The sequence below is a fragment of the Eumetopias jubatus genome, unplaced genomic scaffold (genome assembly GCF_037043125.1).
Source record: "Eumetopias jubatus isolate StellerSeaLion01/CBP00866 unplaced genomic scaffold, mEumJub1_p1.0 scaffold_12, whole genome shotgun sequence".
Lineage (NCBI taxonomy): Eukaryota > Metazoa > Chordata > Mammalia > Carnivora > Otariidae > Eumetopias > Eumetopias jubatus.
The window spans coordinates 102567581-102688329 of record NW_028274818.1 but is presented as its reverse complement, the minus strand read 5'-3'; the positions used below and the strand labels follow the sequence as shown (position 1 = coordinate 102688329).

Here is a 120749-nt window from a genome sequence, read left to right as displayed (position 1 = left end):
TGCAAGGCCCTCTCCCATAGGAACGTGGGCGCTCGGCTGCCCTGATTTGCTCAGACACAGGAAATGAATTCAAGCGGCTTTCATCACGATAACGCACCCCGCTCAGGAATATTCAGCAGCCTGCTTCGGGCTCGCGGCTCCGCTCCAGCCCCGCCCTGCTTAGCGGACTGCGCTTGCGCTGCTGGCGCGCGGCGCTGTCGTCATACGTGCGCGCCGCCGCTGCCGCTCGCCGAGAGAGAAGGGAGGCTGTGATGGCGAGTTCGGCTGCCTCCTCGGTGCGACCGCCGAGGCCCAAGAAAGAACCACAAGCGCTCGTCATCCCCAAAAATGCGGCAGAAGAGCAGAAGCTCAAGCTGGAGCGGCTCATGAAGAACCCGGTGAGACGAGGCGCTGGTTCGACGGCTCCTCCCAGCGCCATTCCCTTCCAGCGCTTCCGGGGACCCGCGGGCCCACCTCCCCTGCCTCCGCACTTAGGAACTCAGTACCCGAACCCCAGGGTCAGCCCTTAGGAAGGAGTAGGCTACCTCGGAGATAGTGAGCTTCCCCTGGCCTTATGTGGGAGCCCCGGCGGGTTGAGGGCGCTGTGGAGCGGTTTCCCGTGCTCTAAGACACTTCTAGTTTAACTTTCTGTGAACTGAAGCGTTCACAGAAAGTTCACAGAAAGATGGAATCTGTGGGTCGGCACAAGGGTTTATTTTCTTCTAAACAGCACCGATTGTTAGAGGGGCATTGGCCTACATACCTGGGGCAGGTCACTCTCCCGTCAGGGTCTCGGTCCCTTCAGTCATAAAAATAATTGGATGAGGTCTCTTCTAACACCTTTGGCTAGAACGGGTTGACTCCGGGTGTCGTAGAGTTAAGGTTAGAAGTTTCCAGCCGTGAATGGTGACTTAACGTTTCTGAATTCTGCTTTGGAAAGTTAGGTGTAGCCCTGGCAAGGCTAAGGGCTCTGATAGACCGCAAAGTATATGGGATGAAGTAAATCTAAGGCAGGGAAGAAAATCAGCTTTAGGTCCAAGGAGCAGAGCAGCCTTATTTCACCCATCCAGTTAAAACGCTTTGGTTTTAAGAGATGTGAATTTGTCAACAGGTTTGTACTTAAAGTTGCTTCTGTGTTTAAATGTTGCAGGACAAAGCAGTTCCAATTCCAGAAAAAATGAGCGAATGGGCACCTCGGCCTCCCCCAGAATTTGTTCGAGATGTAATGGGTAATGGCTTTTGTGTATGTGTGTCAGTGAATATAATTTTTGAAGTGTAGATATAAAAACGCTGCAGTTAGTATTTGTTAATTAGATCTCTAACAGGAAAAAAAAGTTTACTGGTTCAGTAATTTTGTACTTACAAAGAAGGGGTGTTATCGCTTATGGTTTGGCACTAGAGAATTTTCTTCTGCATTGTTTTAAATAATGCGTTGTATTTTTTTCTAACTGGAAATAGTTTTATTTTGGGGTTGTAAATTAACATACTAATTATAAAGAAGAATAAATAACAGAGGTATGAAAAATTTTGAACCCCCATAATTCCACCATTCCCCTTGTAACATTTTTTTTAAGATTTATTTGAGAGAGAGAGAGAGCGCGCGTGTCCATGAGCGAGCAAGCACAGCAGGGAGAAGGAGAGAGAGAATCCCAAGCCGACTCCCCACTGGAGCACGGAGCTCGATCTCAGGAGCCTGAGATCATGACCTGATCCTAAATCAAGAGTTGGCTGCTCAATCCAACTGAGCCACCCAGGTGCCCCCCACTTGTAACATTCTGATACAGCCTTTCAGACTCCTGTAGTCAAAACCACTCAGGTTTAAGAAAAAATGATTTTATAAAAATGTGGTTGTTCAACACATACTACTTAGTAAACCTTTTTTTTTTTTTAAACTTAATATAAATGGACATCTTTTCAGCTCAGTAGAAATTTAGCATGTCAAATGTGAAAGCAACTGGTAGGGGAGGGAAAGGTCTTAAGCTATCTTCTAGGTTTCTGGTCTCTCAACCACAGTTTGTTCCTCTTCCTACTATGTTAGAGTGGGGTTTTTAGTGACTTCCCATTCAGCATTCATGCAATAATTATTTAATGATGACTACGCTATGCAAGTCACTGTGCCAGGTTCTGGAGTGCAGTGGGGAATGGTCCATTCCATTACTTCAGTTTCTTTTTTTTTTTTTTTTGGTCCCTTTTGATTAAAGGTAGCCTATGTTGGTAACTGGATTTCATTAAGAACTCTGGACTCTCCTGACTATAGGTTCAAGCGCTGGGGCTGGCAGTGGAGAGTTCCACGTCTACAGGCATCTGCGCCGGAGAGAGTACCAGCGACAGGACTACATGGATGCGATGGCCGAGAAGGTCAGTGAGCAAAGAGGCTGGCCGAGCCCTTGGGTTTGGGCAATGTGCACTTAGGCTTTTAGGAAAAAGCATTTAAAGAAGAGGAAATAACACCTGGTTCTTGGCCTGGGTGAAGGCTGCCTTCTAAAGTCAGCATGGGAAACAGACATCAAATCCAGGTTATTCCTTGGTCAGACTCAGCACATCAAGATGCTCCCACTAGTAGATGAATGAGAGAAGGGGGACTTCCGTGTGTGTAGAAGGGACAGCAGAGTCCCCTCTCGCCTCCAGGCCATTTGCCTTGAAATGGAACAGAAAGCAGGATCTCCCACATCAGTTACCGGGTTATTATTTCTAACTGTTCTCTTTTGGGCTGAATTCCTGGTTAAATTCCATGTAGCTGTGTGTTCGGTGTGTATAGTAGTGTGCTTTCATGTGTCTGCTTCTTTGAGTGCTCTAGTTAGAGGCTGGCATTTCTTCATGACAGGTGTAAATGATAAAGAATTGGGAATAGCCTTGGAAAGTGTATTATGAGAACTATTTTTTTTTTTTTTAAGATTTTATTTTTTTGACAGAGAGACACACCAAGAGAGGGAACACAAGCAGGGGAGTGGGAGGGGGAGAAGCAGGCTTCCCGCTCAGCAGAGAGCCCGATGCGGCGCTCGATCCCAGGACCCTGGGATCATGACCTGAGCCGAAAGCAGACGCTTAATGACTAGGTCACCCAGGTGCCCCAGATTTTATTTATTTATTTGACAGACCGCGAGAGAGGGAAGACAAGCAGAGAGAGTGGGAGAGGGAGAAGCAGGCTTCCTGCCGAGCAGGGAGCCCGATGCGGGGCTCGATCCCAGGACCCTGGGATTATGACCTGAGCTGAAAGCAGACGCTTAACGACTGAGCCACCCAGGCGCCCCAGTATTATGAGAACTATTAAGCTTTTTATTACCTGACTGGAAGACCCAAAAACCTCTCTCTTGTTGTTCTTAAAAAATACTCTGGATATTTCGTTTATTTTTCAAATAGAATTTTGGAGTTATTTTACCCACACCAAAAATCTTGTTTTTGTTTTGTTTTACTAGAATTGAGTTGAATCCATAACTTAAAATGAATGAGAATGGATGTTATAGTGTTTAGTCATCCTCTCTGGAAATGTTGTCTTTTTTTTTTCGTGCATCTCTCAATGATTTATAGAGATTTGGTATATATCTCACATTTGTTCGAAGATTTTGTTATTTTTATTGCAGTGGTGCTAGGTGCTCCTTTATATTTTATTACTGGCTATTAGTAAAAATCAGGGGAAAAAATACTGACATTTTAGTGCTTCTGTGTTTTCCCACCTGACTATTAATAAAAGCCAGGGGCACCTGGGTGGCTCAGTCGGTTAAGCATTTGCCTTTGGCTCAGGTCATGATCCCAGAGACCTGAGATCAAGCCCTACGTTGGGCTCCCTGCTCACTGGGGAGCCTGCTTCTCCCTCTCCCTCTGCAGCTCCCCACACTCATTCATTCTCTCTTTCTGTCAAAGTAAATAAAATCTTAAAAAAAAAGAAAAAGAACAAAAAACCCACAAATATTATTTGGCTAATTCTTTGTGATTTTCCAAATCTGATTTCTCTTCCTAACATGCATGAGAGATTGCCCCTTGTTCCTGATCTTACAGCATGCACTGGAAAAGACCTTTTCCTCAGTCTAACCATGATGCCTGTTATTTCATTGAATACATTTCGTTTTAGAGAGCTTCACATACTTTACAATGAAAATTATTTGTTTGCTTTTTATAAAGGAAGAAACCACTTTATCCAATAACATTTGATTTTCCAGTAATTTGATTTAAAAAAGACTGTAGAGGGCGCCTGGGTGGCTCAGTTGGTTAAGTGACTGCCTTCGGCTCAGGTCATGATCCCGGAGTCCCGGGATCGAGTCCCGCATCGGGCTCCCCGCTCGGCGGGGAGCCTGCTTCTCCCTGTCACCCTCCCCCCTCTCATGTACTCTCTCTCTCTCATTCTCACTCTCTCAAATAAATAAATCTTTAAAAAAAAAAAAAAAAAGACTGTAGAATTTTCTCCTGTACAAGGGAATTAAATGTTTTTAAAAATTAAAAAATCATTCATTAAATAGAATACTATTTAGCAATAAAAAGGAAGAAGCTAATGACACATCTGACAACATGGATGATTCCTAAAACATGCTGAGTGAAAGAAGCCTCACGTAAAAGACAGCATATCATATGATTCCATTTGTAATGAACTACAAGAGCAAGACTAATCTGTGTTAAACGTGTATGTGTATCAGAACAATAATTGTCTCTGGCAGTTGGATAGGAAGAGGTACGAGAGAACTTTCTGGTATGATCAAATTGTACACAAGATTTGAGCGTGGGGCGCCTGGGTGGCTCAGTTGGTTAAGCGACTGCCTTCGGCTCAGGTCATGATCCTGGAGTCCCGGGATCGAGTCCCGCATCGGGCTCCCTGCTCAGCGGGGAGTCTGCTTCTCCCTCTGACCCTCCTCCCTCTCGTGCTCTCTATCTCTCATTCTCTCTCTCTCAAATAAATAAAAAAATAAAAAATCTTAAAAAAAAAAAAAAGATTTGAGCGTTTTGTTGTATGTGTTACCTTAAGCGGAAAAAATAGAAAAACCGTTAACAAATATTAAACTCTAGTTAATGCTGTGCATGGTTAAATCTTTAGAAGTGAAATGTCCTGGTATCTTGAAATGTGTTAAAAAAATAAGATGGATTGATGGACGGATAGGGGTATAGATAGGTGGACAGACATGTTCAAGCAAGTAACAAAATGTCAATTGTAGGATCTTGGTGGTGGGTATATGGACTGTATAATTCCTTCAACTTTTCTGTGTTTGAAATTTTCCAACATAAAACACAAGGGGAAATATTAAAGAGATAGACATGGTACAGAAGAAAATACGTAAAAGTAAAAATTCACTGGAATGGCCAAAATTGAGTTTGAAAAATATCTGTATGATTTGGAAACAGAATGGAATCGTTGCCGTGGTGATTTTCCCCTGGTGTTTGCTTGTCCTGCAGCCTGTCTTGGCCCCCAGCTGTTGGTGTTTCTTCTCCAGCTACTGCCATCCTCCACTTGCGACATTTTCGTTTCTGGTGGCTTGTCACACAGCTATATCTGTTAACCATGGTGGGGTTTCCACTGTCAAGAATAAAGAAAACTATGTAAAAACTATCAGAAGCACTTTTAAAATTTTTAAACTGCTTTAGAGGGAAGGAAATAGAGCAGGCAGTTGGCTCAGCTACCATTAGTCTGAACTTTTTATATATTGATTAAAGACCCAGAGAAAATACAGAAAAATGTTTCACAAACCTTGAGTCCCCAGAGACACCCAGGTTCTTATTTCACACGGCGAAAGACAGGCTCTGACGTTAGAGGAAACAAAGAGGCAAGAGTGTCCTCACCTTTCACAGTGACTAACAGGATGTCATCGCTGAAAGAGCGCATGGTGCTCCTTGAGTCCTTGTGGCAGGTTCTCAGCCTGCAGGGGTTAGCTGCTCCAGCAGCAGAGAGAGACGGGTATGGCTCAGCTTCTAAACAGACCACATGCTTTTAGCTTTAAGTCGTTTATTTCCCCTCCCTCCCTCCCTCCCTCCCTTTCTCTTCCTTCCTTCCTTCCTTCCTTCCTTCCTTCCTTCCTTCCTTTTCAGATTTTACTTATTATGTTAAAGCGAGAGCACACATGATCAGGAGCTGGGGCAGGGAGAGGGAGAAACAGGCTCCCCATTGAGCAGGGAGCCTGAGGGGGCTGTCCAATCCCAGGACTCTGAGATCATGACCTGAGCCAAAGGCAGACACTTAACTTGAGCTACCCAGAAGCCCCTCGAGTTGTTTACTTTCTTCTTTTTTTTTTTTTTTAAGATTTTATTTATATGACAGAGAGAGAGAGAGAGAGAGCAGGAATACAAGCAGGGGTAGTGGGAGAGGGAGAAGCAGGCTTCCCGCCTAGCAGGGAGCCCGATGGCGGGGCTCGATCCCAGGACCCTGGGATCATGACCTGAGCCGAAGGCAGACGCCCAACGACTGAGCCACCCAGGTGCCCCAAGTCGTTTACTTTCGACTTGTCCTCTAATCACCTGATTTTCTCAAAGGAGACCTTTTTTTTTAAGTTTATTTTTTTTAGTAATCTCTACACCAACGTGGGTCTGGAACTTCACCCTGAGATCAAGAGTCGCATGCTCTTCCAACTGAGCCAGCCAAGTACCCCAGCCCTTTTTTATTTCATGATTTTTGCTCTCAGAGAGAGTTTCCATGCCACTGTAAGCAGATCCACATGGCCCTGGCAGTGCAGACCAGCAGAGCTGTTGAAGCCACCTTGTCCTCCTTACTTACCCTGTTGACCTTTGTGGCTATGGCTAGGAGAAAGAGATGGCACTTTACAGCAATTGCATCTGTGGTTTACAAGTGCTTTCCTGTAGGTCTTCAAATGTTATTCTTCCTGAAGACTCGGAGAGAGGAATTAATCTTTTCCCTGTTTTACAGGTGAGAAAACGGAGGCTTAGAGATAGGGAGCTGCTAGGAAGGACCAATCAAAGGGATGGGTCTGTGTGTATGTGTGCACACTCACATATGCCTCTATGCACGTGTGTGTGCCTAGTGGTGGTGATGACAGTGGGGGTTAACGCTGCTGTGGAATCAGTCATTATAACCGTTGTCAGTTAGGACCTGAAAATCCCACGGTTCCAGCTCTGGCCGTTCATCTGATGAGCTCAGGTCACTGTAAGGTGAAAATGCACTCCTATGCATGTCCTCTACTCTCAGTTCTCTGCTACTCTTCTAACACTTCTGGTCACCAAATGTGTGGGGATTACCCGCAGCCCAGGCAATTCTGGGACACCAGCTGAGTGTCCCACAATTTAACTCAGTTTTGATGCTGTTCACCTGGTGATAACATCGGATGCCACAGGTTCGGGACTCAGTCTCGTGGGACTCAGTCCCACGAGACTGCCTCCCCGCCCACCTCAGAGGCCAATCCCAGGCCCAGGTTTCACTTGGGCTTCTGACTGACTGGCTGTGAGTTCGAGGTTTCCCACGACTCCCTCCTCAAGCTCAGTTAATTTGCTTACAGGGGCTCACAGAACTCAGGAACAGCCAGATGGAAGAAGGGGACACGGAGCTTCATCCCCTCCCAGCACCTCCACATGTTCACCAACTTGGAAGCCATCTGAACCCCATCTTTTGGGGATTTTTTTTTTAAAGATTTTATTTATTTGAGAGCAAGAGAGAGAGAACACAGAGGGAGAGTGAGAGGGAGAAGCAGACTCCCCGCTGAGCAGGGAGTCAGATGTGGGTCTCGATCTCAGGACACTGGGATTATGACCTGAGCCAAAGGCAGACATTTAACCCACTGAGCCACCCAGGTGCCCCTCATTTTGGGATTTTGGGGGCTTCACTACAAACTGGTTAAATCACTGGCCATTGGTAATTCGTTCCACCTGCAGCCCCATTTCCCTCCGTGGAGCATAGGCGGTGGGACTGAAAGTTACCCTGGTGATCAACCCTCTTCCTTAGGGGCTTTCTGAAGTCACTCATTAACATAAACTGTGGTTGAAAGGGGCTTGTTATGAAAATGACACCGTTTCACCTTTACTTCTGGAGCTATTTCAGGAACCAGGAACATAATTAAATATTATAATAATAAAAGATGCCTTGGGGCACTTGTGTGGCTTAGTCAGTTGAGCGGCTGCCTTCGGCTCGGGTCACGATCTCAGGGTTCTGGGATCGAGCCCCACATCGGGCTCCCTGCTCGGCGGGGAGCCTGCATCTCTCTCTGTCCTCTCCCTGCCGCGTGTGCGCTTGCTCGCTCGCTCGCTCTCAAGTAAATAAAATCTTTAATGGGCGCCTGGGTGGCTCAGTTGGTTAGGCGACTGCCTTCGGCTCAGGTCATGATCCTGGAGTCCCGCATCGGGCTCCCTGCTCGGCGAGGAGCCTGCTTCTCCCTCTCACCCTCCCCCCTCTCATGTACTCTGTCTCTCATTCTCATTCTCTCAAAATAAATAAATAAATCTTTAAAAAAATAAAAGATACCTCTGTGGCTCTTGTATAGGAAATTTACAAGAGTTTTAGGGCCTCTGTGCCAGAAATGGTGAAGATCAAATACAATTGACTCTTGAACAAACAAGGTGATGAGGGGCACCAAGCCCCCTACCATGTAGTAAAAAATCTGCATATAGCTTTTGACTCCCCTAAAACTTCTAATATCCTACTATGGACCAGAAGCCTTACTGATGATATAAACAGTCGATTAACACGTATTTTATATACGTATTATATGTTATATTCTTATGATTAAGCTAGAGAAAAAGGAATGTTAAAATCATAAGGAAGAGAAAATACTTTTACAGTAGTGTCCTGTATTTATCAAAAAAGATCCACGTGTAGGTGAACCTGTACAGTGCAAACCTGTGTTCAAAGGTCAGCTGTGTAGGTTTCTTACTATAAATCACAATAGCGCACTGGCCAAGGCCCTGGCTACATAACCAGTAGTGTGCCCCTTCCCATGCTCTCATGCTTCACTGTGTAGTAGTGGGATCTTACTGAACTGAAGAAGTAACGGCCGCCGTCAGAAAGGCATATATTGATTTTTGTCCCACCTGTTGGGCAACCTCTTCCAGTTAAAGTGGCCCTGGAGACCTCAGTGTGCCTACAGCACCCCCAGTGGTGTGACTTCTAGAGCTCTCATACACGGCCCAGAGTGCGTCTAAATGATTTCTTTTTTCACAGCAAAAATTGGATGCAGAGTTTCAGAAGAGATTGGAGAGGAATAAAACTGCTGCAGAGGAGCAGACAGCAAAACGGCGGAAAAAGCGGTGAGGGCTTTGGGGCTTCTCATAACCAATGAAACTTAAAGGCAGGAAATGTGAGAGCTGGTGAATGAATAGTCCTTGTGGTCAGAAGTTCAGTGTATGACCTGTCGAGGTCTTGGATGTTACCCAGTAGAGGGATGGCCTTTCTTCCAGTATCTGAGGAGAGATTAAGTCACTTATTGCTGATGCTTCCCCACACCCCACCCGTTACAGATTCTCCACAGCTCAGGTCAGTGCTTGGGTGATCGGGTAGATTTCTAGGTCTCCTCCACTTCTGTATTTTAACATCAAGTTTTAACAGTATGTAAACTTTTTTTTTTAAGATTTTATTATTTATTTGACAGAGAGACAGCGAGAGAGGGAACACAAGCAGGGGGGAGTGGGAGAGGGAGAAGCAGGCCTCCCGCCGAGCAGGGAGCCCGATATGGGGCTCGATCCCAGGACCCTGGGATCACGACTTGAGCCGAAGGCAGACGCTTAACCACTGAGCCACCCAGGCGCCCCGTGAGCAAACTTTCTTTAGCTTCTTCCTTAAATTGTGTGACCTCCCTCAGTGACATTATGTCAGTATGTAGACTGTGTGTGTGTGTGTGTGTTTTAATAAATGCTCCCTCATCCTTTAGAGAGTTAAGCAGGATTCTAAAAACAGTCCCTAATTCTTAGTCTGTTTCTGGCAATCTGTTAATTTATTGCGGGATAGTCATCTTTTGTTTGCTTTCTGATAGGCTTGGTAAATTTAGTTAAAGAGCACGTCTGTATGCTACAACTTGATTACATCTTTTTTTCTAGCTGTTTTGCATTTTTTTTTACCATGTTTCAGTTTCTGCATGTGGAATTAAATAAGAAACAAAACTTTGTAAAACTGTAACATTTCACATGGAAACGCTGCCCAGTCTTCACCAGCTTCAGAAATCTCACCTTTGCTGATGCTGCAATAAAGTATTGTCATTTAAGAAAATAAAATAAATAAAAATAGTCCCTAAATATCTTAGAATGAAAAACATCTCCAGTATTCCTGAGATTGCTTTAATTACCTCAGGACTCCCCAGGATTTCATTTTGATTCAAGAAGAAACCAGCTTGATAATGCTGATGGTGTTGGAGTAGCAGAATCACAAGAAAGTATTTCTTCCCTTTCGTTATTACAGCATTTGTACGATTATAAGGTCTTTAAACATTCTATAAGTAGATACTTATTTTTTAAAATATATAGTAAGGTAGTGAAGGAAATAATGTATTTTATATTTATAGCCAGAAGTTGAAAGAGAAGAAATTATTGGCAAAGAAGATGAAACTTGAACAGAAGAAACAAAAAGAAGGTGAGTGGTACTTACTTTTCTTGGTTGTGATCTTTCTCAGTGTTGATCACCATGGCTGACTTGTCAAGAATGAGATTTAGAGTTTGGAGCTGGTTGGCTGGCCACTGAAGAAATGAGAACTTATTTCTATTAGTTAGGACTCTTAATTGCAAGTGTCAGAAAGGTAAACAGAAGGAAAGATACTGGCTCACATTAAGTCAGGACAGACCTCCCTTCAGGGATGGCTAGTAAAGGAGCTCAGTGATGTTACTGGCATTCTTTGTCTCCCTCTGTCCCCTGGCTCCTTGTCCTCAGGCAGGTACATGTCCTCCCTGTGGTTGTGGGGTACCTGGGAATGCACCCTGCCTCATTCTTATCCACTGGGAAAGACTGAGGGGAGAGGCACCTGGGTGGCTCAGTCGGTTAAGCATCTGTCTTTGGCTCAGGTCATGATCTCAGAGTCCTGGGAACCAGCCCTGAGTCGGGCTCCCTGCTCAGCGGGGAGTCTGCTTCTCCCTCTGCCCCTCCCCTTGGCTCGTGCTCATGCTCTCTTTCTCTAGCTTGCTCTCTCTCAAATAAATAAATCTTTATTTGTATTCTTTTAAGATTTTATTTATTTATTTGACAGAGACACAGCGAGAGAGGGAACACAAGCAGGGGGAGTGGGAAGGGGAGAAGCTGGCTTCCCGCCAACAGGGAGCCCGATGTGGGGCTTGATCCCAGGACCCTGAGATCATGACCTGAGCCGAAGGCAGATGCTTAACCAACTGAGCCACCCAGGCGCCCCAATCTTTTTTTTTTTTTTTTTTTTTTTAAAGCAAAGACTGAGGGGATGCCTCTAGCAAAAGTGTTTTTGTGTCTTTTTGGCTCTGATTGAGTCACTTGGCAAGTCAGTTAAGAACGCTTTGGGCTCGGGGCACCTGGGTGGCTCAGGTCATGATCCCAGGGTCCTGGGATCGAGCCCCACATGGGGCTCCCTGCTCAGTGGGGAGCCTCCCTCTCCCTCTGCCTGCCACTCCTCCTGCTTATACTCTCTGTCATATAAATAAAATCTTTAAAAAAAAATGCTTTGGGCTCTAAGAAACAGAAAACTCAACTAGTAGTAGTTAAACAAAGAGGAGGTCATTTCTCTCACATAACAAGAAGTTTGGTGGTAGGTGGCAGCCTGGTGTGGTTCAGCAGCTCAGCAGTGTCAGGCCCAGTACCCCGGCACTTCTCTTGGTCTTTACTTTGTGGGTATGAGATGGCTGCTGCGGCTCCTGGCATCATACCTGTGTTCAAGGAAGAAAGAAAGGGGAAAGAAGTGGTACTTGTCTTTTTTTTTTTTTTTAAACAGAAGAGCAAAAGATCCCCCCAAAGTAGGCACTTTGTCTACTACCTAACAGATGTCATTTTATATTTCATTGGTCAGTACTGGGTGACTTTGCCATCCCTTGCTGCTATTAAGCTAGATGAATAGAAAACAATTGTTGTGATTATCTTTTTAACCTGTCAGGATTCATCCCTGGGAGCTGGCTACATTGCCACCCTAGACTGAGATGAGATTTTGTTAACAAGGAGGATTAGGGGCTGAGTCATGTATCACCATCCCATAGTGCTACCAGTCCTGTCCACCTCTGAACCCATCACAGGGACAGAGGTATCAGCCACTCCCCTGAGAGCCCCTGAGCTGAGAGTCAGGGAAAGAGAGGTGTCCAATGGAAAGGACCAAGGATGCTAGGAGACCAAACACATGACAGCTGCAGACCACATTACCGAATTGATGACTCTTCCCTGATTGACCAGCCATAGCTCCTGGTTGGACAGTTGTGATTTTGGTCTTCAGATAAAGTCAGACTTTCACTGATAGACTAAAAATGATTGGTCCCTTCCAGAATCGATTTCCTTCTAAGTTGTAAATATGCTATGTGACATTCTATGTATGGCATAGTTTTAGGCTATTTCTTACCATTTCTTAGAATAATTTATTTTATAACACTAAAATGTGATTGTTAGGACCTCATTCCTCAAACCACCTCATTATTTTCCCAGCCCTCTTCTCCCTCCCTACATGCAGGGGAACCCAGAAGTACTTGGTCCAGGCTTTTCTGTGGCATCATTTCCCCTCTGTCTGAAGAACTTCTTTTCGTCACTCAGAAGAGGTCTGCTGGCTATAATTTTCTTAGCTTTTCTTCAAATGAGGCTGTCTTCATGCTACCTTTGTTCCTAACAGACATTCTCACTAGATCTGAAATTCTAGGTTGGCAGTTTTTTCTTAGCACTTCAGAAATGCCATTCCAGGGGTGCCTGGGTGGCTCAGTTGTAGGGCGTCTGCCTTCGGCTCGGGTCATGATCCCAGGGTCCTGATATCGAGCCCTGCGTCGGGCTTTCTGCTCAGGGGGAGGCCTGCTTCTCCCTCTCCCACTCCCCCTGCTTATGTTTCCTCTCTCGCTGTCTCTCTCTCTCTCTGTCAAATAAATAAATTTAAAAAAATCTTAAAAAATGCCGTTCCACTTTGGCCTCCACGGTTTCTGATGAAAATTTTGTAATCATTCAAATTGTTCTATCATTGTTTTTCTCTGGCTGCTTTTAAGATTTCTGTCTTTAGATGTCAGCAGTTTGATTATGATGTGTCTACACGTGGATTTCCTTGGGTTTATCCTGTTTGGAGTTCATGGAGCTGCTCAAATCTGTAGGCGTACATGTCTTGTCAAATTTGGAAATTTTTTTTCAATAAATTTTGTTTCTGTTCTTCCTGTTGGATAATTCCTACCTATCTGACTTCAAGCGATCTCTTTCCTGTGCCATTTCTATTTTGCTATTGATCCTACCCAGTGAATTTTTTATCTCAATTACTGTGTTTTTGCAGAAAAGTTCTGAAATTTTGACTTTTTTTTTATGTTTTATTTATTGGAGAGAGAGCGAGCGAGACTGCACAAACTGGGCCGGGGGGCAGGGAGCCTTACATGGCCTGATCCCAGGACCCTGAGATCATGACCTGAGCTGAAACCAAGAGTCAGACGCTTAACCCACTGAGCCACCCAGGCCACCCCCTGGGCATTTTGAGTATTACATCATGAGGCTTTGGTCTTGGTGGTATTTGTTTTAGTAGGCAGTCAGCCTGGTTGTGTTCCAGAACATGGGTTCTCCCTAGCCTCCTGCAGGTTGTGGTTCTAGCGTCAGTTCGGTTTTCCAAGTTTTGCCGAGCTCTCCAGGTGTGTCCTGCATGCACTGCACGGTGGCCAGGCAGGGTTTAGTTCTTTGAGTTCGGGTCTCAGAGTGTCTGATATGATGATTTGGGCCACATCCATGCTTGCGCCGTCAGGCTGAGCCCGGGAGTTCGTAAATGACTTACGATGTCTTTTCTAATCTCCTTTTTCTCCATGAGCTCTCCTGTACTTTCTGGTTTCCTGGGACTCCCCTTCTCAGACCTCTAGCCAGAAAACTGAAGCTTTAGTTACACGCTACCTTCAGCTGCACCTGCCTCCAGGGCCGTGCAATGGGAGGACAGAGAAGAAAAGCAGCAGGGCTTACCCGGCCATCTTAGGACCACAGCTCCTCCAATCAGCGAGAAGGGCTCCCCTCTTCTGAAGTGTTTGTGCCCGCAAGCCCCCATTGCCACCACAGGTGCTGTGGCCACCGTGACTCTGGCAGGATTGCCTGGGAGCTAGGGTGTGAGAGAATGGAGAAAAAAGAAGAAACACCACAACTTCCCTTACTCTCAGCATTGGGAGTCCTTTTCTTACCGCTCAGACCAGAAGCGGAGGGTTTCTCGTGGAGTTCCGTCTGTCCCCGGGCTCCACTTCCGCACATCAGATCGTCCCAACTCCAGGCTGGGGGTACCGAGGGGGGAGAGGACCTCAGGAATTCAGAGCTGTTCCAGTGGCACTTTGTATGCTGGTCTTTTCCCCCGTCTGCTTGCTTCTCAGGAGTCCATCATTCTGTCCAGGTCCTGTATTCAGTGGAGAGAAAGAGTCAAATGTGTGTGCTCTGTCTTACCTAGAACCCTCTGTTTTCTTGTTTTGTTTTTAAATCTAAACACAGGACTGTAGCTCTTTTGCATTTCAGCCTGGTGCTGTTGGCTCTGTTGATTCAGGTTCCAAAATCCTTTTGAATTCTCAATCTGAAATTCAGCATGTTACCATGTTTTTCTGGGGTTGTCGTGGGCAGAGTTGATAAACGTAACTCCTTTGTCATGAATGAAAATGTTGAGCCAGACTGGGCCAGGGCCAGAGCCCGAGCCCAAGCCCTCTAGCGTCCATGGGAGAGCTCCATGTAGGCTGGCAGGGACCTGTTCACTAAAACCAGTAGGGTGGAGTTAATTCTCCAGCTAAGAATCAGCCAGACTCCCTCTTATTTCCTTACTCACAGACGTGTCATAAGAAATTAAGAGGTAATTTGAGGTTATGGAGTGAGTACAGTAGACTTAAGTTCTAGCCTTAGCTCTCCCTCCAGCTCACCCTGACCTCAAGTGTCTGGCTTCTCTTATTTGAGATTTCTTTTTTAGCTTATAACTGATAAGCTTTTTCTAGATCTGAAATTCTGCAGTTTGATAACTTCGCCAAACATCTTGCTGTAACTAAGATACACCATATTTGGGGGAGGTTCCCTGAGCAGTGAGTCTAAAAAAACTCTTCCGTAACAGGAAGCTGAGTGATTAGTTTGCTCTGAATTTGTACTTAATGAACCTGTATCGGGTCTTCGGGGTCCCATTTTAACTTTTTAGTAATCGGTTCCGTAATAGAAGGAGCCCGTTGGCACCATCACAGAGCCGGACCTCTCGAATCCTCCTCCTCTGACCACTTTTAGACATTAGGTGTGCCGACTTTGCTGTTCTCGGACACCTCTAATTTGCCCGAGGCTATTAAGCGTGTCTCAGCTCACAGAGCAGGCTTTGGTATTCCCCGGGAGCTTGCATGCAGGCCTCCAGATTGTTTACGGTCGCCTTGTGCCCTCTCACTGCCCCCACCCCTTCCCCCTCCCCATGTCTTGAGCTTCAGTTCTGTCAAAAAGACGATGTTTGCGCACCTTGGTAACACGGTGTCTTCTCACACCGAGGTTGTGATCTTTGCTCGCTGGATCCTGCAGTCAGTTTCCAGGTTGCAGCTGTCGTTTTTCCCAACGTGAATAGAGCAGACTAGAAATTGTCAGAGTGCGTCACACCTCTGGATACAGTGATTTGTGAAATTTTCTTTCAGTTTCTGTGTCGGCTTGTGGGCTGCCGTCCAACAGATTTGAAAATTGCTGTAGTATAGGGGTCCTGCTCTTAGGCTTAATTGTGAAGTTAGCACCTGGGCAGACGAAACGGTGATTACTAAAACTATATGGCCAGGTACGCCTTGTAACCATTGGGCAGGATAGAGGGTGCTGGTCGTGAAGGTGATGTGTGTGTCTTCTCCGTTTCCTTCTTCATTTTTCACTTTGTCAAAGAGAAAATAGATTTTCTTGCTATCTGGTTGAAATGAAGAGAAACTTAGTGTGGTGATACTGAGTTGGGTCACAAGGTGGCTTCAGCGCACCACTGGGTTCTTGAGGAAAAGGGCGGAAAATCGCTCCAGCTTTGGAGGCCCTTCCAAAAAGTGGTGAGGGGCAGCTGGCTAGGCGTTCTGTTCTATTGTTGGAGAGGAAATAGCCCCGTTTGTTGTCCACACTGGTCCAGTAATTCAGTGAGGACGCCCTGTAGTGTCGTCTGAATGACACCGTGGGATGGCTTTAAGCCAATGTGGTGGATTATTTGGAAGCTTGAGCTCCCCAAACCAGTGTTACTTATCCTAACAGGCCTGCCTACCAAAGAAACCTAGAGCAGTTTCTCATGCTCAGCGCTATCAGCATTTTGGGCTGAAGAATTCTTTGTTGTTAGGGACTGTGTCCTGTTCACCGTGGGATTTTTAACTCTGCCCACTAGATGCCAGTAGTGCCCACTGTCCCCTGGTTACTGACAGTCAAAAATGTCTCCAGACTTTGCCAAATGTTATTGGCGGCGAGGGATGACAGAATTGCCCCAATTAAGACTCCTGTCTCAACTGGTATCTGGTGTTCAGAAGGTACTCAAAATATGCTATAGGTTGAACTGTTGTTTCAATGCCAAAATTCTTATTACATACGCTCTGTTGGAAAACCGTCCATATCCTTTGTGCCTTTTGAGAATAAAGATGATAGGGGCGCCTGGGTGGCTCAGTCGGTTAAGCGGCTGCCTTTGGCTCAGGTCATGAGCCCAAGGGCCTGGGATCAAGCCTCACACCGGCCCCCCCACCCCTGACTCCTGTTCAGCCCGGAGTCTGCTTCTCCCTCTGCCCTTCCCCCTCCCCCTATTTGTGTCCCCTCTCCTTCTGTCTCTCAAATAAATAAAATCTTTTAAAAGAGAGAGATAATATATGATCACTCTAGAAGTTTTTGGATTATGCATAAAAGAATAAAGTCAAAAATTTAAATTATAATCCTTACTAAAAACGGTAATTTTAACACTTTGATGACATTTCTTTTATTTCAGTTTTTAAATATATATCATATAAGCCTTTTTATGTAAATACTGTATTTATCGTCCTAATTTTATCATATAACATTGTCTCATAAATATTTTCCCATGTCCTTACAATTCCATAGTACAAGGAAGGATTTTTTCCTAGTCTGGTCTTTCATCTGTTTTCTTTAAAAGTTAATATCTGTTTTAGGGCACCTGGCAGACTCAGTCAGAAGAGCATGTGACTCTTGATCTCGGATCATGAGTTCAAGCCCCATGTTGGTGTAGAGATTACGAAAACAAGTAGACTTTAGAAAGTAAATAAATGAGTTAATATCAGTTTCAGTTACACTCAGTTGCATTTACCTGGTCTTCTTAAAATACGTGAATAAAATCTCAGATTCCTGGATTTTAAAATATTGTATAAACAATAGTGTAACAGTAATGGAAACAACTCATATATTATCCTAATAAATCCCCTTTCTTTCTGTCCGTTTGCTTTGTCTCTCCCTGCATGTGCATGTCATCTGTGTAGTGAATGAACAGTTTTCTGTTTTGCTGATTTAATACTGTAAGCATTTCCAGTCCTTCGTAATTTGTTCAGTGACTGATGACATCCAGCAGTTGTCCTGCTGCGATACACCTCTTTCCCTTTTGTTAGACGTTCGATTGATTCGTTTTTGTCTTCTTTAGAAGACACTGCTTAGTGAGTATTAGGTACCTACCTCCCTTCCCCCTTTATGGTTTATTTCTTTAAGACAGATTTCTACTAGTGGGAATTACTATAGCACAGAGTATAAAAAGATTTCATGGCTCTTGAAATACATTTCTTTCCAGAGGAGTTGTACCAGTTATTACTGCCGTCGACGATGTGCGAGCTTCCACTTCTGTCGTCTGCTTGCCGGCACTGGCTTTTAAAAATTATTCCTCCATGTGGATAAGAATATGACTTCAAAAGCAGTCAGGGTCTTATCGGGGATTTAGTAAAAACTGTACAAAGATCCGGATCCGGCAGGACCAGGGTAGCAGCCTCCGCTCTCTTCCCGGCGCAGCCCCCACTTCTCCCACCTTTGTACAACCTCCAAAGTTCTTTTTTTTAAAACAGAGATTAGACAGTCCTTTGTTCTTTTGCTGATTGTTAAAAAAACAAAATTCATCCAAGTAAATTTAAGGATCTAATTGGTTTTATTAAGCAATTCATGAGTCGGACAGCATCCCATCTAGCAAGTAGAGAGATGCCCCCAGGAGGTTTAAAAAAGGAAGGTTTTTATTGGCAGGAGGGTGGGGCAAGAAGTTATAAGCAAAAGAAAAGAAAGGATTGTTTCAGGCCAGGAAATCTTTTTGGGGGAAAAGGGAAGGGCAGGGTTTTTATCATGCATATGACCTCTCTAGTGTTGATCGGGAAATTTCAGGTCGAGTGTTAAAAAGTCACATTCCTGGGATAGATTGAAACTATAAGTCTTGGTTTGCTGTTGGGGATGGGGGCAAATGACTCAATTTTTGACTTGTTTTTTGTTTTTTAATTTTATATAATAAGAGGGGCACCTGGTTGGCTCAGTTCGTGGAGCATGCGACTCTTGATCTCAGGGTCGTGAGTTCAAGCCCTACGTTGGGGGTGCAGTTTACTTTAAAAAAATTATATAATAATAGCTAACGTTTATTGAACATTTGTTACGTACCCACAGCTGTTAAGTGCTTTGCAGATTTTAATATTATCCTCCCAGTGGCCCTGAGAGATCGTTTGGCAGTGGTTTTATTCCCATTTAGAGTTGAGGGACTGTAGGCACCAAACAGAGCTAGAGGGAGGGAGTGACGGGGCACGATTGGAACCCAGGTAATGTGTCTCCACTGTCCAGTGCACCTGCCCACAGGGTGACCCTGCTTGCAATCTAGTCAGCAGCTCCTGCATTCCCGGTTCCCTTTCCAGTCTCTCCACCAGTTTGGTCTGGCTGCTCTCTTCCACGGGTTCTCTGCCCCCGCCAGGTGTACACCTCTGTTCTTCCACCTCACTTCACATGCTCGGGGCTCTGTGCTCTTTCCTTTTTCACGCTACCTGACTCCCCATCTGCCTGAAGAGCTTCTAGTCATCCTGTACCTTCCTCTTGCAATGTTTTCTCTCTTTGTAAGACCTTTCCTACCCTCATTAACCATTCTAGCCTTTCCCTCCACCTTGCTCCCAGAGCTCTGCACGCACTTACTTGGTTTAGAGAATCTGCTAAATCACATAACGCAGTTATCTCTTGAAGGAGCCAAGGGCAGGCTGCCCCAAGATAGGCCACGTTGGCATGAACATTATTTTTGAGTTTGTTAACCTTAAAAATAAGAATTGCCAGTTATTTTACCAGCAAAAAGGGAGTTATTCAGGAATAAAAGAATTGCAGTTTGGGACAAACAAGCCATGGCCAAACCTCAGGCAAGTCTAGAGAACAAAGGAGAGGTAGTGCCTTTTTTTCTTTTTTTAGATTTTACTTATTTGTTTGTGTGTGTGTGAGAGAGAGAGAGAGAGAGCAAGAGAGAGAGCAAGCACCAGCAGGGGTGAGGGGTAGGGAGAGGGAGAAGCAGACTCCCAGCTGAGCAATGAACCCAGTGCGAGGCTCAGTCCCAGGACCCTGGGATCGTGACCTGAGCTGAAGGCAGACGCTTAACCAACTGAGCCACCCAGGTGCCCTGAGGTAATGCTTTTTTAAGGAGAAAAGGGGTAGATTGGGAAGGCTGTTTAAAAGTTCAGTGGAGTAAACTGGGAATTCAAGTACGGTGGCTTCTCATTGGCTAAGCTTTTGGGGCGGGTACATGGAAAGCATTTCTTTCTCCACCTGGGATAGTAGCGTAGTATCCACATAAAAGATGGAGTCCATTTCTTCTTGTTGGATCTGCAACTGATGGTGAGGGGTAGGGTGCCAGCACCCCTCAACTCTGTTTTTGGTAAGGTTTCTTGTTACTAATTCTCACGAGTTATAAGAGGAGTCAAACCCCAGCAGATTCAGGAAAAGCTCTTATACCTCCCCCTCAACTGCCTGCTCTACCAGGAAGAGAGCTATTAATAGAGATTCCTCTTTACCTAAGAAATTATCTGCACAATAGGGCAACCTTTGTTTTCCAAACATCTCCTGTTACCTTCCTGCTAATGGTGTTCCACCTCTTTGTATCCTCAGACTCCTGCCCCTCTCCTATGCTCAGGATGTCACTTAAGCCTTCCTGTTGCCTGTTTTTGGAATTTTGTGTCTGTCTGGATTCCCCATACATAAAAAACTAAATTTGATTTTCTCCTATTACTGTCTCATGTCAGTTTGATTCTTAGTCCAGCTAGAAGGACCTTGAAGGGCATAGGAAATTCTTCTTCCCCAACACTATTCAGCTATAAAATCCCAATTCCATGCGTGTAAGGCAGTGTCTCTTTTTTTTTTAATAAAAAACTTTTAGAATGGTTTTAGATTTACAGGAAAAGTCCAGAGATAGTATAGTTCAAAGGATTCCCATATCCAGCTTCCCTTTTTATTAACATCTGAAGTTAACAGTTTTAACACAATTAATGAACCAGTATTGATAGATGTATTAGCTGAAGTCTTTATTCAGGTTTCCTTAGTTTTTACCTAATGCCTTTTTCTTGCTCAGAAGCCCGTCCAGGATATCCTGTTACATTTCATCACCACGTAACCTTAGGCTTCTGTTAGCTGTGGTAGTTTCTCAGACTTGCTTGTTTTGATGCCTTTGAGGGTTTGGAGGATTGGGTGTCCTGTAGAATATCCCTCAATTGGGATTTGTCTGATTTTTTTTTCTCCTGATTAAACTAGAGTTATTTATTTTGGGGGAGGAAGGCCACACAGATAAAGTTCCATTCTTAATCACATCATATCAAGGCTCTGTACTGTCCAGATGACTTGCACTGTTGATGTGTTGACCTCGATCACCTGGCTGAGGCCGTGCCTGTCAGGATTGTCTACTGTAAATTCACTCCTTTTGTCTCCCTTCCCACGCTGTACTTTTTGGAAAGAAGGCACTGCATGCAGCCCACATGTAAAGAGTGAGGGGTTTATGTACCCTCTCTGTGAGGGTGGAGTAGCTACATGAATTATTTGAAATCCTTTTACACAGATTGATCTCTTCTCCCCTACTTATTTATATCAATATGGACTTGTGGACATTTATTTTATACTTCAGGTTGAATCCAGTACCACCTTATTTATTTTGTTACTGATCTTGTTCCAGCTTTGGCCATGGGAGGCTCTTTCCTTTGGATCCTGTGTCCCTTTTACATACTCCCATCATTATTGGATTTGGATTTTTTTTTTCTTTTTCTTTTTTTTTTTAAGCACATTCTTACTTTCTGGCACTATAAGCTATTCTAGACTTACCTTTTATATTTCCTGACCCAGACCCAGAACCAGCCATTTCTCCAAGGAGTCTTGATTTGTTTTATTGTTTTAGAAACCAAGATCTGGGGGTTAGGCATGTTCTTTGCTGCTGGGCTGTTGTTTGTAGGCCCCCTTAACTGATAGAACAAGGAAATATGCATGTGTACTAACCAGTGTGTGTACACATATTTATAGATATTTTTATGCGTAACTATCTGTATCGATCTCTATTATGCTAACCTGAGTTTATACTGATGTCTCCAACTCTGATCCATTGCCACATGGATCATTCCAGCTTGTTTGCCCATAACCTCCCACTCTCATAATGAGGAATCTGGCCTTTACCCTCCACCATTCATTTATTCAGTTGTCCAGTTCCAGTGCATGTGGATAGTGGCTTCAGAATTGTTAACCTGTTACCTGTGTGAAACACTTCCATCAGCTAGAGTCCAGTGTTCTGTACAGTTCCTTTGCCTTTGGTCTTACAGACTCTGCTGTTTCCAAAATTACTTAGGGCAGCACTTTCCCCCACCCCCTTCACGGAAGTTGTTTCATCCGTTTGTTATAGGGTTGAATTCATATGTCACCTTTTGCATTCGTCCTGGGATCCTAAATAACTTTTAAAATTTGCATACACTAAGATGTATTCTTTGTGCTGTAAGTTTTGACAAATGCATGGCATCCTGTAGCCACTATTACAATATCCTACGGAATTGTTTCATTGCCTTAAAAAGAATCCCGTGCTTCACCTCCAGCCTCCTCCCACCCACAGTCCCTGGCAACCACCCGTCTGTTCACCATTTTCCATAATGCCATATAGTTGGAGTCCTACAACATGTAGCCTTTTCAGCTGGCTTCTTTCACTTAGAAAAATGCATTTAAGATCCATCCATGCTTTTGCCTGGCTTTATAGCTCATTCCTTTTTATTGTGGGATGGTATTCCATCGTATGGCTATGCCATGGTTTATTTATCCATTCACCTATTGAAGGACATTTTGGTTGCGTCCTGTTTCTGGTGATGATGAAGAAAGCCGCTGCAAACATCTATGTGATGACTTTCGTGTGGGTGTGTTTTCGGATCAGCTGAGTATACACCTTAGGAGGGTGATTGCCAGGTCCTGTGATAAGATGTGTTTCGCTGTGTAAGAAACTGACAGGCTAGCTTCCGGAGCAGCTGGACCATCTTGCACTCCCACCAGCAGTAAACAGGAGCTGCTGTCCTCCTCAACCTCACCAGCAAGTGGCAGCGTCAGTTTGTTTCATTTTAGACAGTCTAGTCTGCGTGTTGTGGTATCTCACTGTTGTTTTAATTTGGGACAGCCTCTTTTTGATTCTTGTGTCCTTGATAACTAAACATAGTATTGATAAACACTTTATTTTTTCATTATGTCGTAAGAATGAGCAAGTGAAATAACTTTGTCAAGTTACCAAAGGATTTGAGTGTGCACCAGATTCCTAGACTTCTCTTGGAGAGTAATGCTTCTAGGCCCTGACAACATGTTTCCCACACATAGGCATCTGTTGTGTTTGCTATTAGGTGAGGTACCCCATTTCCAAGGGCTTTTCAATCACAGGGGATGATTTGCGCCTTCCTCCTGTAGCCAGCATCTCGGGCATCCAGAACACCCATTGCACAAGCATCCAAGTCAAAGTTTTACTCTTTCTTTAAGATCTGAGTTGAAGATCAAATCCTGTGCACCCATCCTGCTCTGTTCAGATCTATGCAGGGGTTGGCGTTTCTTAGAGAACCTTGAGGCAGAGTATGACTAAGTTATGGAACAAAGCAAATCATCAGCAGTTTCCACCTTGGAGCCCGAGTTCTAGAGCAGGGCCCCTGGCTGTTATACAGGGAATGGGTTACAAGTGGCAACGACTGTGTTCCCCTTGGCCTTCGGGGTGGAGACTGAGGGCCCAGGCCTTGGACCGGTCACACCGCTTGCCATAGAAATAACATCCTTTTCTGGGAGTGCCACGCTCAGGGAGCTGGGGGGTACTGCCCTAGCGTCCAGGGGCTCAGAGCCAGGTTTTTGATGCATCTCTAGTTTTTCACTCCCATCTTTCCATGGCATGCATGGTTTTTCTTTTCTTTCTTTCTTTTTTTTTTTTTTTGTATTGTGGTAAAATACACATAACATTTACCATCTTAACCATTTTTAAGTGACAGCTCAGTGGTGTTAAGTGCATTCACACTGTTGTGCCGCTGTCACCACCGTCCATCCCCAGAACTTTTCATCTTATAAAATGGAAACTGTACCTAATTAAACACTAACTCCCCCTTCCCCCTCCCCCCAGCCCTTAGCAACCACCAGGTTACTTTCTCTCTCTGTGCATTGGAACCATAGGTGTCTGTCTCTCTGTGGCTGGCTTGTTTCACTGAACGTAAGGTCCTCAAGGTTTATCCATGTTGTGGTAGGTGTCAGAATGTCCTCCCCCCCCCTTTTTTAAAGATTTTATTTATTTAACAGAGAGACACAGCGAGAGAGGGAACACAAGCAGGGGGAGTGGGAGAGGGACAGGCAGGCTTCCTGTGGAGCAGGGAGCCCGATGTGGGGCTCGATCCCAGGACCCTGAGATCATGACCTGAGCCGAAGGCAGACGCCCAACGACTGAGCCACCCAGGCGCCCAAAATGTCCTTCCTTTTTCATGCTGAGTAATATTGCGCTGTGTACACAGACTACACTTTGCTTATCCATTCAGTGTGCTCACCTCACCCCCGTCTCTACCTCGTTTTCCTTTTGCCTCAGTTTCCTTGTGCACTTCTGCAGGCACAGTTTGGCAGAGGCCCAGAGAGTCAGTCCACATCAGAGTCCTGATTCTTAGTGATTATGAAACCTTGAGTAACAAGTTACATAACCTCTGTGAACTCCATTCCTCATCTGTAAGATGGATCTGTAGTAGTGGTACTTGTCTCTTAGACTTCTCTTTTTAAGTAATCTCCACACCCAACGTGGAGCTTGAACTCACAAACCTGTGATCAAGAGTTGCACACTCCACTGACTGAGCCAGCCAGGTGGCCCTATCTCATAGATTTCTGTTAGAGTGAAACAAGGTGGTATATGGAAAGACTTAGCATGTGCCTGGCACATAAGAAGGTTTTGTTGTTGTTTGTTTGTTTTTTTAAGATTTTATTTATTCATTTGAGAGAGAGAGCACAAACGGGGAGAGGGAGAAGCAGACTCCTTGCTGAGCTGGGAGCCCAATTCGGGGCTTGATCCCGGGACCTGGAGATCATGACCTGAGCTGAAGGCAGACGCTTAACCATCTGAGCCACCCAGGCGCCCCCACATAAGAGGTTTTCTACAAATATTAGTTATTGAAACATGCTTGGGGCGCCTGGCTGGCTCAGTCGGTTGAGTGTTTGACTCTTGGTTTTGGCTCAGGTCATGATCTCAGGGTTGTGAGACTGAGTCCCACGTCGGGCTCCCCGCTCAGTGCAGAGTCTGCTTGAGATTCTTTCTCTGCCCCTTCCCCGCCTCTAAAATAAATAAACCTTAAAAAATAAAACATGCTCGGGGCGCCTGGCTGGCTCAGTCGTTAGGCGTCTGCCTTCGGCTCAGGTCATGATCCCAGGGTCCTGGGATCGAGCCCCGCATCAGGCTCCCTGCTCAGCGGGAAGCCTGCTTCTCCCTCTCCCACTCCCCCTGCTTGTGTTCCCTCTCTCGCTGTGTCTGTCTCTGTCAAATAAATGAATAAAATCTTTAAAAAAAAAGTAAAACATGCTCAGTGTACTTTTGAAACTTCTCTTTCCTTTTAGCATGAGGTTGAGGAGAAGGAGGAATATCATAAAGTAATGAAACTAAATCTGAGCGATGGTTTCCAGCCAGTGCCATTGCCAGCCAGTGTTCTTTAGTGGCCCACCCTGGGGTGTGAGGGTGATTGTAGACTGTGCTGTGCCCTGGGCACTCCAGGCCCCCCACCTTGAAGCTGTCTGACCCTGTGACGACAGCAGTAGCAAAGCTCTGGGTCCCTGTGGGCTCTGGGGGTGCTGGAGCAAGTTCCTGCACATCTGCAGGGAGGAGGCCTGTTGGTGGGCCTAGGGAGCCTACAGTGCCTGCAAGGGGCTGGAGGACAGGGCTGCCTCTGTGGGCTCTGGCTCTCCTGTTCCAACTCTCGCCCACTGCCCTGCTCCCAAGGAGAGGGGAGGAGGAGGTGGAGGGGGAGCTGGGAACAAGTTGTCTTTCTGCTCAGCTTTTGGCCAGCTCAGCTGCACTGTGGGTACCGACAGTCATGCCGGGGAAACATTGGAATTCAGAGCTGCACATAGAGTGTCAACAGAGAAGTTTCTGGGTCTGTGGGAAGAGCTGGGAAGCTGGCATATTTGTTGTGGGCAGGGCCCTCTGCCACATAGTTTTTGAATCCTTTTGCAAACTGTCGTGAGAGCTTGAGACTTGGGCAGGAGCGTTGCTGGCCTAATGTTAAGTGTTAAAGGGCTGGCTGGGGACATGGCCCTGCCATGGTGACAGTGATACACATGGGGGGGTGGCGCCTGGGTGGCTTAGTCCATTAAGCGTCTGCCTTCAGCTCAGGTCATGATCCTAAGGTCCTGGGATCGAGTCTTGCATTGGGCTCCCTGCTCAGCGGGGAGTTTGCTTCTCTCTGCTGCTGTCCCTAATTGTATGCTTGCTCTCTCGCTCTCTCTGTCAAATGTTAAAAAAAATAAAAAGCAGTGAGGCCCAATTGATGGGGTGTTGGGCTCCCTTTATGGATGCTGTCAGACCTTCTTCACAAAGATGAGATTCAGCTGCCAGCAGTGGTAGATCAGTTCTGTGACCCACCCTTTATATCCTGGAGGTGGCACGAGGGGCCGATGAACGTGAGGACCTCCTCTGGCTCCTCATACTGTGTGGGCGCTACAACTGACCCTTAGCATGGCTTTGAGCTGCGTGGGTCTGCATACATGTGGGGGTTTTACAGTACAGCACTGTGAATGTATTTTCCTGATTTTCTTAATAACATTTTCTTCTATCTAGCTTTTTTTCAAGTGTACTTTATTGTAGGAAGGCACTATGCAATACATATTACATACATAATGTGTTAAAGGACTGTTTATGTAATGGGTAAGGCTTCTGGTCAACAGTAGGCTATTAGTAGTTCCATTTTGGGGGAGTCAGGAGTTAGACATGAAGGGGCGCCGAGGTGGCTCAGTTGGTTAAGCATCCAGCTTGATCTCAGCTCACGTCTTGATCTCAGGATCATGAGTTCAGGCCACGCTGGGCATGGAGCCTACTTTAAAGGAAAAAAAAAAAATTTATACGTGGATTTTTGACCTCATGGGGAGTTGGTGCCCCTAACCTCTGCACCGTTCAAGGGCAAACTGTAGTTCATAATCTCTCCTCAGTGCTCCTCCATTTTTAAAATGTCCCTTGGTTCTCCAGGTGAATTTGTATGTCTCTAATCAGATGTCATGTGATTACAGGATCCAGTCAGTCCCAGGAGCAGCCATCCAGTAGCTCTGAGGAAGCATCTGGAACAGAGGAGGAGGAGCAGCCCAGCTTCATCACGGGGCGATGACAGTGTTTGCTCTAGTGGGCTGTCTGGAGCCTGGCCCATTCTGTGACCAGGGCCTCAGAAGACCCTCCACACAACCCGAGGGAAAAGGAGGCTCTGTTTCAACTCATTTCCCCTCCCAGCGCTTTGCTGGAGGGAAGCAAGTGGGAACCCATCTTGACCGTTGACGACCCCACCTGTGGGCAGGCCTCCATGCCTGTGGGACAGAGAGGACCGGCTCCTGGACCCCTGGGGCACCACCGAGCAGAGTTCATTCAGGTTCCCACTGATAGTGAACACGTATTACCTTCTGCCCCTGGTGTTTGGACAGTGATGAGTTTGGACTGGTTTCTGTGAAAGAAATGTTTATTTAGTAAAGAACAGAAACACTTTAGGTTTTGTTCAGACCTGTGTAATGTTGTTCCAAAGCTGTAGGGAAGGCTGGGAAGCAATGTGACAGGAGTGGGCCTGTTTCCAGGCTTGCTGAAGGAAATGGCCCTGGCTCTGGGCCAGCCCGCACTGCATGGTGCAGGAACCCCACTTCCTCCCGCTGAGGGGCAGACTGTACCCCATGATACATGCTGCCACCCAGCAGCTCCCAGTCCCCAAGTGTGAATTGAGAAGCCCCCAGCATGTGCATAGGGAGATGTGGGGCTCAGCCAGGAAGCCGAGTCATAGGAAGGGCAACTTGGGGTGTGAAGAAAGCTTTCAGAAAAATAAGCAGAGAATCCCAGCTCTTCTGGACCAGAGCAGAGTGTGGGGAGTCCTGGCCCAACCCGAAGGGAGGGAGTGAATTGGCCAAAAGTCGCATTTTCGACCTGCAGTAGGGGGATCTGAACCAGGTGCGAGGTGAGCCGGGGCAGTCTCTCTGGCCAGCGGGAGGGACAGAGATGGTTTGAATTGGAGCCTTTGCTCACTTTGGGGGCTATTTATCTCCAGTTCCAAGTGTCTAGTGCATTTTGTGCCTTTTATGGAGTTTGATAGAATTAAGGAAATAGTGGTTTTGAGCGAAGGGAAACTAAGAAACATTTTACTTTTTTCTCATTTTTGCAGTATGGATTTTCCTGGTCCCCACCCTGGGCCAGGCGACATCTGTGATCACTTGTGTCTTTTAAACAATTCAAGCCACCGGAATTTTTCTTTCCCAGGAAACTGAAACGGAAAATTCATCCCTAATAAATTAGCACACCCGTGGCTGTACATTTTGGAACCTGTGTTTCTCTCGTCAGGGACTGGCTGGTTAGTTTTGTGTTTATTTTTTGTTCTACTGTCTTTGTACTGTTGGTTTCCTAATCTCCTCACAAGATGTGTGTCACAACTCTTGCTTTGAATCTGCAGCCTGTATCTTGTGGGTGTTCTCTTGCCCTGGAGGCTGTCGACAGTGCTAGAACTTGGAGTCTGAAGACCTACGTATTCCAATTCTTTTTTTAAAGATTTTATTTGAGTGAAAGAACACAAATGCCAGAGGGAGAGGGACAAGCAGACTCCCCGCTGAGCACAGATCCCAAAGTGGGGCCCAGTTCCAGGACCCCTGAGATCATGACCTGAGCCGAGGTCCGACACTTCACCGACTGAGCCACCCACGTGCCCCCTGGGTGTCCAGTTCTGACGCTGCCTCTCGTGCATCTGGCCAAGAGCTTATTAATGACACCAAGCAGAAGTGTGTTGGATGGGGGAGCGAGTGCTGGAACAGATAACAGGATGCCAGGCTGCAAGTTTATGTTCTACACGTTTACTAGGTTTTCAGAAGAGGATGTTTGGGTAGGAAATGTCTAGCAATTTCAGGCAATTTTTAAGGGGCTGCCAATACCTTAGGTTGAATGACGGTCTTCAGGGTATTGTTGTTTGAGAAAAGGGAACAGTTAGGTGTCATCATTGAGAAGGGAGTGGGAGATACAGAGAGACCCCCCTTCCCCCCAAAAAAAAAGCCATGATGGGGAGAAAATCATTCAGTAATGCCCTTGTTAATTGGCTTGTGGGTGGGGAAAATCAGGACTTGACCCACAAAGGTGTGCATAACTTGGTTGTCTCAGGAAGCCTCACGTATAAGAATTCTGATTTACTTCATTCAGTTACTCGCTCCCCACACTTCTATTGAGCACTCCATGAGACAGCCCTGTGTTAGCCAAAGTTACTTGTATTAGAATACTCTGTCCTTCAATTAGATGTCCCTTACAGGTTTACCAAACGAATTTATAAACACAGAGAGGTCTGGAAACTTGCCCGGGTCACCCAGCAAGTAAGTGGTAGAGCTGGGATTTGAACCCCAGCAGTGTGACTCCCACAATCCACCAATCCCTGCCCCATAGTGCTGTGCTGCTCCATGGAGAAGCTGTGTGTGACCCAGACCCGCTGGGAGGGAGGCCCAGTGCGGCTCTCTCCGTGCCAGAGCTGTGCTCCTGGTACGTGTGCATGCGTGCATGTATAATAAGGCATATAATAGTTTTAAATATAGTTGCCCCTTATTGTTTTCAAGTTCTATGTTTGTGAATCCACCTGTTCACTAACACTTGTAACCCCAAGATGAGTACTCATGGTGCTTTTGTGGTCATTTGCAGACATGCACAGACTGGTGAAAAATTCAAGTTGCCTAATGCAGTGTTTCCAGCTGAGTTCAAACAAGGCAGTGCTCTGCCTTCCTGTCCAGCTCAAACGTGTCGATTTAATGGCAGGTTTTTTGCATTTTTTGCTTTTCCTTGATGATTTTGCCATTTTTTAAATGGCCCTGAAGCATAGTACTCGAAGTACTGTCTAGTGTCCTAAACACAAGAAGGCCGGATGTGCCTTAGATAAGCTTTGTTCAGGCATGAGTTACAGTGCCCTTGGCTGCAACTTCGTCTTTAATGAATCAATACATATTAATGCAAGTGTTTTTAAATTTTTATTTCTTAAGGTTTTATTTTAAGTAATCTCTACACCCAACATAGGGCTTGAACTCATAACCCCTAGATCAAGGGTCACACGCTCAGGGCGCCTGGGTGACTCAGACAGTTGGTTAAGCTTCTGACTCTGGATTTCAGCCGAGGTCATGATCTCAGGGTTGTGGGATTGAGCCTCTGGCGTGGAGCCTGCTTGAGATTCTCCCTCTCCCTCTGCCGCCCCTCCCAATAAAATAGAATAAACTTAAAAAAAAAAAAGTCACATGCTTCCCCAGCTGAACCAGCCAGGTGGTTGATGTGACGGGGGGGGGGGGGGGGGCTGTCACAGAAACACCCCCGTTTCCCCAGGCAGCAGTGGTTCAGTATTCACTAATCAACACTCAGTGTCCACAGTGACTTTAGGGAACATAACTACTATGAATAATGAGAACCAGTGCGTGTTTGGAGAGTGAGGGAACGTGCATGAGCAAGCCTGGCCTTCTGGAGAGGAGCGTTTCCTAAAGCAAGGATTGTGCCTCACTGCTGTGTTCCCTGTGTGAACAGTACTTTATCTCACCTGGGGGATCAGGAGCTGAACTCTTCAGTCCCACTTTGAATGCAGGATCAGAGAAGTCACATGGAAGGGAACCAGCACTCCCCACCTATCCTTCACGTCTTCCCTACTATGTTCATCTCCCACCATCTAAAAGGTGCTTTTCTAAAAGGTGTCCTTTCTCGGCCCTCCCCCACAGCAGGTAACCGTCTCCCAGAGCAGAGGGAAAGCAGAGATTCAGACTGAGTCCTCATGCCCCACTTCATCCCCCGGCCCGGCTTGCCCTCCAGGTACAATGGAGAGCAACCAACCAGCAAGCAGCTCCATGTGCAACAACAGCAAAGCCCCGGCTCCAGGCTCTCCTGCAGACCACCACCCCATTTATCTCCTCCCTTCTCAGCCCAGCTTCCAGAGAGTTCTCTGTTTGCTTCCACCTTTCCCAAGTTTTCATCCCCATTATGCCACTGAAAGCCTTCAGTATTGCCACATCCAGCCCCTGGGGGCATCTGTATCATTTAGAAGCCAAAACCTCTAGCACCCTGACAGTACTGCCTCCTGCCTTTCTTTCCGCCTTTCCCTGGCTTGCTTCTTTGTTCAAATCCTAAATGTTAGGGTGACCCAGTGCACTGCCTTTTATGGTCAACACTCAGGCCCCAGGAGATCTTAATCTGACCCGTGGCTTTAAATACCACCCTGACTGCTGTCTTCTGAGTTTGTGGCTGTCTTCTGAGTTTGTGGCTTCAGCTTCCCTTTGGAGCCTCCGCCTCAGCCTGGGTCGGTGCCCCACTTCCCTCACTCCTGCTCTGCTCCTTCCTGTGCCGTCAGGCCTCGGCTTTCCACCCACCCTGTTCTGTTGCCTTGTCTTCCTAGCATCCATCCTTCGTTTACTGGTCAGCAGCCCCCTGCCACACCAGCAGCCCTCACATCCCCCACTCAACTGAGCACAACCGGAGAGCGAGGACCTGCCTGTCCAGTTCTTTGCTGTACCTCTAGTGCCAGCACAGGGCCTGGGACATCACAGGTGCTCAGTGATGTCCCGTAAGGTGACTGAACAAATCTCAGTGCCTGAAAGCAAGCAGGGAAGTTGTTCATACCTGAAAAACGGCCTCTGTGGCAGGAAGAGCCTGAGCAGGTGCACACAGTTGTGTGTGCTGGAGACGCAGATGTGATGCCCCAGACAACAGTAGAGTCCACTTCAGACATCCAGACTGCCTGGCCCGGCCTGGAGGCCGACTCCTCACAGCTCAGGCATTTCAGACACCACCCCCCCACCCCGCCTCCGCAGCTTCTGCCGCAGGTCCCCCCTTCCATACCTTCAGAAACACTGGTTTGGAACCTGTCGAGGACTGTTACTACTTCAAGTTTCCTTTCTTTTTTTCCGACATGTATCTTTTGGAAAAAGCCAGTTATTCAGTTGAGTTAGATGAGTTAACGTTTTGTTGACTTTCGGAAATAGGAATATAACTCAGTCCGTCTCCAGGCTGCCTGGAAGGAGAGTGGAGAGAGCAGCATTTCCTTCGGTGGTGTTTCTGGAAACAGGTGCGCCTTCTCCCCTGTGGAAGCTCATTGATGTCTACTGTTTGGCACATACTTGACTACAGTGAGCTACAGTTACCATATTTTAATATATTTCTGTAAAGAGAACATTGTGGGGCAGGTCCTGAGGCAGTTTTCAGTTTTCTTATTCCACAGAATATAGCAAATGTTTGTTGAACAGGACCAAAAGCTTAATCTGAAGGGTTCCTAAGTGTACTTGGCTCAGCAGTGGGGATGATGGTGAGCGAGATGCAGGCCTTGGCTTGAAGGATCTCCAGATCTGATAAAGAGACACAGACAAGAGAAGAAAGGTCAGTGCAGTGGCGTGTACCACAGGGTGTCATGTGACCCAGGTCTCCGGGATGCGGGCAGGGCTGAACTGAGCTCCTAGGTAGCTCACAGCAGTTTTAAGAAAGCAAGCCGAGATTAGTAAGTAGATGCCCTGTCATGGCCTGAGTCACTAGGTTAAGGGGACTGGAGTTGATCTAAGGCCACAGGGATAACTGAAGGGTTGGAGAGACAGGAATTTTTCCACTTTGCAGTGTGGAGATTAGATGGGAAGGGGACAGGTGGAAGGCTCCTGCAGGAATGCAGAGCAGAGGTGATGAGGGCCTGAGTTAGTGTGAGACCAGTGGGACCAGGGAGAAACGGGAGAGTTCACAGGACTGGATGGGGACGGGAGGAATCAGAAATGACAGCAGGTCTGTAATGTCACCAGCTGGGTGGCTGGTGGAACTCCTTGAGACAGGTGACCCAGGAGGTAGGGCAGGCAGGTGAGGAAAGAGGAGGAATTCAGCTGTAAGCGTTGGGGGGTGGGGGGAAGTGAGGGCGGGCCTTGGGTCACGCCCTGCCAGGCTGGGGGTGATCTGGGCTGGAGGTGACCATTTGGAGTCAACAGACTCCTTGAAACAAGGGGAGTGGGTGGGACCCATCAGGAGGGAAGTGGGGAAACACCCACATCTAGGGGACAGACAGCAGAGGGAGAGCCTGCACAGGTTAAAAAAAGGTGAGAACGGGGCGCCTGGGTGGCTCAGTTGTTAAGCGTCTGCCTTCAGCCCAGGTCATGATCCCAGGATCCAGGGATCGAGCCCTGCATCGGGCTTCTTGCTTGGCAGGAGGCCTGCTTCTCCCTCCCCCACTTCCCCTGCTTGTGTTCCCTCTCTCGCTGTGTCTCTGTCAAATAAAATCTTTAAAAAAAAAAAAAAGGTGAGGGCACCAGAACAAGGAGAGAGTTGTTTCTAGAAGGGAGGAAGGCACGGCTGAAATCTGTCCTGGAGTTCGCATCACAGTGGCAGTGGGCTGCAGAGCGCCGGGAAGGAAGTTGTGATGACAGCTCTCTTGGGAAGTGTGGCGAGCAGTGGGGGAAGGTGGTAGCAGGAGAGGTCAGAAGGGGTCAGGCTGAGTGGGAAGGGAGGGGGGCGGGGAGCTGGTATCAGCACAGGCTGGGAAGCAGGGTGGTACAGGCTGAGAACTGGTTGAGAAAGGGTCAGGAAGTGGGAGGTGCAAACTTCAGATCTAAAGGGTAGTGACAAGGCCTAGCCATGGGAGTCAATAGCCAAGGAGACAGAACTGTCAGGGGACTGGATACATTGTCCAGAGCAGCCGAGCGGCCATCTGGGTGAGAAGACCCAGGGAAGAGGAAAGCAGGGGCCGCGGTCCTCACGGAATGAGGGTGTGCATGGATGGGGAAGACCAGAACGTGATCAGCCCCTGGGATGTGCCTCGGAGACTTGGTCTTTTTCAAGCTGAGACCCGAGGAGAAGGAGCAACTTGCCATGGCCAAACTACTCGGGAAAATCACAGCCCCGACTCTCCCCTGGACGGGCCAGCTGCGTGGCTGGCACCCACGGGCCTTGCCCTGACCCTCCTCCTCTGGGTAGCTGTGCACCTGAGGGGCCCTCCAACTATTAGTATTCCAACTGTTCCTCTCTGTTCAGCATCTGTTCAGCATGGTGCTGGCACCTTCCTTAATCTTCTAGGGGCCGGGGAGAAAGCCATTTTCTGTGTTTGGTTAGGAAACCAGCACGGAAAAGCACTGGTGGTGATGACTTAGGTTTTGCTTCTGTCTGGGCATGCTGGGTAGGTGTGCTAGGGGGTGGGAGCACCATCACTGGCTTTCTAAAGGATGTGCAGTCAGACTCCAAGGGTGAAAATTTAAGCAAGTGACTCTTGTGGAAAGAATGGTCATCTATGATGCAATGACTCTAGTTTACAAAGTGTTTCTTCTTCCTGTTTTCCAGATCATTTTACAAAGAGCTGTTGGTTTTTGAGGGTTCTGCCCCCTGAAATTCAGATGATCCCTTCCTATAGCCATCTGTAATGTGTGTGCATGTGTGTTGGGTGGAGGGTCAGTAATCAGACCCTGGGATTTTCCTAGGCTGTGGTCTGTTTTTAAGTGTCTTCCTGAATTTAAAACGTGTCACTCCAGCTCTCAGCAGTGCCCTCTAAAATACGTCTTGAGAGAAAAAATGGATTTGGCCTGACATCCGTTCACTTCTCTTCTTACAGTCGTCAGAAAACTTGGGACTGGTTGACATGAGTGGAATTTTTCTTTCATTTGGATAAATGTGTCACTGTCGGATAGTGTTGTGACAGATGGAAAAATCCTATGTAGGGCACGCAGGAAGGACTGTGAGGGGCCGTTTGGCACAGGGCCTTGATATGAACGTATCTCGCCTCTTAGTTAATTATTTGTATGCACTTCCTGAAAAGAATGTTCCTGTTTGAATAGCTCAGTAGAACAGCTCGGTGGACGCCCACCAGGGGCCAAGCGAGCTGCACCCGGGTTAGAAACCCCTGTGTCTGGCTGGGCCTGGGGGCGGGTGGGGCGGGTGGGGCGGGGGTCGGCTACAGTCAGGGCGACCACCTGACCAGTTCCTGTGCGCTGTGCGCAGCGCCACGGTCCACCCTGGCAAACGGGTGTGGCTGCCGGAACCCTTCCCAAACGGTGCCCCTTTCCCCACTCTAGCCACCTCACCCCGCCGGGCCTGTCGGCAATGGGATACCTGTTCCCTCTCCCCACCCCTCCACACGGCCCATGGCCAAGCCTGGGCATTCTTTGGGGCTCACCCTGGGGACTCTGTGCTCTCTTTGGGTAGTGAGACCCACACACGGGTCAAGCAGGGCTCACCCTACCCTGGACCTGTCGTCCAGACCCAGGGACCAGAGAAAGTGCAGCCGCATCGTTCGCCAGCGCTGCTGAGGGAGAAGGAAGGGGGTGGTGAGAGCGAGGGATGCCCAGGCTTCCGGCCCCCTTCGCCGCCGAGCCGACCCGTGTTCACTGTGGCCCACGGCGCGCCCGGGGAACGGGAGAGATGCGCACCTTTTGCCGGTTTCCGCTCCCCGGCTTCCGGCCCGGGTGGTCCTGACTAGTAGGTCCACGCCGCCGGGGTCCCCCAGGAGGGGCAGCGAGGCCCCCCCCTTTCCTTTCCCTCCCCTCCTCTCCCCTCCCCTCTCCTCCTCTCCCCTCCCGGCCTGCCAAGTCACGTGGCCCGTGGCGCGCCCCCCCCCCATGGGCCAACCACGTGATGGCGGCGCGCCGTTGCCTTGGCAGCGGCTGCGGTAGCCCGCGGGGGCGGGGCAGCCGGCGGGGGCGGGGCTGGGGGGGACCCTGCAGGACGCACGGAAGGAGGGAGGGGGCCGTGCTCAGCGCCCAGGCCTGGCCACGGGGCCACAGGGCAACACAGCCACGCCGCCTGCCGCAAGCCCGAGCCGGAGCGGAGCCGGGCGGGCAGGCAGAGCAGCTCGGTGAGTGCTCGCCGTGGGGGGTTGGCGGGGTGCTGGGGGGGGTACCCCGCCCTGCTGGGGGACCGACTGGAATTGCACCGGGAGACTCGACGGGGGGAGGGGATGGGCTTTCTCCTGGGCAGGCTTGGGATGGGGTGGCTTCGGGGTTGGAGGGTGGCCAGGTGGCCCCAACCCCATAAGATCCTCGGGCGGGGTGCGGCGCTGAGAAGGCCCGGAGGGAGGTCGGGGTCGGGGGCCGAATGCGGGTCCTCCGGCTCCTGAGGCTCCCTAGGGGAAGGGACAGAGATGCAGGTGGACGCCTCTGGGAAAGCCCTATGGGCGCTGCGCCCCCCCACCCCCCACGGGTGTGACAGAGACCGAGTCAGAAACAGACTCGCCATTGCTCATGCCCCAGATGTTTAAGGGAAGTTAAGACAGGCAAACCCCAAACCTACCCCCTGGATCAGACAGGCCTGCCAAGGAGAATAGCTCATCTTTAGAGAGTCACCGTTATTCAACAAGAGATTTTTTTCTCTAACCCTTATATATTTAAAAAAACAACAACAAAAATCGCCTGCAAAGTTTAGCCAGGAGAGCACCTTTTGGAGCCTCTGCCACCTGACAAATGTCTGGTTCCATCTTGCCCCACCCCACCCCCTGCCCCATCCGGGAGTGTGAGGACCAGACTCTGCCTCTCCCCCGGGTAGGGGGAGGAAGCCCGGCACAAGGTAGGACATTGGGGCTGGGACCGTTAGGATGGATATGAATCCGGTTAGGGCTGCTCCCTGAGCAGGAAGTGGCCTCTCTATCTCCAGGACCCACAGGCCTGCCTCAAGACCTGGCTCCAAGCAGATGCACAGCCCCGCTTCCTTCCACTCCCTGCCACCCTGAGGACATGTGCAGGGCTGAGGCTGCCTGGGCACTACCCAGAGGCCACTGTCCGCCCTCACTGCCCACAAAGCCCTCCATCTCCACTTTCCAACTCAAGCCCAGCCCATGCCCATGGATGGCCCCTGGGCTTCCCCCTTCTTCAGCCCACACATGCCTGTACCCCTTTGGAGGCCCCCAGGTCCTCCTGCCCCTCCCGGTCAGCCAACTGTTTCAGTGGGCACCCGGCCAGACCGACCCCAAGCTGCTCCCCTTACTAGTTCCTTCAGAGTGCCTGCGGCCCGGCGCCTCCAGAGTCCAGCACAGTCCTACCTCCTGGGCTGCCTCCGGTTCCACACACCCCCCGTATCCAGCCTTCCCCCCACATTTCCCTGATCCCTTCTGCAGCTAGCCTTCCTGCCATGTCCCCTTGCCTCTCAGAACCCTCCCATGCGGGCACCATCTGGTCTTTGAGGGAGGGCCCCTCTTTGCCAGTGCTGCCTTCACTACTTATGTTCTTGCTCCCCAATAGGGACCTTCTCCCTGAGGCTGATGCAGCCTAGCCCCTCCTCTGCTCCCTTGTCCCTTGCACCCCCTCCACTAAAGCAGCAGTTAGCTTCCTGGATGAGAATCACCCCCTAATGCTGCTTCCCCACTGGGTAGAGTTCCTTGAAGGAACTCACAGGATCTTTGATGCCTAAGTACAAAATGCAGCCTGACCTTGGAGCCCACTAAGCATCTGTTGGATGGAGTTTAGAGGATGCATACTCTGAGGGGCAAAGGCTGTGCCTTTCACGCATCCACACGGCCATATGCTGTCCTCCAACCTGTCGGCTCACTTCTGTGACACGTGGGAGACGAAAAGAGAAAAAGTGAATTTTCAAATGATGCCATTCTCAATTATTTGGAGCTAACTGATGGATTAGTTAGCGGCGTTTCTCTGGATTCTCCCCGCGGGAAGGGACGTCCTGGTGATGGAAGTGCTCAAAAGCAGCGCCGCTGGCTGCAGACATGGGCGAGGGGCAGAGTGACCACGGCTCTCACGTCGACGTTCCTAGAAATGACCTAGTAATTGGTATCCCCTGGCAGAAATAGAAGTGCACAGAACTGTTCTCCAGGGTCCTGTTGGCCAGTAAAAGCTACACTTCTGCAGCCTGGCAGAGAATAGGGAGGAAGGCACCCCAAAAGAGAGAGCTCCTCCCCACCTCCCGGACCTTCCCACAGAACCCTTTTAGAGATGGACGTGGATAGATCCAATTTGGCACATTCCCCCAGCCACTGACCCTGGTAAACAGCCCCCACCCCCACCGCCCCAGCCATGCTCCCTGGGACCTAGGAACACTGATCTGTTCTTAATAGCCTTAAGTAGGCTTTCGGTGGGGCCTATGCGGGCCTGAACGTACAAGTTAATATCTGATGCCAAGTGAGCTGTGAGGTGCCTGTGCCCTTGAAGTCTGCCCTACAGATTAATTAGAGCCGCGCCCGGCGTGCTGCTGCATGGGCCGGCCCCTCGGGCTGCATGAGACCGCCAATCCCCTATTTGGATTAGTGGAGATTTGGGTTTAAATTCACAAATCTTGACAGATTGGCCCTTCTGATCTTCATGCCGTGTTCTTGTCAAACTAGATATCTACCTGGGAGGACTGTAGACACGTCTGGCCTCCGTTGCTCTGTGGAAGGTGCTCATGTCGGTGGATTCAGTTTTTCCTTTTGCTCACGGTTTCCATCAGAGCCTGGATGTGGCTTTCCTTTAGTTCCAGAAACCAAGTATTTCTGGAGGTGAACTGCGCCGATTAAAATTCAAGTTGGATTTGAGAAATGAGCCCCAGCTTGGAAATGTGTTTTTTCATGGTTGGCGCCTGGGCATTGAAAAGCGGTTTTGAGTCTTCGGTTCCGTTATTTTGTTTCCGAGTCCTGTAAGGGTAAGGGTAGGGAATGTCCCCATTGGAAGATGCACAGGGTCAGAAAGTTCAGATGTCATCTTCAGGATCACACCCTAGAAGCAAATCCAGGCTTAGTGACTAGGTCCTAGGATCTTTATACATGCTGTAGCTCCCCACTCCTTGAAAATAGGAACAAATTGGAGGATTTCTTAGGTGCTTTTGGCTAACCTTAGAGTTCCATTCACCCAACAAGCCACACTTGCTTGGAGCCTTTTTGATGTAGGGATGGAAGGCTGGATCATTAGCTTTGTGGAGGCACAATGGATGCTGGCGGTGATGGTGGCGGGGGGTTCCTGGAAATGCACTCCTGACCCTCCTCCCTAACAGGGGGTCCCCACAATCCTGTGTAGGGATCGGGGCCCCACACTCAACACTACACCTGGTGTACAGCAGGTCCCAGAGAAGGTTAACTTGCCTGGCTTCTGGCTTTTCCAGGTCTTGGGAACCCTCTGGGATGCCTGAGAGTGTCTCTCTCCTGCCCCCAGCCTGGCTCCCACCATGAGCGCCGAGCTCAACGTGCCTGTGGACCCCTCCACTCCTGCCTGCTCTGAACCAGGCCACAAGGGCATGGATTACCGAGACTGGGTCCGCCGCAGCTACCTGGAGCTGGTTACCTCCAACCACCACTCCGTGCAGGCCCTGTCCTGGAGGAAACTCTACCTGAGCAGAGCCAAGCTGAAGGCCTCCAGCCGGACCTCTGCCCTCCTCTCAGGCTTCGCCATGGTGAGTGCAGACACGTGGTGGGGCCCTCGGCCTGCAAAGCAGGCTTCTGCTGTCGAGATCCTGTGACGCTTCAGGGAGCAAAGCGCTCCCTCTGGGCCCTACTGGCGGTCAGGACAGACCCTTAGGAAGTCTCCCCACGTCTCAGCTCCTCTGAGGGGCCTGCTCCGTCAACTGGAGGGTTTGTCTGGGGGATGCAGGGGAGTCCCCAAGCCCCGGAGGCCACAGAAAGCCCCCTTCTTTTTTTTTTTTTTTTAAGATTTTATTTATTTATTTATTTGAGAGAGAGAGAATGAGCAGGGGGGAGAGGCAGAGGGAGAAACAGACTCCCCGCTGAGCAAGGAGCCCAATGTGGAACTCGATCCCAGGACCCTGGGACCATGACCCGTGCCGAGGGCAGACACCTAACGACTGAGTCACCCAGGTGTCCCAGAAAGCCCCCTTCTGACATTCCCACAAAGCAGTTACCTGGCAGGGAAGTCAAGAGCAATTGAAACAGCTTCAGTGTACAGGGGGGAAAGTTCCATGTCTGCCTCATCCTGAGCACCACCCAAGAGTGGAAATCTGAAGGATTTGAGCAGGACTGGGATTGATTGGGGTTTGCTCAGGTTAACCCAGCTTGAGACGCAGATTGCCCCCCCCTCCCCAGATGTGGCCTCTTGGTGACGTAGCAGCCTCTGGCCTGACTCCTGGCTGCCACGCAGGCTGCAGCTTTCCTCTGAGTCCTTCCCCAGGACAAGAGTTGGTCTTGGGCAGAACCACATGCCCTGAGAAGGGCCATGTCACCTGTTGACTCCAAGGCCCCTGACCCACATCCCTTCAGGGAATTGTCCCAAAGGGTGAAGATGCCAGGATTCAGAGTGACCACCCCTCTTTCTCTGTTGTATGCCCAGAGGTCCTCTTGAGTGGAAATACTTTTTTTCTTTTTTCTTTTTTTTAAGATTTATTTATTTATTTGAGAGAGACACAGCACAAGCAGAGGGAGAGGGAGAAGCAGGCTCCCCACTGAGCAGGGAGCCCAACGTAGGGCTCAATCCCAGGACCACAGGATCATGACCTGAGCCTAAGGCAGATGCCCAACCGACTGAGCCACCCAGGCGCCCCAATTTTTTCCTTTAATGTAAAAAACAATTGTTATTTTTCCAAAGCCCAGAGCTTCCATTGTCAGATCAGCAGTACAGAAAATAAGTTGTCAGAGTGAGCCACTGTGGCCAGTCCTGTGGCAGGAGCTTGCTCGCTCGTTGATACAAGCCACCCTTGGAAAACCGAGAGCCTGCGTAGTCTGGGCGTGACGGAGGTCACCAAGCTTAGAGGCAGTAAGTTTGGGTTTAGATCTGTAGTTTAAAGCAAAGGTTTAGTTCAGTGTTGTGTGTATTGATTTACTTATTTTTAACATAACTTCATAAGGGTACAATCATATGGGGCACAACCTTGGCTTATAGTGATTTTCTTCTTGTGGTTTCCGTCACATACAAAAGACAGAATGCTTTCTCAAGCTTAATTTGAAGGGTATGTATGAGAAGTATAAATGTCACTATGAAAATGAAAGCTTGTTTTCTCCACCACGGAATTATAGGATTGCATTAGGTTTGTCTGGCCTGCTCTTATTATTATTTTTGTGACTCTGGAAAACAAACCGTGGGGAGTATCGTGTGACCTGGTGCAGTATGCCGGTTTCCTTTGTGTGGGGGGGCCTGGGTCTCAGAAGTCAGTTCCTGTCTGCAGTGTCTGTTTAGACCCTGGCCTTCCAAACACTAGGATCTGCAGACTTAGAGAAGCTTCACTCTTTCCCCAGCCCACAAAAGGGCTCACCCACATTGAAGCCTCCAACACTACTCATTTAAAATTGGAAAACGGGCCCTGTTCATCAGATTATAAAACATAGAGCGGTTTCTGGAGGACTAGCGTGAGATCGAGGGGCAGCCCGCAGGGGCATGAAATGGTCATAGAATGAAAATAGTGACCACAGAGAGACAGGCATGGGAGAGCCCGGATGTGCCCCACAGGGTGCCATCTGTCCCTAGCTTGGCGATGGCGGTCACTCTTGCCAGTAAGAATTCCTTTCTTCAGCATTTACGGAGTGTCTCCTCTACCTGCACGTGCTCCCTTACACAGTCTGGGATACATTTCAGCAGCCGTACAGTGCCCTCGCCTTGCCTTCTAGAAGATTCCTCTCAGGGAGGCTGTTACAGCCTAATACGCACCAGAGATTCAGCCGAAATGGGGGTGGGGTGGGGCAGGGGAGCACTGGAAAGCAGTAGAAAGAGTGTGGCGCGGAGAGCAGGGGTGGGGACAACAGCAGCGTGCACACTTGACCAGCATAACCCGCTGCTGGTAGACCAGGTCATGATTCATCAGACAGTGGCTCAGCGCCGGAGAAGGCAGACCCACGCGGACACCGTGGCTGACTGAGGGGCAGGGCTAAGTGGAAACGAAAACAGGCAGTTTGCTAGGTGGAGTCCCTCCCTTCATGTTAGGTATCCCCTAATTAGAATTGCAAAGCTGTTTTTTTGTCCAACATCAAGCACTTATGCCCAGCCTGGAGCCTGTTTCTTCATATTTATCCTTCTGCAAACACACAGAACCAGTGATCCGAGGCCCCTTCATAAAATCTTTGCATAAACACATTGAAAAATGGCCTTTTGGCCTCTTTCTCTCCTGAAGGCTGAACAAAACTTTCTTACTGTAGGCCTTTTACTTATGTTTGTTTCTTACCTCAGCGCCCGCTGTGGTTTACAACCTCCTTTTGTTGAACCATGTCCTTTGTGGTAACAAGAGCCTGCCCAGGCCACAGGAGCACTGAGAAAAGACCATCCCTCAACTTGTACGGTATGGCGACTGTCTGTATGGAGCAATGATCACTGCCGAGTTTCTGTTCAGCTGTGGTCCATCAGGACTGCCGTATCTTCTTTTTACCTACCGAATGTTCCATCTCTGCTGAGAGGATGAATTTTTCACTATAGGAGGCGGTAGTTGCTACAAGTTGTGAAATCTTTCTTGTAAAATTTTAAAAACGGGATGGCTTAGATCTAGGAAGCACACACAGTGGGTGGAAAAGCCTTCCTCTGGCTTCTTTCTGCCTTCCCTCCCCTTTCCTTGACTGGTCTGGTTTCTTACCTCTGGGTACCTGGGAGAAGGTGGTGAGCCCCGGAGTCCTTGCTGGGCCTGGACTAAACAGCCCCCTGGGGGAGGGGGTGGGAGCCAGGCCACCAGAGGGAGCCATTCTGCGTGGACTGGGTTCCGCCCTGGGGAAAGTAAGGCAGGAGAATGTTTCCTAGTCTGTAGTTTGAATGCCCTTTAGGCCTTGTGCTGAGCAGGTCCTGCCTTGCTGGCTATAGACCTTCACTACCACAGAGATAGGCTGGGGCTTCGGGTTCCCACTGGAGATCCATCCATTGATCTATCGATATTTATTTATTTATTTATTTACTTATTTACTTATTTTAAGATTTTATTTTATTTATTTGACACAGAGAGACACAGCGAGAGCAGGAACACAAGCAGGGGGAGTGGGAGAGGGAGAAGCAGGCTTCCCACTGAGCAGGGAGCCTGACGTGGGGCTCGATCCCAGGACCCTGGTATCACGACCTGAGCCGAAGGCAGTCGCCCAATGACTGAGCCACCCAGGTGCCCCTTATTTATTTATTTTTGAAGATTGATTGATTTATTTGTGAGAGAACGCGCGCACACACACGCGTTGGGGGAAGAGTGGAGGGAGAGGGAGAATCTCAAGCAGACTCCCCTGAGTGTGGAGCCTGGATGTGCGGCTCTATCTCAGGACCCTGAGATCACCACCTGAGCCAAAACCAAGAGTCAGATGCTTAACCGACTGTGCCACCCAGGCACCCCTTTTTCTTTTATTTTAAAACTAGTTTGGGGGGCTCCTGGCTGGCTCAGTAGAGCATGTGACTCTTGATCTAGGGGGCGTGAGTTAAAAGATGTTTTTAGTTAAAAAATAATAAAAACAGTTTCTGCCGAAGTTAATACATGCTCGCAGCTTACGAAGGAAGGAAGCGCCTGGAGGCTGGTAAGCAGCCCTGGTCCCCGCCCAGCGGCAGTGCCTGCAGGCCCCTCCGCTCTGAGTAACTTTCTCCAGACTGCTGTTTCTAGATTTATCCATTTCAGGCCTTACCTATTGGCCTTGTCTCTGTGTGACTGTGGGTGATGACTCAGCTCCCTGTGCAGCCCAGCCCCCCCAGCCCCCCCTCACCTCTGCCCTCATTCCTGTCACCGTTCCATGCGGGCTTCTCCCTGGGGCATCTGGACTCCTCTGCCAGATGCACCCTGCCGTCCGCGTGAGGCTGTCCGACCCAGGTGGGCGGCTCTGAGTCTGGGGGCCGCCAGGAGCCCCCGGTACTACTTTGCTCTTGTTACCCTTTGAAAGGTTAGTTTTTTATTTTTTTAAAGTATGGTATAGATTTTGTTTATTTGACAGTGAGAGAGCACAAGCAGGGGGAGTGGGAGAGGGAGAAGCAGGCCCCCCGCGGAGCAGGGAGCCCGATGCGGGGCTCGATCCCAGGACCCTGGGATCATGACCTGAGCCGAAGGCAGACGCTTAACCGACTGAGCCACCCAAGCACCCCATTTTCAATTTTTTTTTGAAAAACATCAGTTGTTTGGTGCCTAAGCCAAGCCCACAGGTTCCCGGGAAGTGTGGCCTCTGTCCTGGCTCAAAGCCTGGCACCCCAGGAAACCCCTGTGTTGGCACCGGGAAGGCCCCCGGGGTGGGGGTGGAGGTGAGGCCCTCCATTCGCCTCCCTGTGCTTTAATCCTTCGAGATCCTTCCTCAGTGAGATGTTCTTTGGCTCCTCAGAAAATAGGAGAAGCTGAAGTGTGGGAATGGTGAGGCGGGTGCCCCCTGCCCTGCGCAGGCCCAGGACAGGGGCGCCCCGACCCAGCCCCGCCCACTCTGCCCCGCAGGTGGCCATGGTGGAGGTGCAGCTGGAGACGCAGTACCAGTACCCCCGACCACTGCTCATCGCCTTCAGCGCCTGCACCACGGTGCTGGTGGCCGTGCACCTCTTCGCCCTGCTCATCAGCACGTGCATCCTGCCCAACGTGGAGGCCGTGAGCAACATCCACAACCTCAACTCCATCAGCGAGTCGCCACATGAGCGCATGCACCCCTACATCGAGCTGGCCTGGGGCTTCTCCACCGTGCTGGGCATCCTGCTCTTCCTGGCCGAGGTGGTGCTGCTCTGCTGGATCAAGTTCCTGCCCGTGGATGCGCGCCACCAGCCCGGCCCCCCGCCCGGCCCTGGCGGCCACACGGGCTGGCAGGCCGCCCTCGTGTCCACCATCATCATGGTGCCTGTGGGCCTCATCTTCGTGGTCTTCACCATCCACTTCTACCGCTCCCTGGTGCGCCACAAAACAGAGCGGCACAACCGCGAGATCGAGGAGCTGCACAAGCTCAAGGTGCAGCTGGACGGGCATGAGCGCAGCCTGCAGGTGGTGTGAGGGCGCGGTGCCCCGGGCCCAGGCCAGCGCCCCCTCCCCCCACCCCCCGCCCTGGGGCACAGCATGGAGGTGGGCCACCGCCGAGGCCGCCCCAACACTACCATGTGGTTCGAGACCAAAGTCTTACCCCCTGTCTTCACCCTGGAAAACCTGGCTGGGTGGTCCTCCCACAGAAATTGGAAATCTGTAGTAAAAAGAGAGACTCTGTTGCTAAGAGCTGAGACCAAAAAAAAAAGCCTGGGGCCTGGGGATTTCCTGCGGCAGGAGAGGGGGCTTCGAGCAGCCCCCAGGCGTCCCGGGCAGTCTCAGTGACGGGGTGGGGGGGGGCAGAGGCCGGCAGGGGAGGGCTGAGGGTTTCAGAGAACTGATGGCCCTGTGACATCCGAAGTGGGTCTCAGCGTGCCACCCTCTGTGACTAGATGGAGTGCAGGCCCACGGCTTGGCCTGGTGCTTCCCTCCCCTGCCCTGGGGGGATTAGGTGGCCAGGCTGAAGGGGGAGAGGCAGGAGCCGGGGTCCCAGGTCTGCTCAGCAGGCGTGGTGGGTGCTCAGCCGGGCATCGGACTGGTCTGGCCCTGGGGAAGACTTCCAAGGATGGAGGCCTGGCAGGGCTAGGGAGGCACGTCTGTGGGCGTCCCGTGTGAGTTGGAGGGGGTGAGGGTGTACTCTGGGGCACACTGGGCTCAAGTTCTCTCTTCCTAGCCATCCTGGAGCCCTGGTCACGTTGACACAGCAAAGCCACCAGGTTGGGGAAAGGGCCCACAGTCCAGAGGCCTCGGTCTTTGGGCTACAAAATGGCCTCTGAGCCCACGTCGGCTGCCCCTCCAGGCTGTGGCTGCCAAAGGTACTTGCCCAGAAAGCAGAGCGTGCTTCCTGTCTCCCTGCTGCCTGTGACCCCAGGAGGTGGGAGGGCGCGGCCTGGGGGACTTTCTGTCCAGACAAGGCCCGTTGGCCTGACCTGGCCAAATGCAAGTCCTGTGGAGTAGCAGCTGCAGGGAGGGCGAGACCCCCAATCCTCTCGGCCACACGCAGGGGCCCAGCTCACACATTTCCACAGCCACGTACATACATCCTACGGCTCAGCTTAGGGGCAAGCATGCCGCACCCTGAGCTGCTTTTAAAACCCATGTTTACCACATCGGCCAGTGGCAGCCTAGAGAGGGAGCTTTTCTCGTTTCCGTCCTTGGACGTCATGCTCTGATGGCATCTCTGTGGACAGCTTACCTTCTCTCTCGGGTCTGGGGTGGCTGTGCCGAGAAATCCTGGCTGGCCTAGCTGTGGCTGCTGGGGATGTGATGCACTGAGGACAGAAACCTTAACACACAACCAAAATGCTGCGGGGCTGTCTGGGAGGCGCGCCAGGAGTCGCCGTTGTAAGTCGGGACATTATGGGAGCCTGGACATCGGGTTCCGTGGAGCCAGACGAGAGCCTTCCACGGGGCGCGGTCCTGGCATTCTGCAGAGCTGTCATTGCTTGCTTGCTCTCTCTAGTGCGTGTCTCTTCTCTCCTGGAGCCTTGTCGAGAAGGCTTGTCTGGCTTTGTATGTATTTGCTTTGTGTCAGTGTCACTGAAAGACGGCCACTCCGTGTCCTGGCGGGGATGGGACGGGCTGGCTCCTCCCCACAGCTGGGAGTGGACAGCAGGCCCTTCCTCCCGCCTGAGGCTTCGGAGAGGGGCTGTGCTGGCCTCACTTCCCCATGCCATCTGGTGCCCCTGCCCCAAGTGCGCCAGACGTGCCAAGCCCCCCTGGACTGGAAAGCGCCCCCCAGCGCCGGCAGGGGGCCAGTTGTTAATGTCTGCTCCGCCTCGGACTGGCCGCTGGGTGACTCGTGACAGTGCCACGTGGGTAGCAAAGACACCACATCCCGTGTTCTTAAGGCTGATTGAAGAATTCTTGGTCTCTTTCATCTAGAGTCTTCTCCCAGCTCCCAGAGGCATGGGACAAGCGGAATTTCTGTGGAACAGAGAGGACCATGGGTCTGGGGATGGGTGGCCCGGTGGGGAGTCTCAGGGCAGCCCCAGGGCTTTGGGGGAGAAGGAGGAGTGGCTGCTATTTGGAGCTGCAGACACAACTCAGCAGGGAGGGTGGGGGAGGGGGAGGGCAGCTGCCGAACTGGAAAGGCAGTTTCTGGAGGTTTAACCTGGCTGTGAAGTGTTCCTGGCGCCCCGGCCGCTCTGGGTGAGCCTCCGCGCCCGCTGCCCAGAGCCAGCAAGGGCTCGCTCTAGTTTCCTCTGAGCAGGGCCTTCCCGGTGCTCACGACCCGAGCGCCCGCAGATACGCCGAGGCGCTTTCCAAAGTGGAGCACGGTCTCCATTTAGTACCTGGCCAGAAGTTGCAGAACTCAAGTGATTCTATTTTAGAAACTGCAAGGGCAGAGTGTATTCTGGTGTCTTCTAGGAAAGTCTTGTGAGGCGTGAATCTGAGTGCATCAGGGCTGTCGCGCACTGATTAACTCCATTGTGCGTGACACCGGAGATCACAGATGGTGAATGCAACACCTGTCCTGTGTGTGGGTTTTTCAAACAGTTGCTCGGGATTGAACTGAATAAACAAGTAAATCCGTGGCGCGCCCTCTCTGCTCTTGGCGGAGCACGGTGGCCAGAGGTGACAGGGTGGCCGGAGGTGACGGGCGGGAGCCCCTGGCGCTTCCCCGGGTGTTTGCTGCCTCCCGGAGGGCAGACTGCTTCTCCTGAAGTCCCTCCTGCCTCTTCTGAATTGCTGGTCACGGGCCTCGTGTCTTAACAGGCTTCCCAGGCGAGGGGGTGACTCCTCTGGAATGGGCAGGCAGAGTGCTCAGACCCAGACATGCTGGGAGGCTCCCTCCAGGCGGGGCCCCAAGAGAACTGGCCGTCTCTGCCTGCTGCCTCCCTTCCCTTCCCCAGCGGGGCTCCCCCTTTCCAGAAACACAGCAAGGGACAGCCCCGCGGGTGGCTGAGCTCCAACAGAGCCCATCTGACCAGGGCCAGCTTGAAGGTCCCCATCCATACCCTCCAGGTGAGGAGCCACCGAAGCTCTGGTCCTTCGGTGGCGCCTTCTCCATCCCAGGTACCTGTGGCTCTGGGGTTAGGACAGGGAATCCCTCCCACATCCTAGTGACACTCACCAGAAGCTCCCAGACATTCTGTTTTGTAACTGTGACCCACTGAGGCCCCTGTCTAGGAAAGGATAGTCTGCCTTCTATTATTTTTTACTTGCAGGCACTTCAACCTAGAGGCTCCTAGGAGTCAGGTGTGCAAACATGGACAAGTTCTGCCAATCCAGCAGGGGCCCACCTGCCTCTGCAGCCAGGGAGGAGGACTTCCCAGGCCCCTGGGTGTAAAGGAGGGCTGAGTTCTGCACAAAGCCCAGGTCCAGCAAGCCTACTGCATGGACCATCCCCCAGTGAGTGCAGCCAACTCACAGAAGCCTCAGTCGTGACTCACATGCCACCAGAAGGTGGAGAGGTAGGGTCCACAGAAGCCTGGGTGGGGGCCATAGGGTGAGGGGCACAGGACTGAGCCGAGATTCCTTGCTAGGCCCATTTAGAACCTGCTGACCCCTTTCCAGCCCTGATGTGTGCGCCGCCCCCCCGCCCCATGGTTACTGGGGACACAGTATAGACAGGTTCCACATGCATCTCAACAGGAATAACCCAGAGGATGCTTCTCAGACTGAGCTCCACATCCTCCTGCCTGTTGGGACCAGCCTGGGCCTCCCTGCCTCCAGGTCCAAACAAATAAATGGGCCTGAGTTTCCTTAACATCTTTCAAAGCAGGACAGGCCACTGGCTGCGCTCTCCCTGACTCTAAGAGGATGGTGCAGGAAGCCAGCCTCAGAGTGGAGGCTTCCGTGTTAGTACATTCTCGTAACACCCATCACTCGTCGTAGTCGGAGGCCGCCAGAGCATCGGGACAGAACGGTCCGCACAGTGTACGTCTGGTGTTGACGCAGAGCATGCAAACGCAGTAACGGCCACCTCAAATACTGGGTTGAGCAGCCATCATACCCCTCAGTCAGTGGCTGAGCCCCCCAGCCTGGCCCTCTCCCAGCCCCATCCCGGTTGGTGACACGAGCAGCGGATGCAGAGGTGGGCACACTGAACCTGATGGTCTTCATGTTGTAGCTGCAAGGACAAACCCAACTTAGGGTCACCAACTTGGCCGTGATGCAGCATGTCCCGAGGTGTGCTCCGGGGGCCGTATGGACCATGGCATGGAGTGTGTCCCGAGGGGCACTCTGCGGGGCTGTAGGAAGGGCCCACTGTCAAATGTCTGGCAAGCACTGGGTGATTCTGGGGGCAACAGGCTTCTTTGCTGAGTGGCTCTCCCCTACAGGTCTGGGTGTGCAGAGTTTCCCACATGGACGTGTTAGCAGAGCATCCTGTGGGCTCCACACACAGGGATGCTCTAAGGCCCAGCCCGTCAGGGCAGAGGCTCCCACAGGCCCCCGTGGAGCAGACCACCAGGCTTGCAAGCCCACTAAGCTGTTCACATGCAGCAGGACTGGCTGGAGCTCCAGGGAGGGACCGAGAGCAGGGGCCGTGAGGGTCACAACCGTGAGAGGAAGCCGTCCTCCACCCTCCTGCTCCAAGTGAGCTGACTCAGGGAGCCACCTGCTGTGCAGCTGGGCTCAATTCAGCCACTAGAAACCCAGCGGCCTCTCCATGGGTCTCCAGAGTGATGCCACTTCAGAGACAGCACATGGTGCACCGCCAGTGACTGCCCCCCCACAACCTGACAGCTCACAGAAGGTTCTAGAATGACTGAAGACCAGTGCGGACCATGAACGTTTCTGGGCTCTGATGGGGCCCTGGTCCAAAGGTTTGGCGCTGAGCATGTGGCTGGTGAGCATATTTGGTCTTATGCGCAGAGGGCTGGCCGCCATCCAGGTGAGCACCCCATACAGCACCAGTGTCAGAAGTCCCCCTACTTTTTCACAGCATGGGCCAGGGAGGGAGGTGACACCAGACTCTCCGGAGATTCCCCTGTCCTCACTGCCCCCCATACCCCCCGGGGGTCAAGCCTGACCCAGGCAGAGCCGGACGCAGAGACGGTCACCAGCTCTGAAGGCTGAAATAATAACTTCAAATCTTCTGTCAATTCTGCTCTCCAACTCACTTCCCAAATGAAAGGACTGGAGAATAGGGTTATCAGGGAACTTCATTAAGAGAAAGGGGTAAAGGAGAAAACGGTTTTAGGTGGTACCGACATGTTTAAGCTCAAATGATCCCACTGCCCTCCAACTGTGACAAGCCAGCCACACGGGTGGCCGCGGGGCAGGCCAGACAGGACCGACCTGAGGCACATTCCCATCACAACTGGCCCCCAGGCAGGGCCCACACTGTTGTCGTGTCAGGATGCTGAGCAGTCTTCTCTTAAAAGCTAACAAGCTGGGGAGAAAGCCCCCTGTGCCGGGCTTCCCGGCCTCAAGTGCTGGCAACAGTCAAGCCTGGAGCCGGCGCCCTGGCCAGGCGTGGCAGCAGCGCCTGTCCCCGGGGAGGTGGCTCACATAGGTCTCCCTTGAAAGGAGAGAGAGATCTGCAGGAGTTCCTGCCCCAGTTCTTGCTGCCTCCCGCCGGGACAGAACTCGGCCGACAGCTCCCTGAAGGTGGCACAGACGCGGCGAGCCTCAATGTGTCTGCGGTGGACAGCGTGCTTCCACTGGTGCCGCGCGGCTCCCGTGAGCACGAGCAGCGAGCGGCGGGGCAGGGGGACGGCCACCTCCACCTCCTGGCACAGGACGGACCTGCTGGGGGCCATCACCCCTTCCACCAAGGCCTCCGGGAAGCCGGAAGGGGCCAGACAGAGCAGGAGGCTGCCGGGCGCCTCCCGGGACATGGACAGCACAGTCGGGGACAGGAGGTTGAGGCTCACCAGCCGCTCCCCCCACAGCCAGGCGTCGTCCAGGTGGGGGTCGATGGCCGAGCCCCGCTCAGGGCAGTAGTCCAGGTTACACTGCTCCACGGGCCGGAAGTCCTCCAGGATGGGGTACAGCCCCATTCTCCGCACCACCTCCCGGCTGAAGCTGGGGAGGCCTCTGAAGCCAGTGGTCTTGAGCTTTTGTTTCCGAAAGTTGACTTTGGGGCCGTAGTCCTGAAGGGTGAGGACAAAGGGGAAGTGGAGAAGGGTCTGAGTTTATAGGAATGGCTATCACAGGCCAGGTGTGAAGAATCTGATCGTGGCGACCAAGACAAGCAAAAACGCCTGACTCTGGATCAGGATCTGGCTCTCCAGCAGGAGGCCGGCCCCAACAACAAACAGCAAACGCTCAGATGCTGGGAAACGCCGAGAGAAGAAATAAAGCAGGAAAGGGGGTATGATGTGCTGGGGCGGGTGGGATGTCTTCGCTCATGTGCCCCTGAACGCAGAGAGAAAGGGAGACAGGGTCGGGATGCGGGAAGAAGGAGCCAGGAGGGAGGGAGGGCCAGCCCAAGGCAGCCTCCTCACGTGGTCGGCGCTGGGGATCCCTGGGGTTCAGAACCGTGACGGAGAAGTTCCGCTCCCGGCTACACGCCCAGGACTGGAAACACGGCCATGCAGACACGTGCCTGCAGGTGTTCACAGCAGCACCAGGGCACAGCAGCCGAAAAGCGGGAACAGGCTAGTGTCCGTGATGGGACAGATGGATGAAGCGGCAGTGGCAGGTCCGTACGACGGAGTACCATCCGGCCACAAATGCCATGCGGCACTGACAATGCTGTGTCAGGGGAACAAGCCCACACGAAGGGCCACATGTTCTATAATCCCATTTACGTGAAATGTCCGGAACAGGCAAATCCAGAGATGGAAGGTGGATTAGTGGTTGCCAGGGGACGGGAGAATGGGGAGCGACTGCTCCTGGGGACAGGTCCCCTTTGGGGTGATGGGCCTGTTCCAGAAGCAGGCAGTGGAGAGGGTCGCATGTTCTCAATATAGCAAAACTGTACATGTTAAATGAGCGAATTTTACGGTATGTGGATTCTAACTAAAAAAACAATCGTTAGGGAGACTCCCAGAATAGCCCTCAGACTTGTGGCCCAAGGGATAAGCATTCATCCAGCAACTCCTGCCCCCTCGGCCCCCCCCAGTGGAGGGTGGCACTATCTGGTGCAAACGTCTTTCTCCTTCCAGCTTCGGCATGTCCTCAGCGTGGCTGCACCTGCCCCGCCGCCCCCAGCCCCGGCAGCGGCAGGAGAGGGAGGAGGCTGGGGGTGCAGCGCACAGAGGGGCGTGGGACCTGCAGTGTCTCGGGAGCAGAGAGGGCTCACAGGGCCACTGAAGAGCAGGAGGGGAAGCAAAGGTTGGGACGGGAGGCCTAGCAGAGCAGCGAGTCCATCTGAGGAGGGGTCCTCTCCAGGGCCAACTGACAGAACAGGGGTGGGGGCCACAGGAAGCTCCAGAAGGAATCCCAGCGGCAGAACTGGGGGCTGGGACCTAGGTGGGGCAGTGGGGGTGCGGGGTGCTGTGTTCTCAGATTCCGGGCATGTTTTGAAGGAAGAAAGCAGGCAGGGAGGACCAATGAGAGAGAGAGGAGTCTGGAGAGCTGCATGGTTTCCGGCCCGGCAGATGGAAGATGGAATCTGCCAAGACGGGGACACCGCAGGGGTGCCGGGATGGGCCAAGACTCAGTGAGGGTCTGACAGATCTGGGAAGCCGGCTGGAGCCATGAACGTGGGAGTCGCAAACGCAAGCACGGTGTCAGAGCTGGGACTCATGGAGACCAGCAAGGGAGAGTCTGGAAACGGAGAGGCCCGAGGGCTGCCCCTGACAGGGGCCGCTGGGTAGGGGTGCGGACGCCAGGATGGACATGGCCAGTGTGTGAATGCGCGAAGCAGGAGCTGAATGCGCGAAGCGGGAGGAGAGGCACTGGAGACAGAATGAACAACTCTTCGGAGGAGCCGGCTGCAGAGGTGAGAGGCGGGGCTTACGGGCAGTCTGGGGGGAAAGCTCCAGTTGAGGTAAAACTGACGTCGAGGACAGAGGGGAGTGGGGGGGGGCCTTGGAGAGAAGGGCACGGCTTTCTCGGAGAAGCGTGAGGAGCCGGACTGATTGGGGCTGGGGTTTAGCAGAAGGAGCAGGGCAGTGAGGGGCACCAGAGGACGTGCTGTAATGACCAGCGAGGCACTGAAGTCACTGTGGGGGGAGGGAAGGACAGAAGGCGGCCGATGGTGGACAGTGCTGCAGGGAAGAGGGGCTGCGATCCCCGACAAAGCGGAGGTCCAGGACTTGGGGGCCCGAGTGCCTCGAAACTGATGGGGAGAGAACTTCAGTGGGAAGGCGACTGGCAGCCTTCTAGAAACCCTCGGAGCTGAGCATCAGCCTGTCATATGGCCCCGCCTCACCGTGTCTGGTGTGTCTGGTGGAGAAGTGGCGCAGGCCAGGGCACAGGCAGGCCTCCTCCACACACCACACACCGCTCCCCTGGCTGCCCAAGTCCCAGGGTCGGGGGAGCTCGCCCCCTTAACGGCCCTGGGGGCTGTGGCTGCTGAGAGAGGCGCCGGGAGGGATGTGAGCAAAGGGGCGCAGGGCAAGGAGTCTGGAGGGGCCAGGCAGGGTGACTCCCCTCTGACCGGCTAGCCCGGCCCTCCCCTCCTCCCCAGCTGGGGGCCGAGCCTACCTGCTTCCTCCGTCCAGACTGGGAGAGCTTCCAAGGCTCCCGGTCCATCAGCTGCACCATCTCGGCTTCCTCCTCCCGGGTCACAAAATCCTCTATCAGCGTCACACCAGGGAAGGGGAAGGCCCAGCCTTCAAAGTCAGACTCCTCGGCCCCCACGGCCCAGCCAGTGTCAGAGTAGTAAATGAAACGGTGCGTTTTCTGCGAAAGAAAGATGGGGGGCCTGGAGCCACTGACGCCCTGCCTCACGCCGCGTGTGTGCCTTCTAGGGACTGGCTCGCCTGCCCCCGAAGCCACTCTGGAAAGCAGCTGGAGTCCAGAGGGAGGCAGAACCCCTCCCTGCCTGGGGCTGCCTCCCGGGAAGGGCCCTGTGCCCGGTCCTTCCTCACTTTCCTCATCTTAAGTGGGAAGAGCGTCCACGTACCTACTCTCTGTTGTCTCTTTTATTTATTTATTTTTTTAAAGATTTTATTTACTTATTTGACAGAGAGAGAGACAGCGAGAGAGGGAACACAAGCAGGGGGAGTGGGAGAGGGAAAAGCAGGCTTCCCGCGGAGCAGGGAGCCCGATGCGGGGCTCGATCCCAGGACCCCGGGATCATGACCTGAGCCGAAGGCAGACGCTTAACCATCTGAGCCACCCAGGCGCCCCTCTGTTCTCTCTTTTAAAGATGAGGTGATCCGGGCTGTGCAAAGTTAAGGAACTAGCCTGAGGCTGCACAGCCGGGGGCTGCCTGCGAGTCCACGCTGTGCTAGTGTTGCTGTGGGGTGTCTTCTGGCCTCCCCGGCCGCGGGGGGGCAGGACTAAAGGAGAGGACCCCGGGGCTGTCCAGAAGGCGAGCATGCTAGGCAGCCAGAGGGGAGTCTCTGAAGTGGGGGTGACTCTGGGCCCTGCCCTCCTCTGTGGCTGCAGAGGCACCGCCTGAATTTCCCTTCAAAAGAGGAGAGAACTTGCCAGTCATCCTCGAGAAGTGCCCAGCCGACAACCTCCCGCTGCCTCAGGTTTCGGGCAGGGGCCGTCCTGGTACCAGGCAGCCCCCAGCCAATGACTCAGCGCAGGCCTGGCCTTTTCTACCCGACACGGGACTCCTCTATTCTGTCAGTCCGCTCCGGAGCTCCCAGCTGGGGTGGCCATGACTTTGTCCCAGCTGCATGGCAGTCTGAGGTCCGCCCTGTCCACTTAATTCTGCTTCCTCGCCGCCTTTACATTTCATGGCCACTGCTGCCCAGCCCGTCTGTGAACCATCGTGTCCTCTGTCTTCTGGCACCTCCCACGGAACACATTAAAATCAGGGAGTCATCCTGTACCTTCTGCTCATCCCATAGCCAGCAAGTCGGGCAGGTGCTATGCCCACACCGAGTTCAGACTTTTGGCACATCTCAGGTTTTACTTGCGGCAAAAACATATAGGACGTAAAATTTGCCATCATCACCATCTTTAAGTGAACAGGTCAACGTCAAATACGGTCACATTGTCCTGCACCCGTCCCCACCTTTCTAAAACTCTGGACTCTAAACAACAACTCTTCGTTGTTTTCCCCAAGCCCCAGGAACCCACCATTCTACTTTCTGACTCTATGAATTTGATTCCTCTCCGGGCCTCGTGGAAGCGGAATCCTGCAAGATTTATCCTCTCGTGACTGACATTTCACTCAGCGTAATGACCTCAGGATCCATTCTTGTCACAGCAGGTGTCAAAACGCCCTTCCTTTTTAAGGCACATAACATTTCATCGGACACAGTAGGCCACGTTTGTTTACCCGCTCGTCCACTGCTGGACATCTAAATTGCTTCCACATTGTAGCTACTATGGAACGTGGGCGTACAAATATCTCTTCAAGGGCCTGCTTTCCATTCTTCTGGGTATATACCCAGAACTGCTAGATCACACAGGAATTCTACTTTTAGTTTGCTCAGAAATCACTAGATCGTTTTCCACTTTTACCAGGGATGCCGTGAGAGTTTCTGCACTGGCTTCCCAGACTCCATACCTTCCTATCTGCCTCTCCCCCTCCCGGGATCTTTCTAAAACTCACCCGTAACTTCCTTTAAAACCCTGAGCAGCTCTTCGTGGTCCTCAGGACAAGTCCAGCCTACCCAGCCACCACACACAGTGCCCTCTGTGGTCGGCGCCGACGGCCCCTGAAGCGTCAGGCTCCTCCCAAGCGCACGCACCTGCCCCAGGCCTGCACCCAAGCAGTCCTCCGGCGGAAACGCCCTTGCCCCCCCTCAAAGGCTCTGAGCCCTTTTTCCTTAATTAATTGGAATTAATTTCCTCCTTGACCACTTCTGCTCTACGGTGTCTAGGGCACTTTGCCCTGCCCGGTTTTCGGCATTCTCTTCTCTTTCCGGGTCGTCTCCCCACTCCGTGAAGCTCGTAGCCCCAAGAGGCGGGGTTGGGGGGGTGGGGGGACCCCTACGTGGAGGCTTGCTGTCACACTCTCCCTAAGGCTCAAAGGGGAGTTGTGGTCGGATGGCATCCACTCCAAGCCCACCCCTCAAAGCGCTCATCTCATCCTGCAACGCCCCCAGAGCGAGGGCCCCTGACACGGGTTGATCCGGGGCCCGTCTTCGTAGCCAGTCTGGGCCTCAGTTTCCCCATATGAAGAAGGGAGCTGTGGCACGGCCCCTCCCCCCAGCCCTCACCTGCGGGGGGTGCTGCCAGGGCGGGTCACCTCCGCGCTGCCGCTCGCAGATCAGACAGGTCCGGATGCCCTTGCAGCCGCATTCCCGGAGGACCTCGGGGGCCGCCACCGCCGCAGCCGCCATCGCCGCGTCCTGGCGACCAGGGCGCAGGCGCGGAGCCGCGGGGGCAGCTGGGAGTTGTAGTCCGCCCGCGGGGCACGAGGTCCGCGGGCTCGCTTCCTTCCGGTCGTCGCCAGCTACTGGCTTGCGCGGCGCCGCCTCCAGAGTTCCGCCGGCCGCGGAGCGTCGGGCTCCAGGAAGCCCGGACTCGGCCGGACGCCGGTGCCGCCAACCGGCCAGCGCGGGCCGCGCCTGGTCGCCATGGGCCCCCTCTCGGCGCGGCTGCTCATGCAGCGAGGGCGTCCCAAGAGCGACCGGCTGGGGAAGATCCGGAGCCTGGAGTAAGAGGCGGGCCTGGGGGGACGACGGGGGTCCGCGGGGTCGCGGCCACACAGCCCGCTACCCGGGCTTGGGTCGCCGGCCGGTCGGGAAGTAAGGCTGGGACCCTTACCCACTCCCTGCCCGGCGCCCTTATCGCCCTGTTGGTTAGGCGGAGCCTCGGATCACTCGAACCAAACGCTGGGCGCCCGTTGTGAGATGGGCGGGCCGGGCCCCGAGTGGCCTCTCCCTTGCAGGGGCCCGGGCTGGGGGGCGGGGGGGCGAGACAGTCCTGCAGAAAGGGTATTGAGCAGCCTGTTGAGCTAGTTCCTGAGGCCCTGGGCAGCACAGAGGAGCTCTCTTAGAGGATCGGGGAAAGCGTTCCGGAGGAGCCCCTGTAGGCAGTTGTAAAGTAGTTACAAGATTTTAAAAAGTAAAGGTTGTGCGTGTCTTGTGGAGAACCTCTGCTGAAAGAGCCTTCGCAGGCACCCAGGACTGCCCCAGGTGTGAGGGCCTGCCCGCCCCCCTGAGCCCTCCCTGTCTGCCCCCACCCAGCTTGTCCGGGCTGAAGCTGCTCTCAGAGCACTTGGACCCCAAGCTCCTGAGCCGCCTGACGCAGCTGCAAGAGCTGGACCTCTCCAACAACCAGCTGGAGACACTGCCCGCCAACCTGGGCCTGTCCCACCTGCGCATCCTCCGCTGCGCCAACAACCAGCTGGGGGACGTTACTGCCTTGTGCCAGTTCCCGCAGCTCGAGGAGCTCAGCCTGGAGGGCAACCCCTTCCTGACTGTAAGTTGCGGGGGGGGGGATGGGGGGGCACCTGCCCCAGACCCAGGGCCAGCAGTCTGTGGGGCTGAGCCACAAGTTGGGGTGACATTGAGCCACTCTCCCTCATCCCCCAGGTCAGTGACAACCTGAAAATCTCCTTTCTCCTGCCCAAGCTCCGGAAGGTTAATGGCAAGGATGCTTCCTCCACATCCTCTCAGGTGGAGAACCTAAACCGGGAGCTGACCAGCCGGGTAAGGGGGCCGGCCCGGGTCTCTGGAGCACTTGGGGGCCTTGAGGAGCGAGCGACCAAATGGACGTTTGGAAGACCCTGAGTGGGGGTTCCGGGGGCTCTCTGCCCTGACACTGAGCGGCACTTATCTCCTAGCCTGACGTGTTTCTCTGAGCCTGGCTGTGGTGCTTGGCCTCTTGTTCATAGAGGTCATGCTCTCTGGGTGCAGGCTGGGCCCGGCCAGGGAGGCCGGGGCACTTTCACAGTAACTACCCTGGGCCCGCTCCTCTTCCGGGCTGTTGCTCGAGCGCGTGCGAGCGAGCGTGTGTGTGCGCCCGCGCGTGCACGCACTGAGGTTTGCACACACTGCCTCTGAGGCCGTGGTTCAGGGAGGCTTTCTGGAGGTGGTGAAGTGGAGACTCCTGTGGCCGTAAGATTGGAGGCAGGGGCGCCACGGAGGGTCCAGGGGATCTGGGGTGGCCTGGGCTTGAATCTGGTTCCTCTTGTTCCAGGTCACAGCTCACTGGGAGAAGTTCAAGGCTGCAGTGAGCCCAGAGGAGGAGGCAGAGAAGGCCCAGGCGGATTTTGTGAAGTCTGCTGTCAGGGACGTCCGCTATGGGCCTGAGTCCCTCAGCGAGTTCACCCAGTGGCGAGTATGACCTCATCCTGCTGGGAGTCCGTTCTCCCAGCTCCTCCATGGCTCCCATGCCTTCAGCTGCCCTAAGAGTTAGGCCTCTGGCCATGAGGGGTGGTGGAGTTCGGTGGGTCGGGGAAGGCAGACTTATTGGTTGGAAAGGCCCTTTCCCACCTCAGGAAGCACAGGTTCCCTCTGCCCCGGCATTTGGGGGAGGGGCTGGGAGCCCCAGGACTTGTGCCTGGTTCCCCAATGTCCTGGCCCCGCGTAGGTGCGGATGATCTCTGAGGAGCTGGTGGCCTCTGGTGGGCCCCAGGTGCATGAGGCAGACGTCCCGGAGAGGCCTCCAAAAGCCGCAGCTGCCCAGGAACCCAGGGTGAGTGTGGTACCACGCAGCTCGCAAGGCTCCAAAGGCCTGTCTTGGCCCTTCCTGCCTCGGGAGACTGTAGAGAAAGGGGATTGCGGGGGGAAGTCGGGGGGTCCTGGAAATGAGCCCAGGAGACGGCCCCTGATGCCTGAGCTGGTTCACGCTGACCCTGGGCCAACCCTTGCTTTCTGCCCCCATGGGAGGGTGCGGGCCAGCCTGTGATGCCGAGGAAGCAAGCCCCGGACCCTCAGCCCAGCCCCGACCCCCTCCACAGGCCAGGCCCGTGGCCAAGAAACGGCCAGATGACATCTCACTCAACCTGTCTCCCAACAAGCGGGTGTGCACCTCCTCGTTGGCCCACGTGGAGGGCAGCCCCCAGGACTCTGATGGCGGCCAGGTAAGCTCACAAGGGGGCAGGGATTAGCTGGCAGGGAGCACGGGCTGGGGCAGCTGTGACCGCCCCCCCCCCCGTCTGCCCCCACAGCCCGCCCCAGACCTGGAGCCCCTGCATTTCCTGCAGTGTCACAGCAAGAACAACAGCCCTCGGGACCTGGACACCCAGCTCTGGGCCTGCGCTTTTGAGCCGGCCTGGGAGGAGGGTACAGTCTTGGTGGGGCAGGCAGGGCCAGGGCGAGAGCCCCAGGGAATGCTACCTGGAGGGGGCCGCCTCCACGGATGGGGGGCCTGGGAGAGACAGCCTCTGAAGCGTCATCAGGGCCAGGACAGAGGCGCTGCAGGGGCGGACTTCATGGAGAACGTGTTTACTGAGGCTGACCCCTCCAAACAGGGCGCGCGGGGGCCACCTCCCAGACAGTGGCCACGTGTGGTGGGGAGGCCGTGTGCGTGATAGACTGCCAGACGGGCATCGTGCTGCACAAGTACAAGGCACCTGGCGAGGTGAGGGCCCGGGGCCTGCTCCTGCGGCGCTGGTGGGGGGCGGGGGAGGGGCTGACCCGGTCCTGCTGGGCCTCACTTCCACCAGCTTGAGCTGCAGGGCGTGCGCACGTGTAGCCCTGCCCCTTAGTGATGCCCGCACCCATGCATGGCTCTGCTCCTTAGTGACGCCCGTACCCCCGCGCCCACAGGAGTTCTTCTCGGTGGCCTGGACAGCCCTGACCGTGGTGACGCAGGCCGGCCACAAGAAGCGCTGGAGCGTGCTGGCGGCTGCAGGCCTACGGGGCCTGGTCCGCCTGCTGCACGTGCGAGCTGGCTTCTGCTGCGGGGTCATCCGGGCCCACAAGAAGGCCATTGCCACCCTCTGCTTCAGCCCCACCCACGAGACCCACCTGTTCAGTAAGAGCCTCTCCCACACCCCTGTCCTGCAGTCCGGGCCGCTGGGGTCTGCTCTGGCCGGGGTAGAAGCAGCGTGGCTTTGTGAACGACTGACAGGGCTTCAGATCGTGCCTTTTCCCCCTGACCCGCTCTGTGGCTTTGAGGCTGGGCAGCTGGGCCGCTCTGTGACCCGGTTGGGTACCCCTGCCCGCCCCCCCCCCCCCACTGAAGTGTGGTAAGCCCGAGAAGGGATGTGTGAGCAGAGGCCTGCGAAAGGAGGGCCGCCTGGCGCGGGGCGTGGTAGCGCAGAGGGAGGTAGAGACTGGCGGCCCTGAGTCTTGTCTCCCAGCTGCGGCCCTGCCCGCCTCCCAGGGGCCAGGCCTTGTGACCACGGTCTCAGCCTGGGATGGAGCCTGCTGGGGCAAGTAGGGCCTCTTCAGAGCCACCTCTTCCCTTCCCGTCCGCTCCTCAGCGGCCTCCTATGACAAGCGGATCATCCTGTGGGACCTCGGGGTGCCCAACCACGATTACGACTTCCAGGCCAGGTGAGGCTGTGGGGCGGGGGGGGGGCTCGCTAGAGCAGGCGGACAGCCGGGTCGGTGGCCTCACGCGCTCCTCCCCCACCGGCAGCCAGCTGCTCACCCTGGATACCACGTCCATCCCCCTGCGCCTCTGCCCTGTGGCTTCCTGCCCGGATGCCTACCTGCTGGCAGGCTGCGAGGGCGGCTGCTGCTGCTGGGACGTGCGGCTGGACCAGCCCCCGAGGAGGAGGTGAGGCCGGCCGGGCCAGGTGCCTGACCCCCTGCAGTGGTGCCCAAGCCACGGCCCGTTCTGGGCCGCCAGCAGCTGTCTTCATGGGGCCCCTTCACGGGGCCAGCCCGTCCCCACCTCCACTAGTCTCCCAGGGAAAGGTCCGTGCCTGTGGGACTGGGCCGGGCCGGCTCTCGGAGCTGCGGTCACCTCACCTCGCAGGGGAAGGGGATGGTGCCTGGGCAGGGATGAGACCCCGGAAAGGCTCATCTGTACCCACCCGGAAGGCTGGCATCCCTGCCCTCATGCGGCCCACGGCCTTGTTAAAACCCACGGAGCATTGTGTCGGGTGTGATGGAAGGCGAATGAGGGGACCGTGAGGAGGTGACATGACAGGTGGCAGATGGGTCGTCGGGCTCCTGTTCACCACACGGGCCGAGCCAGGGAGTCAGGCCCTGGGAGGGAAGGCGCTGGCACGGGGGGCAGCGGCCCGCGCGAGGCCTGGCCGAGCCTGGGAAGCGGGAGGACATGGCGGACGAGCTGGTGGGGACACACCGGCTCCGTCTACCAGAGTGAGACTGAATTTTGTCCTCAGTGCCGTGAACGGCCTGGGAAGAACTTTCCCGGGGCGGGGGGGGTGGGGGGGGGGGTTGGTCGGTGACAGCAATGAGGCAGCTGCCACGTGGGAGCAAATAACTAAAGCATCAGGCGCTGGCGGCTGTGGGGCCGAGAGCCTGTGTGGGGTCCACGCCACACGGCGGGGTGAAGCCCTGGGCTTCCCCCCCGACCCATTCCCGCCTCCGCTGTGTGTGACCCCACACCCTCCCGGGCTTGGGAACGCACCGCAGCCCCGTGCCACCCGCCCCTGAAGGCCTGCTGCTCCGGACCCCTGTGCCCGCGCGGCGGCAGCTCCCAGCCGGGGCGGAGCACGTGCCCAGCACACCTCCGCGAGCGGCTCTGGGTCCCCCGGGGGCGGGGGGGGGGGGCAGCCGGCCAGCTTCCCCTGCCGCCCCGCAGGCCGTGCGAGGTGGAGTTCGTGTTCTCCGAGGGCTCGGAGGCAGCCACGCGGAGAGTGGACGGGCTGGCCTTTGTGAACGAGGACGTGGTGGGTGAGTAGCCCCCCGCTTGGGGGGCCAGCTTGGCCTTCCGGGAAGGCCTTTGGGGGCGGCTTCTCCCAGGGCTCCTGAGGGGTCCCCACCGCACACCGGGCAGTGTCTAGAGAGAGGCCCCCACCCAGTTCTGTCTCTCCCCCCCCCCCCCAGCCTCCAAGGGGAACGGCCTGGGCACCATCTGCCTGTGGAGCTGGAGCCAGACGTGGGGGGCCCGGGGCAAGCGGCCCACGCTGGCGGTGGTGGTGCTGGCCCGGCTGCAGTGGTCCCCCACCCGGCTGGCCTACTTCTCGCTGAGCACCTGTCCCGGTGAGCCCCCGTCCCCCCCCACCCCCCCACCCCGCGGGGCTCCACCCCACCCCCGGTCTCAGGCTGTGCATCCCCGCAGGTGAGGGCATCGTGCTGTGTGGGGACGAGGAGGGCAACGTGTGGGTCTACGACGTGCGGCACCTCCTGACGCAGCAGCCTCCGCTTCCGGCAGCGCCGCAGGCCCCGACACAGGTAGGCGCCCCCCCGCGCGCCCCTCGCCCCCCGCGGGGACTGCTGAGCAGGAAGCTGGAGCCCCGCCCTCCTCTCTCCCTCCTCCCAGATCCTTAAGTGGCCCCAGCCCTGGGCCCTCGGCCAGATGGTGACCAAGACCATGGTGAACACGGTGGTGGCCAACCCCACCTTCACGTACCTCACGGCTCTGACAGACTCCAACATCGTGGCCATCTGGAAGAGACAGTAGCCGGGGCGGGAGGGGCGGGAGTTCTGGGGGGGGACCCAACTTAACTTATTCAGCTTTGGGGTGAATGACCAGGATGTTCTTATCGGGGAATATTTTTATTAAACTCTCCGCTGTTTAAGAAGACTGGAGCGCGGTCTGTGGCCCTGCTACGCGGAGACCGGCCAGGCTGGGAGCAGGGGCTCCTACAAGTGACTGTGGTCCTCTGGGGCCACACTGCAGCGTGGACGGGCCCCAGGTAACCGGGAAACCGGTCCTCCGCACAGCCCCATGCCCCGCGAAGTCCCCTCGGCTTTAGCCCCCAGCCAGGCCCTTTCCTGCCGCACTTTATCAGGAAGGTAAAATAGACTCTGTCCAGGACACAGCAGCTCCGGCAGGAAGGGGCGCACCAGGATGTCCCCGAAGCTGGGGAAGCTGCTCTCCTAGAAGGTTCCAGTGCAGGGTAGGAACTAGCCAAGCAAGACTTCCAGCCTCCTATTCGATGCCTTCTTGCTTGTCTTTAATGGCCACCTGAGCAGAGGGGGTGGCAGCCAGTCAGCCGGAAGGGCCAGGGTGAGGAGGCTGGGAAAGCAAGCCCGATGTCCCCGAGCCCCCCAACCCCCCACCCCGTCTGCCTGAGGTGCAAGTCGAACTCTGACAAGCCATGGATCCTTCTCACTCTACACCCAGTACACCCAGGCCAGACGCTGAGGCCCTCTGCGTGGACAGGTGTGACCATCCCCTTTCGTCCTCCTTAACTGTGGACCCCCCCCCCCACAAATACCCTGAAGCAGCCAGGCCTTACCAGAGGCGGCTTGGGGGAGCAGTCCCAAGGGGCAATATGACCCTGCTTCCACAGGGGCTACAGGAGCCCCCGGAGCCCACAGTACGGTTCCCACCCCTGCTGGCAGACAGCATGCCCCCAGCCTCGACTCCATAAGCCCCTCTGTCCACGCTCGCTCAAGGCTGCGGGAGCATCGCTGCTCGGTCACCACCTCGCCCCGCCCCCCAATACCTCAGGAAAACCACCCCGGGGGTTGTCCGGGGTGTGGGCAGGAGAACACTGCAGCTCCGGGCAGACGCACCCCAGCTCCCCTGCACGCCGGGCCCCTCACCCGGAAGCGCTCCTCCAGCAGGGAGAGCTCGCTGATGAGGTCCGTGATGGCATTGGTGAAGGCCTCCTGTGGGCTGTAGTCCGGGGTGGTCTGCACTCGGATGATGATCTTGTGCTCCAAGGGGTGGGGGACTTTGTAGCCAGCAAACAGCACCTGCGGGTCCTTCAGCAGCTGTCTGAGGTACAGAAATGGGCGGTGTGACACAAGGGGCTGAGCCCAGCACCCTTGGGGATGACCAGGCCTCTAAGCAGAGTCTTCCCACTGGGTTGACGCCTAGAAGCCAATACAGCTGGGGGCTGACCCCAGGTGGTTCCCTGCTCCTGATTTCCCAAAAAAAGTCTTCCAAGTAAAACATTGCAAAAAAGATCTCATGGGGACGCCTTCCCCCCCACACACACACCCCCCAATATCTGTGAGGATCGAGGACCCCAGCTGGTAAGCAGGATCTCCAGCAAACTCTTCCCTCAGGGGAAGGCTGGGACCCTGCAACAGCCCCAAAGAGCCCTCCCCAGGCCGCCCAGGTTCAGCAGGCAGCGCACAGCCCAGCACGGGCACCTGACGTGGCAGTACAAGGGGGCACGGGGAGAAGGCCCAGGGCCTGGGCGGCCAGTGACACGGAAGCCCTCTGGGCAACACGGGCTGGCAGCTCCTGCCCACACACCTGGGGCCCCGTCTGCAAGCCGTGCCCTGGGCCCACGCCGGGGGGGGGGGCATCTGCAAGGCTGAGGAGCCCGTGTCTGCGAGCCGTGCCCCGCGTGCCGTCAGCAGCAGGCACCACAAGGGATGGCCCTTGCACAGGCGGGGACGTGGCTCCCAGAGCAGGGGAGTGGCAAGGCCCCAGAAGGGCCTGTGGGCACCACCGGGGTGGCTTGGGGGTGGGGAGTCAGCCAGAGGACAGCCAGCTCCACCTCCCACTTTCAGCCCAGAGACCAGGAAGGCTCCTGCCTGGGGCCTCAAACGTGCAAACCTCGGAAAGACCTGGCTTCACCGACGGGGTTTTGAGCAGAGAAACGACAAAGTGCTTGGGCCAGAACAGCAACCACGTCGCTGACCACCTGCCCGGTCAGGACTAAACTGGTGTAAACACAATCCGCCGTCCACCAGGGGCACCGGATAACCACAGAGCCTCTCCCCCACATTCTCCCCTCCTAGTAAGATCCGATCTCTGGCACATCTGTCTTTGCGTGCCAGGTGTCCCAGAGGTCATCGTCCCAAAGGGCGGGTGGGTGACAGCCAGCCCTGACTGCTGCTCCCTGCTCCGCAGCACAGACACACGAGCAGGCCCACGTTTCTCTGGCTTGCCGCACGTTCACTTCCCACCGTCAGATAAACGAGCCGGGACAGAGATTCGGTGGTGTGAACAGATACAGGTCAGCGTCATTTTGGAGAAAGTGTACTGGAACGTGGGAATTGCCAGAGGAAGCACCCAGACCTTCCTGAAGCTCAGAGAGACTTCGGGAAATCTTCCGGAATGTGTGCTTTGCCTCAAAGAGCCCCATTAAACATTTCCCAAGAGCCTCTGACGTGAAACTTACGATTTAATGATGTTTCCTAGCGTGTGGTCTTCTTTGTTGATGGTGAACAAACAGGCATTGGGTACCTTGGTGTCCTTGTTAATGGTAATCCTAGAAAGAGGCGGAAGCAACAGATGGGCAAACGGGGGCTCCCCTCCTTCCCCAAGTCTAAACCCTGCCCTTCAACGCAGGCCCAGGTCCCACCTCCTCCTGGAAGACTTCCTCCATCTCTTCATCCATAAAGACCTCTCTGAGTCAGAGCAGCAGAGTGGCTATGCCCTGATTCTGCGGGACCCTCACCTACTCCGGATTGCTCCTTGGCACCAGTGACATTTTAGGGTGGATAATTCTTTTCTGTAGAGGGCTGTCTTGCACATTGTAGGATGTGGGCAGTATCCCTGCCAGCAGCACCCCCTTTATGACAATCAGAAGTGTTGGCAGACATTGTCCAAAAGTCCCCTGGGGAGCAAAATGGCCCCAGCTGCCAACCACTGCTCCCAAGGGAGATGAAGTGGCTGGCAAGGGCCACACCGTAGAGCCCTGCACACCAGGCTGTTAAGAAGGAAAACCCAATGTTTAAGACGGTCGGCTGCGTGCTGAGCCCTGGCCTCAGCACTTCCGGTAAATTACCTCATCAAGCTCCCCTTAGAGAAAATCCTGTGATTTAATACAGCAAGAAGCCCATTTCCCAGAGGAGGAAAGCAGGCCTCAGGCAGATTAAGTCATTTGCCCAACGACATGGAGACGTTAAGTGAGAGAGCCAGGCCCAGGCTGAGAGACCAGGGAGGGGACTACATTCCCTTGCACTCTGCAGGCAAGAAGCCCCTGAAGGGTCTTCACAGGCCAGTGAGGATCGGTCGTGAGCCTGAGAGCCAGCCCTCTGGCTGCAGCAGGCGGATGAAGGCGGCGGCCGGAAGGCTGCCGCATCCCAGAGGGAAGGAAAGCACTGTGGCGCCAGGCACTCTAGCTCCCACACAGACCGCCACTTCCCGTGTGCCGGGGCAGTTCCTTAGCCTCTCTGAGCCTCAGTTTCCTCCTCTGCAGAACGGGGCCACTCAACCACCGCCTGGCAGGGCTGGCTCGAGTTTGGCAGACACAGTAAAAGCTGCTTCCGTCTCCCCGCAGTGGACGAGGCCGAGAAGCCCCAGGGTCCGCCCGCGACCCCCGGCCCGCCCCCGCCAGCTCCACTTACTTTTTCTCGCCCTCGAAGAGCAAGAACGACTCGAAGGCGGGAGGGGCGTTCATCCTAGCGCCGCACTAGTCTCCAAAGTCGCAGCAGCAGCCACCACCGCCAGCGGAGCCCTACAACACCACCTCTTCCGGGTTAGCGGCTGCTTCCGGGTTACGGCTTTCTCCCGCGTGAAGACCGGCCGCTTGCCCCCTAGCGGCCCGGGGGACGTAGCGCAGACGCGGGAAAAGCCCGGGGGCGCGGGGAACGGAGGGAGGCGGGTGGTTCTGCGCATGCGTGAGCCCGGAGTTGTGGCTCTGTAGACGCGCTCCGGCCCCCGCTCGCAGGGCTGGGGGGCAGTTGTGTGTGTGGTACGACGGCCTCTCCCCGCTCCCCGTGATCCTTGTTTGGAAATGTGCCCTTGGAACACCCAGCGCGAGACCCTCGAGTGGAGAATGGAGCCAAGGCGCAGTGGGGCCGGCGGGGTGCGAGAGAAGCCTCATGGGTGTCTGGGGCCGCGGTGCGGATAACCCCCTGCCGAGGGTGCCTGCCGGGAGAGCCCCGGCTGTGTTGTCGCCTGCTTGCCCACTGGGCACGTGGCCTGATGAGCGGCTTGTTAGGCAGGCAGCGGGGGAGGGCGGGGGCCAGGCAGGTGTACCCAGCGGGGAGAGAGGAGCTCCGACGGCCAAGTGTAGGAGTCCGTTTGGATTGGCCGGTATTTTGCGGACTGCAGTTTGTTCTAAAGGCCCCACCTGCGCTGTCTGAAGCAAGGGGCTGGGTCTCCCATTAGCTACTGGAGCCACAGCTGCTGAGAAACCAGGAGCTTACACACCACTTCCTGGGAAGAGCCATCCCCTACTTAGGCCTTGGGCCCTAGGGCGAGGAAATATCCCCCCGCCCCCAGACCCACACTGGCCTTGACTCTCCAGGCCAAATGGTGGGAAGGGGCTGCTCTTTAACTGGGGAGGGGTAGAAGGCAATGAGGGGATGGTGTCCTGGGGCATCTCCACCCTTCTGGGCCATTCTGGCCAAGTTTGGGCCCAGGATGCTACTTAACTGGGCTGGCTGGGGGAGGGAGGTGTAGTTTTTACCCAAAAGGGGCCTCACTCCCTGCCTGATAGAACCCAGGGGTTTGGGGGTACATGAGCAGTAGGGACAGTGCCAGGTACGCACTTGTAACCCCTCTTCAGGCTGCAGCGGCCACCCCACCCCAGGACCCTTCTGGAGGAGAGAGGGTGGTAGGTGTTGCCACACTGGGTGGCTGTGTGTATGCAGCTCATAACCAGGCTCCTACTTGCGGCAGCCCCATAAACGCACACCTCTCCTTCCCGTTCACACTGCATTAGGGCGCAGTAGACCCTGGGGTCCGTACTTCCTGACCACCAGGTCCTGGAAACCGAAGGAAATTGAACAGGGGTGACGACTGGTGTGAGGCCCTGAGGAAGTAGCCAGAGAACAGGGTGTTGGTGATGGGGGAGGGGCGGCGCAGACTCAGCCACCCCTGGGCCAGGAAGGGAAGGTGAGGCACGTTCAGGCTCTAGCCTGTGGGGGATGGAGCAGTGGGACCCCGGGGTATGGTGAGGACAGCAGACGGGGAGAGAAACGAGTCCCCCTGGGATGGGGGGGGGGCAGAGGGGATGCACAAAGGCTATGCTGGTGGCCCGTCGTTGGCCACCAAGGAGCCACTGGAGTCCCCAGGCCTAGTCCTTCCACCAACCCCCATCACAAGAACCCAGAGCCCAGGCAGTCACAGCAGGTTTATTGTCAGCGACAGAGCACCGGCGAAGCTCGCCCGGAGGGCCCAGCCAGCGGCCGGGGTGGAGGAGCAGGCGGTGTGGTGGCCAGGAGCTGGGGGATGCTGAGGTCCAAGCCTGGTCTCCTGGGCTCCGTGTTTCTTCCCACCTCCCTGGGTCCAAGGAGCATCAGTCCACCCAGGCTCGGGCCACCCTAGGGGTGGCTTCTGGCTAGGTCCGCCCTGGGCAGAAGAGAGGGCCCCTGGAGAGCGTAGGCTAGTGCCAGGGATGGCTGCAGGGCCGGCAGGGAGCAGCCAGGCTCCAGAGAAGAGCGGGAGTGTGCCAGGCGCCCTGGAGACTTCAGGCGGGCAACGATGGGCCTTCTGGACCCCCCCCCGACCCCCCAATTCACCCAGCCCACGAGAGCCCTAAGCCCTGCTCCCCAGTGAGTGGGAATGAAGTGAAGAGCCGAAAGCGCACCGGGGGGGGGCGGGTCTCCAAGCACCTGGCAGGGGGCTCGGCAAGGGCGCAGGGGGTGGACCTCACGTCTGCAGCGCCAGCGGGCGGTTGAGCCCCGAGGGCCGTGAGCCGGCGGGGCTGGAGCTGTGGGCCTCCTGGAGGTCCTGCAGCACCTGCAGCAGCTGGGCCAGTGGGTCTTCGGGGGCTGGAGGCAGATGCAGGATGAGAGCGGAGCAGCCAGGGCCAGAGGGTCCCCCGCCCCGGAGTGGGGCCCCGCCCACAGCCCCCCGGAACGGAGCTCCGGCCACTGCGGGGGTCCAGCTGGGAGGGACCTACCTTCCCCTGGGCCCGTGCGCACAGAGCCTGCCCCTGTGCCCGCACTCAGCTCCCGGTGCTTCTCCCTGTGGGGGAGGACAGAGTGAGAGCGCGTGGTGCCCTTGCCAGGAAGGCTGGGTGACCCCGCGTAGGCCTCCTGAGCCAGAGGGGATCCTGGGAGCGGGGGGCCGCTGACCCCTTCTATCTGTGGGGAAGTAACAGGGGTCCAGGTAATGGTCCCCCGGTCACCTGCCACCTTCCCTCTTCCAACCTCCTCTGGTCACCTCCACCACGGTGCGCCAGCGGAAGGCACTTCGGAAACCCAAGTTCGAACAATGTCACTCCGGTTTCGGAGGACCCTGCAGAAAAGGGCCAACTGGGGCCTGAAGCCCCAGGATTAACTGGTGGTGGGACAAGTTTCCTCCTTACAGGAGGACGAGCCAGTTGCAGTTTAAGCACAATTCCTAACCGGGATTCACCAGAGGTCCCTGGGCCCTCAGTTACGACCCTGGCAGCCCACACGGAGGGAGAGCGAGCAGCCACGTGGACCCCAGGCTTGAAATTCCTTGCTTCGGAATTCCTCTGGCTTGGTCTTTTTGCCGGTCTCCCTAACGAGTTTCCGAAGAGCTATGTCCCTGTAAGATCTAACGAGCTGCTCCTCCTGAGATGCCTTCTAGGCCCCATGGGGTCAGTCTGGTCCCCTACCTGCCCTGCTCATTTGCTAATTCGACACTGACCGCAAGAGAAGACATCGTTCCCAGCCACCAAGCATCCAGTAACTGGTTACGGCAGCCACAGGAAGTGGGCACAGCAGGGACTAAGGACGGGCCACCGTGTCAGGGGATCAGAGGTGCCGGTGGGGCAGGTGGTCTGGTGGTGCTCCATGGCAAGGAGGCGAGGCGGAATGAGAGGAGGGGTGGCCGCGTGGTTCCGGAGCTGGGGAGGCTATGATCAGGCCCCTGGGCACTGGTCCCGTGGCGGGACCCACCTGAACCCAAGGTGGCTTGGGTTCCAATCTTGGCTCTGCCACTTCCTGACTTAAATGGGGGACAGCTGTGGGTCCCGGGAACAGAGCAGACAGGGTGGTGGCTTCATCCAGTAGGTGGCGAAGTCACCGAGCCAGGGGGCCAGACTAGGGGCAGAGAGGGAGATGGTGAGTGACAGGACCACACCATCAGAAAGGACGTGTGGCCGCAGAGTGACCTGGGAGCTGCTGGAGACTCTGGCTCACAGGGGAGCGAGCGGTTCTCGTCCGACCCCATGAGCTTCGAAGGGTTCTGAGGAAGAGATTACACCCTGGAAAAGTTGATGAGGCTCAAGGACAAGAGCCACCACCCCTCCAGGGCCCTGGGGACTGGGCTGTGGGGCAGAAAACCGCCCCCATCCCAGCAGGCTCAGGGAAGCCGCTCAGGGCTCAGGGAAGCAGCGGGTTGCTTGGAGATCTCCCCACTCTGGACTCCACCTCCAGAGATTCTGAGTCAGTGTGGTAGGGCGCAGGCATTCTGGTTTTTTCTGAGCAGGAGCCAAGGGCTAAGAACCAGGGCATTAAGGAGATGGCTGAGGAACTCAAGAGAGCTGGCTGAGGACAATCCCTGCGCTCCAAGGGCACAATGGGGAGGCCGGACAGGTTGGGAGGCTGCGTCAGTCCGGGGCAGGATACAGCCATGGCAATGACTTGTGGCAATGACCCGGGCCTTCTGCAGCCCTTGGGCCTTCCTCCTCACTGAGCCAGCCTCATGCCGCAGAGACCCGCGTGCCCCTCCCCAGGTGTGGCTGCGGAAGGGGCCAGGCCTGATCTGCAGCAGGAGACCAGCCACGTGGCCCCAGCTCCGGCCCTTGGCCGCCACACTCCCCAGGGCCACACAGGCCTCCTCACCTCAGTGCGGCCTCCACGCCCAGCAGGTGCCGGTAGATGAGCTGGGCCTCCAGGTCATGATCCAGAGGGTCATTCCACTCCTGTAGGGTCACCCGTGACCGGGTCTTGTCGCAGCCCAGATCTGGGGGCACAGAGAGGGCAGGGTTGTGGGCAGGGCCCATGAGAGCTTACGTCCAACTTTGTGGCAGTGCAGGTGGGGACACTGAAGCCTGGAGAGGGACAGGAATGGGCTCAGGGGCCCCAGGAGGGCAGCAGCTCATCTCTGCCGGGTGCAGCTCCTGAGCCCGGAGATACATGACTGCCGAGCACGGGAGCCGTGCAGGAGACAACTCAAGGGGGCTGTGGACGGCTTTCTGGAGGGCTGCCTGCCCAGAAGGAAGAAGGGAGCGGCCTGGGACCATAAGATCATGGGGCTGGAAGCTGAGGGCTTCATGCCTTGGAATGAGCCGGCCCTGCCACCTGCTGGCCTGACGACCTTGGCAGAGACATCGGCCCCCATTAAGCCTCGGTTTTCTCCTCCACAGAATGGGCTACCAGACCTGCCTCCTAGCTGCCTAAGGAGTCCCCCTCACCAATAAGAAGGTCTATCACCATGAAGGTCAAAGCCAGCAGCTGCAGGTCAGGCCAACCAGAGCTGCCACTGTCCCCTCCCAGACCCAGGGCTGGGCTGGAGCAGGTGGGGCGGCTTCCCAGGGCCTCCCGTGCCAGGCTCCAGGGGCTGAGTCTCTTCTGAGACTATGGAGCAAGAATTTTGTAAAGCAGTGAGCCTGGGTGGCTCAGTCATTAAGCGTCTACCTTCAGCTCAGGTCATGACCCCAGGGTCCTGGGATCGAGCCCCGCATCGGGCTCCCTGCTCCGCGGGAAGCCTGCTTCTCCCTCTCCCACTCCCCCTGCTTGTGTTCCCTCTCTGTGTCTCTGTCAAATAAATAAAATCTGAAAAATATATATATTTTTTTGTAAAGCAGATGGAAATTAGAGAAGACCTTAACAGTCCCGGAACTGAGCTGCCGATAGGGAAACCAGCTAGTCACAGAAGGCCGCTTAAATTTAAAATCATTAAAATGACATAAAATTAAAACAAACTTCAAACTCCATTCCTGGGCCACACTGGCCACGGCTCAAGCCACGTGTTTGTAATGAGCACACGCGCAGTACTGGACACCACTACCACCATCACGGAAAGTTCCAGCAGCAGCTCGTCTCGGCCATCCCTCTGGTGCCCAGTATCAGGCTGCCAGGTGGGAACGTGCAGCTCAGCAGCAAGGAGTTCCTACAGTGTGTTCCTCGGAGCCCTGGTTCACAGGAACCTCCCTCCCCGGCCAAGGGCCCTTGTCCCGTGAGCTAGTGTTACACTCCAACTCGTTTCCAGGCCTCCTCGGGGCCCTCAGCGAACCCACGTGTGGCACCCACACCACGTGGCACTTCCCAAACTCCCGTCACAGAACCCTTCCCGCCCAGAGCACCTGCAGGGACCGGCCCGCCGCCAATTCCTCCCCACGGGTGCACAGGTGGCCCCCAGCCAGGCCAGCCAGGGTGGACAGATGCTGTGTAGAGGGGCCCACGCCTCCGCTCCCACCTGACTTGTCCTTCTGGTGGCAACAGCTCCACTTGTCCCCGCGGAAGACGCCAGGGTGGTAGGAACCCAGCAGGCCGGGGTTGCTGATGCTCACCTTCCGCAGCGCAGACAGCCACTGGTTCAGCTCGTTCACACACTACAGGGGGCGCGGGGGCCGTCAGAGGTCACCCCCTCCAGGAAGCCCGCCCCCCTTCCTGGAGCTCCCAGGCACATGGCCTGATGAGCAGAGCGCCGGCTGGACGTCGGCCGCCACTCGCCCCCTTGGCCATGCCTTGGGCAGTGTACAACCTGCCAACTGTACGGGGCAGTCCCTCCCAGGGACAAGCCAAATGCCCTCTGACTTCAGCCTTCCTTCATGCCCCCAGACATTCTCTCCTTCCCGATGCCCCTTCTCAGAGGCCACCCGTCAGAGACCCTCCTGCCCACCCTTTAGAGAGCAACGTCCCCCTGCTCAACGCTACTCTGTCCCCTCCCTCTCTCCCTCAGTCTTTGTGCCCTTCAAGGCACTGCCACCATTTGACATTTTAAATATTGATTTAGTGGTCCGTGTGCCTCCCTGGGAGACAAGTTCCACGAGGGCAGGGCTCTTTCCCCTGCCGCTGTACGCCACCACAGAGAACCACGCCTGCAGCCTTGTAGGCGCTCCACAAATACCTCTCAGATGAATGGATGAGTTAGTACATAAAGAGACGAGAATTTGAGAGCATGTACTCAGAGCCACACGCCGGCATAAATATGTGAGGATTACGTGTTGATGTGTTCCGCAAACACAAAGGCACCAGCACAGACACTCAGAAATCCAGTTTTCCGCAAACGTGTACCACGTGTGAGGCTCCAAATCACAGGACCATACACGTCCTTACCCCGGACCACGCACAGACCTACACTTGGGTGCCCAGACAGGCCCAGGGAAAGCCACGGGCACAGGCCCCCAGAGCCCAGGACACACGCACGCATGCACGCACGCACACGGACACACACACGCACTGCACTCACATCAGTTCTCACACCCTGCTGGGCCTGATGCAGCTGACAAGGGGTTAGGAGGCTCACTGGGGCCTCCTTCTAGCCCCCCCACCTCCCCAGCAGCCCTCCCCTCGAGCGCCCCCACGCGGCCCCCACCTTGCACTGCAGGTACACGGTCTGGGGCGTGCCCGCGTCGTCCTCGTAGATGACCTGCATGACGTGCGAGCTGCCAAAGCTCTTCTCCTCCACCTTCTCTGCTGCCCGGATGTTGGCTAGCTTGACGAGGGCGCTTTTCTGTAGTGGGCCGAGGCAGGGAGACTCAGGGTCCGAGTCGGGACCACTCTGTGTCCTAGTTCTGGGCCTCAGTCTCCCCTTCTGCAGCCCCGGGGGTTGGCTTAGGGGACCCGGCTCTGTGAGTGACCCCAGCCAGACAGAGCGCACATGGTGGTTAAGTGCCTGGCCTCTCGAGGGTTCACAGCGATCATGGGAGGTCTGAGCTTTGGAAATGTCTGGACTCCCAGCATTCCCCAGGCCTGGAAAGTAGCACCTGCCTGGACCAGGCCCTGTACCTTTCCCCTTATGAATAATCCCCCCCCGCCCCCCCCCCCCGTGCCTTTACCTTCCCTGCCTCCTGGCCCCTCCCCACTCCTGCCATCATCCAATCTGTTAAGACACGAATGGGACAGGGAAAAGCTGTGCGTCTGACGGGTCTGTGTCCCTGAGGGACCCCCAACCTACTGAAGCAGAACCTGGGCTAGCAGCCCCCAACCCGGGGTCTCCCATCAGAACTCATCAGGGCCCTTATCACCCAAGTAACAGCCCCCATGGCCCTCAGGAGAGCACCCACTCCCCCCAGCCTGGCATGCAAGCCCACCACCCCTGCTGGCCCCAGTGACGAGCAGCGAAGGGCAGAGCTGCCTCTTGGGAGGAGTAAGAACACCTGGAGGGGAGCCCCGAAAACACACATCTGGGGGTGGGGCCTCCCAAAGGACAGAAGATGTGCTGCCCTCTTCTGCTGAAGAGGAGACAGGAAGGAGGCAGCAGGGGGGGTGCTGCACAGGGGGATGCACGGATGTGCCCACAAAAGGGCAGAGCTCAAAGCCAAGGAATGGAAAGGGGCCCAGAGTGGCATCAGGGAAAGCCCTGCCAGGCTTGGCTGAGGCTGCAGAAAACGCTGAGGGGGCTCAGCGGCTGGGCAGCTGCTAGGAGTGGAAGAAACTGGAAAGCGAGAGGCCCAGGCTGAGGCTCCTCACCCGGGGAGCTCCCTCACCCCCGCGGTTCTCCCATCAGGTGCTCAGGGCCGGGTTGGGAATCCCTGGAAGACCGTCCCCAGAGCCTGGCTGGCGGGAGGTCGGGTCAGCCCAGCTAGGGGTCAGCAGACCCACCGAGAACATAAGTGCTCCGCCCTTCCTGGGAGAAGAGCATGGACAGGAGACCAGCCTGGGGCCTTGGGTAAAACCACTGGCTGAGATCCTGCCCTGTGCCGGGCCCGGGCTCTGCACCCTCAGAGTGATCCTCTCCTCTGCCCTCAATGACCTGGGAAGAAGGGACCGTCGTCCCCAGTTTGCAAGCCAAGACACCAACTAAAGCTCAGAGAAAATGAGACACTTCCTAGGTGCACAGGGCTGGAAACCAGGACTCCTCCCAGCCCCCCTCTCATTCCTCCACCTCCCAGAAGCACCCCTCAGCCCCCCACCCCACTCATGCGCCAAGAAGCCAGGGCTGACATGGCAGCCACTGCCTGCCCCTTGCCCCCTGCCCTCTGGGCAGAAAAGGTTCTTCCCTACGGGTCTTAAGAGATCCTGTGGCTGCCACCAGAAGCCTGGTCCCGCCCGGTTTTCTTCTCTGATCCCGGTGGGCCCTGGGATGGGCTCCGAGGGAGGCACAGGTGCCTCCAGAGTGTTATAAACCCCTCGGATCCCCACTTGCCCACCTTAGAGCTGGGTGTCTTGGCGAAGCTGAGCGCCTCGGTGGTGAGGGAAAAGTGGAGTTTCTTGAAGGAGGACATGAGGTGGCCCTTGCCCTTGGTCCTGTGGATGAAGAGGGGCCCCTCCTTCACCGGCGGTGCCTGCAAGCTCAGTGCCCGCTGTAGGTCCAGCTCTGCCGGGCCAGGGAGGGAAGGTAAAATGTGAGCCCAGGGACGAAGCAGGGACTGCAGCAGAGCCGCGAGGGGCACAGGCAGCAGGTGGGCAAGGCCACGGGACGGGGCAAACGGGATCAAGAAGCTGCAGGTGCGACGAGAGAGACAGAGGAGAGAATAAACAGGACCTGGAAGGCTGTGGGCAGGGCCGTAAGACAGGCCAGTGTGGGTGGGGCCACGGGGCAGGGGCGGAGTAAATCTGGATGGAGACGGTAGCGTGGGGCCGCACGGGGAGCGCTCACCCTCCTTCTCCTCGATGTCCACCAGTTTAGTGATGAAGTCCTTCAGCTGAGCCACGCCCTGGCGCACGGTGGGCTGCAGCGGCTCCATCCAAGCCTCCTTGGCTCTGGAAGCGGGCGTGTCCATGTTGCCCACATTCTGGACCGCCTGCGGGTGACAGCAGCCAAGGGCCAGGCTCTGCTGGGTCAAGGGCCCCCCCACTGCAACCTCCCCCGCCCCGCCCCCAAATCGGGGCTACTCCCGCGGTAAGAAACGGAGGCAGAAGCGGCACGAGCTCTGCTCATGGGCCCGTTCCATCCGCACTGGGGTTCGGGGCTGAGCCGATCACGGAGTTTGAGGCCTTTCGGGACCTGACAGTTGAGACTACTTGAGAGCAACCTACTGGCCTTCCTCGACAAGTTTAATAGGAGAGTGTTTCCCCCCCCCCCACCCCACCCCCCGGGTACGCCGGCCCCAGCCTGGTGCCAGGCAGCTCGGTGCCGCCTGGGAATAAGCAGATCTGGGGGTTAAAAGGCCCGCATTCACACACACAGGCAGTGCGGCCTTGGGTAAGCTCTTTCCCCCGCAGGGACCTGTTTCCTTGTCCATGAGCTCGGATGACCACGAGAAAGCTTTGTCAGCTGTGCAGTGCAGTGCCACCGGCGTTCCTGGAGCCAGTCGGGGATACACTGCCATGCAGGCAAGGGCCCCGTGGGCACCCGGCTGGGCATCCCGCCCGCGTCCCCGGGCCCGCACCTTGGCCAGCAGGAGCAGGGTGCGGCTGGTGCGCGCGTCCGCGTGCCGCTCCCGCAGGTGGAAGAGCTTGGGCGCCATGATGGCGGGAGAGAAGAAGCGCAGGCACAGGAAGCTGGTGACGGCGATGAACGGCACGTTCTGGGGGGCGCGGGAGAGCAGGGCTGGACGGCCTGAGGCCTAGTCTCGGGACCGCCCGCGGGCCTTTGGTGCTGTCCCCGCCTCTCCCGCTCCCCATGACCCTGCCTGCGGTCCTAACCCCCTACCCCCCACCACTACCGCCACCGCCGCGCCCCGGGACGCCAGGGCTCCACCGCCCCGCCCGGCCCCACCGGCAGGGGGCGCACCTCATGCTGGGCGCTGGGGAAGCGCTCGCGCACGCGCCGGAAAAGCTGCCGGAAGGTGGCGCGGACCACGGCGGGGCATGCGCGAACGGAGCGACTGAGCGCGCTCAGCAGCGCCCCCAGGTGGGTGCGCAGCGTCTGCGCGCTCTGCTCCAGCACCTCGGCCTCGGTCTGTGGGCGGTGCAGCCCGGAGCACCTGAGTGGATCCCGCAGAGAGGATGGAGGTCAGCGCCCCTGCACAGACTCGCACAGAGGCTCCCCGAGACAGGCGCGATAAGGCGTCAGCAGAGACAGGGACAGAGGCAACGCACAGATGGGCAGAGCGACGAAAGGCAGACCCAGGCAGAAAGGGCCAAAACATACACTTGCAAAAAGGGCCTGGCACCCCCGCCCCCCCCTCCTCCCCGGAATCACCCCTGGCCTCACCCTACATCCTTGACCTCCACTTTGCTGGGGTCCAGCTCCACGTACTTCTTCTCCTCAAACACCCTGTCAATGATGGGGCCCAGGACGCCGTGCAGATACCGCATCCCAGCCACCTGGGGGCCGCGGGGGGCGGCATTGGTCCCGCCTCCGGCCTCCAGCTGCAGGCCTTCTCCCTGCAGCTGGCCTCCCAGCCACCCCGAGCACCATCTGCCTGCCGTGTCCACTCTGGATAGAGCCAGGCACGCAAAGGGGACAGCGTGACAAACTGCTGCTGCGCGAATGAACGAGTGAATGGATGCATGGGTGGATGGATGAAATTCTTAGCCTTAAAGGGCCCTGGACTCCCAACCGAAGACTGGAGCTTAAGCTCCCACTCCATCTCTTGGCCCTTCTGAACCTCCGTCTCCTCATCTAGGAAACAAAGACCATATACCACTCAACCTCACCTTCAGAAAAGACTCCATGGACTTTGAGGCCAGAGAGTTGCTCCGGAACAGGGTGTTAGCCTCACCTACAAGCAGAGGTTCTAGTGGTTAGGGGGTTGGGGAAGGACAGAGGACCACGGGGATGGGGGCTCTAAGCTGGCCCCTCTGTAAGGAACTACCTTGCCACCTCCCAGCACACTGCCACACCTATGCCTTTTGCTCTTTGCTTTGCCTCCTCAGACCCAGCTAAGCTTCCTACAGGAAGGCTTCCCGGATTTCTCCCCTCTCATTATCCCTGGAGTCCTAGGCTCCTGGTTCCCCTCTCCACCACACCCTCAGACAGGCCGCCCCCTCCCAGGCCTCACTGGTACGACCCAGCTCCAACTGGAAGAGCAGGTCCAGAAAGTCTTTGGCCAGTCCCTGCCCCAGGAAGAGCTTGAGCAGGTTGGTGGCCACATCCTGGCGGCACTCGGTGCTTGTTGTCTCCTCAATAAGTGGTATCAGCTGCCCTGGGCCCTGCGGGAGGCAGCAAGGACAGGCAGGGTTGGAGGACCCACAGGGGAACCCAAACCCTTCACTCTTGAGGACCTCAGAGGACCACGGGGAAGTGGGGGTGCTTTCCCAAGGGATGGCAAGGGGCCCTGGGCACTGGCTACTTCCTTACCATCCTGAGAACGGAGCGCTTTGCTCTTCAGAGCAGGTGTAGCCCTGTGGTCCCCGGACCCTCCCACCTTCCCCCAGGGCCCCCTCACCTGGGTGCCCAGCTTCACCTCACAGCACAGCAGCCGCACCAGGGGCTGGTAGCAGCCGGAGGGCAGTACCGTCTCGTCCCGCAGCCGCACCTCCAGCTGCAAGGAGCCCAGGCTGCCCCTGGAATGGGCAGCCTGTGACCTCTCCACCAGGGACTCAGGCCACTTGGGCCAGGCCCCCTCCCCACTGCCGCCATGTTCCCCACTGGGGGCCAGCCTCTCAGTCTCTCGGCTCATGCCCTCCACCTTGCCTCCCTGCACTGCCTACCCCCCCACCACCGCCCCAATTCTTTCCCCAAGCTGCTTTCTTTCCCCGCTCGGAAAGCCCTTCCCACCTCCAACCACCCTCACAGCCTGGCTTCCTGCCCCCTCTAGACTCCTTGGACTCTGAGCTTGACCCATGTGGATGTGCTGGGCTCCCCAGCCTGGAATCTGTAAACTCTCAAGAGAACAGCTCCTTCGTGTATACGCTTTACACTGGAAGCAAATCCCCAAGTGTCATAACAACCTGCCAGGGGCAACTGAGGCTCGAGCAGGTTAGGCAACTTGCCACAACAGATCTAACTGCCAAGCTCCCCTGCTCAGATCCCTCCTGGTGGGGGCGCTGGCCAAGGCTTAACCGTCTGTAAGGACCCCTTCCAGAAGCACAGCGCAGTTCACTAAGTGATGATGCTCAGCACGGCCTCATCCGCAGAAGCCCTCCAAAGGGCCCTTGGCTGGTTCTCTGGAAATGCCTCGCTGCTGGACACAGTCGTCTGCCCTGCCCTACCCTGTCGATGGTGGGGATGGGGGGTCTGGGGCTTTCTGCAGAGAGACAGAGCTGAACCATCCAAGGTGGGGGACACTGCTGATTCTCCACCTCCAGGCTGAGTTGTGGGCAAGGAGGCCAGAGGGCTTCCTTGATAGGGTTGCCAGATTTACCAAAATAAAAATACAAGACGCCCAGTTAAGTTTGAGTATCTTTAGTACAAGTCTGTCCCCAGTACTGCATGGACATACACTGAAAAATGATTCATTGTTTGCCTGAAATTCAGCTTTAAGTGGACATCCTATATTTTATCTGGCAACCTTATTCCTGGAAAATTTGGGGGGGGGGAGTCAGAGCTCTGGGGACTTGAACCCTGGGTCTGAGGTCTGCCGAGAAACCCTCAAAAGGAAAAAGTCTGATGGCCTGTTCCAGAATCTAGCAGAAGGTAGAAAGCAGGAGACCTCTACCGCCTCGGAGCTAGGAGGACAGGGCTGAGTCCAAGGCTGTGAGAAGGGCCAGGCGGCAGGACCAGCCAGGATAACAGTCTGGGCCCAGTGGGCAAGGGTCTGCCCCTCCCTGCGCCTGCCTGCCTGATGGAGCCAAATGTCAGCCCCCACCAGCCCCACTGGCAAGCCCAGGTACTTACTCTCCCCGCCGACTCTTGGACTGGTCAGGCTGCAGCCGGAACCAGCCCTCCTCCTGCTGGGTCGCCCACAGTCTCTGGACATTGAATATCACCTGGGGACAAGGCAGACGCGGGGGAGGGGCACGCTGAGGCTGGGACTCTCAGCCCTCTTCCTTGCCAACTACTGTTCTTTTGGGGGGAGTCCCTTCTGGGGGGTCCCTGAGCACCAGTGGCTCATTCTGGGGAGTGCCCCTTTGGGGCAGCCGGAGGGGGATGGGGGGCTGGAGGCCAGGCTCAGAGGTGGTGGCAGGTGTAGCCGGAAGGGGCGGGGCACTCACTTTGCCCAAGAAGTCATTCCGGCTGACAAGGTCCCAGTCCCAGGCTTCCACACACAACGCCTCCGTGGCCCCCTCTTCCAGCTCAAACTCAAACGTCTCGTTCCAGCGTGGGTAGCATGATTTCTTCACAATCTGCCCAGAATGGGAGGACGGGTGGGGCTGACCCCCATGGGCCCCCCCGAGCAAGGCCCAGCCACCGGCACAGCCAACCCCAAACACCCCACTTGGGATCCCTGCAGGGGCCTTGCAACAACAGAGGTATAAACTTCCTGTCCAAACCCCTATTCACTTCTCAAGGTGGGGAACGGAGGCCCAGGGTGGGTAAAGTACTTGTCCAAGGCCACAGAGCAAAAAGGTAGCGGACTGCGCTGGGAAACCAGGACCCCACCCCGTACCCATGCTCGTGGCTGAGCCCACCACCCCGGCTGTTTCCTGGAGCAAAGCAGTGGGGGGAGCTGTTGGACGGTGCAGATGAACCCCACGCCACTGTCTTGGTCCAGGAGGCCGGGACTGAAAGGCAGCTGGGGCTGTAGGGGCCGGTGCCAGAAGAGCCAGGACCTGCTATGTACCGGGATCACCCCGCTTTTCTAAACCTCTTCTGTGAGACTGCAGTCCCAGCCTGACCTCCCAGCTGATGAAGGCCTGCCCGTCCCCCACTCCCCCGGCCCCCTCACCGAGGTCTCCTGCGTCCGTCCGTTGTAGCGCACTCGGACGAAGGGGTCAGATGCACCATTCCGGTCCTTGGGGGCTAGGTCCCTGGGGGGTGGGGGAGCAGAGCATCCACTTCTCACACCCCCCCTCCCCAGACTGCACCCCAAGCGGTGGGGCAACCACACCAGGCTGGACTCATCCACGCCCTGGCAAGCCGGATGACTGTGGACAGCGCCTCTCCCTTTTCTGGACACTGATTCCCACGGTGTTCACCCCCACCAGCCTCCACGCGGCACGCACACCACGCTAGGGAACCCCCCATGGCTCCTCTGAGCTGACAGCTGCAGGCCGACTGTGAGGTCATCCTCTGCTCTGGGGAGTGGGGGAGGCAAGTGCATCATGGAACAGCCTGGGCTGTGCCCCCCACCCCACCCCGGGTTCCCAGTGCAGCCCTGAGCTGGGGCCGCCTCTCTCAGCCTATTTCCCCATCGGCAGAATGGAGAAGATAACCGCCACAATTGAGATCATGGGCTTCTAGAAGGCCTGCCCTGCAGTATTCCCCTACTTGGGGGGTGGATCTTGGGGAGCAGCCCCAATGGGCCATCCTGCTGATCCTTTGCAAAGCCCAAATCCCTCTTCCTTTTACTGCAATTACTACACCCCCAGCTCAGAGCCCTTTGTGGAGTAACAGCAAAGCCCGCCCCTCTTCCTTTTACTGTAATTACTATTTTCCGCTCTTCTCCGTATTTTCCAGTTTAAAGCCTCTCAGGCCTGCTTTTCTTTCCTCCTCAGAGCTAATAGAGTTCCAGAACGTGGCCTTGAGAATCCGCCCAGAAAGATGAAGAGAAATACTCTTTCTGCACAGACAGCATCTCGGGCCACCCAGAATGCCAGTGGGATCTGAGTGGGGGGTGATGGGGGGCCAAGACCCCCCCCAACTCCACACAGAGGTCTGGACAGACCGCTCTTCCCGCCCAGGCACCTGCTAAGCGGAGGCCAGGTTGGCCCAACCACCGCGTCCCCAGGAGTCTCGGCAGCATGTGTGTGTCTGTGTGCACGTGTGTGAGCATGGCACGCACACGGGCCACAGACAGCCTGGTGCCAGGCGAGGCTGAGGGAGGCGGAAGCGGGTGGGCAGGGGAACGGAGGGTGGGAATGGCCGAGCGTGAGGGTGTGACCGGGCCTCTGCCCAAGTCTACACATTTTCCCTCCGCCTGTGCCTCGTCCACACTCCAGCCCCAGGACAGAGAATCAAGCCAGGGGAGCCACAGTCCCTGCCTGCAGGAGAGAGGTCTTCCTCGCCGGGAAGCCGACCACCCCCGCGAGGACCCGCTCCTCCACAGGCGCTGGCCAGGCCCTACCCTTCGCCCCAGAGGCAGCCAAGGACCCTGTGCAGGCGGCCTGGAGCCAGAAGGGAAGGCGCTCCTCATGGGGCGTGTGTGACTCACACTCAGGCCCAGACGGGAGGGGAACCTGCAGCTAAAAATACCCGGGGGGGAGGGGAGGGGGCCCTGTCACAGGTGACTCAGGCCCACCTTTCTGCCCAAGTCACTGTCCCTCCTGGAGAGAACCCCACCCCTCCCATCTGAGGACAACCCCCCCAACACACACACACACACACACACACACACACACACACACACTGGAGAGAACCCCACCCCTCCCATCTGAGGACAACCCCAACACACACACACACACACACAAATTCATACTGCAGTTAAACCCAGGGGAAGCCCAGTCTTGGCACAGGGGCTGCATGCTCAGAGTTTGGGGTCCCCTCTCGCCTGCTACCCCCACTGCTCTATGATGCCCGAAGCCCCACCATCAGAACATCACCCCGTCCCCAAAGAGACACAGCGTCCTGGGCCGGGTCACCCAGGAAACACCTTCGGGTCAGGGCAACCTCCCCAGTCCGCCTGTGCGCAGGCCTCGGTGGGAGGAGGAGCAGGGCCAGGACGTGGAGTGGGGGGTAAGGGGGGGACAGCAGGCGGGCAGTCGCGGCAGGTGTCCCTAGTTGCGTGGGGCCCACCGCCCCGCTGCCCAGACCCTCCCGCCTCACCTGGCCTCCAGCACAGAACAGCGCAGGCGGCGGGCCCGCGGCCCGGGCACCACTTCCAGGCGCAGGTGGATCTCGCCTTGCACCTCCTCGTCAGGGTCGACCTCCGTCAGGTGGGCCCAGCCACTGAAACCTGTGGGGCCGGCGGCTCAGCCAGGGGCCTGGCCCTCTCCCTCAGCCCCTCCGGGTGCCACAGCGCCCCTCCACCATCCCCTCGGGGTCCTCTCGAGCTCCGGGGGACAGGGGCTCTCGTCCCCAGGGACAGATGGGGACACAGGCCCAGAAGCTGAGCAACAGCAGTTGGAAGAGGCTTGATGCAAATCCAAATCCGGCGACCCCTGTGTCCTTACTCTCGTGCCCCGCTGACCCTAACTTGTGGCAGGACCGCCCTCTCTGGCCTCAGTTTCTCCATCTTAAAACAGCGACTCTTTTTGTCTGAGGCTGCTGGAGGAGGGGCCGAGCCCAGAAGGGGAAGCAACAAGGGACCAGCATCACTTGGGCCGGGGGACCTTGAGGGGCTGGCGGGGGCAGCGGGCAGGAAAGGCCTCTGGCCTGGCAGGCGCCAAGAGGCTCCGTGAGTCAGCAAAGTCGCCCTGGCCTCACAGACAGGAGCAGGTGTGTGCCGGGAAGGCCCGGGAGGAGTCACAGGGGTTCGGACAAGCAGAACCTGAACCGCCTGAGAGCTCGTGGTCTGAACCCTCACCGCCAGACAGGGACCCAGCCCGCAGGAGGCAGCACCTGCCCCGGGTCACACGGCGAGGCTGCGTCAGCATCCCAGCCATCATTCAAGGGGCCTCACCCGGCCACAGGCCGACCCCTTGGGCTTAGGACAGAGTGGCACTGGGGCCCAGGCTGAGGGGACCCCAAGGGTACAGAAAGAGCCAGCCCGATTGGGAGGAGGAGTCTCCACACCTCAGCAATGGAGCATACAGGGGCCCCTTCCTCTGCCCGCAGAGGCCCCAGATCCCACCCCTAGCAGCCCCTCTTTGCCCTAGGGGGATGCAGTCCCAGTAGGGGACAGAGTGGGGCCCAGGGCATTGAGGCCAGGGTCTCAGAACTGGGGGAAGGCCAGGGACGGGGCAGACCAGTGGGGTTAGAAGGAGGGGGGCCAGGGGAGGGGAAGCAAGAGCAGGCCACGGGCTCCCTCCCAGGGATCTTACCCTTAGGGTGAGCGGCCAGGGTGTCCCTGGTAAGGCAGACCTTCCCGATAACGTCGTCCCGGCTGGAGGATGGAGAGGGAGCCAGAGCTGGGCAGGGCTCCGCAGGGAGCCTGGGACCCCCCTCCTGCCCAGTTCAGGGGCCCTGTGGGAAGCAGGGAGGCTGATGCTCCAGTCACTTGCAGGAGCCGATCGGAGCAGGACCCATGACCCTCCTGCGGGCCCTGCATTCTGGACACTCTCAAGAGCATGTGCTAGGTTTCTGCATGTGGACGGACACATGGGCCCACATATATGCCAAGTTCATTCTGGGTTTCCTAGCTCGCATGCCCCCACGCACAGCCCAGCACACCTGTGCCTTTATTCCCGCACGTGCACGTGGATGATGTGGTGTGAGCAGTGTGAACACCCCCGCCCCCACAGACACCTGCTCGCTCAAACCCTGAACCCTTCCAGACCCTCCCGGGGCTCCCCCTCCCTCCAGGCCGTAAAGAGGAGGCAAAGCGACCAGCATTCTCAACAGGCCCAGCAGTGACACAGCAGGGTCTGGGCCCCATTTGAAGGGCGGGGGCCCACCCACCTGAGGGCATCTTCATCCATGACGTAGAAGGCCACCGCGTGGAAGGTGGGCGGCAGGTGCACCTGGTACTCCTCGCCCCAGAATGGGCACAGGGTCTTCCACACAGTGGCTGTCCTACAGGAGAGGACCCTCAGCACCTCTCTGGGCTACCCACAGGCCCCGGGCCGTGACAAGACAGGGCCACGTGACTTAGGTTCACCCTTGCCCACATCTTCTTCGGTGGGCAGAACAGTGGAGAAGCTCTGGCCGTGAAGTTTAAGGTCGAGGCCAGAGACACAGAGGAGATGGGACCTCAAAGAGCCTGCCCAGAATTGTGGAACCCATGGGCAAAAGCGCATCCAGGGGAGGTGGCCCTTCTGGGTACAGGCTGGGGCCCCCTAGCCTGAAGCAGCCTTTCTGGGGTATAACCACAGTGGGAGACTCTCAGGGAGCAGAGACCCCGAGGGAGAGCCGGAACGGGGGAGGAGGAAGATGCTCAGGCTTTGGAGTCAGCCAGATTTGGGTTCCAGTCTGACTCTGCCGCCTCCTAGGTATGTGAGCCTAGGCAAGTTGGTCTCTCTGAGTCCCCTGTTCCTCCCCTGTAAGTGCAATTTAACAATATCACATCTAGCTCCTTGCAAGTTTTAAGTGGGCTGCAAAAGGTTTAGCACAGGGCCCGGCGGATGGTACTCCATAAATAACACCTACTGTTAGTACTCATCATCCTCTGTCCCTTCCGAGGGCCATAAAGATCATAGAAAGGAACAGCGTTGGCGAGAGGCCCTTGGATGGAAGGCCTGAATGCCCGTTAAGGTCAGTAATCAGCAGGAGGAGTTAGAGGTCAGTTTCCTCACCTCCCAGCAGGTGTGTCAGGGCAGGGGCGGGGCCAGGGGATCAGACATTCGGAGCCCTCCCCCTCCCCTGCCCTGGGGTGTGAGCTGGAAGGGTAGGGGTGAGTGGGGAGGAGCAGGTGCACCCTGGCACCTGCCCTTAGTGGGGGGGTGGCGCTGGAGGGAGGGGCCGTACCGGATGATGGGCTCATTGTCCACCTTCACGATGCAGTAGGGGTCGCTGCTGCCAGTGCTGCAAGACACAAGGCCAGGGAGGGGCTGACCGGCGGCCGGCGGCAAGTGGGGTGAGGGTAGGGGTGCCCCAGGGGGCTCCCGGGCAGCTCAGCCCTCTGTGACCCCAGGAAGAGGACAATCAAGGCTGAGACACGGGGGCCTGGGCTGTGTCCCCAGGACCCAACGGCTCCTCAGGCCGAAACGTGTGCCCCCCGCCCCCACCCCTCATCAGTCTGGGAGGCCGGTGGTGAGCAAACGGCAGGAACCTGCACGAGGCTTCCCTGCACTGGTGCAGGGGAAGGGGAGAAAGGACCCTGCGGGGGGGGGGGAGGGGGGCCCTCCTGCTAGGGGGGGTGTTAGATGCTCCTTCCTGCCATCCCTTCCTCCCGCCCCACCCCAAGGAGAACAGAAATAACAATCATAGCAGGGGACAGCCCCAGGCCAGCTCCAGAAATCCAGATTCATCTGCAACACCCAAGTGGGCGCCTTGTTCTCTCTCCCCTGAGCCCTTGCTCCCGAGGCTCCTCTTGCCTGGACGCCTGGACCACGCTGCCCACCTCCCAGCGTCAGCCCCCCCACCCCCCCACCCCCCCGCCTCTCAGAGCCCGCCCCCGTCCCAGAGGCAGGGAGTCCCCTGCGGGCCCACTGCCTGCGAACTCTCCATCTTTCCCCCTATCCCAGGACCGCTAGCGATGCGCTGTCCTCAGCTGCCACCCCCACCCGACCACCCGAGGGAGGGGCCACTTCTGTGTCCCCAGAGCCTAGGACAGGGCTTGGCATAACACAGGGGGCCCAGGGGTGTTTGCTGCATGAATGAATGAACAAATATAACAGTCTGCCCTCGAGCTCTCGGCCGTCTGGGAAAGAAGAAAGGGAAAGACCAAGCCAGGACTGCTCCAGTGCCCTGGTCTCTGGTTGGTAGGGGACTCCTGGGGTTGTGCGGGGCAGCCCCAGCCAGGCCTAGGGCTGGTCCCCGGCAAGAAAGGGGGTGAGGACTGTCTCCGGGAGTGCCTTTCAGGCCCAGTGTCCATAAAAAGGAAGTGATTTGCATGTTGGAGGTTGGGGAATTCCAAGCCCTGCTCCCCTTCTCAAAAGGGGCTCTTCCTGCAGTGGAAGGCATGAGACAAACATCTCCAAAGGTCCTCCCAGGACTCAGTTCCCTACACAGTGCAGTGGGGGCGCTCACAGGGTGACTGGGTCCCCGGCCTGATGGGAGGGCCAGCCCATGGCAGGTGTTTGGTAAATGTTGGCACGGCCCTAGACTCCTTGCTCTTCTGCCTGTCACCCCTTCCCGTGTCATTTAGGAGCCTCCTCCTCCAGAGAGCCCCTTGGCAACACCCTGGCTTGCATCCCACCACCCCAAAGCCAGGGGACTCGGGGCCTCCAGTAATCAGGCCCCTGTGCACCCCCAGAGCTAGGCTGATGGCAGGGCCCAGCAGCTGCATGCATACTTGCAGAGGAACTGGGAAGGAGGAAGATGTTCCTATGGGCTGAGACCTGGTGGCGGCGGGGAGGGGGGGGGTGGGGGCGGGTCCCCTCTACCCTACCTCTGCCTCCTGGCCTGGCACCCCTAGCAGCCCTGTGAGCCCAGCTCTGCCCACTGGGCAGCTCTCACTCAATGAATGAATCTCTGAATGAACCATGAGCTTCGGGGTTTGTGTTACAGGCCAGATCATGGGGGTGGAGGCCTGGAGGCAGGAATGGACCTGGGTGTGCAGGGGCTGCGAGGAGCTGGGTGGCTGGATCAGAGAGGGGAAAGGGGACAGTGTCAGGAGCGGGCTGAGGCCAGAGGCCCAACCATGATCCCTGGCCAGGTGTTGGGCCCTGTGCCCCTGCCCAGTGCACAGTGAGGGCCCCGGACTGGCCCCCTGCCCCAATTCCCCTTCCCCAAGCCACTTGGGGAAGCCAGCCTGGCTACTTGCAAGGCCTCTATATTTAGCCCCTTGGCAGTTTCCAGGCTGTGGGAGGGGAAGGATCAGGGCAAACCCTGAAAATAGTCCCGGGCCCGTCCCCAGGGCCACCGGGCGTGGGAGCCAGTCAGTCACCGGTCATTATGAGACTTAGCTCCTGTCTGGCTGACCCAGGCGCACAAGGATGAGAGACGGTAGATGGAAACAGAACAGGAACAGGTGGGCTCTGAAAGCGGTCGGTGACAGGGAGCACAGCTGTGCTCTCTGCCCTTAAGAGAACTAAAAGCCCATGAGTGGAGATGGCAGCTCTGATGATGTCTCCCTCCCCAGAACTGTCTCAGTCAAGATGGAGCACTACAAAAGGTGGTGAGCTCCCCGTCCTCGGAAGTGTGCAAGTCACGGCTGGAAGGGAGACTGCTCAGGAGACAGGCTGATGAGGCATGGTCTCACCACCATCCCTGCCTCCGGCATTCAGTGAGGGCCTCCTGGGATCTCCAAACCCTTGCTGTCCTTGAGCCAAATGATTTGCATGGCATTTGCAAGGCTCAGTCCCCACTGAGCCACACGGCAAGCCTGCAACATCACATCGGCCCAGCTAGGATTCTTGGGCTGTCAGCAGCAGAGAGTGGGTCTGAATCCTGACTTCTCTATCTAAATGCTATGTGGCCTTGGCAAGTGACTTGCACATCCTGAGCCTGTTTCCTCTTCTACAAACTGAGCCTATCTACCTTATAGAACTAAGACAAGGATTAAATGGAAGGGTCCTCCACAGCCCTTATTCTCCTCTACCACGGACCAGGAGCCTCCCCAGGGCCCCTGGAATGCCAAGATGAATGAGTCACAGTTCCTACCCCTCATGGTCACAACAGCATGGGCAGCCCAAGAAGCAGCAACTGCTACCAAGGGCATCCTCCTGACTCCAGCTGACCCCAACTGCTGGAGGGCACAGTCGGGGGCACGATGACCAAGGCTGCCGGAGGGCACCAGGGAAAGCCCTGGAAGGGAGCCGAAGTTTGAGAGGGGTCCTGAAGGATGATCAGGAGTTTGCTGGAGGACTCTGAAGGGGAGTGTCTGAAGGCAGAAGCCCCTAAGTGTGCAAAAGCAGGGCTGCAAAGAGCCCAAATGTGAGGGGCTGAGGGGGGAGGGAGGGTCAGAGCTGGATTTAAGAGCCAGGTGACAGGTCTGAGGGCTTCAGGAGGTGAGGGGAGGTGAGTAGGGACGGGGGCAGGTCAAGGAAAGAGATCCTGGAGGCAGAACCAACACGACTTAGTGGCCACTCCCCACCGCCCCCCCCCCCCCCCCCCCCCCCCCCCCCGCTCCGGGAGGATGGAGCCCCAGGGTTCCCAGGCTGCGCAGAGGCAGGACTGGGCGGAGAACCTGGCACGGTAGACCCAGTCCGAAGCTTCACCGCCCGGGGCTGGGGAAAGCCTAGAGCCAGGCACTAGGGCCTGCAGGATGGGGAGGGAGGCGACAGACGGAGGGGCTGCTCCTTCCAGCAGCCACCAGCCAGAGGAGGCCAAGCTGACCTAGTTAGCGGTGCTAGCCTGGGGGGTGCTTAGAGGCTGGGCCTGGAGGCTGAGACCCTCCTCAGGGCTCATCCGCCTGCTCTCCCTAGAGCCCACATTCCCAGCGTCCGCCCCACCTACCCACCCCTCCAACACAGAAACCCACCTGGAGACGGCCGCCCAGCCCCCTCCCTCACCCATTGCCATAGCAACTGCTGAGGCTGGCCTTGCCAGGCCCAGGGGGCCTTGAACTAGAACTGCTCAAGGCGCTGAGTGAACAGGGAAACTCACAGGGGCCACTGTCCGTGTGAGAGAGACGCCCTCGCCCCAGCCTCCCGCACCCCTCCCCATTCACCACCTCAGGCAGCGGAGCCCAGGGCGGGCCAGGAGAGGGGGGGCACTCCAGACAGCGGACTTTGGACCCTATGCAGCCTCTGGGCTCCCTTTCCCCCACACCCTGCTCCAGGCAGCCAGCGCACCTCTAGCCTTGTGCTTAAGGGCTTTTGACCTCCAGTTTACAGAAGGGGAAAGTGAGGCTTCAGAGCTAAGATGCTGCCTTAAGGCTGTAGACAAGGGAGCCAGGGATGGGATGGGGCAGCTCAGCTCTGGGACTACTGAGAAAGAAGCTGGGACAAGGGGCTGCTGACACCTCCTCAAATCTGGCCAGGGACCAGGGAAAGCCCTAGATGTCAGTGTGGGTTAGGAGCTCTGGACCCAAGACCTTGCCCTGCCATTTGGAGCCAACATTTTCAGGTCTCCAAGCCTTGGTTTCCTTATCTGTAAAATGGAATGATGAGACTGCCTTGCTGAGTACTTGTGAGGAGGTGAAGCCACTGCATGGCGCAGATAAAGCCTAGGGCACAAGCAACAGCTGCTCCCCAGCCACCCCAACTTTGCACGGGTCCCAGCCTCCTGACCTACAGGTTCACCCTTCACGCCAGCGCACAGCTGGAAGCCCCGGGACAGCCCCGGCCCCCAGGGCCTGTTTCAGGTGCACACACTCGGGGACTAAAGGTTCCGGAATTACTGAGGAAGACCTCTCATTTCCAGAGGGCACCCCCACCCCCTCCAGCCACACCCCCGCAGTTCACCGAAACATCTCCCTGCGAGGTGCCCCCACGCTCAGCCCCTGTCCTATTAAAGCCCCTTCCCCTCTTGAGGCGCCATTGGCGCCCTCCCTGCTAACTCAAGCCCCTCACAGACCCCCGTCCCCTCCCCAGTCCACAGCCCTTCCCTGTCCCCCCCCATCCGCCCGGTGCTCGCAGCAAATCTTACTGTCCTCATTTCCCTTCCAGTCCCCCACCGCGGCCACACTCGCCACACCCTCGCCGCTGCTCCACTTGTGGGCGGCCGTGTGGACCCCAAAAAGGTCAGGCTTAAGGGGCAGCATCCCTCCCCAGAAAGTTGGGGCCCCCCACCCCCGGCAGCGCTCACATGTCCTTGGCGGGCAGGTTCTTCCCCTCCACGATGCGGATGGACAGTGAGCTGCGCTTGGCCATCGCGGGTTCACGACGCGGGGTCCGGGCCCGAGGGAGCCCGACGCCAGGGTTGGGTGCAGCGGGCCGGCGGGCGGGCGCGGGACTGGGCGCCGCGGGGGGCGGGCCGCGCCGGGCGCGGGAGGTAAGCGCGGGGGCGGGGGAATCGCTTCCACTTCATTCACCCCCGCCCCCGCCCCACGTGCGGGGGCCACTGCACCCGGGCGGGCCAATCGGCGCCTGGGGCTCCCCGGGGTGGGCGGGGCCGGCCCAGATCACTGCGCTCATTGGCCACCTGGGGGTTAGGGGAGGGGCCTGCGCCGGGGGCTGTTGCCCTGCTGGCTGGCCGCGGGCTGGCGGTGGCGGTGGGGCGAGGGCGCGACGGTCGGCGCCCGGGTGGCCTGTGCCACCGGTACGCGTGGGCGGCGGGCGTGGTCCCAGTGCCAGTCCCCAGGTGCACGGGGGCTATGGGCCCTAGTGTGTGTTCAGAGGCGTGGGCAAGTGCGGGGACACGCGGGCGGGGGACGTGCGCGGAGGAGCGCCCCGGCCACCCGAGCCTGACGCGTGGGACGCCCTGCGTAGGTGTAAGATGAATGAATGAACAATCGGACGAACTTAGCAAACAGTATGTCTGTTTGTGTTAGAGCCACCTGGACCCAGAAGGAGGCAGCGAGAGCCAGGGCGGTCCAGAGTTTTGGGGACCATGCTTTTGAGTCTCAAAGACCGGGCTTATTTTTGAGGACTTGCTTGGGAGGAGGGGGTTTTCTCAGTTGTCACCTCACTTAGGCCTCCTACCTCCCCCGCGGTGGGAACTTGGATGAGGCCCTCAGGTTCACAGAGGGAAAATTACTTGCTAGAGGTCACCCATTTGGCCCAGGCAGAGCTAGGCTTGGCCTCCCCGGGACTCCGTGAGCACAAGCCTTTCCAGTAGGGGCACCATCCTTCTCCCAGACTGTGTCCAGAGCTGAGTTTCTAGAATCCAAATCCACCCCTTCGTGGTTTTCTCCCAGATCGAGAGGTCACAGTCCTGGGGCTGGCACAGCCGCAGCTGGCCCTGGTCATCTGTCTGCCCCGGAGGGCACTGCCCCAAACATCACGGCACACTTGGGTCCCAGACCCAGCTTCACCCCTCTCTTGCCGGTCACTCTGAGTGGCTCTCTGATCTTCTATGAGCTGGTTCCATTTCATCACCAGCAAAGAGGGAGCAGCGACACCTGCCACAGATACACAGGAAACATTGTATGTGTGGGTGCCTAGCACAGGTTCTATTTTCTCTTACCTTCTGTTTTCTTTCCCTATTTTGTTATTTCAACAACACACGCACACTTGGCCAAATGGAAAAGATGTTGAATGTTTACAGTGCTTTCAACCAAAAAAAAAAAAAAAAAAGAAAGAGAAAAGAAAGAAAAAAAGAGGGGCACCTGGCTGGCTCAGTCCATAGAGCATATGACTTTGTCTGGGGGTTGTGAGTTCAAGCCCCACCTTAGGTTTATTTATTTTTTTTTTAAGATTTTATTTATTTATTTGAGAGAGAGAGAGAATGAGATATAGAAAGCACGAGAGGGAAGAGGGTCAGAGGGAGAAGCAGACTCCCTGCTGAGCAGGAAGCCTGATGTGGGACTCGATCCCGGGACTCCAGGAGCATGACCTGAGCCGAAGGCAGTCGCTTAACCAACCGAGCCACCCAGGCGCCCCCCACCTTAGGTTTAGAGATTACTTTTAAAAGATGCTATTGGGGGCGCCTGGGTGGCTCGGTTGGTTAAGTAAGTGTCTGCCTTCGGCTCAGGTCATGATCTCAGGGTCCTGGGAATGAGCCCTGCATCGGGGTTCCCTGCTCAGTGGGGAGTCTGCTTCTCCTTCTGACCCTCCCCCTGCTCATGCTCTCTCAAATAAGTAAATAAATAAATCTTTAAAAAATAAATTAAAAAAATTAAAAGATGCTTTCGGGGTGCCTGACTGACTCAGTTGGTAAAGTATACAACTCTTTTTTTTTTTAAGTCTTTTTTTATTTATTTGACAGAGAGAGCACAAGTAGGCAGAGCGGTAGATAGGGGGAGAGGGAGAAGCAGGCTCCCCGCTGAGCAGAGAGCCCGATGCAGGGCTGGATCCCAGGACCCCAGGATCACAACCTGAGCTGAAGGCAGATGCTCAACCAACCAAGCCACCCAGACGCCCCTAAAGTATGCAATTCTTAATCTCAGGGTTGTGAGTTCGAGCCCCACACTGGGCATAGAGCTTACTTAAAACTATATATATAATAACAATAAAAAGCAAATAAATGTTTTCAATGAAAAGTCAGTCTCTCCTCTCTCCCAGCCACACAAATTCCCTCCCCCAAGGCATCCACACCCCTGATTCCTTGCACAGCCTCCTGGAGACAGTCTCTGCCTACGAGGCCGCAGCAGACATATGTGTTTGTCTTTTACACGCAAATAGTAGCTAACAGGTTCCACTTACAGTTTCTCTTACTTTATCTTGGAAAGCCATACATATTTATACGTTAAAAAAATTCTCATTCTCGGCCAACTGCCCAGTTTTCCAGTGTGGACGTACCATCATCCCTTTGACAGGTCTCCTGTGCGTGGATGGGCCGGCACGCTTTCACCAAACAATAGCATGGCTCACACATCATTTTGTACGTGAGCAAACGCAGCCAAGGATAAATTCCTAGAAGCGGAATCCCTGGGCCAGAAGACTTGTGTGTGTGGGATGCAGATTTCTTGCTGCGGTAGTGGTTCCGATGTCCGGCGTCCGCGGCCACCGACCTACAGGAGCGTGCCAACTCCCCCATGTCGTCCCTGGCATGCTCCCTCGTCAAGCTGTGATCTTTGTCGACGTCATCTGTGGGAAAATAATGGTTCCTCAGGGTACTCGGGGCTCTTTTTTTAGGTAGTTTATCAGGGCCTTCATCAGTCTTCATGGTCCCTGAGATTTGCCCCCTCTGCCTTGTCATTCTTCAGGCATATCCCAACCCCCACCCCTGGATTTGGGCCAGGACACTTGGGGAGTGAGAAGCAGCTTTGTTGGCTTTTTGGTAGACTGGGGGCTCCCTCCCCGCCTCCCCCCACTGTGGGCTGTTATGGAGGCCTGGTTGGTGAGTGGGGGGCAGGAGGGCTTCCGCCAGGTCTAACGTTTGAGGGTTACTGCAGGCTGACCCCTTCCCTAGGTTGGAGACACACACACCCCCCAAGCAGAGCCGGGGAAGCCCAGATTGGGCTTCTTTTGTCCACTTCAGGATCCAGCCTTGTTCGCCTCCGGTGCTGGGGAGCTCACCTCCTCCAGAGGCAGCTCTGTCCATCTTCAAACTACTGCAGCTGTGAGCAAGGCCTGCCCCCCCCCCACCCCACCAAGCTACCTTGAAACCTAAACCGTGGATGTTCTTCCCAGAGCCTTCGGCCTACTCAGCTCCAAGCCAGGCTCCCCAACCCTGCCATGAGCTCTAGATCCCACACTGACCTGGTGATTGTCCCTAGAAAGCCTCCAGTTTGTCATGGGCCTTTCTGGAGTGTAGCTTCCGGAGAAGGGTTGGGCCTTCCTGCTGTGCTGTGCTGCACAGACCAAACATGAACAGACCAAACCCTCCCTTTGTCTGGGCACTAGACCTTTAATGATGCCCCCACAACCCCCTTAGCTTTTTTGGGCCACGCTGCCCTAGTTTCTGGCTCCAAACAACAGAAACCAGCTCTGAGTAATTTAAACAGAAAGGGATTCTTTACAGTGTGTCACAGATTCTCGGGGAGAGCCAAAGAACCAGGCCCAAAGGGTGCACCCAGCCAAGAACAACGCCCCAAAACACATGCCAAAAGTGGCTTAGTACAGACACACCCAGCGCTGGCCCTAACCATGGACCCCTCATCTCAGGCCAACGCCGGACGCCAGGGTGTTGCTGTCCCAAGTACTGCACCATGGCACTTCCCCTCGTCAGCGCAGGGCTGGGAAGACCAATGACAGTGCCATCAGTACCTGTGCGGGGAGGGACCAACCTCAGAAGATGGGGCGGGGGAGAGGGAAGAGGGCCCTGGATAGAGGAAGGGGGTTCAGGTGCTGGGTGTCCCCAGGAGTGACGACACCCACTGCAGGGGCTGGAATTGCCACATTGCCCCCCGTGAGTGATATCTCTTTAGCACCCACTAGATGCCACCTGCGCAACAGGCACCCGCACAGTTTTCTCATTTGGTTCGAGGGAGGGACAACCTGTGCGGGAGGTGCCGTCACCCCCTTTTCCCTGAGATTCCCGTGGGGTGCTCGGCATCCTGCAGCACGCTCCACTCCAGCAGGAAGGAGGAGCCTCTGTGGGGGTCCCCTGCCAGCAGGTGTCAAATTCTGCCTCCCGCAGTGCCATTCTGCCCCCTCCACACACGGTCCCTGCTGCCGACACGTGAGTAACCCCCACCCCTACCCGCCGCTGCCTTGGCCTTGGCCCTGCAGCCTGGGAGCACTGCCCCAGAGCACGGAGACTCCCGGGGAAGAGCATGGTCGACACGGAGGATTCAGCCAGGGAGGCCAGCCAAGCTGTCAGCCTGTTCCCAGAAACCGGTCTCTGGGGAGGGGTGAGTCAGAGGGCGGGGCCAGGAGGGGAGCCCAGACCTGGCTCCACTGCCCCGTCCCGACCCTTCCTCTGTGGAGGGCTGCAGAGGAGACCCTTTTGCTGAGCAGACCACTGCCCATGGTTCCTATCTCCCTCGTTCATTCAGTCATGCACTCAGCCACCTGCTTAGGTATTCAGCATTCATTGAGCACCTGCTGTGTGCCAGGCCAAGAGAAAAACCAGCCGTGGTGGTCCTTGCCCTCAAGGGGTTCACAGTTGAAGGGAAGAAATGGACGTAAAGGGGTGGGTAAGTGCTAGAGCAGAGAAATGAATGGGGGTATGGAGGGGAGCGGGGTGCTCAACAGATCTCACAGAGAAAGTGGCATTTGAGCTGGGTCTGGAAGGATGGGGGGCATGTCTGATATGTGGTCGCAAGAGGGAAGGGAATGCTCCCCATGGAGGGAGCAGCCTAAGCCAAGGTGGGCAGGTGTGATGAAGCCTGGGGTGTTCTGGAAACATCCAATCGGGCGGTGTAGGAAGCGAGGGAAGTGAGACTGGAGAAGCAGATAGGAAGCAGCCGATGATGGAGAGCCTTGACTGTGGGGAGTGCTCTGACATTTTCCTGGGCAGGGTTTGGAGCAGGGGAGTCACGTGGGTGGACGTGGGTGCTGGAGATGCAGTAGGCTGACATTTTGAAGTGTTAGCATGTGGGTCTCCTTCCCACCCTGAACTTCCTGTGCCCCGAACCCACGGGGTCAGTTGAATGGAATATCTCCGCCCACATATTTTTAGGGACCCACAAAAGTGCTTTAATTTCTTTCGAGTCAGAAGCAAAAAGTGGATATAATAGCGATGAATATGTAACAAATGAATCCAGCCCGGATTGTATTCATCGTTACACCAAAGCAGTGGTAAAATATGGGGTAAGATCTTGACCCACGCCGGTCAAAGGTGCCCAGGGCTCAGGACAGCCGGTGCTCCCTGGCACAGGAGGGAGGGAGGTAGTGCTTGAGTTTCAATTCCCAGCACATGGGTAATATTGGAAGAAGAAAGTGTTGGGAGTTACGGGGTCTGGGGCTTTGAGCTTCAGGGGAGCCTTGGAAGGGGCGGCAGGACCAGCTACCCCTCCAGCCTCCACAGGGATGGGGAAAGAGCCTTAGACAAGGATGAGCCCCTTGGGTGCTACCCCAGGGAGGGGTCGGATGTAATATACAGCGTAGTAACTACCGTTAACAATACCAGGCTGTGTACTCGTAAGGTGCTAAGAGAGTAGATCTTAAAAGTTGACATCACAAGAAAAAAAATTATAATTATGTGAGGTAGTGGATGTTAACTAAACTCCTTCTGGTGATCATTTCACAATATACACATGTGTCAGATCATCATGTTGTACACCTAACACTAACACAGGGTGGTAAGTCAATTATATCTCAAGAAAACTGGAACAAAATTGATTAAAATGCACCCATGCCAGGTTCCTCAAAAAATTAAAAACAGGGGCGCCTGGGTGGCTCTGTCTGTTAAGCGTCTGCCTTGGGCTCAGGTCATGATCCCGGAGTCCTGGGATTGAGCCCCGTGTCGGGCTCCCTGCTCAGCAGGGAGCCTGCTTCTTCTCCTGCCCCTCCCCCTGCTTATGCTCTCTCTCTCTCAAAGAAATAAATAAAATCGTTTTTATAAAATTAAAAATAGAATTACCACACGATTCATCAATCCCATCTCTGGGTATATAACCAAAAGAACTGAAAACAGGGTCCTGAAAAGATATCCGCACCCCCATGTTCATGGCTGCATTTTTCACAATAGCCGAGAATTAGAAGCAAACTTAATGCCCATCAACAGGTGAATGGACAAAGATAATGTGATACACACACACACACCTTCACACGCATGCAATGGGATATTATTCTGCCTTAAAAAAGACGGGACTCCTGGGGGCGCCTGGCTGGCTCAGTCGGTAGAGCCTCTTGATGTCGGGGTCGTGAGTTCGAGCCCCACAATGGGTGTTAGTGTTTACTTAAAGAAAAAAAAGAAGGAAATCCTGTCACATGCTCCAACATGAATGAACCCTGAGGCCATCATGCTTAGTGAAATAAACCAGTCACAAAAAGGCAAACACCGCATGCTTCCTCTTATATGTGATCCCCAGAGTCAAGTTCTTAGAAATAGAAAGTAGGATGGTGGTTGCCAGGGGCTGGAGATGGAAGGAGGGGGGCATGGGACTTGTTGTTTAGTGGGTATAGAGTTTTGGTTTTTGCAAGATGAGAAAGTTCTGGAGGTGTATTGCACAACACTATAAATACACTTCACACTGCTGAGCCGTGCGCTTAAAAACTGGTTCTGATGGTAAATTTTAGGTTACACGTGTTTTACCACAATTTTAAAAAATGCAGCTATACCCCAACTCTGTATGTATATTTTGGCCATAAAAATATTTGAAAATGATGTTATAACTTAGCTTCTGAAGCTATTTTGGTACAAGTCACTCCCGTGATTTTGCTGCTGGTCCTGATTTTTCTACAAACATCATGCATTCTTGGGAATCTTGGGGATTTTTCCAGAGTGAGAAAATGTGACCTACAAATTGTTTTCGTGCACAGTGACATGTTTTAAAATACTACATGCAGCAGCGAGCGAAGCTGACATAGTGTGACATTTGGAAGAAATTTAAGTAAACGTTTATTATCTTTTTATATTTTGGGGTTTTATTATTTTGGAGCCAATGCATTTCCCCCAACTGGATTGCATGGATTTGCCTGAGCTGGAGGCCCCAAGCCCACAGGGCCCCCTGGGGACAACTGTCACTGGTGCCTGTCCCGTCCACTGGGAGGAGACAGGCCAGGAGCGGAGGGGGCTAAGGCATTACTGTTAGTTAGGGGGAAGCCGAGAAAGTGGGTCAGAGGAAGGAGCAGGGAATGGGGAGACACCTGGGCAGATATGCTGAAAGAGGTGAGGACAGCGCCCACACGAAGGTTAGAGGGGCCCAGCTGTGCCCCCACAAAATCTGGGCGCAGGACTCTGGACTGAGCCCGGGGCCACAGGGAGCCCTAGCAGGCTCTGGGCCGGGTGACAGCAGTGTGCTGAGAAATCTGGACTCGCCAGCAGTGAGAAGCCCGGAGGGGCAGGCTGAGAGGCTCTGTTCCCAGCCTCCCCCTGTCCCCCGCTGGTCTTGACATGCCACCCACCCCATGTAGGAAGAGAGCATTAACTACAGGTTTTAAAACCGAGGCCCACAGTGAAGAGTGTGGGCCCTGGAGCCTCAGTGCTGGGTTCAAATCCTGAATCCACCACTCCGATAGGATTTGCTGTGTGATTCTAGGCAAGTAACTCTACCTCTCTGGGCCTCACTTGCCTAATGTATAAAGTGGGGCAGCGGTGGCTGCGCCCCAGAGAGTGGCTGTCACACTCATCAGAGCAGGCTGATGTCACCAGACCCGGGGAGACACCTTCCAATGCTGAGCACTTGAGGGACATTCTCTCTTTGGCGCCAGGGGCTGTTCATGTCATCTGCCTTCTATGGCTGAGGAAAGCACAGGCCAAGCCCTTGGTGTGTGGGGGCCGGCCCTCATCACCCTGGATCCACACCACAAGGCTGGGACCGAGTGCTTTCCACCCAACGGGCCGCAGAGTCACTTCGATGGACTGCCCACTCCTTGCACGGCCCCGGCCTCCCTGAGGGGACAGAGAAGAGACCCCGGCTCAGAGAGAAAGACAGAGAGACCTAGATGGAGAAAAACAGAAGTAGAGAGAGTGAGAGAGACAGGAAGTCAGAAAGAGAAAAGACAGGAACCGAGAGGCACCATCCTAGCCCCCGGACTGAGGTGGGGGCAGAGGGAAGGAGAGTATTGCCCCCCACCGGTTCTCCCCAGGGACCCCTTGTTGGAAGGGGAGTTGGCAACAGGTTGCAGGCCCCTCTGGGCATCCCAAGGTGGCCGAGAGTGGTCTTGGGCAGAAGCCAACGTGGACAGAGGCAGGCACAGGGCTGGTGACAGGTGCCCTGTGGGCACGGGGACCCTAACGGCAGCAAAGGTGGCTGCCAGCAGGGAGCTCAGAGGCCCCTTTCTGTTAACCCCCTCAGCCTCCGCCCCTGTGGGTGAAAACTACTTTCCCACCCCCCAAAGTGGGAAACTGAGGCATGGCAAGACGAGTGAGAAACCAGGAGCCCTGGGTGTTGAAAGTTGAAGGCTGGCATTCCACAGTCTTGGGTCCAGGAGCCACCAAAAGCACACGCTTCCTATGGAAGGTAGAGGTGTTCCCTGTGGGCTTCCTGGAAGAGGAGGCCCCAGGCTGGCCTTAAAGGAGTAGGGATGGGACCCGGAAGTGGGCGTGAAGGGGCCAGGTCCAGGTCTCAGGGTGCCCCCCTGGGCAGAGACGGCCCAAAGTTGTGGGGACAGCATGACTGCGAGGAGCCCCTGGCTCAAAGGGCCCTGACCGGGCCTCTCCAGGCTCCAAAGAGAGAGGGATGTACGCGTGAGACAGGGACTTGGCTTGAGAGCGAGGAAACTGCGGCCAGAACATAAACCTGCTGTGGCTCCTGGCGCCACCGCCTCCCCACTCCAGCTCGGCACGGGCCCCAGGCTCGGCTGACAGGAACCAGGAGTCTTGGGGTGAAGAACAGAGCCACAGGGTGGGGGTGGCGGGGCACGGAGTGGGAGGTGGCCCCTGGGTCTCAGCCTGACTCCTGCCCAGAGAGCTCCTGCACACCCTTCGCACACCAACACCCCTCCGGGCAGTGCTCCCCATCACCCCCTTCTCCTCTCATGTAGCTCAGGGAGGGCCCCCTGGCCTCAGCTTCCTGGGGTCCCCTGCCCTAGCTGCCCCCAGCACGACCCCCACCGTCCCCCTACACCTTCTGTGTGACTTCCTCCCGCTTCCCCTGCTGGGCCCCACACACTCTCTTCCTGACCCACATCTCTCTGGCCTGAGCCTGGGCGAGGGGCAGCCAGGCTGACGGGGTGAGCAGGGCAGCGGGGGGACCAGCTCCTCTCAGGGGCAGGGCCTCGGCCGGCTCGCCTCTGTGGCCGTGGTGCCATTCAGTGGGTGCTCCTTGGACGCTCATGAATAAACAGAGACTAAAACACACACATCTTAAGTCAACAGCTGGAAGGATTTTTACACGCGCCTACGCCTGTGCAACCCTCACCGGGGCCAAGGTCTAGAACATTCCCAGCCCCAGGCTGGCTTCCTCGTGCCCCAGTCCAGTCACTGCCACCCCCAGGGACAACCTCTGTCCTGACAGTTAGTCTTGTCTGCTTTCTGACCTTTATCTGGATGGAATCCTACAGAATATTCTCCTCTGTTCCTGGCTTCCCACGATCTCCTTCTCCGTTCGCCCGTGGAGGGGCACCTGTGCTGTGCTCAGCCTGCGGCGGTCATGGATAAGGGTGCTCTGAACTAAGTTCTTCACGTGTCTTCTGCGGGACACGAGCGCTCCCTTCTCTCGGGGAAATACCTTTGAGCAGAATCGCGGGGTCCTAGGGTAGAATCCTGAACAGGTCAACTCTTAGGGCCCCTCCCCGGGCATTTCACACCTTCCCCCCAGCGCCGCACCCCCCCCCCCCCCCCGCCAGTCCCCAGTGGACCCACCAGATGGCCCCTCTACCTCCCCCCAGTGGCCTAGTAGTGGAAACTCCAGCTACTTCAGCCTTGTTGGACAGAGCAAGGCAACTCCCAGGGCCCCCCTGTCACAGCTGAAGGGCCCCCTGGATTGGTCGGCAAACACAGAGCCCTTCCTTACCCCGAAGAGGACACAAAACTGTTCCATGAGCTCCTCTCATGGCACTTCAGAACTGTCTACTTGGGGTCTGTCCCTCTGTCCTGGCCACCCTTCCCCTCCCAGGACAGGGACTGTGGCTAAGCTCTTCCTGCCCCCAGTGCCCAACATGCAGCCTGGGGAGCACAGCAGACAGCTGGGGACACAGAGGAAGGTCTAGAGATGAACGTCCCCACCCTGGGGACCAAGCCTGAAGATGTAGACCCAAGGTCCTGTCTGTCTACTGCCTTTAACGTCTTGGGTCCTTAATGCAGGCCTGGCATCCCTCCAGGGTCAGAACCTGTTCACCCCTTCACCCCTGCCAACTGAGCCTTAGGCTCGGGGCAGGTGAGGTAGGGACAACCAAAGTTGTGACAGCCCACCCCCCAAACAACCCTGGTGGAAGCAGGTGAGCCATGGGGAGAGAAGAGGTCTCTGATATTCTTGGAGACTCCCCGGGGGCGCCCCGTGGCCAGTCAGAGGGGCTGAGCTATGGCCCTGGGGCCACCGGCAGTCGGGCTCCGAGACCAGAGGTGCGGTCGCCCCCCCCACCCTTGGCCTTCAGCCCAGACCCAGGTTCCTGACTTCCCAGAAGTTCATCTCCTGAGTGGAGTTCCGTGCTTTGCTCTCATTAACCTCCTGAACCTTTCAGAAATCAGTGGAAAAGCCCGCCCTCATCCTCCTGCTGCGGAAGCTGGGGGTGGGAGCTGGGGAAGGTAAGGGGACCATCCAGGCTGCTGTCCAGGTCAGAGGCGGGGGTGGGAGAGCTGGGCACCCCTGCCTCCCCTCCAAGACCCCTGCAGCCCTCCCCCCACCCCTGCAGCCGAACTCTGAGTCCCTCTCTGACTCACCGCGCCCTCTGTGTGTGGCGTTGGCTGGGCTGGACTGGAGGGACCAGGGGTGGCTGACAAGGCTGAGTCTCCTGTCTGTTTCCACTGCTCCCCATCTGTCTCTCCTGGCCCCTTCACCCCACCGGGGATGGATGGGGACCCCCCCCTTTGTGAGCAACCAGGAGATATTCTTAGAGTCCTTGATATTCGGTGGGGGGAACAAATAATTTGCAGTGGAAGGGGTCACAGACGGCCACAGGAGAAGGGCGCCATTCAAGCTGGGCTTGAATGACCAGGAGGGTTTGGGCTCCCCGTGAAGGTGGCGGGAGGCGGGAACAGCAGCAGGAGGGCAAGGGGAACATCAGGCGTGAGCTCTCGGGCCATCAGGATGGCACAGGGACCTCGGACCTGACTCTGGGCAGCTCCAACCCACCCAGCAAGCAGAGCCTCTGGCTCCTGCAACAGCATGTCTCCAGGGGGACCCCAAGAGCACCTGCTTCTTGGCCTGGGACTCACCAGCGGGTCCTGGGACAGTGGAGGAAACCACTCCCTTGGCTGGACTGTCCTCCTGGGGAGAGGCCTCCCAATTGGGTGGCTGGGACCCCGGAGAGACCCGTCTCTCAAATGGGGTTGCATTTTTGTGCCCCAGGGTGGAAACATCCCCCAGGAAGCTTAAGTTGGTGGGGTCAGATGCAGAAGCAGCCCACCCCCGGACTCTAGGACTAGCTGATCCTCTCCAGGGCCTCAGCGCCCTTCCTACCTGCCTGGCTTCTAGCACCCCCAGGCCTTCAGACCTCTCTGTGTGAGCCAGCATTCCCAGCAGAGCCCTAGGTCCCATGCCAGAGATGGGGTGCAAATGCACATTTGCAGGGAGTAGTGGGAAGCTGCCTGATTTCCAATGACTGTCCGCTTGGGCCACCTGGGTTCCTGCTGCTGGGGACACCTGGGGTGTGGATGGGGGCCAGGACATGGAGATGAGGAGACTGGAGGCTGCGAAGGGCACTGGGAGAAGGGCCCATAGGCTCGGGGGCTCGGGGTGGTGGGGGAGTCTCCCTGGACCGGCTGGGCTGAAGCAACAGGCTGCGAACAGTCCCCATCCCTGCCACACATTCTCTCCCTGCCTTCTCCTTTCTGCTCCATTTTTGTCCTTTACCTGTCCTGAGCCCAAACCCAGAACAGAAGCCAGCTTTCTGAGAAAATCAGAAAATCCATTTGACCTGGGGGCTAGAGGACCAGGGAACCAGGAGGAGGTAGGGGGCCAGGGGGCAGCTCTAGGTTTGGCTATGGGGGGCGCATGGTGGCCTGGGGGCCTCTGGAATATCCATTCAGAGGTAGCCAGAGTTCCTGTCCTCCAAGACTCAGGGATGGGCTCCTACAGAATCCCCTCTGCATGCCCCCACTCTGGCCTCAGGCAGCCCTCTGTCTGGCACAGGACTTTAAGATCATCTGTCTGCCCTTCTGTCTGGTCTGGAGACCACAAAGATGGGGAAGGGTTTGATTCCACAGGATTCGCCCACAAAGGTGGCCTATGCCCTTCTGTGATATCATGATATAATAAGAAATATGTATTTGATCTTTGTTCCTGATTCCTGGCACAAAGCTCCTAAAACTCTTAGAATTTTTTTGAATGTTAGGGGTGACAAGAACATCTTTTTTTTGAGTGAGAGAGTATGGGGGTGAGGGTAGGGGCAGAGGGAGAGAGAGAATCTTAAGCAGGCTGGGCGTGGAGCCTGACACTGGGCTTGATCTCACAACGCTGAGATCATAGCCTGAGCCGAAATCAAGAGTCAGACGCCCAACCGACTGAGCCACCCAGGCGCCCCGAACATCTTTTGTTTTGTAACACACTTCTTTCAACCACACCTGAGTCCATGCGAATGAGGTGACCCTCATAATGAGGGGCCGGAAGTTGAGTTCCATCACCAATGGGCAATGATTTCATCAATCGTGCCTACGTGAGGGAACCCCCACAAAGACCGTAGATGATGGGGCTCAGAGAGCTTTTGGGTTAGTGAACACGCTGGGAGGGTGGTGCACCCAGAGAGGGCACACAAGCTCCACACCTTTCCCCCCTACCTCACCCTATGCATCTCTTCTAGTCAGATGCTCCTGAGTTGTGGCCTTTATAAGCCGGTAATGGTAAGTAAACAGTTTTCCTGAGTCCTGGGAGCCGTTCTAGCAAATCATCCAATCTGAGGATGGGGTCACGGGAATCCCTGTGTTGTAGCTGAGTTGGACAGCAGTGTGGCTATCCTGGGCACCCAGGGCCTGTTTCCAGTGTCTGAAGTGGGGGCGCAGTCTTAGGGGGCCGAGCCCTTTACCTGTGGGGTCTGCACCAACTCCAGGTAGTGTCAGAATTGAATTAAATCCTAGCACGCCCAGTTCGTGTCCGGAGACTGGGAGAATCGGTTGGTGTCAGAAGTGCTGTGAGTAAAACAGATCCTAGTAATCCTGTGAGTCTATTCTTGGCCCTTCTCTGTCCTGCTCCGGTCCCAGGAGGCTGGTCACGGACCACACCCCCCAGAGCCCCCTGCCCTCTGGCTTCTGGTTCCGTGAGGTCATTTGGAGCCACCAGCATAAGGGGTATTTCTTCCCCCCACCGAAACCCCGCGCCCTCTGGTGGTTGCGTCCTTAGATCTAGAGCCCCTGCTCCTGCTGGGCAGACCCTCCCCCAGAACTCCTGCTCACGGGTTCTGGAAACACCCGCTCCCTCCTGTGGGCCCCTCAGGTGCGGGAGCGCTGGGTGGCCTGGGTCAGGGCCCTCTCCTGTTGGCTCCCTTAACATGCTGACCACACCTTTGTAAACGTTCTCAATTGTCCTGCCAAACAGCTTACCATCTGTTTCCTGACAGGCCTGACCCTACAGGGCGTCAGTTTGTGCAGCTCCACCCCCGCTTTTTACATAGAGGGAAACTGAGGACCAGAGAGGGTAAGCGATGTGTCCAGAGTCACCCAGCCCCAGGGCTGGGGCTCCTGGCTGCTCCACAAAGGCGATGGAGAGGCCACGGCTGACCTAGGCAGGGGGTGGGAGCCTGTTTGCCCCCCTCCCCTCCCTGCCCCTCCCAGCCCGGCTCCCCCATGGTCATGTGAGCATTTCCTCCAGAGCAGGAACTGGATGTGTCTGCACCAGCTAGTAAACCAGTTAGGGCCATTTGCACCTCCCGGAGAGAGGCACCTGGGCACCCAGCCAGCACCTTCCTTCCCTGCCCCTGGCCCCAGAAGCACGTGGCACAGGTTGCCCCCTCAGCCTCCCTGCCATCCCTTACCCTATCCTCAAGCCACCCCAAATCTGCCCATCCACCAGCCCCTGGTGGCTTCCGGGCCTTTGCACATGCTGTTCCCCCCACCTGCGCACCCTTCCTGTGTCGCCTGGCACAGGCCTGCTCCCTCTCCAAGGCCACACCTGCCCAGAAAGCCTCTTCTGTAGCCTCATCTGGATCTCTGGCACCTGCATTCTCTCCATTCCTTGAAGCGCTGGTGTTCCTCTCCTCCCCCCTACAGTACGCTGCAGCTTGAGGGCAGGACCCTGCATGGGGCATCTCCCGCTCTGTGGAGCCTGGCCCAGAGTGGGGCTCATGATCACAAATGCTGGGCGCCCCAGAATTAGATTTGGGGCCAGGGTCAGCTTCACCTGCACGACCTGCCCCCCACGCCCAGAGTGAGCCTCAGGCTGGGTGTGAGGCTTAGAGGCTCTAAGCCCTCCAGCCAGAGGGGGGCCACCGGGAGGGCCAGCTGGAGAGGGGACCACAGGGAGGATGCTGGGGGGATGGACAGCCAGTGCCGGACACTCGCAGGACGGGATGGACACATTGACCTCACTGGTTTAGCGTAACCTCGGCCCAGGGAGGCCAGTGTAATCATCCTCATGTTCCAGAGAGGGAGACTTGAGGCCAGAAGAGAGGCTTACCTGCATCCAGATGACTCAGCTAGCCTAGGACCCCAGGTCTCACCCCTGGTGCTATATCCTCCTGAGTACCTGCCCCTGCCCCCAGGGAAGCTTGGGATAGGGGTTCAGGGAGACTGCTCAGGTGTACAACAACACAGATGTGCAGGGGGCTGTTGGGGACATTTATTTCTGACAAAGACAGGCCCAATTTGGCGCTAAGGACACCCTCCCCCCACCCTCACTTGGAAGCACTCTCCTCCCCGGGGCTCCAGAAAAGGTAGGGCGTGCCCCCAGCCCAGGATCTGTAGGCTGGAGTCCCCCACGGCCGGAAGGCTGATCACGTGGTGGGTGTCATATCTTCTCACGCACACCGACTGCTCAGGGCCCGAAATGGGAGTGCTCCCACGGGTGTCATAGCTTCAGGGGAGGGGAGAGAAGGTGAACTTAGGGCCTGATCCAAGTCCCACAGCTTGGAGCTCTAGGCATAGGAGCATTGGGGAAACTGAGGCTTCACTGGCCAGGCTGGCTTAACCAAAGGGAACCGGGCTATTCCTCTAAACTTCACAAATCCAGCTGTGCCCTCCCAGCGCCCCGACTCTCCTCTACTCCCTGCACCCCAGGATCTGCCCATCTCCCCTGATCGAAGCCCTCCACTGGCTCCTCTGGCTCTCAGGACACAGCCCTTTTCCTCAGCTGGGAATCACGACCCCGCTTGCCTGGCTGCCAGAAATCCTCCCCCACCCCAGACACCCCCTCTCCCTCCCAGAACTGCTCTCCTCCCCTCCTCCCCAGATCCGACCCAGACGCCAGGCTTCCCCTTTCCTCTAGGAAGCCTTGTGGGTACCCCCGGTTCACCAGGCCCCGGCATCCGAGCTCCGGATGAAGTTTTGAGGCAAAGCTCAGCTCTCGGACTAAAAGCAATTCTCCTCTACTTGGGTGTATCCCGCGGGAGGGTCCGCTGTGAGCCCCCCACTCGCAATTCCGGCTGTTGCCGCCAGGGGGCGAGCGGTGGGCGATCCGAGAGCGTGGGCACGCCCCTGCCACCACCGTCCCCCACCCGGGCAATACGCAGGCAGAGAGGGACAAAGGAGGAGGGGTTCATACATGCACACACACTCCCCATGACCTGCTGTCTTCTGGGCGGGGAGGGGGAGGGGCATAAGGGGTGGTCCCGGGCAGAGACCCCACCTCTCCCAGGGGGCCCAGACCCTGTCCACCTACCAGGTGTAGATGAGCAGAGCAGGGAGGGCAGTGAGGAGGACAGCCAGCAGGACGGACAAAATGGCAATGCTGACCACGGTGCCCGCGCTTTGGGGCCCTGGGGCAGCCTGCAGTGCCTCAGCTGAGGGGCGGGAGGGGGGTCCCCCAGGCAGACAGAGAAGGGCAGCGAGGAGAGACCTGACCTGAGCAGGGGGACCTGGACCAGCCTCCAGACCAACCATCCCTTGCCCCAGCTGGGGGCCCCCCACACTGCGGGAGGGCACCTGCAGACAGCAACGTGGTAATGGTGCCTCTGATGGGGGCGCTGGCCCATTCCCCCCAGCCCAGCCCATCCTCGGGAGCCCCCCAGGCCCCGGGGTCCCCAGCCCCAGTGTTCAACCTGCTCATTTGGCCACTCCCATACCTTGCTGCAGGCGGGTCTTACTGGACCACTCTGTCTCAGCCACAGGTCCCCTGTCCCTCATCACCAGGAACTTCACTCTGAGAAGTAGACCCAGGCCTGGGGGTGAGGCCTCTGGCCCTGGCACCTGTCAGTCTGACCCCTTGACCCCCAGTGCCTGGAGAGTGGGGGTGGGGGGGGAAGGAGTGGAGACTGGGCCTAAAAGCCTGCCTTAGAACCCACCAGAAGGGGCTCCGATTCCAGCTGTGACATTTCCCAGCTGTGTAGCCTTGGGTGCATCTCTCAGCCTCTCTGGGCCTTAATGTCCTCATTTAGGAAATGTGTATGGAACGATCTAGATCCCCAGCACCGAACATCAGTGAATCAAGCCCTGAGTGAGGGGAGATGGGGCTGCAGCACACCCTGCCTGGAAGGGGAAACCACCCGCGGGGCCCAGAAGGCCCATGGGAGCAGAGGCCCAAGTAGGGGGGCCCTCTGCCGGAGAAAGAAGGGAGAATTCCCCAAGGCCTCCCTACCCTCAGCTGGGAGCTGCCCCAGCTGACGTTGGGGCCCGGGAGGTAACTCACCGGTAGGGGCCCGGGCCCGGCAGGGGCGCGTTGCAGCCCCGTTTGGCCGGGAAGCAGCTGGTATCATTGCCAACGCGGAGGACCCGGAGCTGGTTCCCAGTCTGGTTGCCCAGGTAGAGTGACCGGTGGGCCATCAGCGTGAGGTAGTAGCCCCTCTGGGTGAAGTCAGCGGGGGCTGGGATGTCCTCCACCCTCCGTGGGGCAGTGAAGTTCGGGGTGGCTGAGGGTAGCCGCAGGGCAGATGGTGTGGGCTGCAGGGGCAGGCTCCCCCCTTTCCCGCCAGGCCAGACAGCCCCCCTGCCACATCCCCTGCAGACCTGCCTCCCCTCCCCCCACACCGGCAGCTCCTCCCAGACCTCCCGCCCATTTCACAGAGGGAACACCAAGGCCTGCGCCCCACAGCACCCACCGTTGCTGTGGGCCACCACCAGCCAGATGGCGTCCAAGTCAGAGATGTTGAGGTGACTGAACTGGCCCGTTGGCTGCTCCAGCGTGAAGGTAGACTGGGTGAGTGTCCCTGCCAGGGTGGGGCTTGCGAGCTGGGGTACATAGCTGATGCGCTCTGGGGCAGGTGGGGGGCAGACAGAAGATGCTCAACAGGACAGCCAAGCCCCCACAGCCCAGTCTGAGGTGGGAGTCATGGTCCTGGAAGCCCCAGTCTGAGGGAAGAGCCATGGTCCTGGGAGCCCCAGTCTGAGGGAGGAGCCATGGTCCTGGAAGCCCCAGTCTGAGGGAGGAGCCATGGTCCTGGAAGCCCCAGTCTGAGGTGGGAGCCATGGTCCTGGAAGCCCCAGTCTGAGGGACGAGTCATGGTTCTGGAAGCCTCACTCTGAGGGAAGAGTCATGATTCTGGAAGCCCCCGGCGGAGGGAAGAGTCATGGTTCTGGAAGCCCAAGTCTGAAGGGGGGGTTGTGGTCCTGGAAGCCCCGTCTGAGGGGGGAGGCACAGACTTGATTTGGGAGCCCCGATCTGAGGGAGGCATGGAGGCTTTTCCTGGAAGCTTCAGTCAGACACTAATCAGGAGGGCTTCTTAGCAACTCTGTGCCCATGGGACATGGGTGGGTGGCCTGAGTCCAGCCAATGCCCTCTGCCTTGCTAGCCTACTAGGGATAGGCACTGTGGGAGGTCAGGAGGGAGGTCCTGCCCCACCTGACGCTGGGGTCCCTGCCGTGGGCAGGGCCTGGGGAAGGCATGGAGGCACAGGAGGCCCCTCCCCCAGCAGCATACACAGTTCTGGGGAAAGGGTCTTAGGCCTGGTCGGGGTGAGACTCAGATTTCAGGGAGCCTGAGCCTGCGCCTCAACCCTAGACTGGACTCGACAGAGCCCAGTGACCTTGAGCTCTGGCACTCTCTGGGCCTCAGTTTACCCACCTCTCAAGTCCCTCCAGCTCCACCCACATGGTCCAGGTTGGTTTGCTTGAGGAGAGGAATGAGTGGCTTGGGGGGATGGGGGGGAGACACAGGAAGGTCTCCACCAAGACCCCAGGCCCAGACGTGCACCCCCCGGGAGGTGTCCTGGCTGAGAGGGCAGGATATCCTCTCTTCCCGGCCCAGGGCTGTGCCACCTCCCACCCTGCCCCAGGCACCTTCCCCTTCTGGATCTCGTCCCCCTCTCAGGCCCTCACAGCCTCACTTGGGGAAGGGCAGCCTGGGCCCCCGTGCCAGAGACGGGGGTGGGGGCAGCACAGACTCAGGACTCAGCCTCTCTGTCCAGAAGGCTCCCCTGAGGGCAGTGCCCCTCCTGTCCCCGGCTCCCAGCACTGGAGGGCAGCGGAAAGGGGAGGCGGCTTTCCCGCCCGTCTCCAGAGCCCTCTCCCTCTCTCGGTTCTGTTCAGCATGAATCATTTCCATTTCACTCAGCTCCAAAGGATCAGGGCTAGACCTCTCCTTCCTCAGAGCGCCCACTTCTGTCTCTGAGGCCCAGCGCACCCTGCATACAGCAGGGACTCAGTGTCCGCTAGACAAGGGAGAAGGAGGGGAGCAGCCCAGATGGGGGGCTGCACCTCTAAGCGCCTCCAGTTTAAGAGCCCACAGTGACCTGCAGCCACCGGGGAGAGCTTCGTTGGGGGCCTTGTCCTTTAAACCTCCGCTCGGGGACAGGAAGGAGAGGAAGGAGGGGAGGCCCTGGCAAGAATGGACAGGGGCTCAAGAGGCGTGGGGATGAGAACCCTAAAGAGAGGGAGGAAGCATTGCTCACTCTCCTGTCCTGGGGAGTGGGGACAGGTGTCTGTCTTGTGACCTCTTTGGTGGGCCATCTCCCCTGAGCCACCCAGGACCCCGTCCCCAGACTTGGGGCTTGGGAGGCAGCTGGCTCCCCCTTCACTCACCCAGGCCTGTCCCCCACTGGAGGACGGTCAGCAGCAGCAACAGCGGCAGCAGCCGATACCGACCCCCACCGAGCCCCATGGCCAGGCCGAGCGTCCGACAGTCTGTCTGTCCCAGGGTCTGTCCGCAGCGCCCCCGAGCCTCCGCTGACTGCCGGGGGGTTGGGGGGGGGATTGAGGCGGCAGCTTCGGGCACCTCCTGCAGCTCCTCCCAAGGTGCCCCCTCTTCCCAGACAACTGGTTGGACAGGTTTGGGGGCAGAATCTGCTGGCCCTATGGGTTCGGCATCCCAGGGAGGGGTCTGAAGAGAACAATCAGTAGCTGCCACGAGGACAAGCCCGGACCCTCCCACCCCTGACTCCAAGCTCCAGGTCCAGGTAGCCCCAGTGACAGTCGGCCAACAGTCCCAACCTGGCACCTAGGGCTCCCCACAGTCCTCCGTGCTGAAGGGAGTTACCCTCCAGGGGCTTGTCCAAGATCACCCAGCCAGCCAGGGCAGAGCCTCTGTGAGACAGTCACACCCAAAGGCAAGCTTGGGGGCACTCCCTGCAGCCTGGGCTCTGGAAGGGAGAGCTCCCCAACATCGCCCTTCCTCCTCTCTTTATCCAGGTGACCCATCCTCTCTTCTTCCTCCAGCTCTGGCCGCTGCCAGGACTGGGCAATTCTTCCCGAGACAGAAGGGTCCCAGATGGGGTCTGGGGCCAGGAGTGGGGGTGGGGCTGGTGCCAAGCATGTACTCACCACATTTCACCTGGATTGGAGCAGAAGCCCCTCATGGAGCACCCCCTGCCCCAAGCACCAGCCCCCCTCAGCCCAGCCTCTGCCCCTGGCCAGAGCCACCCTCCTAAAACCCAAACTCCTTTGGGGAGTACTTGAAAAAACATTTATTTATTTACTTATTTATTTATCTATCCCCCCCCGAAAGATTTATTTATTTATTTGAGACAGACAGAGAGAGAGAGAGCGCACAAGTGGGAGAGGCAGAGGCAGAGGGAGAGAGAGAGTCCCAGGCAGACTCCACACTGGGCACAGAGCCCAATGAGGGGCTCGATCTCATGACCCCAGGATCACGACCTGAGCCAAAACCAAGAGTCAGACACCTAACGGATTATGGCACCCAGGCGCCCCTAACACACATTTTTGAAACAATTATAAGTATTCTCTAGTTATTATAATGCATTTACATGCTATTTGATTGCCAGCCCACATACACTTGTTTTTTTTCCCCAAAAGTACTTAAACGGTGCCAATTATATATTACAGTGAACTTCAAAAGAGGTAAATACTCCTACCAACTATGTAATTGCCTGGTAGATTTTTTTTGTGACCAACTCTACTCGGACATGCTAGCAGAGCGTTTCTGATTTTTCAAGATTTGAAATCACTGTATTTCCATTCATGATTGACTCAGCTCCACCAGAGCAAAAGCTCAGGGAAGGCGGATGAGGTCAGGGTGAGTCTGGGTGAGCGTGGGGGGAGGCTCAGCCAAAGGGCCACCCAGACGACCTCTTTAAGGCTCCTGATGCTCGGCCCCTCTGCGCCTTGGCTTAGGCCAGTCTCTTCCCCAAGGGCCCTGCTACCCAGTGCCTTTCAGTCCTAGCTACCCAGGGGTTGGCACTGCCAGAAATGCGCTCTGGATGGCCCTGGCACCTCCCCTAAATGCTCGCTGGGCACCTGGCCCGCATCTCTGTCTTCCGATCGCTGCAAGGTCCCATGCTGTTACCTCAAGTGCATCCCTGCACACACCTGTGTTCTGCTCCGGCTGACAGCTCCGTGAAGCGGGCGCTGGCCCTTCTATACTCGCAGGGTGCACAGAGGGCTGAGAGTCTGGGAGGGGCAGAGGCACCCAGCCCTTGGAGGGCTTTCTTTAACTCCCCAGCTCCTCATTTTTTTTAAACATTTTTTTAAAGATTTTATTTATTTATTTGACAGACAGGGAACACAAGCAGGGGGAGTGGGGGAGGGAGAAGCAGGCTTCCCGCGGCTGGATCCCAGGACCCTGGGATCATGACCTGAGCCGAAGGCAGACACTTAATGACTGAGCCACCCAGGCGCCCTCTTTCTACCTTTTAAAAGGCGTTGAGATTCAAATGAATAAATAAAATCTTAAAAAAAAATTTTAGAAAGGGGGAGCCTTTTTTCCCTCTTCCTGCCCGTGTCTCTCCCTCTCCTGCCCCTACTCCCAGAAGAGCTCCCGGTGGTAAAGGTGAAATATGTTTTTGTTTTTCATAAGGAGCCCCTTTCAACCACACCTGAGTTTATGTTAATGGGGTGACAGTTGGAAAGATCCTAGGTAACCCCAGGACAGGGGCTGGTGGCCAAGGGAGGCAGCCTGAGGAGAGGACTGGAATTTTCTGCCCCATGTCCCCTACTTCCAGAGAGGGAATTAGGGCTGGTGGTTGAATGAATCCCCAATGGCCAATGGCTTAATCAGTTATGCCTACATAATGAAGCCTCCGTAAAAACCCTAAAACTGGGGCACGTGGGTGGCTCAGTCGGTTAAGCGTCTGCCTTCAGCTTAGGTCATGATCTCAGGGTCCTGGGATCGAGCCCCACGTTGGACTCCCTGCTCAGCAGAAAGCCTGCTTCTCCCTCTCCCTCTCCCTCTGCCCCTCCCCACCACTTGGGCTGTCTTTCTCTCTCTCTCAAATAAATAAAATCTTTGGAAAAAAAAACTAGAAAAATCTAAAATACCTAAAAAATCAGTCCTTTCCCTGTTGATTTGAAATGCCGTTTTTGTACACCACGGACAGAGGCAATTCTCAGTGACCCCTCTCAGCTTAACCCTGGACAAGCTCCCAATATGTTCCAGGGGTGTCCACAGCCCACTAGGGGTACCACTGGCTCAGTTGGTCCTGCCAAGCACAGGTATGGGGGCTCCTTCCCAGACTCCCAGGCCTCCAGGAGTCCTCCCTAGTCCTGCAAGAATCATCCTGGGGATGTCGCAGGTGACAGCGTGGAAGCCAGGCAGCAAGCGCAGGCTCAGCCAGGCTGGGGGACGCTCTCTCCCACGTTCCGACAGGACCCTGGTCAGCGAGCTGAGGGCCAGCCCCCACTTGGGCACAACTGGACGTCACCAGCGTCAGCAGCTCCCAGCCGTGCCACGATGTAGCCACAATGATGACAGCAACAAGAAGGACCAGGGCCGACCCAAGGCCAGAGACGCCACCTCGGCCCATGGCCATTTTCCTACCCTGGGTCCGTGCTGGGACTTCGGCACAAGCTCAGGAGGGGAGAGAGAGGCCACACAAATCGACCAACATCGGACCCACAGCCCGAGAGAGTAGACACCAGGAACCAGAGTTGCTAGAATTCAGAAAACAAAGGAGTCTGACGTATCCTATATCCTACACCTCGAAGCGCACATTCATGCCTGATTCGTGTGTGTGTGTGTGTGTTCAGGTCAGCTTCTCAACTTTCTGATTCATTTCTTGGATCAATCTGTCTGTATGGGTGTCAGTATCAGGCCATTTCAGCCACAGTAACCTTATCCAACGTTCTACTCGACCACAGTATAAAGGATTTCCCCCGAATATACCGATGGCTGCATCGTTATTTGACGAATGAGTCTTTTCTCCATTAACAGTAACTCCCCCACTGTGTCCCCAGGGCTGAGGCACAAATTCAGCTACTATGGACCCCTCCCTGCTCTGTGTATCTGCCCAGTTGGTCCATGGGTACCATCTTGTTTTATAGTATCGGGCTGACAATTACCTTGTTGTGGCCTCACCTCAGGGCAGAGCCCAGCTTCTCTGCTGTGTCCCCTCTTCCTGGTCCAGATGTCCCCAGCCCCAGTGAGTCTCAGTGTGAAGGGTGTTGGCCCAGAATGCCCAAATGGATGGGGTTGGGGGCATGCCAAGCCCTAGGGGATAGTCTGTTCCCAAGGACCCACCTTGCCTTGTACCTTTGGGGTGACTCATGGGACGAGGTGGGGCTCCACCCACCCCCGAACACAGAGCAGGCCAGCTAAAGGCTCCCAAAGGCCCACCCAGCTCCATTCACCAAACAAGGCCCCAGCTCTATGGCAACCATCACACCCTGTCCCGTGGAGGTGCACAGGGAGAAGCGCTGGCCCTTCCAGGGGCCAGGCTCTTTCCCCCCTCCCCCCTGTAGAGCGATGTCCCAGATTTGCAGTCTGGGGCTTTCTCGTGTAGAGAGGGGAAGTGCAGGTTACCCAGTCCCTTCCCCCTGCATCAGCGTGGCCTTGGGGCCGCTCACCAAAGCCTGACAGAGACCCATCTGTGCCAATATCAAGGGGAAAAGACCCCAGAGTTCATGAACCCCACCCTGGTCCTGAATCTTTCTACTGCATGGTGGTCCAGCCCCTCCCAGGTCTGCTTGAACACCCCCCAAGACAGGCAGCTCACCACCTACCTGGTCTAGTTAAAGCATCACACACCTGGAATCATAAACCAGAAAGCTCTTTCAGTAGGGGAATGCCTCCTTTGAGTTAAACCTCACGATTCTGGGGCCAAGAGGCAAGTGACCCCGGCTCACCCTGACCCACCTAAGCCTGGGGCCAAGTCCTCCCTGCTCTGGGCCTATATGTCCTCATCTGGACACAGGGCAGCTGGAGGTCAGAAGACTGGGGCCTTTTTACTCGCTATATTCAGTGTAGTTGCCCCACTGTTTATTGAGGGGCGACTATGTGCCAGGACCACTGTGGGCAGAAGCTCGAGAGGCAAAGTGGGGGCTAGGAAAAGGGTGGGCACTTTATCCACTCATCCCTCCAATAGGCCATCAGAGAGGCCAGCAGCTCTGCCTGCAGAGGACCTCACTCGGGAGAGGCACCCGGAGATGTCTGATGGCCTGAGCCCACTCTCAGCCCCCAACCCCTCCTGCCCATCCCCCCCCTGCACCCCATGACACCCTCTGCCCTGGGGACTCTCCCACTGAGTTGGGAGAGTCCGGCCCCATGGAGTTGGGGCTCAGACAAGGACAGGGTTCCAGGCACAGGGATCGGAGGGGAAGGCTGAGCCTGGGGGTTCCATGAAACACTCGTGGGGGCTTTGAGCAGAGGGAGCAGGGCTGGAGAGCAGGAGGGAGAGGCCAGGATGATTAATGAGGCATTCCTCTCTGTCCCTCAGGGAGAGAAGTCAGGGAGAAGAATGGTTGTCAAGGGTAACACATTCTTTCCCGTGGGTAACTCTAGCCTGTGTCACCCACAGGGAGTGGGGTTTCGGGGAGGCCCGGACTGGAGCGTCTGAGCCACGGAGCTTGGAGGTCTTTGCTCGTTTTGTGGAGGAGAAACTGAGGCCATGGCAGGGCTTCCTGGTGGGGCTCCCCCAGCAAATAAGGCAGAAAGGACAACCCCAGGCTCCTGCGTCGCGCTGGGGGCTCTGCCTCAGGAGTCGGGGGCATCCAGTCTGGGACCAGTGCGGGGTTTGGAAGGAGAATGACAGGACATGGCTGTAGAGGCTTCTGGCTTCTGTGGGGGATGGGGGTGGGGGAAGGCCACCCAGAAAGCTGGGCCAGGGACAGTGAGCAGGTGGACCCCAGCCTACACCCAATCCATTCTGAAGTCTTCAGCCTGTTCAGTGGGCCCCCAGGCCCTGTCCTACCTCCAAGCCTCTGTGCACAAAAGCTCCTGCCCTCAGCTCCCCTGTTGGCTCTGAGCTAAATGACCTCTCACCCTGACCCCAGCTCCGTGCCCTCCACCTCTGCGAATGTTCTCGCCCACTGTGCTGTATGGTGGGGTTGATCAGTCCCCTTGGGAGGCCATAGCTCGATGCCGCAGACCGTGGTGCTCAAACAAGGCTTGGGGGCTCCTGCCCTTCTTGATCTGGGGGCTGGGAGGTCAAGCCCCACGCTGGGCCCGGAGCTTACTTAAAAACAAACAGCGAGTATCCGTTTTCTCACTCCGGAAGCCCAAGGTCCAGTGGGCAGGGTTGGTTTCTTCGGAGACCTCTCTCCTTGGCGTGCACTCGGCTGCCCGATGGTGGCCTGATCCCACGGTCTCTCCTCTGCGCGCATCCCTGGTGACCGTGTCCTCTTTTATCAAGATGCTGGTTGGACTGGATGACGTCCCACTCTAAAAGGCCTCACTTAATTCCCTCTTTAGAGACTCTATCTCCAAATACAGTTGCATTCTGAGGCACTAGGAGTTAGAACTTCCACAGAATTTTCCACAATTCAGTCTATCACAGTGGGTGGGCCTCCCCTCCGCGTGGGACACTCCCTAAGGACAGGGACTGGATCTGAGCCCTCTGTATGGCCTGGAGGGTCTCCAGGCTGGGTCCCCAGGTCCGTTGTCCTGCCCAGAAGTGGGTACCCACCAGGAACTACCCCCTTTGCCCCCACACCTCTTTCCCCTCTCCCTTCTAGGAAGTGAGCAGGTGGGGTAGGCAGGCTGCAGAGTGAGAAGTGAGGTGTGACAAGTCCAAGGGCTGGACCCTGGAGAGGCCCTCGCACTCCCCCACATTGGCCCCGGGGGCCCTACTAGAAGGCCGATAGTCACAGAGCCCCGTAAAGCTCTGAAGAGCCCCCAGCATTTAATGACATTCTTTCATTACAGTGAATATAAAGCACACTCCCCGGCCGCTTGGAGAGCGTGACAAATGGCTCCCATTCAGACAGTCTAGCTCCTGCCACCGCCTTCGTATGTCTGGGACACTGCCTTTCTGCTCTGTGTCCTCCCAGAGCCAGCCCTGGAGAATCACAAAAATGCGTCCCTCCTCCACAAGGACTCAGTCAGCCCCTCACCCACACCCAGGAACGCCAGCATGGCCCAGGCTCCCATGCAGCCAAGGTGCCCACCAGTCATGCACCCACCCCAGACAAAGGAGTGGGTGCCGAGGCTAGCCCTTCCAGCCAGGGCAGTGGCCACCATGCCCAGCTTCCAGACGCGACCAGCCCAGAAGCTCTCAGGGTGCGACTCCAAGGAATGCAGTTTGTTCTGCACTGGGATCCCCAGTGTGATTTCCAACCCCGGCTCTCTCAGAGTTTCCAGGAGCTTCCTATCTCTTCTAGAACATTCCTTCACCACTGAGCTCACTAAGGTTGGTTCCTGCTCTTTGTGGCTGAGAACACACTGGGGCTCTGTGGAGATGGTTTCCTGGGTGGGTGAAAGAGACCCCACTTTTCCTACCACTGGAATGTAGTTCTACTCAGAAATGATTAAGAAGTGATTCTTCCAAATGAGAGGAGCAGCGAGTGATGGAACCCATGACAGGCAAATAAATGTCAGGACTTCTGTTTTCTTTTACCCCCAAATTTTGCCAGTCATGGTGTCTTTCAGGATGATTAAAATGTTTTCAAGTTGGTTCTGATTCGCAACTCTGTGAATATGCTAGAAATCAGCGAACTGAACAGTTTAAGTAGGTACCCCACATCGTATTTTAATTATAGCTCAATGAAGCTGGTATTTTTTCAAAATAATTCATGGGCACCTGGGTGGCTCAGTCGTTAGGCGTCTGCCTTCGGCTCGGGTTGTGATCCCAGGGTCCTGGGATCGAGCCCCACATCGGGCTCCTTGCTCCGCGGGAAACCTGCTTCTCCCTCTCCCACTCCCCCTGCTTGTGTTCCCTCTCTCGCTGTGTCTCTGTCAAATAAATAAATAAATAAATAAATAAATAAAATCTTAAAAAAAAAGAGAGAATGCAAAGATGAATTTGCCTTTTATAAAGCAGTCAGTCAACAAATGTCCATTAAACACCCACCAGGGAGCCAGGCACTGTGCCAGCTCTAGGCGCACCACGGTGAGCAAACCAGACACAGAGTCCCTGTCCTCCTGGAGTTTCCAGTCCAGTGGGAAAGAGGCAAAACTCACCCTTTTAAATGTCTAATTACAAAATGGAAAACGTGCAGAGAAGGGAAAGAACAGGGACCCAAGAGAGCTGAAGGGACAGGAAGGATTTTCCTGAAGAAAAGACACAGGAGCTGAGGAAGCTCCTGAGCTGAGTGAAGTAGAGAAGTGTTTTACACTGGGGGGGGAAAGCAAGTGCAAAGGCCCTGTGGCAGGAGGGCTAACCAGGCACCTGTGTGGCTGGAATACAGAGAGCAAGGGTTGGATCGATAGGGCCTTGAAACTGAGATGGCAAATCTAGATTCTGGTCTCGCAGCAGGAAGTCTCTGCAAGTAGTGAGCAAAGGTGGACACCATCAGGTTCCTAACCTGGCCCCTCTGGATCCTGGGAGGAGGAGAGGTGTGGGGGTCAGGAGCACTGATGTGGAGAGACGAGCTAGAGATAGGGTGGCTGGCTGGGGATTGCAGGGATGACGGCCAGGAACACGTGATTCAGAGGCAAAGAGGGACAAAGTGGACCCAGACGGTGAGAGGGAGCGGTGGTGCCCCCCCCACCCCGCCCCCGCCGCCTGGTTTCCACCTGCTGTCATCCTGATTCCTTTGATTTTTGGTCTGATGAGTCATCTGTGAGTCATCACCCCCACAATCACCGCTGTTTTTTCCTTTTTCAACAATGAACTTGTTTTTAGCCACTGAGCCATTATATTACAGGCCAATGGATTTGGAGGCCCTTCTCCAAAGACGGTTCTGGGGAAAATTTAAAAGGCTATTTAATAAAAGATTCACCATAGCATGGCTGTCACTACATACGCTGCTCAAGGCTGTCATGCGCAGGGTGGGGTCCAGCTGGTGACCCTCTGGAGCATGACTGTGGGGCAGAATGCCCCGTCCTGGCTCCCCGGGGGCCCAGTGGGGTGGTGCCCATGCTGGGCCACGACCAATCCTGCTGCCCCTTCTCCATGTGGATTCTGCGACACCCTGGCATGCCTGCCACCACAGCCCTGGGCCAGAACACCCACCATCCGCAGGGCTCCCAGGATGGCCTCCCGCTGACCCAGGGTAGGCTTCCATCCTTGTAAAATATTAACCTGTTAACGTTCTTCTGAACTCACCCATTTGCTAAGATGGTATCCCCAGAACCCCCTTTTCTGGGGGTCTGCTCTGAGGCAGGCTGGGGATATAGAACCACTTGCAGGACATAAAGTACCTGCATTTTGCAGTCACAGTCACCCGCCACCCCCCATCAGAAACCCGAGCATGGCCTCTCCTGGAGCATCTCCTTCATCTGCGAAGTCCCCGTTCCTCAGACCACCTTCTGAATATTCTGGAATCCACCTCCTCCTCTCCAGCTCCCTTTGTCTGCCCTGGTTCAGGCCTGGTTCCATGTGCCTGGAAGACCAGGCCAGTCCCCCTCATCCTGGCCTCCCAACCCCCGTCCCTGCTGCCAGCCCCTGGGTGCCATCCATGCCCCCGCACGGTGAGACCATTTACCCCTGGTCTCCCCAACTCTCTCACTCTCTCTTCCTTCCTCCTTCCCCCCCTACTTAACTCACTTCCATGTGCCCCTCAGGACTCATCTCAGAAGTCACCCTTGGGAGGCCCCCTTACCTTCAGGTGGGGTCACTTTCTTCCCCTGGGCTACGCTTTACCCACTGTGCTGCAATGTCTGTCTGGAGCCTGCCTTCACGGTCAAGGCTCAGATGGCTGGATAGGGTGAGAACAGCTCCTCCCAGGGCTCCGGGGTGCTGTTCAGAAACAAGGAGCAGCCCTGGGCACACATGGGGCATCACTGGGGCTGTGTCTAGGATCAGTATAAGCCACAAGAGGGCCCTGGGACACATCAAAGCCTGGGGCAATTACTGCTCCTGCCTGATCTCCAGCCCTGGGCTGGTTCATTCATGTTTTCACTCAGCAAACACCAGGGAAAGCCTCTTCCTTCTCACCATACCCCACCCCCGGGGCAGGTGTCTGGGCCTAGAGGGCCTACTCCCTGTGGTGTTGGAGCCAGGGCTGGACAGGACAGTGGGAGGCGGGCTCTGCTGGACATAGCTGGTGAGGGTGGGGGGCGCTTTTAACCCTTCTCCGATTCCAAGAGGCCAGGACGGTCCTCGGTTCCACAGCAGCAGAATTTCAAAAGTGGCTGCCCAAAGGGGCTGGCCGATGTCACCCAGGACCCTGGAGCCTGAGCTCCTGACTACATTTGAATCTGCCTCTGCCTGCACCTGGAGGAGGTCTTGTGGCTGGTGGGGGATAAACCACTAGGGACCAGGGGTTCATGGGTTTTGACAGCAAAACCTCCCTGAAGTGTTCGCCTGGGAGGGAGCACCACTCACGCCACAGAAGCTGCATTGGTGGTTGGTTGATCTCTTGGCCCTGAGCTGCAAGGGTGGGTTTCCCTGAGGCTCATTAGGCGACGGGGCACCCCCAAAGTGCAGTTAGGGCTACCAGTCAAAGGGACAGGCTCAGGGTGGTCCCTGATGCGGATGCTCCTCTCCCCAACCAGAGCGGGCGCCCTCCAGGGAAGCCTGCATGCTGGGACCCGCGGTCAGGCGGGAGGAGCCAGGAGCGGCGCGGCGCCAGTGGACAGAGCGCGAGGACAAGTCGCAGAGCCTCAGTTTCTCCATCTAGAAACCGGCGGCGGTTGTGCAGTTTGGACGGCACACGGTAGGCCCTCAAGCGGGAGCGTGACTGCTCATCCCTCTGGCTTGGCCGAGATGAGGCCTGGAGCCCCGACCTCCGGGGACCCCACTGAGTGGCCGCTGCTCTTCGGCTTCAGGTCACTGCCGCGGCCCCCAGCGCACAACGCCCGGCCGCTCTGTGAATAGGAGTGCGCATGCGCGGGGCCAGACGGCTGCAGCGCATCGGCGCCCCCGCGTGGCCACAGCAGGAACCACCGGCCTTGTGAACAGACGGTGTTAGGGGCCTCCCGGCCTCAGACAGCCCGTTGGGGTGATCATCTAAGGAGCGCGAACCCGAGAGTATGTGACAATCTGAAGGCGTGACAGCCCTAACAGTAACAGATCACATCTGGACACGTGGTCATCTCAGGTCCAGAGTGGTGAGTGAGTTCCCCAAGATCAGGACTGGCTCTGCCTGAGGCCCTATGTCTAACACTGTCAGTGGCATACAGCAGGTGTTTAATAAATGTTTGTGGAGTGAGAACGAGTAAGCCATCTGTGTGTGCAGTGGGGTTGGAAGTGGTGGTATCAGTGGTCAGATGGTCACAATGTGCGTCTACACTCTGACCTTCTGGCCACCCTCAGAAAGGGCCCGTCTCTGAAGTCCCCAGCCACTGGAAGGTGGGGCAGAGGGACAGAGGGAGGCTCAGGCCCCATACAAACTGTGATGGGCCCGGCCCAGTCCCCTGCACAGGGCAGAGCAAGGCTCCCTGCTCCTGGAGCCTGGAAGCTTCTGGTCAGGGCGGCCTCTGCACATCACCTCTAGCCTCTCCCGCAAGAGGCCAGGCAGAACAGAGGTGGGGATGGAAGTGGAAGCTGCATACTAGCCTGACCCTGACCCTCCCTGGGGAGGGCAGAACAGGAAAGGCAAAGTCAGGGCTGCTGGGGGTGGTGATGTGGGAAACGAAGGCAGAAGAAAAATTATTAAATTTCCTCACTACTTAACAACCACTGACAAGTCCTTGAAACAAGCAGAGTGACATTCCTCTAGGGACTCAGCTGCCGGGATGTTGACACTTTACTAAGGGCAAAGGGCAATCTTAGCTTGACCCCCAGGACCCTGTAAGTCTACTTAATGCAGAAAAATTCCTTTGGAAACTTCCTT

The 120749-nt window shown here is 56.1% G+C and overlaps 7 protein-coding genes across 13 annotated transcripts; 3 read left to right on the top strand and 4 right to left on the bottom strand.

Moving 5' to 3' along the window:
• The first annotated feature begins 220 nt into the window (after positions 1–220).
• On the top strand, positions 221–27921 carry PRKRIP1 (PRKR interacting protein 1). Its single transcript, XM_028109764.2, has 6 exons — positions 221–377; positions 1130–1208; positions 2237–2337; positions 9062–9147; positions 10395–10462; positions 26651–27921. Exons 1-6 carry the CDS (start codon positions 252–254, stop codon positions 26743–26745), a joined length of 555 nt encoding a protein of 184 aa, XP_027965565.1. The 5' UTR covers positions 221–251; the 3' UTR covers positions 26746–27921.
• Positions 27922–32594: 4673 nt separating this feature from the next.
• ORAI2 (ORAI calcium release-activated calcium modulator 2) lies at positions 32595–44600 on the top strand. 5 transcript variants are annotated; one of them, XM_088016658.1, is made up of 3 exons: positions 32595–32674; positions 38640–38927; positions 43845–44600. In XM_088016658.1, exons 2-3 carry the CDS (start codon positions 38703–38705, stop codon positions 44382–44384), a joined length of 765 nt encoding a protein of 254 aa, XP_087872784.1. In that variant the 5' UTR covers positions 32595–32674; positions 38640–38702; the 3' UTR covers positions 44385–44600. The 5 variants fall into 5 exon arrangements, with proteins under 5 accessions (XP_087872784.1, XP_027965562.1, XP_027965563.1 ...); XM_028109761.2 differs by lacking the exon at positions 32595–32674 and adding an exon at positions 33284–33340; XM_028109762.2 differs by lacking the exon at positions 32595–32674 and adding an exon at positions 35280–35415 and having other exon boundaries at positions 38690–38927.
• A 4904-nt stretch (positions 44601–49504) lies between these two features.
• Positions 49505–55742, bottom strand: ALKBH4 (alkB homolog 4, lysine demethylase). Its single transcript, XM_028109759.1, has 3 exons — positions 55601–55742; positions 52959–53156; positions 49505–50455 (listed from the first exon to the last, which is right to left on the bottom strand). Exons 1-3 carry the CDS (start codon positions 55721–55723, stop codon positions 49868–49870), a joined length of 909 nt encoding a protein of 302 aa, XP_027965560.1. The 5' UTR covers positions 55724–55742; the 3' UTR covers positions 49505–49867.
• Positions 55743–55848: 106 nt separating this feature from the next.
• LRWD1 (leucine rich repeats and WD repeat domain containing 1) lies at positions 55849–61998 on the top strand. The gene is made up of 15 exons (XM_088016657.1): positions 55849–56040; positions 56573–56807; positions 56921–57037; positions 57528–57668; positions 57921–58025; positions 58291–58413; positions 58501–58615; positions 58804–58913; positions 59102–59309; positions 59761–59833; positions 59919–60059; positions 61056–61147; positions 61301–61456; positions 61536–61648; positions 61737–61998. The coding sequence occupies exons 1-15, from the start codon at positions 55961–55963 to the stop codon at positions 61875–61877; spliced, it is 1950 nt and encodes a 649-aa protein (XP_087872783.1). The 5' UTR covers positions 55849–55960; the 3' UTR covers positions 61878–61998.
• Positions 61954–65810, bottom strand: POLR2J (RNA polymerase II subunit J). Of its 3 annotated transcripts, none has more exons than XM_028110119.2 (4): positions 65675–65810; positions 64504–64593; positions 62869–63143; positions 61954–62384 (listed from the first exon to the last, which is right to left on the bottom strand). In XM_028110119.2, the coding sequence occupies exons 1-3, from the start codon at positions 65725–65727 to the stop codon at positions 62870–62872; spliced, it is 417 nt and encodes a 138-aa protein (XP_027965920.1). In that variant the 5' UTR covers positions 65728–65810; the 3' UTR covers positions 61954–62384; position 62869. The 3 variants fall into 3 exon arrangements, with proteins under 3 accessions (XP_027965920.1, XP_027965921.1, XP_027965922.1); XM_028110120.2 differs by having other exon boundaries at positions 62939–63143; XM_028110121.2 differs by having other exon boundaries at positions 62969–63143.
• A 1584-nt stretch (positions 65811–67394) lies between these two features.
• On the bottom strand, positions 67395–89743 carry RASA4B (RAS p21 protein activator 4B). Its single transcript, XM_088016656.1, has 21 exons — positions 89679–89743; positions 84792–84848; positions 83787–83900; positions 83210–83271; positions 82053–82182; positions 80017–80098; positions 79343–79474; positions 79026–79117; positions 77635–77752; positions 77248–77398; positions 76904–76968; positions 76458–76570; positions 76035–76227; positions 75691–75828; positions 74958–75102; positions 74509–74675; positions 72732–72869; positions 71610–71745; positions 70034–70154; positions 68179–68243; positions 67395–68047 (listed from the first exon to the last, which is right to left on the bottom strand). The coding sequence occupies exons 1-21, from the start codon at positions 89741–89743 to the stop codon at positions 67926–67928; spliced, it is 2406 nt and encodes an 801-aa protein (XP_087872782.1). The 3' UTR covers positions 67395–67925.
• Positions 89744–90021: 278 nt separating this feature from the next.
• Positions 90022–109305, bottom strand: LOC114214395 (uroplakin-3b-like protein 1). Its single transcript, XM_028110011.2, has 7 exons — positions 109227–109305; positions 107309–107461; positions 106900–107119; positions 106337–106413; positions 105934–106054; positions 104955–105129; positions 90022–90120 (listed from the first exon to the last, which is right to left on the bottom strand). Exons 1-7 carry the CDS (start codon positions 109303–109305, stop codon positions 90022–90024), a joined length of 924 nt encoding a protein of 307 aa, XP_027965812.1.
• Between the last annotated feature and the right edge of the window lie 11444 nt (positions 109306–120749).

What these genes read in the sequence shown, in the direction of transcription:
- PRKRIP1 (XM_028109764.2), top strand. Translation starts at nt 252, where the DNA reads ATGGCGAGTTCGGCTGCCTCCTCGGTGCGACCGCCGAGGCCCAAGAAA. An exon ending in AGCGGCTCATGAAGAACCCG is followed by an intron (nt 378 to 1,129) that starts GTGAGACGAGGC and finishes TAAATGTTGCAG; the next exon opens with GACAAAGCAGTTCCAATTCC. An exon ending in TGGATGCGATGGCCGAGAAG is followed by an intron (nt 2,338 to 9,061) that starts GTCAGTGAGCAA and finishes CTTTTTTCACAG; the next exon opens with CAAAAATTGGATGCAGAGTT.
- ORAI2 (XM_088016658.1), top strand. Translation starts at nt 38,703, where the DNA reads ATGAGCGCCGAGCTCAACGTGCCTGTGGACCCCTCCACTCCTGCCTGC. An exon ending in TCCTCTCAGGCTTCGCCATG is followed by an intron (nt 38,928 to 43,844) that starts GTGAGTGCAGAC and finishes TCTGCCCCGCAG; the next exon opens with GTGGCCATGGTGGAGGTGCA.
- ALKBH4 (XM_028109759.1), bottom strand. Translation starts at nt 55,723, where the DNA reads ATGGCGGCTGCGGCGGTGGCGGCCCCCGAGGTCCTCCGGGAATGCGGC. An exon ending in CCTGGCAGCACCCCCCGCAG is followed by an intron (nt 53,157 to 55,600) that starts GTGAGGGCTGGG and finishes TTTCTTTCGCAG; the next exon opens with AAAACGCACCGTTTCATTTA. An exon ending in AGTCTGGACGGAGGAAGCAG is followed by an intron (nt 50,456 to 52,958) that starts GTAGGCTCGGCC and finishes CTCACCCTTCAG; the next exon opens with GACTACGGCCCCAAAGTCAA.
- LRWD1 (XM_088016657.1), top strand. Translation starts at nt 55,961, where the DNA reads ATGGGCCCCCTCTCGGCGCGGCTGCTCATGCAGCGAGGGCGTCCCAAG. An exon ending in CAGCTGCCCAGGAACCCAGG is followed by an intron (nt 58,026 to 58,290) that starts GTGAGTGTGGTA and finishes CCCCCTCCACAG; the next exon opens with GCCAGGCCCGTGGCCAAGAA. An exon ending in AGGACTCTGATGGCGGCCAG is followed by an intron (nt 58,414 to 58,500) that starts GTAAGCTCACAA and finishes CTGCCCCCACAG; the next exon opens with CCCGCCCCAGACCTGGAGCC.
- POLR2J (XM_028110119.2), bottom strand. Translation starts at nt 65,727, where the DNA reads ATGAACGCCCCTCCCGCCTTCGAGTCGTTCTTGCTCTTCGAGGGCGAG. An exon ending in CTCTTCGAGGGCGAGAAAAA is followed by an intron (nt 64,594 to 65,674) that starts GTAAGTGGAGCT and finishes GCCTCTTTCTAG; the next exon opens with GATTACCATTAACAAGGACA. An exon ending in CTAGGAAACATCATTAAATC is followed by an intron (nt 63,144 to 64,503) that starts GTAAGTTTCACG and finishes TCTGTACCTCAG; the next exon opens with ACAGCTGCTGAAGGACCCGC.
- RASA4B (XM_088016656.1), bottom strand. Translation starts at nt 89,743, where the DNA reads ATGGCCAAGCGCAGCTCACTGTCCATCCGCATCGTGGAGGGGAAGAAC. An exon ending in TGTTCTGTGCTGGAGGCCAG is followed by an intron (nt 80,099 to 82,052) that starts GTGAGGCGGGAG and finishes CCCACCCCCCAG; the next exon opens with GGACCTAGCCCCCAAGGACC. An exon ending in CCAAGACACCCAGCTCTAAG is followed by an intron (nt 72,870 to 74,508) that starts GTGGGCAAGTGG and finishes GGCCCACTACAG; the next exon opens with AAAAGCGCCCTCGTCAAGCT.
- LOC114214395 (XM_028110011.2), bottom strand. Translation starts at nt 109,305, where the DNA reads ATGGGGCTCGGTGGGGGTCGGTATCGGCTGCTGCCGCTGTTGCTGCTG. An exon ending in GGTGGTGGCCCACAGCAACG is followed by an intron (nt 107,120 to 107,308) that starts GTGGGTGCTGTG and finishes GGCTACCCTCAG; the next exon opens with CCACCCCGAACTTCACTGCC. An exon ending in TAAGACCCGCCTGCAGCAAG is followed by an intron (nt 106,055 to 106,336) that starts GTATGGGAGTGG and finishes CCCGCCCCTCAG; the next exon opens with CTGAGGCACTGCAGGCTGCC.